Source organism: Sturnira hondurensis, unplaced genomic scaffold, assembly GCF_014824575.4.
Source record: "Sturnira hondurensis isolate 20B ecotype Veracruz unplaced genomic scaffold, ASM1482457v3 Scaffold0023817, whole genome shotgun sequence".
Classification (NCBI taxonomy): domain Eukaryota; kingdom Metazoa; phylum Chordata; class Mammalia; order Chiroptera; family Phyllostomidae; genus Sturnira; species Sturnira hondurensis.
In genome coordinates, this window is record NW_028096448.1 from 10,943,585 (window position 1) to 11,087,763 (window position 144,179).

Genomic DNA, 144,179 nt, shown 5'->3' on the forward strand with positions numbered 1-144,179 from the left:
AGTAATATTTATAAAACCTATCAAAATGAATAAAATCTTCCAAATGTTTAGTGACAAGTCTCATGACCTTTAGATTACCCATTGCATTCAATTTTATTTTTAGTCCTTTCAATTATCTTCCTGATGCTCAGAGATTTTACAGTGAATTAATTCTTCTGTGGGATAGTTTCATCTTCCTTGTGGGGGGCAGGAGCCATTATTCCTTTCATCTTATGCACGGTGTTTCCCCATAGTCGTTCGGGTGATAATGAACTATTTAAGCCTTTCTGAATACAGAGAGTAGGCACGAGTTTGATGGTCACTTATGTGGAGTGAGGAAAATGATCTTATAATGTTAGTGATTATGCTAATGACTTCAAAGGGGTGTATGCAGCATGTGAATAGAGAAACTAAAACACAAGAAACTAATAATGTTGCTAAAACACTCAAACAGCATGTGTCAATGGTTTAACTTTAATGTAGCCTTGGAAAAATAAGTTACTTAGTATTATCAATACATAGGATATTTCTAGAGTAAGATTTGATTAACTTTGATAGTATCTGTCTTTACCTTTATTATTTTCTAAGACTTCCTTTGTTTGAACTTTAATATCAATATCTCATATGCAGCTTGGTTAGCTCTCCACTTGAGAACTTAAATAAATCGTTGCCCTTAATGCTGCCTATATGAGGCAGACATTTCAGTCCCTTAGAGAAAACATGAGCATCTCTAGGTCAGCTTGGTTTTATAATAGTGTTGGGAAGCCCAAAGGCCGCATATAAATAAGCGTATTTGAAAGCCCTTGGCAGAGTGGTGCATAATGTGTAGGTAATGACTAAGATACAGTGAACTGAATTTCAATTCGGCCTGGCGAACAAACTAGAAAACGAACATCGCTGATTTAAACAAGGTTTGGTGGAGGAAACCATGTCACTTACTGCCGCTTTTCTTAAAATGGATTGTTCATGTTATTTAATTATTGCTACTGTTGCCCCGAATTAATTAAACAATCACAGCCTCGCTAAATCTGTTGAAATATGGATGGAGATATGGCGTAGGGCCTGGGGGTGACGTTCTCCTTCAGCTGGCATGAAAGTAGGTATGTGCCAAGTGGTCTCAGTGAGAACAAAGCAATTGGCCTGGAAAGATAAAAATAGTATTGGGGAGACTCTCAATGGGTAATAATGAGTAATACAATATTGGTTCTTTTCCTCACTATACATCTCAGAATAAGCAGGTGTATGGAATTCCCTTGATAACTTCAACCACCCTTTTATGGGCTTATTTTCTTTCTTTCTTAATTCAGAAATATTTTATAGGACTCCACTATTCAGTCAAGCAGAAGAACAAATACATTATTTATTGTATTTTGTATTTATGGTGTTTTCCTAACAGAAAAAAGAATATTTGTGAGGGACATTCTCCGATGACTGATTCTTCATGCAAGTGTATATTAAAACTATATAACAGCATCTTAGAAAACTATCCTGCTTTAATGGGGAATTCACCCTGTATTACTGTTCTGGATTTTAAACAAATGTCACATAAGCGACATTCATTTATTCAGTAAAAGTTGAATGCTGAGTGGCAAAAACTGCTTGTTTCCTATCAGTTTCCTTTTTCCCTTCTTAATAAGCAAGTGCCTTAGTTGCGCGTGATTGCACAGCCACCCACACAGAAACTGTGTTTGCTAGCTTCTCCTACAGCTTGCGGTGCCCTGTGACTAGATTTGTGCCGGGATGGGGCAAAGGGATGGATGCCTCCTAAAAGCTGTGGAACACTCCCTTTTCCGTTACGTCAGAGATCCTTCAATACAAAAGCAGTCTCTTCCAGATGGAGAGAAATAAACTCTGATCTTAAAAACGCTCCTGAATATTGAGGTCTGCTAATTATGCCAGCTTATCCTTTTGGTCAAATAATACACCTGTTTTGACATGTATAATACTCATTGCATTTTTGTGGGGGAGGGCATACCATTTCCTTCCTTTTTAGGGTAAAATATCAGCATACATAAATTCTTTATGATTTCACTCACATATGGAATCTAATGAACAAACTGAATTACCAAAGAAAATAGGGAAAGGCTCATAGACAGCAGAATGACAGCTAATGTGGGGATGATAAGAGGTGGAGGGATTGAGCAAAAAGAAAAAAGGACTCATGGACAACAGTGGGGTGATTGTTGAGGGAAGGCAGTAAGAGGACTAAATGGTAATGGAAAAACACAATGAAGATTTAAAAAATAAATTCCTAGTACACACGTATATCCTACAGGTAAATTATTTTTGGAATAACATTACACAAGGCCACACACCCTAATGTACATTGGTACATTGCAGTACCAATGTACCCCAGACTGTCAGTGCTCTGACTGCACGCCTTTCCTCCCTGCTTTGGGTGGATTGCTCTTTCCACAAAAGCCTGTGCTTACAACCATAGCACCTCACTCACAGGAAGATGACCACCAGAGACTTCAGGCTAAATCTCAGGCATTATCTAGCTCATCTTCACAATGACAATATCTGAAAAAACTCTCTAATGAACAGAGCAAAGCCAATAAGGTACAGTAAAGTACAGTTCTCCCCCACACACAAATTGACAGTATCCTTATGCATAAGTGATAGTGCTATTTTTCTTTCAAATGAATTTTCTAAAAATAATAACCTTAGCATGATTCCACAAGTCTAAATTGTTTTTCCCCTAATTCTCTTATCCTGCTGCTATTCCCTTTCTCAATTAGCGCTCAACCTCTTGAATGATAAAGGAGGTGATCTGAAATTTTTTTAAGAGAATGATGTGCTAATGATCACATCACTCTTACAAAAAAATCAGAACTCAGTTTCTTTTTATTTCTCAAGTTTTGTTCAGTTATAATGAGCATATAACTTTACATGAGTTTAAGTTGTACAACATAATGATGTGATACACATGTATAGCTGACCCTTGAACAATAGGCCTTGATCTGTCCACATCCACTTATATGTAGGTTTTTTTCAGCATGTGTACAATTGGTACATCATATCTCCAGCTTTTGCATCTGTGGAGTCAACTAACCATGGATCCAAAATAGCATTTTCCATCAGCAGCTGGAAATCAATTGTGCAGGATGCTGGTCCCCTACCTCCTGTGTTCAAGGGTCAACTGTATTGCAAAATGATCACTGCAATAAGTTTAGTTATCATCCATCACCATGCATAGTTACAGCATTTTTCCATATAAGGAGAACTTTTAAGGTCTATCTCTTTCAGCAACTTTCAAATGATAGTACAGTATTGTTAACTAAAGCCATCATGTTGATTCCATATAATTTTTGAAGTGTTTGTTTTAGATCTGTGAAATGTGCCATTGGCATTTTAATAGGAATTGAGTTGAATCTATAGATCCCTTTTGGTTGTATAAACATTTTTATGATGTTAATTATTTTGGTCCATGAACAGGGTATGTGCTTCCACTTATTTGCATATTCCTCAATTTCTTTCTTCAGCGTTCTATATTTTTCTGAGTACAGGTCTTTTACCTCCTTGGTTAAATTTATTCCTAAGTACTTTTTATTGTTGTTGTTGTTGCTATAGTAAGTGGGATTTTTTTTCTTAGTTTCTTTTTTTTGATAGTTCATTGTTGGTGTACAAAAATGCCATTGATTTCTGAATATTGACTTTATATCCCACTACTCTGTTGAATTCACCTATTAGGTTAAAGAGTTTTTTGGTGGAGTTTATAGGGTTTTCTATGCACACTATCATGTCATCTGCAAGTAATGATGGTTCTTCTATTCCCTCTTTTCAAATTATGCTACAAGGCCACTGTAGTGAAAATGGCCTGGTACTGGCATAAAAACAGATGCATGGATCAATGGAACAGAATGGAGAGTTCAGAAATAAACTCATATGTTTATGGCAAATTAATATTTGATAAAGGGGGCACAAAATATACAATGGAATAAAAATAGCCTCTTCGATAAATGGTGTTGGGAGAATAGGTACATGCAAAACAGTGAAACTAGACCACCAACTTATTCCATACACCAACATAGATAAAAGACTTACATATAAGTTGTGATACCATAAAAGTCCTAGAGGAGAACATAGTCAATAACATTTCAGAGATACCATGTGCAATATTTTTGATGATATATCTCCTAGGGCAAGGGAAATAAGGAAAAATAAACAAATGGGACTACATCAAATTAAAAAGCTTCTGCATGGTTAAAGCAAACATCACCAAAATGAAAAGGGAAAAGACTGTATGGGAGAATGTGTTTGCCAATGATATACCAGACAAGGGTTTAATCTCCAAAAACATAGATCTCACACAACTCAACACCAGTAAGACAAATAATCCAATTAAAAAATGGGCAGAGGACCTGAACAGATACTTCTTCATGGAGAACATACAGGTGGCCCATAGACCTAATATCATCAGTGATCACTAATAACATCAGTGATCTTTGATGTTATTATTTTAATCATTTTGGGGCACCATGAGCCATACCCACATAAGATGGCGAACTTAATACATGTTCTCCATCTTATGTGGCGAACTTAATACATATGAAAAGGTGCTCAACATCACTAGCCATGAGAGAGATGAAAATTAAAACCACAATGAGATACCACCTCACATCTGTCAGAATCACTATCATTACTAAATCAATGAACAAGTGCTGGTGAGGATGTAGAGAAAAGGGAACCCTAGTGCACTGCTGGTGGGAATGCAGACTGGTGCAGCCACTGTGGAAAACAGTGTGGAATTTCCTGAACAAAATTGAAAATACAAGTGCCTTTGGACCCAGAGATTCTACTGCTGGGAATACATCTCAAGAATCCCAAAACACCAATTCAAAAGAAGTTATGCACCCCAATGTTCATAGCAGCACCACTTACAATAGCCAAGTGGAAACAACCTAAGTGTCCATCAGTAGATGAATTGAGTACAAAGCTGTGGCACATTTACACAGTGGAATACTACACAGCAGAAAGAAGGAGGAATTCCTATCATTTGTGACAATGTGGATAGAACTGGAGACTATTATGTTAAGTGAAATAAAACAGTCAGTGAAAGACAAGTACCATATGATCTCACTTACAAGAGGACTCTAATGTACAAAATAAACTAATGAGCAAAACAGAGTCAGAGACATAGAAACAGGGAACAGACTGATTGCTTCCAGAGGAAAGAGGGGAGGGGAGGAATAGTGGAAAAATGGGAAGGGAGTAGTCAAAGAACAAGTGTGAATGACCCATGGACATGGACAACCAGGTGAGCATGGACTGTGGGAGTGAGGGATGAGGGGGACAGAATAAGGCAAAGGGGAAAAATTGAGACAACTATAATAGAATACACAAGAATTGAAAAAAGTCATAATGTTCAGCCTTACATCTCCAGAAATTATGTGTCTTATAACTGGGAATTTGCTCCTTTTTACCACCTTCACCCAAATCCCACTGTCCCCACAACCCCAGCCTCTAGCAATCTCACATCTAATCTCTGTTTCTACGAGCTTGGTTTTCTTAGATTTTGGATTAAGTGAGAGCATACAGTATTTGCCTTTCCCTGTCTGACTTGCTTCATTTAACATAGTGCCTTCAAGGTCCCTCCAAGTTGCAAATGGTAGGATTTCACCCAATTTTAGGGCTGAATGGCATTTCATTGTGTACATACATCAAACTTTCTTTATCTGCTTATCTATCAGTGGATGCTTAGGCTGTTTCCATGTCTTAACTATAGTGAATAATGCTGCAGTGAAGATGGAGATGCAGCTATATCTTTTGGACAGTGACTTTATCTTCTTCAGATGTATTCCCGGATGTGGAATTGTTGGATCATATGGTAATTCTATTTTAAATATTTTGAGGAAACTCCATACTGTTTTCTATAGTGGTTGCACAAATTTACATTCCCACCAACAGCAAACAAGGGTACCATTTTTTTCACTTTCTCACCAGCATTTTTTCTTTTTTTTCACCAGCATGTCTTATCCCTTATATTTTGATAGTAGCCACTCTAAGATGTGTAGTGATATCTCATTTTTTGATATGCATTTCCATGATAATTAGTGATACTGAGCACATTTTAATGTACCCGTTGGCCATTTGAATATCTTCTTTGGAAAAATGTCTCTTTGGGTCCTTTGCCCATTTTTATATTGGGTTATTTGTGGGGGTTTCACTATTGAGTTTTATGAGTTCCTTATATACTTTGGACATTAAGCCCTTATCAGATGTGTGGTTTGCAAACATTTTCTCCCAGTCTGCAGGTTGCCCTTTCGTTTTGTTGATAGTTTCCTGGCTGTGTAGTTTTTGTTTATTGCAACTCCACCTGTTTATTTTTGTTTTTGTTTCTTAGGCCTTAGGTGTCACATTAAAAAAAATCATTTCCCGGACACATGTCAAAAGTTTTTTACCTATGTTTTCTTCCAGAATTGTTATGCTTTAGGTCTTACATTTAAGTATCTTGACTAAATATTTATAATAGGAGCCTAGTTTTATTCCTTACATGTGAATATCCAATTTTTCCAGCACCACTTATTGAAGAGACTGCCTGCTTCCCCACTGAGGATTCTCGGCGCTCTGTCACATTGCATTTAACTGTGTATGCACGGCGTTATTTCCGGGCTCTAGGTTCAGTCCCACAGGTCTACGTGTCTATTTTGATGCCAGCACAATAGGGCATGCCTCATTTTGTTGTGTTTCTCTTTACTGTAGTTCACAGAGAATGTGTTTTCTACAAATTGAAGGTTTATGGCAGCCCTGCAAAAGAGGAATTCTATCAGGATTGTGTTTCAACAGCATTTGCTCACTTTGTGTCTCCGTGCCTCATTTTGGCATTTCTCACGATATTTAAACCTTTTTCATTATCATTGGATTTGTTAGGGTGATCTGTGATCAGTGATCTTTGATGTTATTATTTTAATCATTTGGGGGCACCATGAGTGATACCCACATAAGGTGGTGAACTTAATACATGTGTATGTTCTGAACTCAATACATGTGTATGTTCCAATTGGCCATTGCCCCAGGTCTCTCCTTTTCCTTGGGACTCTCTATTTCCTGAGAAACAGCAACCATGAAGTCAGGCCAATGCACAGCCCTCCACTGGCCTGCCAGTGTTCAAGTGAAAGGAAGAGGTGCACATCCCCCACTTTACACCCCAAATCTGAAGTATTTAAGTTCAGTTAGGAAAGTATGTCAAAAGCAAGATAGGATGAAAGCTAGACCTCTTGCCCCAAACAGCCAAGTTTTGAATGAAAATGAACGTTCTTGAAGTAAAATAAATTTTCTTTACTTCGGTGAACACAAAAATGGTAAAGCAAAACAGCCTTATTGTTGATGTGGAGAGAGTCTGGGCGACCTGTAAAGAAAATCAAAGTGGCTATACTTTCCCTTAAGCCAAAGCCTAATGCAGAGCAAGGCCCCAACTCTCATAAATTCTGTGAAGGCTCAGGGAGGTGAGGAAGCTGCAGAAGAAAAGTCTGAAGCTCTCAGAGGTTGGTTTGTGGGGTTCAAAGAAAGGAATCGCCTCCGTAACATTAAAATGAAAGGTGAAGCAGCAAGTGCTGGTACAGAAGCTGCAGCAGCAAGTTTTCCAGGAGACCTAGCAGAGGTAATTAATGAAGGTGGCTACACTGCAGGGCAGGTTTTCAGTATAAACAAAACTGCCTTATTTCGGAAGAAGGTAGGACTTTCCTAGCAAGAGAAGTTGATCAGTGGCTTTGAAATTTCACAGGACAGTCTGGTTCCCTTGTTAGGGGCTAACAGAGATCATTTTAATTCTTTTCCAATTTTGATGTCCTTTGCTTTTTATTTTTTGTTTATTACTTGAAAGCTCTGGCTAAAATCTCTATACTGTATTGAATAGGAGTAGTGAGAGGGCATTCTTGTCTTTTTCCTGATCTCAGAGAAAAGGCTTCAACTTTTCACATCGAGTGGGATGTTGCCTGTGCATGGCCTATATGGTTTTTATTGTATTGGGGTATGCTCCTTCCACACCTAATTTGTTGAGAACTTTTTACCATGCGTGGACATTAAATTTTTTCAAATGCTTTTTTGCATCTATTAAGATGATCATATAATTTTTTAAAAGATTTTATTTATTTATTTTTAGAGAGAGGAAGAGAGAGAGAGTGAGGGAGAGAAACGTTAATGTGTGGTTGCCCCTTGTGCACCCCTACTGGGGCACCTGGCCTGCAACTCAGATACATGTCTTAGTCTGAAAATTGAACCAGTGACCCTTTGGTTCACAGGCCGACGCTCAATCCACTGAGCCATACCAACGAGGGTCGATCATATAATTTTTATATTTAATTCCATTAATGTGATGTCATTATATTTACTGATTTACATACCTTAAAACATCTCTGCATCTCAGGGATGAATTGTACTTGATCACTGCATATGATTATTTAATGTGCTGCTGACTTTGGTTTGCTAGTATTTTGTTAAGAATGTTTGCATCTATTTTCATCTGAGATATTGGGCTATGATTTTTTTTTTACTTGTAGTGTCTTTCTCTGGCTTTGGTACTAGGATGATACAGCCTCATAAAATGACATTTTAAGTGTTCCAAAATGTTCCATTTTTTGTAAAGGGTTTTAAAAATGATTGTCATTAATTCTTTAAATGTTTCATAGATTTCACTAGTAAAGCCATATGACCCAGTGTTTTTCCATGTTGGAAGATTTTTTATTACTAATTTAATCTTGTCATTTTGTTCATTCAGATTTTCTGTTTCTTTCTGTTTCAAACCTGGTAGGTTGTACGCTTCTATGAATGTGTTCATTTCTTCCGAGTTGTTCAATTTGTTGGCATAGTGTTATTTACAGTAGTCTCTTATGATCCTTTGTATTTCTGTGGTATCATTGGTAATGTCTCCTCTTTTATTTTTAATTTTATTAATTGGGTCTTCTTCCCTTTTGGTCAGTTTGTCTAAAAGTTTTTCCATTTTTTTCTTTTTAAGGAATCAACTCTTAGTTTTATTAATCTTTTCTATTGTTTTCCTCTTCTCTTTCCATTTATTTCTGCTCTAATCACTATATTTTCTTTCTTCTAACTTTGAGCTTAGTTTGTTAGCTTAGTTTTATTTCTTTTAGGTGCAAAGTTAGAGATTTTTCTACTTTCTCGATGTATGCATTTATAGCTATAGCCTTTCCTCTTAGTACTGCTTCTGCTGCATCTCATAAAACTTGGTACATTGTGTTTCCATTTTCATTTGTCTTAAGAAACTTTTTTTTATTTCCCTTTGAAGTTCTTTGATTCATTGGTTACTCAGGAGTCCAATGCTTAATTTTTATGTGTTTGTGAGTTTTCCAGTTTTCTTCCTGTCATTGATTTCTACCACACCATCTCAGTAGAAAAGACACTGGGAATTATTTCAATGTTCTTAAATCTGTTGAGACTTGTTTTATGGCCTAATTTATGATCTATCCTAGAGATGTTCCATGTGCATGTGAGAGGTACATTCTGCTATTATTGGATGAAATGTTCATTCTATATCTGTTAGGTCAATCTGCCTTATAGTTTTTTTATTCATTTATTCTTTATTTTATTCTTTATTTATTCTCTTTATAAACTCTTTCTGTATTTATTCTCTTTTTGGGTGATTTATCCTTGTTGAGAAGTGGGCACTAAAGACCACAACTTGTATTGGATTGCTATTTGTTGTTCCTTTTATTTCTGTTAGCATTTGGTTAAAAGTTTAGGTGCTTTAATATTGAATGCATAAGTATTTAAAAATTTTATACCTCCTTGGTGGCTTGACCACTTTATCATTACATACTGAACTTTTTAATCTCTTTTGACATTTTTAGCTTAAAGTCTATTTTGTCTCATAGAGGTACAGTTGCCCCTGCTTTCCTGTGGTAGCATTTGCTTAAGGTATTTATTTTTCCATTTCTTCATTCTCAGTCTATGTGCGCCTCTTCTTGTCTTCAGCACGGTGTTTCACTTTCTGGAGGAGAGAACAGGAGGGAGGGGAGAAACAATAGAATCCACTGGAGTCTCTGAGATGTAAGAGACTGGTACTATAAGGATGGGATAAGATAGCCAAGCAGATTAGATGGAAGGTCTGTCTCTAAGATTCTTTTCTCAGCTTGCTTCTATACTTAGGTGATATGACCTATGTGTAATTGTACAGCGTATGGCATTCAGTTAGTGTCAGTTGCCTTTCCAAGGGGCATTATCTACAGAGTAGGCTATACCCAGACATCCTTCTCCTCTCAGGAAATGAAGCTCACCTAGAAACCAGATAATAAAAAGTACAGCAAAGTTTGGGTAATGTGGGTGGCTAGCTGTCTCAGTGCAGGACTTTACTGCCTCCCCATCCTCCCCACGCCACTATACAAAGGTAGGGATAAGAGTAGAGTTTCCCAAGTGGCTTTCCTCAGGCTTGGCCAGCTTTATCTAGAAGATTCTGTGTGGAGGGCCGTGGGTTGCCACTCTCTAGTGCACAATCCTCTCTTTTTGGCGATGATAATTATAGAGAAAGAAGTGGATGTACATGTGGATTTCATAGACTGTCTTCCAGACTATCTCAACAGCCTCACTATGCTCAGTATCTTGGAAATCCACATTACTCACAGCTAGGGCGTCTTAGCCTCCTGAAGTCCTGCTTATTGTGCATCAGAGTCAGGAGTCACCCTGTAGATTAAGATGCCTAGCTGGGAGGCCTTTGCTTGCAGGATGTTAAATCCTAAATGAGTTCTAAGGGGCTACTTCAGTGTGATGATCTGGGGCAAAAACTGGGTCCACTCATTATTGTAGCCTGGGTGGTATACTCTTTCACGTGGAGGAAGCCATGCTGGAGGATTCTCACAGGCAGGCATGTCATCCACTGGGCAGTCTTCATAAGGAGCCCCGTTGTTGGTCTCTGGCAAGGTCCTGCCAGCAGGCCTCAGACAGCTCAGATTCTGCTCAGCACCAGTTCAGCATGGGAACTGGGGTTTCTATGTATGTCTTTAAAGCTAAAGTGAGTATTGTAGGAGATCAGTGGATCTTTTAAAATCCTTTCAGCCATCTACATCTTTTGATTGAAGAATTTAATTCATTTATAGTTAACATAATTATTGATAGGTAAGATCTTAACCATGACCATTTTATGGTTTTCTGACTGTTCTAAAGATTCATTACTCCTTTTATCTTGCTGTCTTTTGCTATAGGATAACATTTTGTAACAGTGTGCATTGACTTCTTTGTTATAATCTTCTTGTGTAATTACTACATGTTTTTCCTTTGTGGTTAAAATGTTGCTTACATAAAATATCCTTTATTTGCAATATTCTGTGTTACATTCATGACAACTTAACTGTGATAAAATTTCTAAACTTTAATTAGTCCTCCTCTACTCACAGTTTAGGTTATTGATTTTATAATTAAAATATTTTTATGCTGTGTATCCAAAAACAAATTATCTATGGTTATTATTAATACTTTTGTAACTTTTAAATTAGAGTTTTAAACAAGTTGCATACCTCCATTACAATATTAGAAAATCTCATTCTGACTATTTATTTCCTCTGACCAGTGAATTTTATACTTACATCTATGATTCTATAATGTTAATTAGTAATCTTCCATTTCTACTTGAAGAACTTTATTATTGTTTGTAAAGCGGTTCTAGTGGTAATAAACTCCCTCAGTTTTTGTTTGTTCACAAAGTCTTTAACTCTTTCTTTCTGAAAGAAAGCTTTGCTACTTTCAAAATATTCTCTTTGTCTTTGAGTTTTGACAATGTAATTATATGTCTTGCTGTCTCCCTTTTTGAGTTTAACCTATTGGGAATTCTTTAGGCCTCATGAATTTGGATGTCCATTATGTTCCCATTTGGGAAGTTTTCAGCGACTATTGCTTTAAATATATGGGGTCCGTCTGGAAAAATTGAGCCATTGTTAATATAACAAGAGCAGTTCGCACAACATCAATGTAACCTGACAGCCAAGGAGAGTGGACTGGAATGAGCATGCGTGAACAATGACAACTTCACTGTACTAGTCAATGGGAATGGTAAACACCATGGAGTGAGCATGTGTACTGTGTGGCCATCACATTCAAAATGACTGAGTGAGTAGAGCAATGAGTCTATATCAAACTTTGCATTAAGTTTGAACATTCCTGCATGGAAACTATTCAGATGATTCAGAAGGCCGCAGCTATGGGCAACTGGTGATTGGAAGCTTCATCACAACAATGTGACTGCTTGTGACATCTCATGCAGAATTTTTTGGTGAAACATCAAATCACCCAGGTGACTCAGTTCCCCTACAGCCCATATTTGGCACCCTGAAACTTCTGATTTTCCCAAAACTAAAATCACTTTTGAAAGGAATGAGATTTCAGACCATCAATGAGATTCAGGAAAATACAACAGGGCAGTTGATGGTGAATGGGAAAACAGTGTGTGGTCTCAAGTGCCTACTTTGAAGAGTACTGAGGTATCACTGTCCTACATTTTTCATATTATACAACAAGATACATTCTGGGCAGACCTCATATATCCTTTTTTTCTTTCTCTTCTCCTTCTGGGATTCCTGAAATACATATATTGTTTCCTTTTATGGTTTCCTACCAGTTCTTTACCCTTATTTTCATTCTTTTTTTTTCATTTTGCTTCTCTGATTAGATAATTTAAATGACTTATTTTCTAATTCACTAATTCTCTCTTCAGATTAGTCAAGTATGCTTTAGAAGCTCTTTACTGATTTCTTCTGTTCAGTCCTTGTATTTTTAGCTCTAGAAGTTCTGTTTGACTTTGATGATTTCTATTTCTTTGCCAAATTTCTCATTTTGTTTATGCATTGCTTTTTAAATTTTGTTTATTTGTTTGTCTGTGTGTTCTTGAAGTTCACTAAAACACTCGTAAGAGGATTCCTTTGTCAGGTTTTCTAGTAGGGCAGGTCTGGGTACTAATCTTAAGAGTAGGTAGTGCTATATATTAGCTTCAGTGACCAGCTGAGGTAGTAGAACAGTCCACATGTCTGGTATGGCTAGCTGTTTGGTGACCTGAAACAGGTAGATTTGTGTACCAAGTTATTAGGCCAGATGGGCCAACTGGCTTTGCTCTACAGATAGGCAGAGCCACTGGCTTAGCTCTCTGCTCTCACATCAGTGTAAGTATGTCTGTAGGATGTTGTATTTAGCTTTCTACGTATTCTGGTTAAGTTTCCTGGCTGGTGGCTCTGAGTGCTGTATTTAGCAGTGGTTGGGGCTACAAATTAGTTTCCTTGCTTGGCTGGGGCCACGGAACAGGCTCCAATGTTGGCAAGATTTGCTGATTGGGTACAAAATCATACAGAACTATATGCCAAGCTCTTTGGCCAGAGGGGACCACTGACCTAACACTATGTGGGTAGAAATACTGGCCAGGATCTCTGCTTGAATACTATTGAATCGTGAAATGTCTTGGGTGCTCTAGCTGTTTCCTCATCAGGTAGGGATGAGGGCAGCACTCAATAGTAGGAAGGGCTATGAATTAGCTTCCCCATCTAAAAGACTCCTGTTCCCAACAGAACAGGATCCCAAGCTGGCAAAAGTCATTGGTGGAGGTCACAAATAAGGCAGAACTGTGCAATAAGCTCCCTGGCCAGATGGGTCACTGCTTTTGCACTATAGATGGTCAGAGTCACTGGATGAGCTGTCTGATCAAGTGCTACTGGGCCACACAGTTTTGTAGGTGCTCCAGATACGTTTCCTAACTGGATGGGTACAGGGATTAATGTTAGCAGTGTGGGGGCTATGAATTAGCCTCCCTGACCAGGTGGGGCAGCAGAGCAGGCTCTATGGCAACAACACTTGTTTTAGGGGACTCCCAACTGAGGCAGAATTATATACAAAATGCCATAGCCAGATGAGTTTGCCAACTTGGCTTTGCGGAAGGGCAGAGCTGCTGGCCAGGCTCTCTGCGCAAGTGAGGCTGGGCTACACAGCTTCCTGGGTATCTGTCCAGGTTTCCTGGTTAGTTAGGAGTGAGGGTGGCAACGCTATGAATTAGACTTCCTGCCTGGGTGGCATGGGAGATCATGCTTTAAAGCCAGCCAAGCTCATTATGTGAGGTCTCAAATGGACAGAGTGTGCGCTGAATTACCTGGCCAGAAAGGGCCACTGTCCTGGCACTCAAGATGGGTAGCACTGCCCACTTAGTTCTGCTGGGCTACAGAGCTTCTCGGGTGCTCTGGCAAGGCTTTCTGTTAGGCTCTCAGAGCTGGGGTTATATTCAATAGTAGGTCCCTGCTCAGGTTGGAGGGTAACAGAATGGGATCGAAGGCCAACAAGACTTGCCATTTGGGGTCTCAAATCAAGCAGTACTGTACACCAAGTTCCGTGTCTGGACAGGACTTTCATCTTGGCTCTGAAGGTGGGAAAAGCTGCTTTTTGGGATTTCTACTTGGATGTTTTCGTGAGAAGGAACTAAGTCTGCCAAGATTCAAATGCTGGTTGCTGGATATGAGCCCTGCCCCTCTTCTCCATCACAAGCTGACCTCCAGCAGTCAGCCGAACACATTCTCCTTGCAATCTTCATGAGATAAGATCTAAATGAGCTTCCTGGGGAGTGACGCACAATGTTGAGGGGGCTGGATGTTCCCCCTGGGGAAAGCACAGGCCCAAAGGGGCCCTCTCAGTGTGATGCCGAGACATTACAGTGGTGATGCAGTCAGAGTGCAGTCAGTCCTATTTCCTTCTAGTGCAGTCTCTCTTGGCCTCTGTGATCCAGGGAGGTGCGTCAGCCTCATTCAAATGTTCTAGGGCTTTCACAATGATGTCTTTTCCATGGATAGTTGTTAGTTGATCTTGTGAGGTCAGAAAGGACCTTTGTTACCATCTCGATGCTGGTAGAACTTCATGAGTAGAACTTCTTTGTCTCCAAAGATAAAATGTAGAATTAAGGTCGGTGTTAAAGAGAGAAACTTGAAGACAGTGACTCAAAAGAAAAGAAAATGAAGAGAAAAAAATAACTTTCTTTTTTTTAAAGAGTCTATTTAATAATCTTAGAGATTTAGAGTTATAAAGGAGGTTTTATAATAATATATTTTTTTAATATTCTCACAATAAGTAGGAGAGTTTAGACAAGAAGTCCCAGAGCAGTGTCTTTCAATTATAGAACTGATATTTTTCAATGATCTCTAAAAGACCCCAGAAAACTTTCTTTCACATTTTTATTTTGGTTCATAAAACTTTATCATTTTCCCTTAGATTTTTTTGCACAGAAAAAAAGTCCTAAAACTTTAGTATGCACATCCTTTATCTTATTCAGAATACTGGTCTCTAGAAAGTCATTTTAGATTTTAGCACATATACAAAGAGACATACATATACACACTGACTTGTTTTTCCAAGATTGGGAGTATTCTGGTAGAACCTTAGCTTCCCTCATCCTGACATGAAAAATTGCCTACTAGCATGTTCGACTATCTTTTGCTCCTCTGTAACTATTTCGATTAATAAAGAAACACATATATCTTCTTGGAGTTATTTCTATTCAGAGTTTTTAAGCCTTCTGTATATTGAACCTGATGTCATCAATCTTTTTATTACTTTTAACAGAGTTCAAGGGTCTAGCCGATAACTGGCCTAAAAATTCCTCTTGTCACAGAAATTAAACACAGACACAGATACACAACGAAAAACACACAAACATACACGCAGAGGCGAACATATTGAGCTTACTTGCAACAGCTTAGGTCTCCCAAGTCAGCAGGCCCTCAGGAGCTGTGACTTTGCCCAGTGCTTCTCTGGCTGCCGTCCTGCAGCGCGGTCAGATGGCCACGCCCCCTCAGCACAGGACTGGAACACGTGGAGACCTGTCACATCTGCCAGACCCACACGTCTAAGAACATAGAAACAAAACAAAACTTGTCCCTTTTGCTTTTCTTCCCTTTCTGTTAAAATCTAACAAACACTTGAGATAGTATGAGTCAAGATAACTGAGGAATGGCTTTTTACAGTCTCTAGGAGAGGAACTCCAACCCAGTGAGAAAAGAGAATGGACACTAGATTGGACCATAGCTCCACACCTTTCAGTTGTTGAGAGAACACTGGTGAGACCCTCACACATTTTCAAATGGCCTTGGATTGCGGCAACAGTCAACAATCAATCTCCTTACCTAAACCCTCCCCTCATCCACCATTTTTACATAGATTACATTGATTTCATGAAACCTTTCATTCCTTAGCAGTGTTCATTAAATGAAAGAATGAATGGTTTGGATTCTAGACCCGCATTACAAGATAATTGAATGTGTGATAGTTGTCAAATAATTTATCCCGTTATTCTGTTTAAGCCAAGGGGATTAACTAGTTGACTAGAGTCATCTCAGCTTTAAATTTCACTGACAAGGAGTGTGCAATTTAATTGATATGGAAAATAAGGTCCAGGCAGGTTACTTACCCGGTGTCTATATTGCTCATTACTGACAGAGATGGAACTTGGTGCTTGATGTCTTAGCATTGGCTCTACCATTCAACTCTCTCTTCCCATGGTTTACACTGCATAAAATTTTGAACCCAAGATGGCTTTCTTCCCGCTACTTGAAATGTTTTGCTTCCATCAATAAATGTTTAAAGATTAAAAATTCATTTTAAAACAATCTAACAATCAAATTTTGATGAAAAAGTAAATAGAAGATAGTAAAATATATCTCCGAGTAACACATAACCTTTTGAATTTCCAGTAATTTCAATTATTATTGTTATTTCTCCTATGGAGAAGGGATTCACATCCAATAGTTTCCAAATGGGCTTCCACCCCACATCTCCTGAGACAATTTGGAAGGACTCCTGATGCTCAGAAGACGACTCATGATCCTTCCGCGATTTCTGAGAAACACAGCACCACGGTTGCCTCAGAGCTACTAGGCTTAAGCAATGTCTAAATATTGTTTGTCATTGCAGTGGGTATTGAAAAAGCTAGTTTCTTACAGGGTTGAAAAATAAAACTTTTTGAAACAATGGGAAAATTATATTTGCACATGTAGCTTAGCAGTATGTAGGATGGCCTTGGAAATGACTCATTTATCAGCCTGGATCAACACTGACTGATTAGGTGACGAGAGAATCTTTCCAATTCCAAGAATTTACTAGAAAAGGAATATAAAGAAAAATACACTGATGGTAACTGTGCCATGGTTCAAGTGGAGTAAATAATAATTAAGGACTTAAAAGTATATGTTTCAAATTAAGGCTGACCAGACCTCAGTATTGAACCATTTAAAATATATCCACCAAGTCCTTGAAAGTATTTGGATATATTTGGACAAATTTAACTTGCGGCAGAATGTGTCACAAAAAATAAGCATCTTTCATTTTAAAAATAGAAATATGCGGGTGCATAAATGTATTGCTTATAATGTATCAGTCTGCAGGGTATTATTTTGCTCATAACAGGAAATGGCAGGAGTAGGTAACTGTATCCTGGTGTGAGACGGAACTGAACGATCTTTGGCAATTACAATGCAGAGACTATACTGGTCCCAGTGCAGGAAGCCTAACGATTTGCATATTTTAATTTAGAGGTTAGGGACCCCTGTCAAAGTAACAGCTTGGACCAGGTCAGCAAGGAAAAATCGAGAAGAGAGAAATAATTGAAAAGGCAGTTCCCAACAAAATGAAATTTGTCTCGTTGTCACTTAAGGTTGTCTTCTTGTCTTTCTGAGGGAGCAAGGTCAGCTTACAAATGAAGGGAGAGTAGGGCATGGTAGATCACTGAGGACCAAGGGATAATTTTTTTAAATAACAGTGGCAATTGCAATATATATTTATGAAGGAGAGAGAAAAAGAATGCGCACAGCTATCCAGTTAAGAGTCAGCAGGTGTTCTTTGAGGAGAAATATTGCAGACGTGTCTATGGCAGATCTTAACTTTGTCCTCAAAGACAAGCAGGTTACAGAGGAGATGAAGTGCTTAATAAAATAATTTAGTGTGACATATTGATATTGAAGGCTGGAGGCAGAAAAAGATTTGCTACAAAATTAAGGTATGTCTCTCTTGAAACAGCCCTCCATTCCTTTCTCTGAGTGTTCATATAAGATTTTCATGAGAAAGGAGCCTGCTTTCTTTCTCTCTCCAAGTTTATGCAAAAACATAGATGCCAATGTAAAGCTCAACATCGGCAATCACATGAAAATCTCATTGGAAAATAGTCCAGAGGAAAGTCAAGTTATAAAATATTGCCTTGGTTATGTTTTAGAGAGGTTTTAATCTCTCCAGTGTCATGTGTTTTCAGTTAAAAATGTACATGAGTAAAAAAAAACACACACATAGGGCGCCATCAGTGAGGACAATTAGGCCTGGGAAATGTTAGTTTTAGATAGAGCTGGTGGAGGACGGCTAGCGCTACTATGAGAGAATAAAAACGAAGCTACATTTCCACTCTGAGTGGGGGTGAGCGTTGTCACCAGTATCTGGTTGTGTTCAAAACCCCTTGGGAGAATGAAGATAAGTATTTCACGCTCATATTATAGTTGTATAATTTACATTAAAAAATACCCACAAAAAAGCCATATTCTGTGGTTGGCAAGCTATTTTCTGTGCGAATACAGTAGGGGGAAGCCCACTCATCATGAAGGCTCACTCTGTCTGTGGTTTTAACTGGTGAAGCATCGCAGGTCAGAATGTGCAGATAGGCAGGTAGGGAAGGTGAAATGCGTAAGAACTCCCCTCTTCCCTACTGAGTTGAAAATTAAGGGTATACCATAAATCGTAGGTGAAGAACCAAAATATAGGGGTCAGAGCACTAGCTCTGTATGTGTGCAACCTTCGACGGATCAGTTAATAACTGCAAATTTTTGGTTTTTTCCATCCTGAATAAACACATTGCTCTACCTCATGGTTTACATGAAACTACATGGATACAAAGTGTGTTATTTTAAACTAAAAAGTACATTGCAAATTTAACTTTTTCTTATTAGTATCCAGAGATGAATGGACATAACTGGCTTCTGGATTCTTTCAAACCCATTTGCTCAGTCATTTTCCCCTAAAGTTAAGTCTCAAACATCCATGCTTCCTGTTCGCCTTAATTGGCTAAACAGTGTTTTCACTGGCTCCTACACCTGCCCTGGTATATCGAGAGGGGGAGTGGACTTGTCCTCATAAGTACATTTTCAATACGAAGAACTGTTGCTCCAGAAACAGTCCCAAATTTCTGTCACCCAAGTGACTCCTCAATTCACTGGGATTTTTCCCCTCTGGAAAATAACATGAAAATTAGTTAGTTACAAAACACATCTAATAATGAGATCATGTGAAACATATAGATTCTGCTAAGAAGCTGCTAAGTGGCACTTTTGGAAAGAAAGTTTATAGAATATACTTGGCAATGTTGAGTATTTCCATTAAAAAGAAAAATGAAGAACGAAAGACCACACAACACTTGCTATGAAAAGATATTATGTTTTCTCCAGAGAAGTAACACTTCCTCCTTTGTTCTGAAGGTTCTCCAATAACTTAAAGCATTTTTGCAGATTACTTTACCTAAAATTATTAAAACTCACAAAAGTATCCATGAAGTAATAAAGTGGAAACTATTAGCAGGCCATTCAAACATCGATAGAAACAGTAGTCCTAAGAAAATGGGACTTATCTAAAAGCTCCTAAAAAAGAAAATAACCTGAGGGATCCAGAAATAGAATTGAACATGGCGACTCTAAACACTGGACAACGCTTCCTCTCTTCAGCATTATTATTGTTAACGGCCTCTGCACGTGAACAACCTCCCACTCCTCCAGGGTGGCTGAGATCCCGCTGACAAGCCACCCGTTCTTTCCATAAGAAATACTGCAGTTGTAACCAATGAGCTAATTCTTAGAATGTCCATGTGCCACAGCTAATACACACACAATGTCATTGTAAGTACAGATTATTTTTATTTGCTTTCTTAAACTAAGCTTGAGTTGAAATTTTAGTTTTAAACTTTAGCCCACAGTGTCTGCCTAAACTCCACATTCTATCTTTTTCTATTCCTACCTGTTCTTTCCTCTCTATATCCAACAATGAAGAGCCGAACCATGGTAGAATGGATTTTTAACAGATTTTATAATTTAGCTGCTGTTACTTCCATAAAGGCTGTTTATTAAACCAACATGTATCATGGACATGAAACATAATTTGTAAGGTTTGAAAGCCATTCAAACTTGACCATGAAAAAGATATCTGATCTTTTAGTTATGTCAGTGTTATACTTAGTCATAAAAATGTTTGAAAAACTGAATATTTTTTTAAGAAAAAAATACTAGCAAAGAGCATCTCAATGGAATATAGGTAATTCATGCAATTTACACGTGCCTTTTCCTACTACAATACTTTTAAGAAATGAAAATAGAAAAAATCAGTCCTGGCTGGTGTAGCTCAGTGGATTGAGCACGGACCTGTGAACTAAGGGGTTGCTGGTTCGATTCCCGGTCAGGGCGCATGCCTGGGTTGCAGGCCAGGTCCCCAGTAGGGGACACATAACAGGCAACCACACTCTGATGTTCCTCTCCCACTCTTTCTCCTTCCCTTCCCCCCTCTCTAAAAAGTAAATAAATAAAATATTTTTAAAAAAAGGAAAATAGAAAAAATCATATTGGCTCTTCAAAGACCAGCTGAAGTTGTAGTTTAACAGCCCTCTGTTCACATATGTGGCTAAAAAACTGTTGGCACACACCGCTGGCAAAGACTGTTGGGTTTTAGGTCAGACTGGCACGTGAGAGCCAAAGCCATTACCAGCCGCATCTTCTTTAAATATGACAGAGGGTATTCTGGCTGCAGTGTTGGCAGCCAGCAGTTCCTGAATCTCTGCAATCTTTCATCACAGTGCTCATGCAAATAGGAAAAGAGATGCAGCAACAATGGAAAGTAGAAATATTGGTCAAAAATGCATCAGGCTAATGTCGGAGAGTCAACTAAGGAAGGCTTAGCCTGAAGGTAGAATAGTGGAGCCTCCTGGGTTAATAAGGCGGGGGTTCCCATCTACACAGACTCATAGAGGTGCAACCCACCTTTCTGTTTCGGGAAAGCTCCTCAGTATAGGATCCCAACACACTGGTCCACCAGCTGGCCCCAAGGCAATTGTTCACGCAACTCTCTGACCAGTGTTCCTTAGGAATGAGACACTACTGAGGCCAACGTGGATGTGGAAACCCCTTCGATCCAGATGTTGGAATGTGTATTTCACCATTTGGGGTTTTTTTTGCAGTGTAAAAAAACACAGACAACTCTCAGCTATATAGCATAAAATAAGGATATGATGAGGTAATCAGACCATCAGACCATGGGGTTGTTCCTCAGGCCAAAAGATCTTTTCTAAATGAGAGACAACACAGAACCAGAAAGTTGACTGGGGTTCTGAACAGAAATATCTCTCACATCTTTAGATCTGAAAGGATGATTCCAACTGGACTTGAATAAATTTGATTAATACCAACAAAGAATAACATATTCTCTTCAAAGACAAGAGGCTACCTTGTAAGAATAAGTATTGAATGAAGTGATTCTACTACACAAAACACAAAATGTATAGCACCAGAGGAAGAGAGGAAGAACACATTCTGAAAATATTTCTAATAAAAATATAAAAGTTTGTATATTTCTGTATTTATGCTCTAAAAATTTAGAAAAACAAGGTTCTTATAGAACAAGAAAATTATAAATTATTTTTATTAAAGCAGATTGAAATCAGGAATGAATTGGAATGATTGTTAGAACTAGAAATTAGAATGATTTTCTAATCATTCTAATTAGGAATTAGAATGGATGTTAACAAGGGCGGGGGTAGGAGAAGGTGGGGAGCCGTTCACTGGGTGTGAGGTTGGGTTTTACAGGATGAGGAGTTTCGGAGATGGCTGGTTACACAATATATGTACTTAACACTACTAAACCGTACACTTAAAATGGTCAAGATGGTAAATTTTGTTTTTATCAAAAATGAATTTTTGAAGAAACATAATCAAATATAAAAATAATAAATGTATTGCATGAGCAGTAAGGTAAGTATTGGGTTGGCAAAAATGTTTGTTTTTCTCTGTATGATGGCTCCAGCAGCTCTTACGTGTCTTTAACTCCTTTGGAAACAATTTTGTTAGATTGTATTGTGACAGCTGTCATTAGTATGCATTTTAAGAAAGCTTATCAAAATTTGCAAATTTTTGTGCAGCCATTTTAATATTGAGGATGGAACCTTTTCAGCATATTATGCTTTATTATTTCCAGAAAGGTAAAAATGCAACTGAAATGCAGAAACAATTTTGTGCAATGTATGGAGAAGGTCCTGTGACTCTGTCAAAAGTGGTTTGTATCCCAGTCAGGGCACATGCCTGGGTTGTAGTCCAGTTCCCTGCAGGCCAACTCCCAGCAGGGGATGCACAAAAGGCAACCATACATTGATGTTTCTCTCCCTCTCTCCTTCCCCTCTAAAGATAAATAAATAAATAAAATCTTTTAAAAAAAGTGGTTTGTAAAGTTCTGTGCTCAAGATTCCTCATTGGACAACGCTCNCAAATTTTTGTGCAGCCATTTTAATATTGAAGATGGAACCTTTTCAGCATATTATGCTTTATTATTTCCAGAAAGGTAAAAATGCAACTGAAATGCAGAAAAAGTTTTGTGCAATGTATGGAGAAGGTCCTGTGACTCTGTCAAAAGTGGTTTGTATCCCAGTCAGGGCACATGCCTGGGTTGTAGTCCAGTTCCCTGCAGGCCAACTCCCAGCAGGGGATGCACAAAAGGCAACCATACATTGATGTTTCTCTCCCTCTCTCCTTCCCCTCTAAAGATAAATAAATAAATAAAATCTTTTAAAAAAAGTGGTTTGTAAAGTTCTGTGCTCAAGATTCCTCATTGGACAATGCTCTGTGGTCAGATAGACCAGCTGAAGTTAACGGCAGTCAAGCTGAGACATTAGTTGAGAACAATCAACATTATATCGTGTGGGAGAGAGTCGACATACTCAAAATATCCAATCAATAAAGTTATTGGTGAAAATGAAAAATGGGTGTTTACTTTATAGGAAAAACTATGGCCTTTTGGGCCAACCAAATATATTGGAGGTAAAGAAGCTTGTTATGCAGCTCGTTGGACAAGAACATGAGTTTTGAATTAAAAAATGTCTAATTATATATCCTGTTTCCACTATGTTACCTAGGAAAAGTTACTTCAACTCTGAAGCCCTATTTTCACCTTTAAGATGGATAATAATAGTGCCTTCTTCGTAGGCTTTTTGGTGAAAGCTCATTGAGACAATACATTCAACATCTTTAAGTGGTGAGTGGTATATTGTTAAATGCTCAATAAATATTAGTTATTATTAAAATATTAAAAAACTAAAATTTAACCACAATATTAAAGTTAATAGAATTAATAAAGAACTGTACCAGCATTATAAAAATGGAGCTTTCAATAAAATATAAAAACTTCAGTGTTTGTCTTAGGATGCAGAAGAAAAATATAAGCACATGGAAATAATGAGAGAAAAGTGGTAAGTATAAAAGTCAGATGAAAATATTTAAGGTATCCTTCATTGGTGGCATAATAAATGAAGGTAATAAATAAATTATAATAGAAACCAAACTTTCTAAGCTAAATATTTTGGCATGCAGAACAAATTACCTACCAGACAAGTAAATGGAGAAAAACCAGTTTGACATATATTCATGTGCTTTTTTTATTGTTGTTCAGTTACAGTTGTCCCCATTTTCCCCCATTACTCTCCCCTGACCTACCCACTCCCACCTCCCACATAGGCTCATATACTTTTGTTTTCTTTTCCATATATTTTTATTTTTATAAAATAATGTTTTGTTTTCCATATATTTTTATTTTTATAAAATAATGTAGTTTCAACTTTTTATTTTTATTTATTTTTTTAAAGATTTTATTTATTTATTTTAGAGAGATGGGGAAGGGAGGGAGAAAGAGAGGGTGAGAAACATCAATGTGTGGTTGCCTCTAGCACACCCCATACTGGGGACCTGGCCTGCAACCCAGGCATGTGCCCTGACTGGGAATCAAACCAGTGATGCTTTGGTTCACAGGCCTGTGCTCAATGAGCTACATCAGCCAGGTGTTTCAAGTTTTTAAAGTAATCTTCTTACTTCTATCCAGGGAAAACATTAAGAAAAAGTCACAACAAAGCAAATAACAAAAGCCAGAATATTTTCACAATTATCTTCAATAACACAAAAGTCTAGAAAGCATTCAAGCAATATTAGGTCTCACAATTTCAATTGCCACCTGATGTCAGGCAGGTAAGACAAAGAGGGAAGTCGTGCAGGTAAGTGCTGTGGTTAACTGAAACCTGCAGGTTCAGACAAAAGGCAGGGAAGTTGCCCCTTGATTCTGGTTCTGCATTGCTATGTGAGAATACTATTCCAGAGCTGCCAGCTATTCAGCCTTTTGAGAAAAGCCAGAAATATAAATTGTAATGTGAAATTTCCATATTTTAATGCCATCAACAAATTCACATTTTTTGCTAATACTCTACAGACCAAGAAAAACACATCAGTAGGAACTGTATTCTCTCAATTAATACCTGGTCACCAGTTTATACAGAACAGAGGGGCAACCTAAATGAAAGTTCCCTTTCTAGCTAAAGATTTTTTCATGTATAAAAGACAAATATATTTTCATATTTTGATCACTTATTTTTCTATATTTCATATATTACATTTCCTTTTCCCATTCTTTTGTTTTTAAACTTATTTCTTAATATGTATACAATGGATATTATTTAGACAGCTTATAGTTATAACTTTCTTTTTAAAAATGTAGTCATGCAGGGCCTCCCTTTTCACAGGGTTTTCGGCCATTTAGATTTAATGTGATTACTGACAATGCTGACACTTGTTTTTTATTTGCCCCATCTCCTTTGTTCCTTTTTTCTCTTTTTTGCCTTCTTATTTGAGTACTTTTTTAATGACTCCATATTGTTTTTTTGTTGGTACATTAGCTATGACTAAAATAACACTTTATTGTGTTATTTAGAATATAAATTACCTGTGTTAATATATCACAACTTAACTTCAAGTGATAATATACAAAGTCACGGACTACTACAAACTTGAAATGATGTTTTTCATTTCCGTTCTCCCAGCCTTTGCGCTATTATAATTACATATTTTGCTTGGACATACAAACCATATTATTCATTGTAAGTAATTTTTCTTTAAGGGGAAGATTCTCATTTAAAGATACTTAAATAATTTTCTTAGAAAGCTTTATACAAATATATAATTAACATTTCCAGTGCTCTTCACTACTTTCAGGTTTTGTATGTTTGGAAAGAATTTAATCTTTGTGCTAGAAATATATTGTCAATAGGTAAATATTTTAGATCGACAATTTTTTGTTTAATACTTCTAGTTTGCATTAATTTCGATGAGAAATATGCTGTCACACTTATTTTTGCTCTTTTATATCAAATGTTCTTCCCCCACCTCTTTTTGCTTTAAGATTTTAAGCAATTTGTAATGTAACTTTGTAAAGTCTTCATCTCACTTGCACTGAGGTTTATTGAAATTCTCAGAATTGTGGGTGTATAGTGTACAGAAAATGCAGAAAGACTGTTATTTTTCAAATATTCTATCTGTACCCCTTATTTCCTTTCTTCCAGGGACTACATGCATATATTTGTTCCAGAGCTCACATGATCTTATGTCTAAACTTTTTATCCTTTTATTTTTAATATCTTTCCTATATTTTAGGTGCTTTCCATTGATATGTCTTTAATTTTACTAATCTTTTCTTCTGCAATTTTAATCATAAATGAATCCCATCTGGTGAATTTCTCATCTCAAATATTTTAGTTTCTATCAATACAGGTTCAGTTTAAATTTTTAAAAAATATCTTGTGTGTTTTTACTTAACATGTTCAATCTCTCCTCTAGCTTCTTAAACATATAAAATATAGACGTAATAGCTTTTTTAAATACCCTGTCTGGCGTCAAGCACCTAGCATCAGGCAAAACTGGGAAAGAAGAGCCTCACCCCCAGGGTAATCTTTCCTCCCCCAGCATATTGCTGGCGATGTCATTTAGAGCCACTGACCTTCCATATCACTAGTGGAACTCCGGCAGTCTCCATATACTGTTTTTGCTCTATTCTCTCCTTCTAGGACTCAGTCATATTTCTCTCCTCTAGGACTGAGTGAGAAATTTTTTCTTTCTGTAAAAGGCCAGATAGTGAATCCTTTATGTTTTGCAAGTCATTTGATGTGTCAAACTACTCAGCTCTGCCAATGTTATAAGGAAGCAGCCGTAGCCAGATGATATGTAAATGAATAAACATGGCTATGGTAAATACATCTTCTCTACCTAGTGTTTCTTTTATCAGTAGATAACTTCCTTCTTGGCATTAAATTATGGTTGTCAGGTAATAAGATTATTATGTCAGTTCTCTTTTGGTTCACATTTGCTTGATACATCTTACTTTTTTCTTATAGGCAACATATTGTTGGATCTTTTTTAAAAAATGTGTTATTAGCATCTACAGCTTTTTAACTCATATGTTTAACTCACTTTTATAGGTACTATAATCACTAGATAAATTTAACTACTGTTATATTGGCACTTATTTTTCATGTGAACTTCACAATTTTTTCTTTTTTCCCATTTGTGCTTTCTACTTGAAAAATTATAACTTGTTCCACAGTTTAAAATTTACAAATGGCATCTATTTATTATTATGGCAGTGTCCTTCCCCAAAGACCTGTAATCATGATTTTCTTTTTTATCTATTTATTTTATTTCATTTTATTTTAATTTAGAGAAGGGAAGGAAGGGAAAAAGAGAAGAAAATATCAATGTGTGGTTGCCTCTTGAGCGCCCCTTACTGGGGTCCTGGCCAGCAACCAGGCATGTGCCCTTTGGTTTGCAGTCTGGTGCTCAATCCACTGAACCACACCAGCAAGGGACATGATTATTTTCTTAGAACAAATTTTTTAACTTGCGTCATTATACACACAGATACACACATGTAAATGTACATACATATGTTTCAAATATATTCTATATATTTCTTTTCTAATAGCACAATAAATGTAACTTTCTCCAAAGGATATTTTCCCTGACAAGACAAATATATTAATTCATTCTTATTCCTCAGGTTCCCTCCCTCACCAAACTGAATCATGTTGATTTTGGTTCTGGGTTATTATATATTTACTTCATTTGCTCTAGATTATCTCTCCCTCCCACCACCACTCTCTCTTTTTCCTACTCCCTCCCAACACACCCCTCCTTAGTGTTTGTCCACAGAAACAGTGACTATGGGCAGTTCCTGGAGGCAGTTAGACATCAGAACAAAAACGATGGGTCAGGGACAGGAGGTCACCAGGGCAGAAAGCCTCAGGTGCCTAGCATTGGGCAAAACTGGGAAAATGAGAACCTTGCCCCAGGGTAAACTTTCCTCCCCCCAGCATATCACTGGTCATGCAGTTCAGACACTCTCCTGATCTTTGTTCGACTGGCATGTCACTGGTCATGTGATAGACCCCATTAGAGAAGGAACAAGGAGCCAAAGAGTAGCCTCATTCGACTCTCCTGCAGACCCTTGCACGACTGCTCCTATAAGTATAAACCCCATGGAATAACATGTAGGTGTTAGTTGTGTTTCAGCTCCAGGCCTAGAAAAGCAGCAAATCCAGACAAGTGATGCCATGGTGGACATCAGGACCAGCTGCACTGACTAATGACCCCCTGCCCTGGTGGCACCAACCAATCAGTAGAGACCATGACCCCGAGGAGACACACCTGGGAAGCTGAATGTTCTATTGGGATCCCTCCCTGAGACCTCCAGGTAAATACCCTTAAGACTGAGGACCCAGGGAGGTTCTCTCCAGGGAGCACACTCGTGCCTTTACTCCATCCCCTTTCCCAGGCAGGTTTTCCTTGCCTGTTTTTCTCCTGGACTCCAGGGGCCCTTCTTTTGCCTTTGTGGCTTGTTTCTTGAGCTCATTTCTTCTACAGCTCACTTCTTCTACCTCTGTGACTTTCTGAATGAACATTTTCTTACAGTCTGAGTCTTGAGTCTGAATTCGTTCTTAGCCCGGACTCAAGTACCGAGGTGGCACGACTGAGATTTGGTCCAACTTCACCGGTTTACCAACTGGTGATCTTTTTGCTACCGTCAGCATTGCCACAGTATTCAATAATTTTTATCATATCTTGTCCATCAGCTTCTGGATTTATTTTTTTCTAATTTCACTTTATTCTCTAAAATGATTTTTAATTGGGATATTTGTTCCTTCCTTTGCTTTCTAGTCAGCTGCATTCAGGTTTTCTTTTTATTTTTGATATATTAAAATTTAATAAAACTTTCTAGGTGTCAGTTTTTTAATGTTAATCTTATTGGGCACTCAGTGGGTCTTCTAAATTTAAGATCTCTCACTTTTTAATTCTGATAAAAATTTCTAAGTTTTTTATACATATTTATATTTAGAATTTTGTTGTGGCTTTTAATTCTTCTTTTATATGGCCAATATCTTTTAATATCTTTATATCTAGCATGCTATTTTAATTCTTAATCCATCAGTTGTAATATTTTTGCTTAAATTGGTATACATTGCAGAGTCATGCTTTCTTTTAGGTATCTGTAGGTCTTCCATCTAGTTATTTTGGTATGTTCATACTTTCCCACTGCATCAGTTTACCCTATTTCAGCAGGTTCTCTGAATAGAAAGACGGCCTTGAATTTCTGGAAGTGTGTCTGGACAGAGGCCAAAGGCCAGGCTTCAGTCTATGTCAAGTCTGGTAAATTATAAATAGAGGCGGGGTTAAGTCTTGGGCAGATAGTCCCAGGCACATGCAGAAGCTTTGCAGATTCCAGACTGTTAACTGTCACTCTCTCAGGAGTTTCATCTGGTCAATGATTTATGTCTCATTTTTAATGGTAACGCAGCGATGGGAGGAGACAGTCTCCCTAGGTTGATATCCATCAGCTAATGAATATTGAGGGTTGGAAGGAGAAGAGTGAATGCCCCTAGGGCAGCTGGACAGTCTTAACCTTTTCTAACAATCCATCACTCAGACAGGACTTCTGTACCGCCTCGTTATTATCTTAGGGGTAGCACTTCAGCAATCTGAGCTGCTGTAGCAGATTTCTGGTGAGTGGAAAGGTGAGGCCTGACCAGAGACAGTGCATAAGAAAGGCAAGTGCAAAATTTGAAAGGGTTTTCTCCAGTGTATCTCCTCAAGGTCATCTTTGGAGCTTTTCCATAGCAGGATGTGACTTTCTACCCTTTGCCACACGCAGACGTGCTTCAGCCTCCTTAGGGCCTCCTGCTCATTATTTTGGTTAGCGTCTCAAAAAATGTTCTCCTGTAATGACAGTATCACCCAATGAACTTTAAGGCTGATTTGAGAGAGCTGAGCCAGCAGGATAAGCCATTTCCCAATCTTGGCAGGAACTGGAACCCTCCAGTTTTATAAACAATACAATTTTTGTTTAGTAAATTTTTGCCTAGTAAATTTTGTAAACAATTTGTATTTGCTTGTTTGTTTAATAGTTTAAAACCTTCCTTCCAACATGGGTTTATTTGCATAGTTTTCTGCTCAAGGGCTGTTATATATTCATTGATACCATTTTACCTTTAAGAGTTCTGTGCCAAAAAGTGGCATCCATTTCAATTAGAGCTATACTAGATTATATTACTGTCTTTTAAAGGGAAGAAAAACGGGAGAGCTTGAGCGGAGATGGTTTTCTGTTGCTGGATCTCTCATTTACGATAGTGCTCTCCTGGTAGTAGTTGAAGCTGACAAAAGAACAGACTGTAGTGTGAAGAAAGTTGAATTACGTTTTGCCTTCTCCCCATCCTCCACTTAGGTGCATGTTCAAAATTAGGCATCAAAATGCAAAAATATAAAACAAATGAAAATGCAGAAATTACTACTTGCACAATGTCTATACAATTTTAATTCCAAACATCTCTAAAAACTCTTCTAAGATTACATATATTTTTTGTAAAGGATCATTTGAATTACAAAAAAGCCTCGATAACCCCCCACACATCAATTTACCTGCGAACAAAAAGATTCACACTGAGAAAATGGAACTTGGGACTATTTGATAAATTGCTGCAGACTACTTGAATATTCCATTAGCAACATAATAGCTCGTTATGGAACCTCAGAAGAACATAGTGTAATTACAATAGTACTCCCCTCCCTGGGGGGTGGGGTGGGAGGAATGCAAATGTTAAAAATGATAGCTACTTAACCAATGTTAGGGGAAAATGCCTCAAAACAAACTCAGAGGTTATGGGATTTCTGGAATTCAGTGAACTTTTTGTAGTTTCCACTAGCTTTACTTAATTAAATGTGTTTCTGCCAAGCAAAAATTATTTGCATTCTTGGACTCATACAAGTGTGGTAGGCAGTTAAACAGACATGAGCAGAGCAAGGAGATGGGCCAGGTACAGAAGAAGATCACCAGGGCACAAAGTCCCCAACGCCCAGAAATGGGCAAAACTGGGAAAACCAGAAACTTGCTCCCAGGGTAACGTGTCGTCCTCTAGCATATCACTGGTTATATGGTTTAGACCCCTGAGCTTTTATGTTGCTAATGATGTGACGTAGATCCTCTGGCCTTTCACGTGGCTGCTCAGGCCGTTCGTCCCCTGCCTGACCTTTCCTCCCCTGGCATTATACTAGCCATATGGGTTAGACTCTCTAAAATAGGGAAGGAACAGGGGGCCAGAAAATAGCCCTTAAATATTAAACCCTCAGGACAACGATGTTCTGATCTACATCACATACATCTAGGCCTCAGTTCTGTTTGAGGTGTAAACCCAGAAAAGCAGTACAGCCGGACCAGTGAAGCCATAGCGACCGACCTCAGGGCCAACTGCACTGACTAATGACTCCCTGCCCTGATGCTGGCCAATTAGGGGAGACCGGCTCAAAGGACGTACCTGGAAAGCTGATGGATCTGCTACTGAGATCCTCCCCTGGAGCCTCCCCTACAATCTCCACATTTAAAAGCCCTTAGGACAAAGGACCCAGCAAGCTCTCCCTTCGGCAAGAATGTCCACTCCTCCCTCTCCTTCCCCTCCAGGTGCATTACCTTTACCTTCCTCTCTCCTAAGCTCCAAGAACCCTGCTTTGGCTTTCGTAACTTGTTTCCTGAGCCCATTCCTCCTACCTATGTGACTTTCTAAATAAACTTTCTCGGAGGATTTGATTCTTGGCTCTGAATTCTTTCTGAGAACTTCAGGTTGCCGAACCAAGGTCCAGTCTGACGCCTCCAGTCTAACACCTGGTGCACGCTCCATGGGACAGTGATGTCAGAATTGTCACCAACTTTGTGATATTTTTCTGTAAGTCATACCTGGATATATTGAAGAAATAATGGCACAGTCACACTCTCAGTCCCAGATGAGAACATTTTGAGTAGTTGATAATTGACCAGAGGCACTAAGGTAGAAAAGATCAGAAAGCAGGTTTGATGGAAGGAAAGAATGGAGGAGAGGGTGAAGGAGGAAAGGGAAGGAAAAAACAAGGTAGTAATGAAAAAGCAGCCTGGGGTCTAACATATAAATATGATGACTTCTATCACAGAGTTGAAATACAAAATACTAACAACACAACTCTCCAAGTTCTTAAGTTAATGAATTTGTGGCAAATGTTCTTCTTTCGCTACTAAACCAAACATGCATAAATGAATAAATGAAACTCATTTTTCATTAAGGATTTAGCTTCATTTTTTCAGGCCCAAGGTTGTTAATAGTGATGTTCAATAAACCACCTGGGAACAGCTAAATTGTGCTAATCAAGTCATTAAACCTTTAAAGTTAAAAGTTGCTTTAAGAAAATTAAAGGTACATTACTAACTTTTGCTAGGACAGCACAAATTAGATTTAAAAAGACCAGACTTAACCTGGGGTTTTTATTCCCTTTGTAAAGCTGGCAATATAGAAAATTTGCAAAATATTTCCAGGTGAGAATTTCACACTGAGCACGTGCTCAATTAGCAGGTGTGTGTGTGTGTTATGTGCCCTGCCATTGAGTGGGCTCCTGTGCCTGTTGAACCTGTGAATGAGTGATGTCCGGTGCTCAACAGCCCTGCTCAGCTCCTGTGGATTCCTGCCTATGGCTTCTTTTATGGAGTCAATCCATTTCATACTTGGTCTTCCTCTTTTCTGTTGCCTTTTCTTGTTACCAGCATTACTGCTTTTTCTAAAGAATTCTGCCTTCTCACTATGTCTCCAGAGATGTTTCAAGCTTAATTTGTTTTGATTAAGCTTGATTTTGATCCATCTGTTTGTCTTTCTAGCAGACCAAGGTATCTAAAGAACTCTCCTCCAAAACCATATTTCAATCAAATTAATTTTTATTCTGTTAGCCTCCTTCACTGTCCAACCCTTGCATTCATAAGCATTAATAGGGCATACAAGGGTGTGGGTGATCTTAGCCTTGGTCTTTGATAAACCATCTTCATTCTTTTTTTTTTAAGATTTTATTTATTTATCTTTAGAGGGGAAGGGAAGGAGAGAAGGGGAGAAGTATCAATGTATGGTTGTCTCTTGTGAGTCCCCTGCTGGGAACTGGCCTGCAACCCAGGCATGTGCCCTGACTGGGAATCAAACCTCGATCATGTGGTTCGCAGGCCCGCGCTCAATCCACTGAGCTATGCCAGCCAGGGCAAACCATCTTCATTCTTGATTCCCTAATTCTTTCCTAGTGTGTTGGAATATTCATACCTAACCATACTGCTATGTTTAATATCACTCAGTTGAACATGAATTTTATAATGGCCCCAAACTTCTCCATGGGAAGTATATTTGAAAAGAATTGTGGTCTGTCTTGTCTCCATCCTGCTGTGAGAATCACCGAAGGCAAATTTCACCTCCAAAATAATTAAGAAAAAAATCTACATCATCAAAACAACAATACAGAACAGTCGTGCTTGTCAGCAGGCCTGTGGCATTTTATTCAAATCCTAACTAATGAGATGAAGATAATAGGACCTTACTCAATTGATTTATTGCCACACTGTCAAAGCTAGAACTAGATGCACACTCAATAAATATTTGCTGAATAAATAATATGGTAAAGAATATGTGAAATAACATGTTATAGTGAGACCATACATCTATACTTAATATGCATATAGGCATTTTACTTTCCCATTATTTGTAGTAGTGTTGGTATTCAGTGGCATGGACAGTCTAAAATTATGACTATTTGAATGTGGAAAATCTATATATATTAAGAACAAATGGTTTTACTTTCTAAAAATCATTTTCTTGGACAAATTAAAATATCCTTGTACTTCTTCCATGCACATTAATAGTGAGATGGGAAAGTGACCAGGAATATAATTTAAAAATTAGACTGAATACTATAAGCAGAAAATCAAAAGTGATTTATTTAGCATTCATCTGCAATATTACCTAAAGATTCAAGAAAAAACTTTTTGCAATATTCTTCAATTTTCTCAGAAAATGTTTTTTATATTTTTGATTGAAAATTGTTTTAGAAAGATGAAGTTCTTGGTCTGGGTAATGTGGACCAGGCACTTTTTGTCTCTCCAATTAAAAGCAGCTATAAAACCTGGATAGAATGTAGGGAGCAACTATTTGTGGACTCTGTAAAATAAATACACTTGACCCTGGAACAACATAGGTTTGAACTGCTTGGAGACACTTATACATGGATTTTTAAAAAAATGACTACGCTGACTCTTCTTATCTGTGGATTTCATATCTAAGGATGCAAACAATTACAATTTGAAAACTTTGTTTTCACTTTCTCAGCCATGGATCAAAAATACTGTTTCCACAAAAATACCACCTGTGGTCAAAATCTGTGGCAATGTAGGGCCAACCATAGTTAAGTTTTGGGGGAGTCAAAAGTTATCCTTGGATTTTCGAGTGTGCAGGGAGCGGCACCCTTCCCCTGCTTTCTCCTCTGTGTTGATTCAGGGTAGAACTGTCATAGCAAGAGGATTGGAGATGATGATCAGGCTTTCAAAACTTACCGAACCAGCCGTGCGTTCTGTTTTTTTCCTCTCTGGTAGCCCCTGGTCTGGACCCAGCACTGCTACAAACCTGGATGTGAGCACTGGGGTACAGCAGAAGGAGAGAAAGCTCCAGGAGAAGCCTGGCTTGAATTTATAGTCTTCAGAAAGAGTGATAAGCCCAAACCCCTATCTCCACAATTTTGTCCCCTTCTGCACCAGCACCCAGGCCATCACATGGCAACACTGGGGACTGAAGTGACGGGAGACACACTTAACTCTAAATTAGCTGCAGTTCCATAGGGCCAGGCTCTCCCCATTGCTTCTCTCTCTCTATCATCCCAATACTTGGCCCAGGATGCAGGCTTTCACCTTTTTTCCCCCAGCTCCACTGCTTCTGGCCCTCCAACGATTCAAACATTAGAAGTTTTGGTTATTGGTCCACAGTTACTTGATATTCTGTTATTTTTTCATGTTTTCTAGTCTCTTCCTTTTTTGTTTTTCTATTCAGTTTGAACAATATTTATCTGTTGATCTTCAAGTTTGTTTTCCTCTGATGTCTTTCATTTGCCATCTTGCTTCTGCTGAGACCATTCCATGACATTTTAATCTTGGTTACTATATATTTCAGTTCTCAAATTTCCACTTAGTTCTTCATGTCCTCTACTCCTTTTCTGAGATTTTCTATCCTTCTATTTGTTTCAAGGGCATTTCTGCCATCTTTTTTTTTTTTTGAGAATTTTATAGCTACTTGAAAGTTTTTGTCAGAAAATTCCAATATCTATGCCATCTCAGACTGTCTTTTTCTATGTAAGTTGAGATTTTCCAGGTTCTATATGTAATAAGTAGTTTTAAGTTATATTGTGGATATTTTGAATATGATATTGTGTCTCTGCGTCTAGGTGAAACCCAAGAGAGTGTTTAGTAAAAGCAAAAAGATTGGTTCGATTGGTTTAAGTCACAAGTCTCTTTTTCTTTTTATAAGTTAAATTTTTTATTTATGCTATTACAGTTGTCCCACAACTTCCTCCTTTGTCTCACTTCACCCAGCCCCTGTTCCCCCGCTTCCTCAGTAAGAAATATTTACAGTGATGAAAAGCAAGGACCTACAACCTAGATTACTCTACCCAGCAAAGCTATCATTTACAATGGAAAGGCAGATAAAGAGCTTCCCAGACAAGAAAAAAGCTAACAGAGTTCATCACCGAATCAGTATTATATGAAATGTTAAAGGGTCTTCTTTAAGAAGTCCCAAGTTTTGACCATACTTCTTTGGTCTCATTGTCTGTTTGTTTCTCAAGTCCTTTGCTGTGCTATTCAAATCTGTACCACATGTCACACATGCAACCAGTCAAGAACTGGGGCAGTGGCCTATCCCATCATTCAGTCCTCAGAGTCTGTCTACTGTTTAGATTTGGTTCCACTCCCGTGCAGCTCAGGAGAGCACAGGAGTTCCTAGGAAACTAAAAGGAGGTGTTTTCTGAAGCTCTCCCCTCTCTGCTATCATCTTGGTACGTTCTGTTTCCTTCAGGCCACCATCATTTAGTCCCCTGGTTTGAAACCTGAGGCTAGGACAGATGCATCTGCTCCGCTGTTCACTCCTCGCCTGTACTCACATTGTGATGGATGGGTGGGGGCAGGACAGAGGGGAGCGGGGAGCAGGAAAGGGGAGGAGGGCAGCGTGTAGGTGCAATAACTGAGGCTCCTCCCCTCACTTTGAAACCACAGCTTCTTTATGTGGAGGGAATATTTTCTTCCCTCAACTTCATGAACTCCTACTGGGTCCCCTGTTGGCATCACAACCACTCCTCCTGGATCACTTGGGGGCTGAGGCACTAGAGGGGGAACAAAGAAAAAAAGAACTAAAATGGGACTTCCACACTTACTCTGAGCATTAGGCAACCTTCTTAGCAGTCCCTGAGCCAGAGCTCAAGTACTTCTCCTCTATTTCTGTCTGTGCCGAGGACCTTGTTAAGTTCTCGGTCCATGTTGAATTCAGGCCATAGAACTTAGAGTGTAGAAGGAAACAAGACTGGTGAACTCACTCTCTGATGGTACTTTGTTTTTTTTTTTAAGATTTATTTATTTATTTATTTTTAGAGGGGAAAGGAAGGAGAGAGAGAGAAATATCAATGTATGGTTGCCTCTGGTGTGTCCCCTGCCGGGAACTGGCCTGCAACCCAGGCATGTGCCCTGACTGGGAATCGAACCGCGATCGTGTGGTTCGCTGCAGGCCCACACTCAATCCACTGAGCTACACCAGCCAGAGCTCTGATGGTACTTTGAACTCTGATTTTCTTCTCCAGTCCACTTGCCACTATTTTATTTTCAGAGTTTTCAAATAGCCACTCCACGCACATTCTTTCCAGGTTTTAAAGCTGAACTCAGTGAGAGAGATGAAGTGAAGAGTGCTTAGTCCATGAACGGTCTCTCTCTTCTCTGTGCTCATCTGAGCTGCATGTAAGTGGACCTGAATGTAAACAGTACAAACAGACTTTGAGAACTGAGTGATGGGACAGGCCACTGTGCAAGCCCCTGACTGGTGTGTGTGACATGAGGGACAGTCTCTTTCCTCTCTAAGCTTTCATTTTCACTCTGTCATCTATCTATCTATCATCTATCTATCTATCTATCTAATTTGTCATCTAACAATCCCTGCATTGGATTGCACTGGCTTAGATGATTTATAACTATAAATTAATATTGAAAATAAAAATAAATGAAAACTTAGGTTTATAACTATAAAGTTATAAATGGTTGATCAACATTTTATTTTGGTATCCCCATTTACTGTTTTGGTTAAAGCTTTTTAACCCAAAAGCTAATTGTGGGATTCTTTCATATAAGATATTTAAGGAGTAATGAGTTAGTTTAGGACAGTGAGCTAGTTAATGTGGTGCACAAACATTCTCCTGTAAAGCTTATGATTTACACCTTTATTATTCTGAATAAATGCATGTTTTCAAGCACATGGCATCTACCCACCACAAGCGTGAATCCCTTTGATAGTATTTTTGTTAACTGGCAATCATTCTAGGACGAATCTAGAAATACCACTTTTGTAGGCCGTTTAATTTGATTGCTATGAAATTCTCTAAATTAAGGCCAAATCAAATTTTCTATATTTTCAACCCATGTTTCCTTTTTCAATCTCTTGGGGTCTCAAAGAAGGGGGCTTAAAAAACCTTTTTAATTTTTGACAGGAAAACCTTTTAAACATTTGAAGACAGCTTAGCTTTCCCCACTTAAATATTCCTAGTTTCTCTGGAAGCTTTTCACAGAACAGCCTATGGACATGTTTCTCTGGGTGGTCTGCAGACCAGCTGTTGCAGAAGCTTTTGAGGTTCCTATTTAAAAAATGCCGATCTTAGGTTTCACCTCAGATGTACTGAAACAGAATGTCAGGTTACAGAACCACGGCTCTGTGCTGTGGGAGCCGGGCCCCAGCTGGGCTCAGTGTCAACCTGTTCTGCCCTCTCTTTAACGGAGTTTTCTCTACCCATCAAGTGAATACCAGTGGGGAACTCACCCTTAGAATCGCAAAAGTACTTTAAAAATGCTTCCAGAAATTGGCAAGAGCACGTTCCCTGGGATTCCTGTATTCTCTGATGGATGATACAATTTATAGCAAGCAATGCAGTGAGAGCCAGTATCTCTGAGAGTCCAAAATACTGAGTTTAAGCGATAAGTTTAAGGGGCCACCTCTGGGTCAAAACAGTAACTTTGGAGAGCGGGAACTGGAGGTGTGGGGCTTGGTAAGGACACTGCCCTTGTTGTTACTGTGGTAGCCGTCTGGGTCACACACTAGGCCTGCAGAGTCTGGTCCTCCGTCTAAAGGACATGGCATCCACCTACCATGAGCAGGAGAGACAGGAGGTATTTAGCTCTAATTCCTTCTTTGTGTCCTGATAGAAATTCTTGTACAAATTCTATCCTCAGCAAGAAAGAAGTGGCAGCTCTCTGGGAGAAGGAACTTTTAGCTCAGTTTCCCATTAAATTCTATTGAAAGTTTCAAAACGAAATACCAGGGACTGAACTCCATGTCTGGAGTTTATGATTGAGCTGGTCTGGAATGACGCCCAGACACCCAGTTTGTTTAAGTGCTCCAGGTGATTCCGATCCACATCAGGGGCTGAGAACTTCCATCCTGAATAATTGAAACAGAACTACCTTCCTGCTGGAGTTTGTTGTCAAAACTGATGTGAACACTTCCCAGGAATTGATAACAAAGTCATGAAAAATATGGGGAGTTACTTTATCCCCATATAATAACTTCTGAAAAATTTAGGAGTTACTATATGGAGATAAAAATCCTCTTTCCTAACCCACTGCCCTTGAAAAAGTAAAATAAAATTAACATTTCCCAGTTTGAATCTCTAGAGAAGAGAGAGAAGCATTTGAATTGTTTGCGGAAAAAAAATCTCTTTGCAGGAGGGAATAAATAAAAGAAAATAAGTACAGGGAGAAATATCTTTCACTTTACTTCTGAATCAGTAGGATACAGTGATAATCAGCCACTCATTTTTTTAAAAAAATAATTTTATTTCATTAGCCTTTAACATTTAGTGTCTCCTACTCCTTCATTATTCAAACTCAGAGGGCTAAAGTAACTAAAAACAGTGATTGTTTTCGGAGATGTAAGCTAAAATATGTCCTAGAACTTTTCAAAGACAAGTAGTTATTTATTCTACCCCTAGAAGCATACATGTAATTGGAATTGTGGACCCAATCTTTTCAGCTTAAAATAAAACTAACATGTTTTTCTCATTTTTTACTCTCTGCATATTCGTGCATAGTGGTTTTTCCCCCTTCTGAAAACAATGCACTCCAGCAAAACCACATTATAACCAGTATTAACCTTGTTTTTTTCCCTTTTCCCCTGCAAGTTTCAACTTTCACAGCTGCTGTGAGTTGCGGGCCAAATCAAAGATGAGAGGAGCTTTGTAGTTTCTGAAATTTCCCCTTCTTTCCAGAAAGTAACAAGAAGTCTTGGGATGACTGAGCCTCTGCCAGCCAGTGACAGACGGATCTTGCAGGCCCCGCCTCCCTCTTGTCTCTCAGGAACTCAGCTGACTGAGGAATGCCACCTGTCCCTAGGCCAGTGACTTCTCCCTGTGATCAAGAAATAACACAGGGGCAAGGAACCCTTTGTTGGTTCTGGGGAGAGTCCTAGGAGTTTCTGATGTAACCAAATGGGAGCAAACTTTGGTTGAAATTAATGCCAAGAGCAGAGTTGAGACACTGTAATGGCCAGCTGTTTTCTGTTGTTATTACCATGTGTACCTCTATTGGTATTTGAGTTACTGCTTTATGTTATGTAACTATATAAAGGTTTTCTCCGTCATCTTTGGAGTTGCAGCATGGTCAAGAAGCCTTCTGAAGGAAGATGTTCCAGTGGTAACCAGTGGTAACTGACTTGTAGAAAGGCTTTGTGCGAGGAATCAGCTGTCGGAACACACCAGGACGTGACCTACTCTAGGCCAATGAGACGTTTTGGCCTTGAGTTTTAATCTGGAGCAGCCAATCAAGAGAGAGTGAGAGATTGAAGCTGCATTAACAGCTCTCGTGATGTCCAGTTTTGTGTGGTAAATGATGCCACATCTCAGCCGAACATTTCTTTTAAACAGCATTTTTTTTGCTTCTTGCTTCCTGTCTTTACTAAATTCCTTTAGTTTTAATCTGTTTCCTAAATCTGACTTTCCGTTTCCTTGCATATCAGCCCAATATACTTCCAATAAATGCTTTTCTATTTAAATTACCCTGAATCAGTTTCTGTTGCTTGTAACCAAGGAACTTACCTGATACATATGTGGTGAAAATGGAGCAATCATTAGAGTAGGAGGTGATCACTGTAGCTTGAAGTGTAGCAATATTCCCTGGAAAAATTTCTGAAGGTTGGCAGTATATATAAAATTATAATCCAGAGCATAAACACAAAATTGGAGATAAATAATAAAAATCCAACTACAGAATACTGTAAAAATGGATAGTAGTTATTGAATACTGAGAATCAATATACTTTACTGGAACTCCTTATAATTAAGTAAATGCTCATTTCTCTAAAATGAGGTAGGTGCAATCCTGCTTCGAAGCCAGGGCTTGTCTGCATTATTCATATATAATGGATATAACAGGCTCTTGGCAATTAACTTTAATGTGAGAAATATTGCCATTTTAGTGCTTTAATATTGAACTGGGAGTTTCATCTTCTGGTGATTTGAATCTGGGTCAGGTACTCTCCACTAATGCAGTGTTAAGGACAACAAGTAATAACCCCTATATCTTGTGGAATATCCTGGCCCTTTCACCAATCACTTAGGTGACCTACTTATAAAGGATTCCTCCCCGGGGCCCCTCAACTTTGAGGAACCCCAAAGGAAGGGAAATAAAAACATCTAAGTCGGCTTTTTTGTTGTGCAAGGGCTGCAGCAGGTGAATGGAGGGAGTCCAAGCCCTTGTCTGGTTAGACCGAGCTAGTTAAATAAGAGCTGGGGAGGCCCCTGGGAGTAGAGCCATTCTCTCTATAGTTTTCCTTTGTAAAGGATAAAGATAGGGTTGAGTGAACCCAGAAGCATTTTCCTGTCAGGGGGGAATTAGAACAAAGATTTCCTTTAAAGACAGTGTGCTCAGTACTGTCTAGTGATGGATGAATCTCAAACGACTCAGTTGTCATAAAACCCCAATGTGTAGCTTCTCCTTGGGAGCACAGAGTAACTTCTCCAAACTTTTCTCTACTTGTCCTTTGTTCTCCTGACACCTAATTTCCTGTTTCTGGCTCTGTTCCCTCATTGTAATCCCATCTGGCCCTTTACCTAGAATTATTATTATAAAAACAAACTCCCAATTTGTCCCCCTTCTGAAAGGAAGTACAACCTCAAGTTGTTGAACAACCACGCTTTCACTGTGGCGGTTCTTATTTAGAACTAGATTTTCTTCTTGATCTAATCTTCTAAAGCCATTTTTCCTCAAGAGACTAATATTTATAGAACAGACATTCTGGGATGAATAAATAATAATGGTTAGTAAATCACTTTAAACACCTATTGCTCCAGAAATGATAAATAGGATAAAAATTCTACTGTTCCCTCTGAAGGAATATGTGTCCTCACTTCCTTACACTCATTCTCATTATTCCAGCTTTTCCTCAGCACCTGGGTGCATGTCCCCAGTTATTCTGTTGACATCTTATTATGACTCACGTTTGAGATGAAATTTTATTTCATGAAAATAACTGTTTTACTTTATCTTTTAATACAGTACTCTGGAGTATAATACACATATAATAAGCTAGATACATATGTATGAAAAATTGCTGAAAAAATAGTTGACTAAGGTGGTCTAATTACATAAATCCAGCGGAACTGTACAGCCCTCATTTTCAACACTTTGATGGTATTCCTATCGTCATTCACAGTCCTCCTTAGAAAATGTCTCCCAGATATCTAGAGAAAGTGAAAATTAAGAAACATTTCTCCAGCACGTGCTCCAGGGTTGTGTGTGTGGTTGTACAGTTGCACATTGCATACGTTTAAGGAGAACCAGTCTCATTGTAATCAATTCATGAGACAGCCCTAAATGTACAAAGATGCTCCCATCTTTGTACTCTTTCTTCCTTTTTTAAAAAGATTTTTATTTACTTTTGGAGAGAGGGGAGAGGAGGGAGAATGAGAGGGTGAGAAACATCAGTATGTGGTTGCCTCTCATGCGCCCCCTACTGGAGACCTGGCCTGCAACCCAGGCGTGTGCCCTGACTGGGAATCGAATCCGCGGCCCTTTGGTTCGCAGGCCCTCGCTCAATCCACTGAACTACACCAGCCAGGGCTATTATCTTTCTTTCTTTAAAACAGCACTTACCAAATAACATCAATGACAGATATATCCATCAGATCACTGAACAAAATAGAAGCATGCTAACTTTGTCAAATTATTTTGTAATTTTGTGGGAGCTGGTTCCTATCTATTTTCAGTCTCATAACACAGTCATTCCCCTGCTTTCATTTCTGTTACATATAGTAACCAAATTTCTCCTGTGTGACCACTAGTTAGCTAAGTAGTGGTTATATGATACTCTGTACTTACTAGTCATACTGGCAAAGTTGAATTTGGTACTCAGCATCATATTTCTGGATCTTTGCACACAATTTTTTAAAGTATAATTAATATACAGTAAAATTAATCCTTTTTAGGGTAAAGTTTTAGGATTTTTAAAATCATACTTAGTCTGGGGACCATCATGACAATGAAAATCTAGAACCGTTTCCTCACCCCCACAATTTCTTTCTGCCTTATTAAATTCAACACCTCCTTCCAGCCCATGGAAACCGCCAATTTGTTTTCTCTCCCCATGATCGTCCTTTTCCAATATGCCACGTAATTGGAACCACACATTATTCGTGTATTGGGTCTGGCTCCTTTCCCTAGGCATACTGCATTGAGATTCATTCATGTTATTATGTGTTTCAATAGTGTTTCCTTTTTGATTGCTGAGTAGTAGTCCATGGTAAAGATGTGCCATAGTTTGTTAATCCACTCACTCCTCGAGGGGCATTTGGGTTGTTTCCAGTTTGAGTAGATTATAGTAAACCTACTATAAATGTTTATAGAAATGTTTTTATGTCAACATAAACTTTTTAGGGGGCAAACACCTAGGGGTGAGATTGCACCATTTATTAATCCGATGTTTAACTTAATAAGAAAATGACAAGCCCTCTTTGAAAGTACCTGTGCCATGTTCCATCCCCACCAACAATGTATGAGAAATCTAGTTGCTCCACATCGTCTCCAGCGGTTGGAATTTCAGTTTTACTTTGTTGTTATTGTCATTTTTGTCTGTTTTTTTATTTTCGCCATTTTAATTATAAGGTAGTGACCTGGCTGAGGTTATAATTTTTGGTTCCATAATGGCTAATGATACGTACTCATGGTTGTATTTATTTCTTCGTCTATACTCTTCTCTGATTTTTTTCTTAGAGTCTCTATCTTATGCAGACTGGGACAATAGAGCAAACATTGCCTTCTCAGACTGCCCTTCTCAGTGAGAAGTTATTCCTCCTTGATGTCTGAGTGGCGATAGGAACTTGCCTCTGCTGGTGCATTTCTCACCTGCCTCCACCACCTGTTTCAGAGTAATTGGTCAATCTCGGGTGAGTAGGGAATCTGCTGAGTTTGTAACTTGAATGCCCATTTCAGAGCCTGATGCTTAGCTTATATCTGACCAATTCATGATTTAATATACGATTTCAGATTAACTGAATTTCCTCATGCGTACAACTGTAGAATTAGACCATATATTCATAATAATCTGTCTGCCCAGATGCTATGTAATTCTGTTATTTAGCCTGGCTGCAGGAACAAAATCTAGCAAATGGGTTGAGAGTGTGGGGTGGGAGTACACACATAAATATGCAGCTGCTGGTGATATAACAATAAACTACTACTAATAAAAACATGAACCAAGTGCATCATAGGTGGCAAGAATTGTACCAATTCAAAGGTTTAATTTATCTTATTTTTCCTCATTAACAACCTTATGGAGTAGGTATTATTAACGAATATCCACATTTTACAAATCTGAATATGGGATCAGAGAAGTTTAAGTAACTAGTCCAAACTCGCCCAGCTATTATGTTGCAAAGCTGGGATGAGAACTGAGGGCCATCACTCTCTAAATCCTTCTGCTCAGCAGCATAGTGCCTGCCTACCCTATTCTCATTGGATGCTCTGTATCCATGTCTATCCATGGTAACACTCACAGCTGAAACACCTCGGAAATAAAGAGTTTTCTGCCTTTGAATAAAATGAAACAAAATATTAGTGTTTTACAGATAACTTCTTTAAGCAGATATGTGGGGAACACAGAAAAAAAAGGTGGAATTTAGTGAGCTGTTGGAATGCCTAAGGCACTTTATCACCATTGAAACTACTGTACCTTTCCATGTGAAGTCAAAATGCCATATCCTAGATAGATGAATGAGGGGGCTGTGGTTCCTGCCGATCAGAGTTCAACAGCTGTTAAGCACCAGCGGTTTATGTAAGCTATTCTAGGGGTGCGGAGGTTCCACTTCTTCCATCACTCCTGTCCCCCAGCCCAAGATCCTGTTGCTTTCCTTAATTGCTTCTTCTTTATTTGGTAGTGCCTGACAGTTTATTAAGGCAGAGAGAAACTGTGGTGATTTATCATGAAACTTCCACTGTAATTACACTTCCACACACGTACGTAGGCTTTTGTCAGCTTTACAATTCAGCTCAATATTGCATACGTTAATGTTATTAGGATATTAACAACTATTAGATGCCAGACAGAGCAATCTGTTTTTTCATTAAGCAATAAGTAACGTTCAGGGATGTGGTATTGAGGATATCGATGAGCAACAAAGCCCAGCAGCAGGGAGACAAGCCCGTGCGGAAGATGAATGCTGCATTGCCACCACCACCACCACCCCCCGCTCAAGACGTGTGATCAGTCACCGCAGTCGTTTCCTGGAAGTGTCTGGTCATGACGAGGTCCTGGAGGTTTCGAATTGGGTAAAACTCTTAATGCATTAAAAAGCTCAAGTAGCCTTATTCTAGTATTTATTTGGTACATTCCTGAGTTTGGACAGATGCCATTCTATTGCACTATTCTATTGCATTCTATTGAATCAGGTGGACAATAGGCGTGCTTCCTTGCCTTGCCTTTTCTTCTCTCTCAGTCTCAGAAAACATTGTTTTCAATCCCACCACACAGACTTAATAGTGATTACTCTTCCTCCAATATTTCTCATTTAGTCAACATATTGACTCTAGTTATATTGAAATGCAGTCTAACTATATCTAACATCCTCTCCTAATCAATGAACTGTGGTGATAAAAGTTCTGGGAATTACTTCTTTAGATGAACAAGATGGTTAAGGAGATGGCTGGTGGTAAGACAAACAATATTTACTTTGAATTCTGGAAAGCAAAATGGAGTACCCTGGTTAAGTATTCAAAAAGGAGAGAGATTGATGATTTTTTTTGGTCTTCTAAATGAAAATGTTCTGAGCTTTGGTATTATTTTTAATTAATTCATTCATTTTGTCAAATAAAAATTGTATTTATTTAAGGAGTCTAATGTGATGTTTTGATGCATGTATACATTGTGAATAATTGCCACAGTCAATTCAGTGGTGATTGCTGCATCATAAGATAGTTCCAGTTTTTTTTTTGGAGGAAACCCCATACTGCTTTTCATAGTGACTCTACCTGTTTACATTCCCACCAGCAGCGCACAAGGGTTCTCTTACTCCCTATAGCCTCGCTAGCACATATATTTTGACTATCTTATTTTGATTTTGATTTTCATTTCTCTAGTGATTAGTGGTGTTGAACATCTCTTAATATGCTTCTTGATTGATCATTTACAAGTCTTCTTTAAAAATATATGTATTTAGATTCCATGCTCAATTTTTAAGATCGGGTTACTTGTTCTGTTCCTATTAAGTTATGAGTGATTTTCTTGTATATTTTGGATGTTAATCCCTTATCATACATACAGTTTTCAAATATTTTTTCTCATTCAATAATTGCCCTTCTAAAAATATTTTAATTATTTATTTTTAGAGAGAAGGGAAGGGAGGAAGAAATAAAAGATGAGAAACATCAATGTAAGGGAGAGAAACGTTGATTGGTTTGCCCCTGTGCATGCCTGACTGGTTACTGAACCTGCAATCCAGGCATGTGCCCTGACAGGACTTGAACCAGCAATTTTGATCTTTCCATCTGCAGGATGATGCTCAAGCAACTGCTTTTCTAAAAAGAGATTTGAGAGAGAGAGAGAGAGAGAGAGAGAGATCAAAGTAAAATCAGTTGCCCTGTATATGCCCAGACCTAGGATCAAACCCACAACCTAGGTATGGGCCCTGCCCAGGAGTCAAACCCGCAACCTTTTGGTGTGCCAGATGATGTTCCAACCCACTGAGCCACCCTCCCAAGGCAAAGTTACCTTATTATTTTGTTGGTTGTTTACTGTGCTGAAATTTTTTAATTTGATGTAGTGACACTCTTATTTTTGCTTCTGTTACTCTGGTTTTTAATGTCAATTCCAAAAAAGCATTTCTAAGGCCAATATCAAAGAGCTTTATTCCTATTTTTCTTCTGAAAGTTTTACAGTTTTAGGCATTATGTTTAAGTCTTTATCCATTTTGAATTACATTTTTATGTATGTTGTAATATAAAGGGACTGATTTTATTATTTTGCATATAATTTTTATATTCCTTCACTTTCAATCTATGGCTGTCCTTAAAGGTGAAGTAAGCCTTTTGTAGGCAGCATATATTTGGGTTTTCTTTTCTAAATCTCTTTAGACACTCTGTTTTTAGTGGAGAATTTAATCTATTTATATTAAAAATAATTATTGATAAGTTACAACTTATCAGAATTCTGCTGTTTTCTGGGAGTTTTGTAGATCCTTCGTTCCTTTTTCCCCTCTTACTGTTTTCCTTTGTTATTTGGTGATTTTCTATACCCAGAGTGCTTTGATTTCTTTGTCTTCATATTTGATGTATTTGCTACAGATTTTTGTTTGGGGGTTACCATGAAACTTATGTAAACCATCTGATGTAACTGTCTATTTTAATCTGGTAAATTATAATTTTGTTTGCATATGAAAGTGTGACATTTTTATTCTTTCAGTACCTCATATTTTATGGTTTTGGTGTCATAATTTACATTTTTTTTATATTGTGTATCCATTAAGAAATTGTAGCCATAGTCATTTTTAATTTTTCATCTTTTGGCCCTGGCTGGCGTAGCTCAGTGGATTGAGCATGGGCCTGCGAACCAGACGATCGGGGTTCGATTCCCAGTCAGGGCACATGCCTGGGTTGCAGGCTGGTTCCTTGCAGGCTAACTACCAGCAGGGGACGCACAAAAAAGGCAACCATACATTGATGTTTCTCTCCCTCTCTCCTTCCCCTCTAAAGATAAATAAATAAATAAAATCTTAAAAAAAAGAAAATGTTTTCTTTATTTAAAAAAAATTTTTTTCATCTTTTTACCTTTACATCAGAATTACAAGTGGTTAATAAACATCCATTTAAATATATATGGTTCTGAATTTGACTGTATATTTACCTTTATTGAGGAGTTTGATACTTTCACATGATTTCACATTACTAGTTAGCATCCCTTCCTTTTTGCTTGAAGATCTTCCTTTGGTATTTCTTGTAAAGCAGGTCTGATGGTGATGAATACCTCCAGGTCTTGCTTGTCTGGGAATAACTTGATCTCTCCTTCAGTTTTGAAAGATGCCAGGGAAAGTATTCTGGGTTGGCACTTGTTTTTCTTTCAAAACTTTGAATGTATCACACCAGCCTCTCCTGGCCTGTAACATTTCTGCTGAGAAATCTACTTATAACCTTCTGAGGTGCCCACAGTGAGGTGGTTCCCTTGTGTGTGATGAGCTTCTCTTATTGATTTCAATTTTCCATTTTTCTTTGATTGTTGACAGTTTTTTTAAAAATCTGTCTCAGTGAAGTATTTGGGTTGATCCTGACTGGGGACTTTTGAGTTTCATGCACCAAGGAGTTCAAATCTTTTCCTACACTTGGAAAGTTTGTAGCCATCACTTTATCATACAATTTTTTTGCCCCTTTCTATCTTTTTTCTACTGGGATTTCTGTAATGTGAGTATTGTTTCACTTAATGATGTCCCATGAGTCTAGTAGGCTTTCCTCATTTCTTTTGTTCTTTTTCATTTTTCTTCTCTGAGTAGAAATCCTGGATTTCAAAAGTCCTGGTTTCAAGTTCTTTCTTCTGATTGGTCAGGTCTGCTGTTGAAGTTCTCTATGGCATTTGTTGTTGTTGTTGTTGTTGTTCAGTGATTCTAACTTCAGCTCCCAAATTTCTCTTTGGTTCTTTTTCTAATGTTTTCTGTTGTTTGTTGTTGAATTGTTCATTTTGCCCTGTTTTATTTTACAGATTTTGTTGGTTGTTTACTTGTGTTCTTTTGTAGGTCTCTGATCATCTTTCAGTAAATTATTTTGAATTCTTTGTCAGACACTTTATGAATCTCCATATTTCTTTGTGGTCAGTCACAGAAAGTTTACTGTGTGTTTTTGTTTTTTGTTTGGTGGTGTCATGTTTCCTTGGTTCTTCATGATTTCGGTAGTCTTATGCATGTGCCAGTGTATTTGAGGAAGCAGTCACCTCTTCCAGACTTAATGGAGTGACTTTGGTAAGAAAAGTCTTTCCTTTGTGGATGGGGGGATGCTGGGACATGCTATGGCCCTGAGTCTAAGAGTGCAGAGTGATAAGCACAAGGTATGTGATGGCTTGGGGTCTGAAGGCTCAGGCAGCTGGTGTCCAAGACATTGACAACTGTATGAACCTTGGCAGTGAGAGCTTCAGGAGGTCTTCAGTGTCTGCAAAGGCTCTTTCGGGCCTCAGTTATATCTCTAGTCACAGCAGTAAGAACTGGGGCGAGTGGCAGTGGTGACTGGAGCCAGTGGTGTGCACGAGCCCAGCTGCAGAGCTGGCTGCAGGTGCTTGCATGGTGGCAGGGGCTGGCTTTAAGCATATTTGAGGGTTGAAGGCTGGGGCCATTGGCAGAGTCTGGGGCCAACTTCAGGTACACAAACAACTGTGGACTCTTGGGCTGTCGGTCTGTACTTGTGTGGCTGCAGAGACTAGGCACAGGCCCATGCAGTGGGGCAGTGAAGGAAACTGGGTTGGAAGAGTTCAGGTGTGTAATTATAGATGCTAGCCATTGGCACATGCAACAGTACAGGCCATTGATGAGAGTCAAGGCCACTTTTGGGTACTTGAGCAGTTACAGCGGACTGAGCAGTTCATGTATAATCATGTATCTGTAGTGGGTAGCTACAGGCACATGTACAACAGTGGTGGTGGCCAGTGACTGGAGTTGGGGCCAGTGGCCTGCAGATTTGCAGCTGTACGAGCAGGCTGCTGGCAGGCTCAGCATTGTAGACCTGTTACAGGGGAAGAGACTGGATTCCCATGAATGTGCTGTTAAAGGAAACATTGTTCTCAATGTACATGCACGTGGCTATAGGAGCTAGACATGGTACATACATGGGAGTGGAGGCCAGTAAGAGAAGTAAGGGCTTTGAGTGTGCATATGCAGGGCTGCAGGTAGGCACACCTGGTGGTAAAATGCGGTAATGAGGGTTGGGGTCATATATTGGCCTGTGAGCAGTTATGAGGGATTTGGTTGTCAATGTGTACTTATACATCTTACAGAGGTTAGCCATGGGTGTGTGTGCACACTGCAGTGGAAGTCAGTGACCGTAGGCATGCTGGGTCTGAGTGCCTGAGCTGCTGAGAAGCCCTGGGCTTTCAGAATTCTGCAGGGGCTGGTACACACACAGCAGTGGGCTCAACCACAAAGGTCCAAACTGGTGTTGTGCACCCACACAGCCACCGAGTCCAGGGATAGTTGCTGGTGTGCATCCCAGGCTGGGGCACCTACAGAGTGCTGGCTGAAGCACCTGTGGTGGAGGAGAATAGGGAGAAACTCAGACAGCCGGTTTCTGGAGAAGCAAAAGCCTGTCGGGCCCTTAGTGCCAAAAGCAACAAGGGTCCATGGCATCTGTAATGGTTCTTGGTTTCCTCGGCAATGAAAACTGCTGGGATGAAGCAGTCTCCTGGGGTTCACAACAGAGTCCTCAGTGATAGAGATGCCAGAATCTACAGCATTTGCAAGGTCTGCTGAGGTCCTCAGTGGTGAAGGCTGCTGGGGTCAACCACAGAACAGGCCCCTGGGAAGCATGGTCATTCACACCATGTGGCTGACACTGGCAATCCCTGACCTTCCTCCTTGTTCCTAGCTGTCTCTAGCTGTCTCAGCTGTGCCGTCTCTGGGTGGGTGAAACCAAAACGTGTCCTTTGAGCAATGCCCCAAAGACTGTAGAGCTGGTTGCTCACCGCCTGCTCTTCTTTTCCTGGTGAGGAGAATGCTTTCAGACTAGGTTAGTTTCCTCTTGACACTGAGCATGGGACGATGTAGGAAAAATAAAACTGTTTTCCTATTCTTTTTGTGTAGTTATTCTCAAGATTTTTGCTCCACTGTGTTGCCAAACCTTCCACAGTGGCTTCCTAAGCTCTCTCAGTTTTAGTTTTGTTTGTAGGCAGATGTCTAATTGATGTTCTTTTTTTTTAAAGATTTTATTTTTATTTACTTATTTTTAGAGGGGAAGGAGAAAGGGAGAGAAACATCAATGTGTGGTTGCCTTTCATGCGATCCCTGCTGGGAGTTGGTCTGCAGGGAACTGGCCTGCAACCCAGGCATGTGCCCTGACTGGGAATAGAACCACGATCCTCTGGTTCGCAGGCCTGTGCTCAGTCCACTGAGCTACACCAGCCAGGGCAAACTGATGTTCTTTGTGGGGAGACGGAGGTTGGGGTCTTTTATTTTGCCACCCTGGTGATGTCATCCTTCTAAAATTATTTTTATTCATTAGTTATATCATAGTCCAAGGCAACAATAGGTCTTCAAAAACACAAGTATGATATAAGGCTTTTCAAAGGAAATATAGCAATATTTTTGAAAGAAATGAAGTAAAACAAGAAAACATTTATAAGTTGTGTGAAATGGCAGAATTTGATGGGTTAGCTTTGAGAGCAATGGTTTCAGTTACCTCTTGGACAGGGCTTAGCTATTATATTAATATTTATTATTGGGTTTCTTTTAGAATGTATTGAAAAACTATTGGATTTTCTATAGCCTTCTAGATTTTTCCCAAATTAGCAAGTGTACATTAAATGTTCAAAGAAATGCACCTGACTGTATTCATTACATTAATCTATTCTCTATTAACTATTTGTAGTACATACAGGTCGCATTCTGATAAGATAAAGAACAGGAATATAACTTCTGTCACACAATGACATGACATTACATGTGGTGGAGGGGAAACCACCCAACTCAGAAACTCCCTTCCTCTTCCTGCATTGCCTCCGCTTTGCTAAAGGTGAATTGCCCTTCTGATTGAGTTCAACATATCCCTTTGAACTTATTTTCTAATGACACTCTATCATGATACAAATTATTATTATTTTTTATTGTTGTTCGGGTACAGTTTCTGCCTTTTACCCCATCCCAGCCCAACGCCCCCAACCCCCAACTCCCTGCTGCTTCCAACCACCCCCCTTGTTATTGTCCTTGTGTCCTTTATACTTGTTCCTGCAAACCCTTCCCCTTTTTCCCCTGAAATTCTCTCCTCTTTCTCCTCTGGTCACTGTGCTCAGCCTGTGCTCTATTTCAGTGTTTTTTATTATATTTTGTTTGTTTGTTTTATTGATTAGATTCTTGTTAAAGGTGAGGTATTTGTCTTTCACCGCCTGGCTTATTTCGCTTAACATAATGCTTTCCAGTTCCATCTACGCTGTCACAAAGGGTAGGAGTTCCTTCTTTCTTTCTGCTGCATAGGATTCAATTGTGTAAATGTACCATAGTTTTTTGATCTATTCATTTACTGATGGGCACCTAGGTTGCTTCCAACACTTGGCTATTGTAAACTGTGCTGCTATGAACATTGGGGTGCATAGGTTCTTTTGGATTGGTGTTTCAGGGTTCTTAGGATGTGGAATTGCTGGGTCAAAAGGCAGATCCATATTAGTTTTCTGAGGTAATTTCACACTGTTTTTCATAGTGGCTGCACCAGTCTACATTCCCACCAAAAGTGTACTAGGGTTCCCTTTTCTCCACAACCTCTCCAACACTTGTTTGTTGCTTTGTTTATGATGGCTGTTCTGAAAGGTGTGAATTGGTATCTCACTGTGGCTTTAATTTTCATTTCTCTAACAGCTAGAGATACTGAATATCTTTTCATATATCTCTGAGCCCTCTGTATGTCCTCCTTGGAAAAGTGTCTGTTCAAGTCATTTGCTCATGCTACAAATTATTTTTATTAAAACAAATGGTTATTGAATTTTTTCTCAGTATTTTCTAAAATATAAAACACAGCAGAATCTGAATTTTAGGAAAGTTCTCTCTTCTCTACTAAACCATTCCTACTCTGCTCACATTTCTTCTGTTTTCCCTACCACACAAGAATTGCTAGTTTAGCCAGATTCTAAAACTTAAATTAGCATATTTTGTAGCAAGGGGTAACTCTGTTAAAAAAAAACAAACAAACATGTGCATGAAGATGGCCCTACCATTTTCCTCATTCTTTCATGTGGTAAGTTGACATGCTTGCCCAATTGTCTTTTTCTCACTCTCTTTTCTACCTTGTAAAAGCCACAAACACAGTTTGCCTTGACGCTGGGTGATGTTGAGCCATCTTGATCTCACACAATTACTTTTGTGCATAAAATTTCTCATTAATGTGGGCTCAGCAGTTTGCTGGAGATGAAAACTTAAAGCCAAAGAAGAGCTTCTCCTTCTAAGCCAAGCATTCTAACCCAGATTTATTATGGGGGTTTAATGGAGAGCTTGTGGACAGTTGGATAATTATAATAATATGATAACTGAACTTCTGATTTATCACTGACTCTTATATCATAGCTCTTTCTGAAGTTCCATATGATGGGACTGATGGGACCACTGCAAGTTTGCTGACTTCCTCTGTCTCATGACTGCATGCATATGGTAAATAGCCTTATCCTGATTCCTAATATTTTGGTTTTTGAATATTTTCAGTGGATTACATTTAGTGATTCACTTTCAGACCTTTGTAAAGATGCTAAGAATATATAAACCCTTCCAAGACTTGGCCATTGGTGATCTATAAGAGGAGGTACATTAATGAATGTTATGAATATTTTGTTTTTTGAAGTATTTATACATATATTTTCCCAAACTACTTTGCAAGTATCTTGAGAAAAATAATGTACTATTTATATTTGGGGGTCCCTACTATAATGTGTAGTACAGGGCCGCTGTTCAGATGTTTGTGGAATAGAATTGATGACTGTGTATTAGTATTAATGGTCGAAAAGGCTAATTTTCTGCTTATGGTTTTGTTATATTTATCTCCATTTTTTACATTTAGGAAAACAATATTAGTAGTGATTTATGGGCTTTACTTTTGATCTTTCCATTTGAATGGAAAATAAGTACAAATCATTGGTGCATTTAATTTAAAAATTATAATTATGTTGTTATTCATAACAAAAAGGTTAGAAAGTGCAAAATGCTGACCTTGCAGCTTATATTCGGTACAGACTGTCACTCAGCTGGTGCGTTAGCTGCACCGGTTCAGTTGCACTGTGGAATGAATATATATATATATATATATATATATATATATATATATATAACTGAATTTACTGAATTAAAGAGCTATGTAGCAATTTTATTTTGTTTACAATTTTAAAGAGGCTCACTTTACTTAGAAATAATATGTGGCAAATGCTGTCAGGGTGTAAAAGAACATAAAGGAGGGGCTGCTGTTGCCTTTCCCCACTGTTATACATTTTCCTTCACTTTAGTTTCCTCGATTCTCCATTGCTGTCGGGCAATGGCAGGCAGGTGGGTTTCTTCCTTCTGGTGTGCTTAGAAATGAACCATAAAAGCTTATTGGTGGAGGATGGTTTCTTCCAACATTAAAATTTTATAAGAAACTTGCCTTTTTAAATGTTTATATTAGAAAAGCCAGTAATAAAAACAGTACTGTCCAGGTCACATATGACTTCATCAAATAAGATCAATATAGCAAAAAGATAAAGCACACTTGAATAACATTTGATTTGGCAAACTGTACATTTAAATTCATCTTTATGCTAAAATGCTATAGGTAAAGTGCTGAAAATTGTGTCTTTCAAATACTGAAAATTATGTCTATTTGTGGTACCCATTAAAATCTTAGAGCATGACTACCCAACCCTGTAGCAGAAGTTCAGGAGATTATCTTAGGTGTAGAATTTCAGGATGTAATGGGGCTCCTTGCAGAAAGCTATAGAATATATATTACTATACTAGCACTGTGCTACACACAGTCCCAACCATAAAGGCTAATGTGCATGGCAGTGAAGGAGACAGTAAACCATAAGCCATACTGTCAAAAGCGCAGCATTGGAAGGAGGAGCTCCAATCTGGACACCAGTATGGGTTTAAATCCCAACCAAAGTCACTAATTACTAAAGAGTGCTGCTAGGAAGTAGCTTACCTTTTCCTCAGCAGAAATGGCCATTCCTCTGTGAACGCTTTATACTCCTTATCCAGAGGACAGAAATACTGTTGGGCAGAGGCTTCCACGTCGTGGTCTCAATTTCCCACCCCCCACCGCTTCTACATGAAGCCAGATGATGTATTCTCACTAATGGAAAGGAGCAGGAATGAAGTGTTCGTTCCTAGGCTGACCTGGTTAAGGAGCACGTGTGCCTCCTCTTCTCTCTCTTCTGCTTCCACAGCAACCTTGGAAGTCGATTGCTGAAGGCAGTGGAGCTCCAGTAAAGATCTTCAGTCTTGAATCACTGCAAGGAAGACTATCTATACAGCATTTTCACTGCACTGTTGTATATAAGAGAAAAAAATTCTATTTTTTAGCCAATAAAATTTTTAAGGTTTTCCTGTTTTAGCAGCTAGTGTGGCCTAACTTCTATAGTCACTAAACTTGAGTTTTTCTTACAGATATTATGAGAGTAAAGGAATTTAAACTTTATATATACAGTAATCATCAGGGTTCTATTTAAGTTAATGCCTGTGGAGCATGAAATACAGAGGAAACTCTCAAAAAGTGGGAGAATATTGTCATGAGAGTTTGCTGTTGTTAATTTTATATGACCTTTGTAAATCTTACTAACACCAGCATTTCCTAGAGGACAAGCAGTAGCAGATACCAAGGTATTACTCATAAATATGTGTGGAAGACAATTGGCACTGAGAATATTTTCAATGACATCATTTTCCCCCTGTGGGTTGGGACAAAGGTTGGCACTGTTTTGGTTTGCCGAATGAAGTCTGCGGTGAGAAACATTGCCTTAAACTTCCATTGAGTGGCTTTGCTCCCTACATACAGGTAGGGGAATCGGAGTTCAGAACCTCCCTCTTTTTCACTTCGTTTCTCTTACTTTAAGAGATCAACTTGGGGGCATCTATTATTAGACAGGTTGATTTTACTGGTCCTTGAAAACAGGAGGGATGCCATGGGACCAGTCATTAGTAAAGCTCTTAGGTAACAAGAGTGGGAAATCGGTCATGAACTTCAGCTTTATGGAAAACATGAAGGCAAAAGCTGGTATGTAGGGGAGAGAAGTAGACTGGCGATGGAAAAAGCACGGCCAGGAACCGGTCATGTAAGGATACACAAAAACTGAGAACAATCTCCAAACTTGATCCAATTTGCACAAATTCCAATTTACTCCTATGCCATGGTCTCAAGACTTCTGATGTTTGTTATTCAAATAAGCTCTTTCAAAAACAGTTCTACCCTTTGAAGAGAAGTGATGATTTTTCCTGGCAAAAAAAAAGTGTTNAAAACAGGAGGGATGCCATGGGAGCAGTCATTAGTAAAGCTCTTAGGTAACAAGAGTGGGAAATCGGTCATGAACTTCAGCTTTATGGAAAACATGAAGGCAAAAGCTGGTATGAAGGGGAGAGAAGTAGACTGGCGATGGAAAAAGCACGGCCAAGAACCGGTCATGTAAGGATACACAAAAACTGAGAACAATCTCCAAACTTGATCCAATTTGCACAAATTCCAATTTACTCCTATGCCATGGTCTCAAGACTTCTGATGTTTGTTATTCAAATAAGCTCTTTCAAAAACAGTTCTACCCTTTGAAGAGAAGTGATGATTTTTCCTGGCAAAAAAAAAGTGTTGTTCCTCTCTTTAAATTTCATCCATAAAGAACATTCACCCTTTCATTTACAAAGTCCATCAATGTGTTGTTTGATGTATGAATACTTTTCCAGATTTATGCAAAGATTGGCCATTGCTATTTCAGCCCTTTCTATCTGGCATAGTACACAGGTTTCTCCCACTATCCCAAAGCAGAACATTTCTATAAGGATGTTTATAAACTAAAGTGGCATAAAGCAAAGAGCACCCCCTGCTTCCTAAAGTTCTCAATAGGCCACTCTGCTTTTCTGAAAGACCTTTTGAGAAAATCAAAGAGGAGATTTGTTTTTGATGAAAGAACCATTACTATATTAATGGAGGTCTTTTGTAAAGGAAAGGTGTTGTAATAAAAAGTTTTGGAAAGCAGGTGATAACTCCAGCATGACATTAAGATTGTTATACCCAAAGAGATTGGGATGATGAAGCTGATTGAAACAGATGTAATGAAAAGCAGTCTAAGTGCTCATTAGCAGATGAATGGATAAAAAAAAAATAAACCCGTGGTGCATTCACACAATGGAATACTACTCAGCCATAAAAAAGAAGGAAATGTCACCTTTTGAAACAGCATGGATGGACCTGGAGAGCATCGTGGTAAGTGAAACAAGCCAGTAAGAGAAAGACAAACACCATATGATTTCAATCATATGTAGAACCTAATGAACAAACTACTAATAAGTAAAACAGAGCCAGACTCATAGATAGAGAGCAGGCTGACAGCTGTCAGGGGCAGGGGCTGGGGGGCACGGAGGGGTTGAGCAAAAAAAGTAACAAAAAGAGAGAGAGGAAAAAACTCATGGAAAGGGAGAACAGTGTGGTGATTGCTAGGGTGCCTGAGTGGGGTAGGTGGAGGAGGGTATGGGGTATAAATGATGATGCACTGAGACTTAGGGAGGTGAACGTACAATACAGTGCACAGTTGATGCGTTGTGGAATTGTATAATTGAAACCTGTAGAATTTTGTTAACTAATATCACCCCAATAAATCCAATAAAAGGAAAAAAAGTTAATTTAAAACCACACTTTCCCTACCTTCTTTTTTTAAAATTTAAAATAAGAGTGTTTTCGGAAAAATGTTGTCGTTCTATTTGGGTTCTCAGATAGCCTTACATTCAGGACTAAATAGTTATTCAGTAGAATTTTGTGAATTCCAAGTGTGGTGTTGATGTTGGCATTAAAATCTAACACTGTTTACCCACAGAGTTCATACTGATTTGCAGTGTGAGGAGACTGGATTCGGGTCATTAAATTTTTGGGCAAAAGCCTCACTAATGTGCTGCATGTTTATTAGTAGAAAAGCTTCCATTGACTGAGCAATTCTCTCATGTAAGAATGTTCTCTGAGCTGCTCGAGTCTGTCACTTAACGTCAGAGTGAAGAACGCGGAGGCCTCAGGCAAGGCTGAGCGCCCTCGATCCAAATGGCCATTAACTGACAAAAACACCTGACCTGGAGGGTATTCACACTGCAGAAGGATCAAGAAAACCAAGAAAACTATAATCATGAAGCACCTTATATTTGAAGGTTCAATTTGTTTTCATATTTTTCCCTTGTAGAGTTTTATTCCTATTTATTCTTCTTCTAGCAGATGACTGATGGGAAGTAACATGATTTCCTACAAAGGAGAGATTTAGGTAGAGATAAAGTGAGACAGGGCTCCAGTATGATATGTATTTATCTAACTATATACATCTATCAAGAGAGGAGAGAGAGAGAGAGGGAGGGAGGGAGTGTATATATATGTATATATATACTAAATCTATTTTAGGTTTTCTTAAAATCTCTTATGGCCTTTAGTTGATCAAAATATCTTTAAAATTTAACTTACAGAATTGAAAGAAAAATGTGTAATGTAGCAGAGCTTCTTAAAGGACCCTAAAGTCTGAAGGCTACTTTAGACTGTGCTATGAACTATTTCTGCTACTCTGGAAATGTTATTCACTTCTAGCTTCACTTTATTTTTTTTTAACTTTTAAAAAGATTTTTGTTTATTTATTTATTTTTTTAGATAGAGGGGAAGGGAGGGAGAGAAACATCAATGTGGGTTTCCTCTCTCATGCGCCCTCTACTGGAGACCTGGCCTGCAACCCAAGCATGTGCCCTGACTGGGAATAGTACTGGCGACCATTTGGTTCACAGTCTGGCACTCAATCCACTGAGTGACACCAGTCAGGGCTGGCTTCACTTTCTTTACTGGCAAAAGATATAGAATAATTTTTTTATCTTCTTTAAGTACTGCTGTTAGAATTTAATATAAAAAACTAAGTCACTTGTATAATTATATATTTTATGCTATGTTTACATGTCAAATTGAACATTATAGGTTCAGTAAAAACAAGTATCAGTTTTATCAATCAGTATTATTTTTACTGATTTTATCAGCTAATTAAACTTTGTGCATGCTATATCATCCAGTTGTATATACTCAAAGATGCAATTTTCCAAATTGAAGTAATCACCTGACTACTTTGACTATAGTTCCAAATCCTTTTATTTGGTAAAAGTAGAAATATTACTACCATGAAAATGCATATTACATATTATTCATTAGTTTATTGGACATTAATAAAATTTAAATATCTACAGGTCCTTGGAAACCTTTTTCTTTGGAAAACCTCTGATAAACCTCTCTTGGTAAAGATCTGTTGGTTTTCTCTTAGGAGGAGAGAATAATGGAAATATCGATAGTGCTAGAACCATTTTTTCCTTCAGATAATCTTGAAATGTCTACTTTTTCTGTTTGAGTGTATTAAGGTCTAGGTACTTTAGGCACATTTTCTTGAAGTTAACAAACTAGTGTCCACTCACCCATTTGTAAATGTGCACGCCTCTCTTGAGTTTTGCAATGTGATTTCATCATGATGTAAAGCCAGAGGTCTTTTTGAATGAGCTCAGACTCACTGGCCTGATTCACAGGACTGACACTGTTATGCTTGAGGGGAATCTTCTTTCTCCACAACCAGCTCTGTCCAGAGGTGTTTGGCTGGAGAACCTTGCTTACTAGCAGGGGATTCACAGGCCCAGAGTGCAAATGCTTCTCTAACAGGGCAACTTCACCCTGGGATTAAAGGGAAATAAGAGAGCATTCCTTATTTTGTTTCATAAATTTTTTTGATTACTTCATATTTATGCCCTCAGTGTTTTAATTTCAGGTATTTAATAAAACTTTATTTTTAATGAATTGTTCTATAGCTAAACTCGATTTCAATTGCTCTTCACTGGTAACTTAAACTGTTTTCTTTTCCCCTCAAAGTAACAATGATAGCTTTCTTCCACCTTTACTCATTTTTAGTAGTCAAGTCTGTTTTCTATAATATTGGTAAAGGAGAACACATTACAAAAAAATTTCCTGATTGATTTGGGTGGTCTTTAAGAATAAGAGAAAGGGGTGGAGAGAGATACAAAGTTCTTGGTTCTATGACGCCACTTTGTAAAGTCGACCTCTTCCTGTCATACAAGATCAAAATGACACGATCAGTTGGTTTTATACACAGAGCAAGTATATACAGAAACAGTGATTGACAGTTTTGCATGGAGGCAAGCCTGTATCAGAGAGCAATTTTAGGGTGGGAACAAGACTAAGGAAGAGACAGATGCTGTGCCAGCAGCTCCTGCACGTAATGACCCCTAATTTCTCCACAACCTACTCTGCACCCTCCCCAAGTGCTGCAGCTCGCAGCTATGGAAACCTAAACAGAGCAACACGAGGTGCTGAATGGCAGGGCCTCTGGCCATAAAGGACACGAACTGAAAGGCATTTGAGAGTTATCACAGAAACAGACTATTCTTGGAGTTCACCTGCCTAAACATCCATGAGGAAAAAGGTACATGTTGGGGTTTAATTATTCATTTCAAGCACTTTTCAAAAAACAATGTCAAATTTTTACATTTTCCAGAACACTTATATGTTTTAATATCTGTATTTCAGATTTTTTTAAGTTTAAACTTCAACATTGTAAAAAGTATCTACACAGCAAATATATTCTTACTATGGTAGCCTCAGATGACCTGTCACCATAAAGCTACATGAGCCTCTCCAGCACCAGGCTCTGCGGAGTGAGACGGTTGAAGGATGAGGCTGCCTTTTTCTTTTCGGTTCCACTTACTATGGGACAGGCCAGGGGACTTTCCAATCCCATGATGAGTGACAAGATCCTAGTTAATTTTAGTCTATAACCCATTTTAAGGGAAATTCATCTTTTCTATTTGTTTAATTGAAAAAAATACTATATTTTTCCAATCTCATTCCATTTGGGTAAAATACAAATAGATGAAGAGATGAATTAATCAGAGCCAGTTAAATAAAACTTTTCTGGCAGTGCACTCCATGTTATCTAATCATTTGAATTCGAATAAGGAAAAGAACAAGAGAAAACTAGAAAGACAGTTGGAGTGATGCATTGTCATGGGTTGTAAACAAGCTCCAAGGCTGGCATGTTTGCATGATGACATTGAACGTGGAGGATGCTGAACGCTCTCCAGCATGGATGAGTACGGCCCATCCATTCTGCGTTATGCTCACTTCTTGTGGACTTAGAGTCTGGCAAGTAGAAGGGGAATTTATCTTCTTGGAAAAGATGAGTTGGAAAAATCAGCCCAAGTGAAATTGGAGAAGCCAAGGGTGAAAGAGAGTTCTAGAAGGTTTCTTTCCTTGCTTTTAGTGAGACTACGTTACATGTGGTTATTATTTAAAGACATTTTCTAAAGAGTAGCTAGAATTACAAAGACACTAGTAAGATGATAATATTAATGATAATTTAAAACAATGTCAGTATTTCTTTCACTTAACGGTAAACTCAGATCAGGTAGAAGGCTTAGCCTAACTTTTTATCTTTGCTCAAATAGATCAATTTCAATTGTTGTGTTTTTGCTGCTACCTTAGCTGGATATGTTTGAATTTCTCTATCATGTTTCTAAACTTTTGTGTCTATGTTCCGATTTGTGTTTTATTGCAATTCTCACCTCGGCATTCTGTGTGTTTGCACTCTCTCTCATGCTTAATTTGCTGCTTTTAACATCTACTGGTGGAAATGAACATGAAATTAAGGGTGTGCAGGTGTCTTAATCTATTTAAATAGCAAAATATTTTCTGGAAACCAAGTCATCAGTATTCATGCACTTGCTCTGAGCAGCAGCTGAATGAGGTATTTTGCTGAGTCACCTTTATGTGGCATTTATTATATATGGTAAGTTTAGCTCTACATTCTGTAAAGAGAATGGTGCGTGTTTACACAGAAGCACGCAGCAGATTCAGGATTCGAGCGTGGCCCAGGTGGTTCCCGGGACCCCTGGGCTAGCCGGTGCCTGCCCATCTGGTTCTTCTGGACATCATGGTGATTATCACAAGGAATACGCTAGACAATTCAGTCAAGCTTCAGTGAGGAAGTAGCCTTACTTCACGTCAAGTCAGCAAATACTTATTGGACACGTCATGGATACCAAGCAAGAAGCCTCCTGCTACACTAGCTTTAATGAAACCTTGGGTCCAGAAGGATTGGTTGGCCAGTCCTCGAATGGAAGATGTGGGATGAATCCCGTTAAATGCTGCATTTAAAGTTACCCTGTTGGTTGTATATTTTTTATTAGAACTGATACAGTAAGAAACATAGGTCTAATTTCACTAATGAGTAATTTTTGAGAATTTATAGTAAGTGTCATCTTAATTTTGATTCTGGTAAAATTAATAACTGAGGCTTTAAAAATAAATTGAGGTTTTAAAATTGTATACTAGCAGTCTCAAATGTTTTGGTCTCAGGATTCCTTTATATGCTTAAAAATTATTAAGTAACTCCTACCCTTTGCACCAGCATGGATGGAGCTGGAGAGCATTATGCTAAATGAAATGAGCCAGGTGGTGAAGACAAATACCAGATGATCTCACCTGTAAGTGGAACCTAATCAACAAAACAATCAAGTGAGAAAAATAGACCCAGAGACATAGGAATGACGAACAAACTGACAGTGACCAGGGAGGAGGGGAATAAAGGGGGAACGAAGGGGGAGGGCCATCAGGAACATATATAAAGGACCCATGAACAAAGATCATGGGGAGGGGAGGATTGAATGTGGGAGGTGGGGGTGGGTAGTGCGGGGGAGAGTAATGGGGGTAAAATGAGGAGAACTGTAATTGAACAACAATAAAAAATAAACTTTAAAAAATAAAATAAAGGATGAAATATTAAAAAAAAAACTATTGAGGACCTTTAAAAGCTTCTGTTAATGTGGGCTATATTTTTCGATGTTCATATTAGAAATTAAAATAGAGAAATATTTCAAATATTTCCTTTGTTTAAAATAATAATAATGTCACTACATGTTGAAAATGCATATTCTTATGAAAAATAACTATCTTCTTCAAAATGAAAATAAGGGTGGCATTGTTTTATATTCTAAAAAACATTTTTATTGTCTGGTTTAATAGAAGACAGCTGGATTCTCAGATTTAGTTCTCTGTTCAGTGTATTATCTCACATATCGTGTACTCTCTGGAAACTCCACTGGACCCTTTTGAGAGAATGAGAATGAAACAGGAAAACAATATCTTGGTTTCTTTTATGAAATAGCTCTCACCTCATTGACCCGTGAAAGGGTCTTGGAACCTCAGGGGTTCTTCGGAGAGCCACTCCTGTGGAATAAATCTGCTGCCCACTTAATATTTTGTTATGTATGTATTTTAGCCTCTTTTCTTCTACTGCCATCTGAATTTGAACCTTAACAATTCAATGTATTGCTTACTTGTGATTTAAAATAAAAGAACTATTGCTTCTCAGCTTTTTGGCTAAGATCAAGTGTAGTATCTGTTCTTACCAGTTTAAAATAAAAGAACTAGGTGACTCCTTATTAGCACTGCATATTTCATGTATTTTAAATATCTATGAATTAAACATAAATTTTAAAAAATGAAGATGAATGATAATTTCAAGCACTTCACCACCTGAGAAGTTACAATATGGTGCACGGTGCGCGCAAGGTTAATTGAGCACCAGATTAATTGAACCAGATGGATCGACAGACAGATAAATAGATAAAAAGGAGGAATTGGATGTATATGAAACTATGTCTAGGCATCTATGTTTGGTTTAATAAAACATGCAATGTTTCCTGTCTTATTGTTTTGTAATGCAAATCAACAGTCTAATGACTTATTCTATTTACCTTATCTACCTGGACTTCCTTTTAAAAATAATCTGCACACATGTAGATGTTGACTGAATTGTTGTGATAATGCTACTTTTATACAATTGAAAACACTGACTAGGTTGCCCTAGCCAATAAAATATTAGATATTAGTAATCCTTATAATAATTTTAAATGTGTCTACTGTTAACATGAATTTGGCTGATTTACTTTTTTGAGGCAAAATTGTAGGCTCACAGGTAATAAAAAGTGTTGCTAAGTTTTAAAAGCTAGTAATTATCGTGGCTTGTCTAGCTCCTTTAGTTTTCCCAAGGTCAAACAGGCATGGGGTCCTTTCATTTTACACAGGATGCTTGCCAATAGCCTTCTATTTACACATAGCTTCTGGAGTAATTCTCTTGTTTTATAGTGTCCAAATCTGTCAAATACAGAGCCTTTTCAGTAAATATTGTGCTTTAGTTTTAAAGAGAATAATTAGCCTTTAATTGTTTCAGAGGAGTAGCGTACAATCTCCAAATTGGCATCTTGAAGGAAAGCACAAAAAATATTTTGGGAACAAAGAAGAGAAAGTTTTGTCCACAGGATTGTAAACATTTTTTGGGGGGGGGGGAAACGCACAGAAAATAAGAGTGTGTGTTTGTGTGCCTTACCCTTTCCAAGAGAAGTTGAGGTCCCAATGATGATTCAGACTGATCTTTTCTGCTAGAGTGCAGAGCTTCCCACTGAAATGTGTAGCTATTACCCAAGTAGGACAGAGAAACAAGCTCTGGGCTGTCCCCTTTTTTGGAACTGCTTTGGTGTGGATGGAAGCTTGAGTGGCAGCAACCAATGGCCACATACCCACATACAACAGGAGAGTTCTGTTCTCAGTCACCAAGGGGCCTCCGAGACCGCCTCCCACACTTGAGGGCAAGGCGTCCCTTCCCTCCTTGGCATCTCCCGTTGGCGGCATTAGGGCAGTTTGTTAGCCTGTCTCGAAAGAATGTCTCTAAAGATGGCAAATCCTAAAGAATGTGCTAAAATGTATACGTTTACTTCCAGCAAACCATAATAAAATAGGGTGAATAAATGCATTCAGAATCAAGACTTTGACTTTTTTGCTTTCTTTGCTAAGGTGCATTTATTCCATGTTTTCACACACGAATCTGAAGCTTCTGTAGTCTAAAATTTTTTTCATTAAAATCATTTATAGGGTTGAGTTTGTAAAAATATAGCCCGTTTTTTAATCACTAAAATACAATGTTACATAATTAAGGCAAAGCATGCTCCAAAAGCAGTTAATGGTATGCTGTTGGTGAGTTGGGGCACAACGCGAACTTGACCTACTCATTTTTGTCAATAAGCAGCAATGGCTAAAGCCAAATCAGCCCCTCGGGAAACATATAAGTTGTTAGTTAGGATGGTCAAAATGAAGAGGCGATAGAGACAATAGTTGGGTTTGTTTCACATGTGATATAAAGATGTAGCCAACAAGTAACAAAAACCTCCAACTCTGCCATGCACTGGGTCACTCAAGGTGTAGCATAGTTTGGGGAAATTTTTCACCTACATGAATTTGGAGCTAGAGTTCATTTGGAGTTTATTTGTAGTTCAATGGGTATATAAATATTTACTTCTGACAGGATATCATCTTTGAAGCTGGTGTACAAAGTAGCTTCTATCTAGAGTGCCTGAACTAGTAAGACCAGTCAATGAGAGACAAATCCATACATTTGCTTACCTGGATACTTCATTACAAAAAAATCATTTTGTAACATCTCAGTTAAGTGCATACATATAATATTTTAAAAATACTTTTACTATTAAAAAACCCAATCTAAATATAATTGCTCTCCTGTCCAGTCAACAGTCAAAAAATCCCAAAGGTCTACGAAGTGCGCCACGACTAAGACATTTCTGATGGTCTGGTGTTGAAATTGCATGATTTCCTATTGAGAAGGGTGACAGATTTTATAACACAGATAGTTTTTGTTCAAACATGTCTGTCCTTTGGTATCACTTGTTCTGATATTTAACATTTTCTCCATTGGTTATAGTCCATTGATTGTTGTCAGCTAAAATTTGAAGATCTTACTTTCAAATATTTTGGTTCCTCAGATAAAATTGTGCCACCATACAGAGAACATTGGGGTATCTTTTACACACTTATGATTCTGAACTCACGTTTTATGGGAATGTAGGGGAGGTTATGATGGCAGGGTCAACCCATAAAGAGAAGATTACACTGTAACAGCTTTTAGATACGACTTAGAACACAGACGATTTGGGGCTGGGGAAAAGTTCTTTGGAACATGATGACTGGAGAAAAAACTCTGAGTCAAATGCAGCTGTTGTGGGGAATAGATATTTAGATTTGGGAAAGAAACCACTGTTTCACAGGTTGAAAGGTGGTCCACGGGTGTCTGTCATTTTGCAAACAGGACGAATGAAGGAGCATGTCCCTTGTTTAGGCTGCAGCACCTGGGGAGCATAGTCCATTAGGGTTCTGAAAATACAAAGGCAATCAGTCTTGTGAGTTAAAACTTTGACTTTGTTCAAGAGCCAGTTCTGTTTACAGAGTCTTGTGGGGAAGGACTTCTGAAAGTATCTTACAATACGGTGTCTCCTCTTTTGAAAGACAGGGAAAGTATCTTTCTACTGTGAATATACCCTTTGTGCTATTAACTGTAGGACATGACAAGGCTAGACAATTCATTCTTTCTTCTATAAAACCCTCTCTTGCTTTGGTTAAAGCCATTGTTTGAGAGGATTAGGAAATATATTTCTCTGTCTCTAGGCCCTTTGACATTTCTTGATGTTCCTCGTAACTTAACCGAAATAACTTGATGAAACAATCCACCTCGGCTTTGCTCTGACCCTCACTTGATCTCAACGGCCAAGATTGAAGGAACTTGGCTCCTGGGCAAACATATTTCCTTTAATGACAAGTTTTCCAGGTCAGGCAGGTATTTTGTGTACATGAAACTGACCTGAGGCTGCATCCTGAGGGACAAGTGGGTTGGAGATAGGGCAAATCTGGATCCCAGTTTTAATGCTGAAACTTGCCCCTCGAACTTGAATATTTATAAGCATTAAATAAGAGATTAACTTTACCTGTGGCTCTCTGAACATAGATATCTGATGGGAACTGACTCTTAAGAAATATCCTTGCAGCAGAGAAACACAATTTTGTTGAGTTAGTTGCACAGTACACTTGCTCACTCAGTTCAGCTGGGGGAGCTTGGCACGGCAGACAGAGCAGCATGGGGTTCTGGTGTTAGACATGGAGCCCCACTTCTCCCTCTGACACGTAACACTGCCAAGGTTAGTTTCTTACACCTCAGTCCCAGACCTTAATCTAAAATTTAATAGAATAATATTTGCCACACAGAATTGTTAAGAAGACTAATTGATATAAACAAGTACAGTACATGGCACAAAGTTTTCAATAAGTGTCAATACCATTTAATCCAAGCTAACTCCCTTCCGGATTTTTTAAAAAAGATTTTATTTATTTATCTTTAGAGGGGAAGGGAAGGAGAGAAGGAGAGAAATATCAATGTATGGTTGCCTCTCGTGCGTCCCCTGCTGGGAACCGGCCTACAACCCAGGCATGAGCCGTGACTGGGAATCGAACCACGATTGTGTGGTTCGCAGGCCCACGCTCAATCCACTGAGCTACGCCAGCCAGGGCCCTTGCTGGATTTTTTTGAGTTGCTATTTTCCCTGCTCTGATTGGCTCTGTTATTTACATAGTTATCTGTATGTTCTTCCTTTTCTTCGGCATTTCATTAATATTTCAGTACAGTTTTCTTAAAAGGAGAACAATAGAACATGGTGGGGAATCAACGGTCATCCCATAGATCAAACAAGAACAAACTGGCATCTTCCACGTTTTCGTTCTGTTAGTGAGTCCTTCAAAGGCTTGTCTGGAGTCCTGACATGCTCCGTTCACGACCCAGATGGTCCCCTTGACCTTCCAAATCCATCACTCTCTTAGTTTCAGTGTAAGTAAAGCTGAGCACCGAACGCTAGCATTTCCAACACCCGGCATTTTAAATATTGAACATATTCTGTAGGCTGCTCACATAGAAAAAAAGGCTTCTGGAAAACCATGCCTAAAGAGGCCATCTGTTGGAATCCCTCCAGAGTTGTGCGGAATATTTACAGTATATAAGAGCAGAAGTTGTGCTGAATATTTACATGAAGCTACAGGAAGAAGAAAGAAAAGAAGACCTTTAACCAACTAGCAGAAATTTTACTTTGATCGATCTGTATTTCAGATGAGTAATCATAAAAAATGGTCCCTGATATAAAGTGAAATTAGGCTTTACTGGGTGAAAGGACTTTCATTCTTTCTTCTTGAGTAGGGAAACCAGTTTGCCTCAGTAAATACCATATTCTTCCTCAGCAGTGAGGGGAGGAAACCGATACTTTTTTTGTTTCTCTTTTTCCCCTGTAGAAATGGAGAATGCTCACCGAGGAAGGGAAGGCAGATGCGGCACTGAAGGATGCAGTCAGGCCTCCTTGCCCCCAGAGGCAGCTGTAGGGGTTTCCACGGTGGCCCAGGGCACGCAGCAGGTGGCAACTGAGTTCCGCTGCAGGTCCACGATTCTGCTCACATATTTAAAAGGCTAAATTTGGATTTGAATAGATTCTATGGCTTTGTTTTCCAGTTCCTGCAACAACATAACATTGTTTCCACATCACCCTTTCCAACTACCAGAAATTTCTGTCTCAGTAACCACATTCAGTAGTTCCCCAGGATAACCAAGCCTCAGAGCAGGTAACACCACTCCATTGCATCCTGGAACTGAGATCCTGAGACACCTATCGGCCAGCCTATGGCTCCGATGTATCAGCTGTTATAACTTGTTACCCAACAGGTCCCTTTGGGTCAAATTAACAAAAATAACCTCTTTTCACAAAGTCAAGCCCCCACAAAGATTTTTCTATGGAGTTAATTTTTTCCCCCTCACATTGTATCAGAAAAGCTAAACAGAAATTAAAATTAGGATTGCCACCACTAAGGTCTCAGGATCAAATAGCTGTACTCCTTTCTTTAGGTTATCCATGTCAATAAAACTTGAACTGAGGAAGCTTTAAAGATCATACTGGTTTCATTGAATGACTGGTGCACCAGGCAGCATTCAATCCAACAGTCCGAAAGGAACTCGAGGGCTGTACTAAATGAAAAACTTTTATAGGCAGAAGGGAACAAAACAAAAACATAGTACTGGACCAAAAAAAGGTGGACCTGTTTTTGCAAAATTGCTTTTCTTTAGAAGATTGCAAGGGTCCATCAGACAGATTACCCAACTAAAGTAATCAGGTGATTCCTGATTGACTGGTTTAAGATTCCATTCGTGGGGGAGCCAGAACTGTAATTAAGTCTTCCTTTGGTAAAGTGAGGCTTAGCATAAGCAACTGCGTTTTGAGCTTGTTGACTTGTTTTTAACGTCCATCTTTAAAACAAGTGAAACCAAATCCTCCTTTGACAATTACAGTCATGTTAATGTAATTAACATGTAGAAACATTATGTAGAAACATTTAATGTAGAAACATTAAATGTCATGTTTCTCAGGCTGTAATCTACTATGCAAAAGCTAACCTACAGCCTTAGACAAAAAGATTCTTGAAACCAGGATTTAATGAATACAATTACTGCACTTTGTTTCTTTGCAGATGCAGAGCATGTTTAAGGGATTTTTTTCAATACCTAGATAAATGTTTTACTATTAGAGTTCCTTCAAGGAAGTAAAATTTGGCGACTCATTAAGAGTGTGCATAGGTACTATAAACAGCAACAAAGAACCTCTGGTGTATTTCATGGTTCAGACATCAAAAGAAAAAGCCATAAAATCTGCTTGCAGTAAAACAAAGTCATTTTTTCCCCTTGACATAGCTGGTATCTATTAGCTACCTCATATGTAAAAAGAATAAAATGTTACTAGTTCTTTAATCTGATGTATATCAGAAGTTTTATAAATTCATGTAAAATATTGAAACATTTGTGCATTTTATGTTTACTTTTCCTACACTATACAAATGACAAAGACCTTGACCATTCAAAAAGTTCATCTTTGTTTGTAGTGATACTAATGATCAATTACGTGTATTACAAGCTTTGTTAATAGTCTACAAGTGGTAGGTGCCCTAAATTACTTAGTTACTTGGGGTAAGTCATGAGCAAGATTGTGGTTTTGTTTTCCCCTATCTTATGCTAAAGAATTGTATGTTGAGCTACGACAGAAGTGAATTGTTGTTATAAATATGTGAATTGAATGGGCATTTTCTGGGCTATGTTATTATGGATACTTCACGTAGGGTGGGGGGGGAAAGCGAATGTACCACACCAGAATATCCCTGGAGTACAGAGCTACAGAGAACGGGCAGAGTGCCCACGCTGGTACACCTGGGCTGTATTATACACAGGGGTTGAGCCTCTCCTCAAAGGCAAGAGCTCCGGTAATGTGCTCTGCACCATGGGACAGAGAAGGGCAAAACTGCGAATTAATCACCCAGTGCTACCAGAGCAGTTCATTACATGCACTTGCCAGCCTCCTCTCTGTATTTCTAGATGGCTGGGAATCAAGTAGTTGCACATCAAAATGGGAATTTTTTTCCTACTGCTTGGCACAGGACCTCAATCTGTCATCATTTCATGTCCTCAAAGGCCTGAGAGAAGCTGCCATTTTTGGGCAACAAAGGACGCCATGCAAAGCAGCTCAGAACTTGAGTTGTTTCAACAGATGCTGTTTTATGTTTTGCCAAAGAATGGCCCCTTTTATTTCTGTCATGAATGCACTCTTTCTTTCTGTTTCTAAATGTTTTCCAGTATTAAACCTAATCCTTATCTATCATTCTTTTTGGTTGATAGGCTGTCCCTTTGCCTTTGGGGCCAGCATAGCCTTCACCATGCAAATATGATTTGCAAAGAAATGGAAACTTCGCGTTCTCCACTTTGCAGCTCCTGCTGATTTCTTGGTAGGCTGGAGGGGCTGCATTTCAAGGTCAGAGGAGCTGAGCCAAGCCATTCCAAATGTAAGCAAAAGTGCTGAGGTGGAAACGAACAATTTTACCCTGTAAAATTTCTCTGCTTATGGTAGTGGAAAGATTAGAAAAGGGAACTGGTCGAAGAAAGAACTAAAATACACGAAGCCAGCAAAACTGTTTATTCCTCTGTTTGCTTATTGTAACAGAACCTAGAAGGGCTGATGAAGGTCTGAACTAATGTTATTTATAGAAAGAGTGGCTCTTCGTCAAGGCAATGGAACTCTCCTTTCCTGGGGTGTAGTGGAGGGCGACTCCTCGGCAACCCAGGGTGTGCCAGGGCAAAGATGGTACCTAAGGTCTTCCCAGTTTCTACAGTTTTAATCCTAATCAAAGGGATTCAGAATTGTTCATTGTTAACAGGTATTTTGGTGAAATTTTAAGGGTTGTTCTATTTCTCGTCACCAATTGAATTGTTCAAAAGCATTGTCCCAGTGAGCTGATTTTGCACAACATGCTAGCAGTCTATTTCCCCGGGGACAGGCCAAGGGCTAACCAAACTTCAAAATCAGAACTCCTTTCATTGTCATCCCCAGGAGTACTGGGAGCTTGTTTGGTCTGTGCATTTGGTCTGCGGCTGCTTCAGTTCACCCAGTCTTTGCTTTACTTTTTATGTGAGAAACCACTGCGAGAACGCCCTGTGGGATACATAAAGGTGTGGGAAACATGTGCTCGAGGAAGCCCCCAAGTAGAGTGAATGCTCTACAGATAGTAACAACAGTGAGGAAAGAAGAGGGTAATCTAAGTGACGAAGGACATGGTATTATGGGGATTTTCACAGATTTGTACAATTGCTGCCCAGTCTCTTCTGTTTCCCCCTTTCCCTCTCTGATGGGAGTTATGAAAACCGCCACCATCTACCTGCTCAGTCTGTACAGAGGCAGATCTATGAAGAAAACAAGAAGCCACTAGCCTGTGTATAGGGTAGATATGCTTTAGACCCACGGCAAGTTACTACTTTTCATTAAGGGCCTAGAAACAAACATCTGGACAATCAGAACTTTTTGTTAACATGCATGTTGGCTAAATCCACAGGCAGCTGGCTGAATGTTATTTAAACCAGGTGCTACGATGAGAGTAGGCCATGACAGGCAGTTGTTAAGGCACGCTGTCAGTGGGAATGATACTCTCATTCCTCCTGCAATGTCATCCTTCTACTATGTTTTGACAGGCTGGGTTTTTAATGTTGGAGACAAATAGGGTAGACACTGATGTACATATATGCATATGTTTATATGGTAGTGTATACTGATGGAAGAATTCATGAGAATCAGTCATTCATATTTATTGAGTGTGTACATTATGAGAGGTACCTTATTGTGTGATATAGAAAAAATACAAAAAATTATGAGCACTAAGTGTGAGAAAGTTTGACTTATTCATTTTCTATAATCTTGTTTTGTGTTTCTGTCAAATGACACATAGTAACCAACCAGAATCTAACACAGTTCCTAGGTCTTCAGTTCTGTGATTCCATCTTTCTGAATAGAAAAGAAGTACAATGTTAAACACAGATGGACTAGATTAGTAGTTAAGAGCATGAACTTTGGTATCAGGTTTACTTTCAATACAACTGCAGTTTCTGCCTTTAAAAAGTTCTGTGGCCCTGCGGAAATTCTTAAGTCTCATGGGTTTCAGTATCTTTAACTGTAGGGTGGGAAACTATAATAGTGATCTATCTCATATGCTTATTGTATGGATTGACTAAGGTAAGACATGTAAATCATGCAGAAGTCACAGTAAAGAATAATTATTTTAATGTTAGTGGTTATTATGGTGATAGTTATAGGTGTAGTGAAAACTGGGGGAAAACTCATTGAAACTGTATAAACTTGATCTATTTTCACTGACTGTTTTAAAAACAGTTGACTGGATAGATTTTCCTAGTCTTAAAGGAAAGTGAACCAATGTATTTCTTTGTAAAGTTTAGAAGTAATTAAGAAGATATCATGTATAAATCACTGAATTTCTATTAGTATAATCATTCCTACAAATGAATCCAAGCTCTAGGTAAGGAAATACATGTATATGTGGAATCAACTCATTAGCAGTGAAGATATGTGTGTCTGTGTAAGATAAAATCATTTTGGTATTTGTCTGTGAGAAAGATCCAGGAACTATGGAATGGAAAGCAAGAGACTCAGGTTCAAGTATAGGCTCTACTACTAACTTGTAGTATCCTTATGGATGAATTACTTAATCTTGTAGTCTCAGTTAAATTCTTTGTATAATTAGGGCTTTGGCTATTAGACTGTCCCAGCTCCACTATTGTCCTGAAATTCTATAACTCTGTCAAAATGGTTCCATGAGTGAAAGCCTTCACAAAAAGAGATTTACAAAGATGAACTTCATTCTTGTGTAATCTGATGTTCTCAATTAGAATTAGAACTCCCAAAAGTGCAGACAATGGCAACCCAATCAGTAACCTCACTACTTTCTAGCCAAAGTTGTCTGTTCAGAAATGCTGTGTTCTCCACCCTGCAGCAGCCCCAAATTCAATAGACATGTACAGGGAATCAACTATGTGTCAAGCTTTATGCTTGATGTTAGAAAACTGAAATAAGAGAATTATTCTCCTTGTCAAGAAGACATAATATTTACATTGTGTTAAATGCTAACAGAACACACACACACACACACACACACATACATACAAACTACCAAATGTTCCTGGTAACACGTGGTAATGTTCCACAGGATATTCTTGGACAGGTGTCTCAAAAGCCATCAAAGATTTTATCTGGTGACTAAGGCCATGGAGGAGTGGTAGAAGTTCCCAAGCAAAGGATACAACATTTGAAAAAACAGAACAGTATGAGAAATCTCAATGTGTTCAGAGAATAGAAATGACTTCATTAGTGCAGAAGTGAAATTAAGTACATTGGCTAAGAGGCTAGTTTCCACTGTCAGGTGATCTCAGGTCAAGAACCAGCTTTGTCACTTTGGTGAAATGCAGCACAAATTATTTAACCTCTTGGCTTTAGTTTCTTTATGTATGAAATGAGAGTAGTAAGGTATTGAAAGGATTTGTTTTTGGAACATACCAAGTAAATGGCTTTTTAAAAAAATTGTATTAAGCAAAGAGGGTTAGTGAGACAATAGAGAGAGGAGAAACTGGAGAGAGACAATGATCTGATCATAATGAAAGGCTGTTTCAGATATACTTCACCCAGAAAGGTCTCTTATGCGATGCTGATGGCGAGTCATCAATAGGATTTGAGCTGGAGAGCCTGGTGGCCATTTTCACAGTGTTTTGAAGGGAAGATTAGAGTAAAAGGGCAAATAGAAAACAAAAAGTCTAGAAAAATTAATATAGCACAGAGCTGGTCCTTTGAAAAGATTAATAGAATTGACAAACCTCTGGCTAAACTCACTAAAGAAAAGAGGGAAAAGACTCATATGAGTAAAATCAGAAATGAAAGAGGAGAAGTTACCCCTGACATCACAGATATACAAAGGATCATACTGGAATACTATGGAATACTGGCGGTCACCAAATGCAATAACTTAGTTGAAATGGACACGTTCTTAGACATATATGCCCTTCTTAGACTGAATCTTGAAGAACTGGAAAATGAAAATAGATTGATCAAAGTGAGGAAATTAAAACAACCATCAAAAACTTCCCCCCAAAATAAAAGTTTAGGATCAGAATTCACTAGCGAATTCTACTGAACAGTCAAAGAAGATTTGACACTTATTCTTCTTAAACTTTTTCAAAAAAATGGAAGAGGCAACGCTTCCTAAAGCTTTTTATGAGGCCAATATAATCCTGATACCAAAACCTGATAATGAAAACATAAGAAAGGAAAACTGCATAGCAATGTTTCTGCTGAATACAGATTAAAGAAATCTTAAAATACTAGCAAATCAAATACAACAATGCATTAAAAAAATAATACATCCTGATCAAGCAGGGTTCATTCTGGGGGGCACAAGTTTGGTTCCACATGCACAAATTGGTCAATGCAACACACCCCATTAACAAAAGAAAGGATAAAATGATATGGCATTGTCAATAGATACAAAAAATGTATTTGATAAGATACAATATCCATTTATGACTAAAAAACTCAATAAAATGGGCATAGAAGGAAAGTGCCTCAACTTAATAAAGGCTATGTATGACAAACTCTTAGCCAATATCACACTCAATGGTGAAAAACTGAAAGCTTTTCCTCTAAAATCAGGAACAAGACGAGGGTGTCTGTTCTCATTACTCATATTCAACATAGTTCTAGAAGTCGTAGCTAGAGCAATCAGGCAAGGGAAAGAAATAAAAAACACCCAAATTGGGAATGAAGAAGTAAAAGTGTCACTTTTTGCAGATGACATGATTCTGTATATACAGAAAACCCTAAAGACTCACTAAAAAAACCATTGGAAACAAAGAACAAATACCATAAAGTAGCAGGATACAAAATCAAATGTACACAAATCCACTGCTTTCCTATATGCTAACAGGGAAACTTCAGAAAAAGAAATGTAAAAATCAATTCTTTTTGCAAATATAACAGAAAACTAAACTACCTAAGAATAACCTTAACAAAGAATATGATGTTCTTTATACTATAAACTACAAAAGATTATTTTAAAAGATTGAAAAAGACACAATGAAATGGAAAGATTTTCTGTGTTCATAGTTTGGAAGAATCAACACAGTTAAAATGGTCATATTACCCAAAGAAATATACAGATTTAAATTAAACTCTAACAAAATCTATGTCATTTTTTAAAATAAATACATAATAAAAATCATCAGATTTGTATGGAACCACAAAAAAACCCAAATAGCCAAAGCAGTTTTAAGAAAAGAGAACAAGGCCAGAGTTATCATACTATCTTCAACTTATACTACAAAACTACGATAATCAAAACAGCATGGTATTTACAGAAAGACATACAGACAAATGGAACAGAATTGAGAGATCAAAAATAAAGCCACATATATAGGGGCAAATACTTTTGGACAAAGGAGCCAAAAAACACAATGGAGTAAAGAAAATCTCTTCAATAAATGGTGCTGGTAAAATCGGAAAGTCACACGAAAGAGAATGAAACTAGATTATAGTTCATCTCCATATACACCAATTAATTGAAAGTGAATCAAAGACCAAAATATAAGGTCTGAAACAATAAATTACATAAAAGAAATCATAGGTACTGAACTTATATATCTTGGTCTTAGACAACATTTTATGAATTTGACTCTAAATGCAAGGGAAGTGAAGGCATAAATAAATAAATGGGATTATATAAAACTAAAAAGCTTCTGCACAGCAAAAGGTACCACCAACAGAACAAAAAGGCAACTAACAAAATGGGAGATGATATTTGCAAACAGCAGATCTGATAAGGGGTTAAGTTCTAAAAATATAAAGAGCTCATAAACCTCAACACCAAACAAGCAAACAAACAATCCATTTATAAAATGGGCACAGTATCTGAATAGACACCTCTCCCAAGAAGTTATACAAATGACCTTCAGATATATAAAAGATGGTCAACCTCACTAGCCATTAGGGAAATGCAAATCAAAACTATACCTGTTGGAATGGCTATTATCAACAATATAGGCAATACAAGAGTCAGAGAGGTTGTGGAGGAAAAGGAACCCCCATATACTGCTGGGTGGGAATGTAAACCAGTACAGTCACTATGAAAAACAGTATGGCAGCTCCTCAAAAAGTTAAGAATAGAATTACCATATGACCGAGCAATCCCTCTTAGGTGTATCTACCCTAAAAACTTGAAAGCATTTATTTGCAGAGATATGTGCACCCCCATGTTCATTGCAGGATTATTCATGGTGGCTAAGACATGGAGCAACCCAGCTGTCCTTCAGTAAGTGTTTGGATAAAGAAGTCACACACATATATCATACAAGAAAAGATGAAATGCTCCCATTTGTATCAACATGGATAGGCCTTGAGAATGCTATGCCAAGTGAAATAAGTAAGTCAGAAAAAGCTAAGAACCATATGGTTTCTTTCACTCATGTGCGGGACATAAGACTAAAACTCATAGACAACAGTATGGTGGTTACCAGAAGGAAGAGAGTGGGGTGTAGTAAAGAGCAAAGGGGGCCAAATATATGGTGACAGAAGATGACTTGGCTTTGGTTGCTGGGCACACAATGCAATGCACAGATCATGTGTTATAGAAATATAAGCTTGAAAACTATATGATCTTATTAGCCAGTGGCACCCAATGCATTTAATTTAAAAAAGGAAAAGGGCAAATATGAGTGTTTTTATTTAAAAGTGACCATTAACACTTGAGGAGGAAGTGTGAGCTGTTGGAAAACACAATAAATTCAACTTCGTTGACTTTCAACTGGCTGTGGCACATCACTGGGAGATGTCCAACGAAGGCCTGGATACAGAACAGTGTCTCAGCTGGAAGGCTGGCCTCGTGCTGTCCCACAGAAACCCAATGTGAACCTCAAATGCAAATGACCTAGCAGCCACACAGAAGAAAAGTAAAAAGAGAGAGGTGACATTCATCTTAATTAAACCTTTTATTTAACACAATGTATCTAAAATGTTATTTAATTTTGCAATCAAAACAAAATTACTAACAAGACATGCTATTTTGTGGGGTTTTTTTTGCTAAGTCTTGAAGTTGGTAGATATTTTACCCTGAACACGTACATCTTGAGCCATATTTCAAGTGCTCAATAGCTACATGTGAATAATGAATTACCATAGAGGACAGTGCAGTTTTACAAGTTACGGGCTTCTGCTGGCTTAAATGTTCTTTTTGTACAAATTAGATCAAGCCACAGCCTCCGGGCAGAGAGAGGTGTGTCATTCTAGGGATCTCAGAGAGCAAAAGAGACTTCCGTGCCTGTTTACCTTTTCTGCTCTGAACCCTCGCATAGAACAAACCGAACCAGGCCACCAGTGGGGACTCCGCAGGGAATACATTTACAAGTAATTAAAAAATAGGCTGAGTATTGTAATGGAAGAAGTTCACGCAAGGGGAGTCAGCTGTGTAAAGATCAGACAGGTCCCCCCTGAATAAGGGGACTGGGAATAAGATCAACAGAAAGGAGGGAGGGTGTTTCAGCAGAAAGTAGATGCATCTAAAGCACAGAGGCAGTGGCCCCAGGGACCGTCACAGGACTGAGAGAAGTTCAAACCATGCCTGCCTGAGGAGGAGGAATGGCAGGGCCTGAGGCTGGAGAATCTAGGGGACCAAGGGACAGGCAGGGTCCTGAATACCAGTAATATTAGTGATTGACTACAAGGGGTGTAGAGGAGGAGTTGTCACAAATACAGGACAAAACCCTAGAACAGGTAATGTCACAAAAAGCACCAAGAAAAAAATTCACTTTGTGAAAGGGGCCAAGCAGGTGTTAAATGCAGCTGAAAGGGCACGCCGAGGAGTGGTAGTTGAATCAGGCAGTGGAGGCAGCACTGAGGACCTTGATGAGCACAGTCAGGAGAGGGAGACTGGGGACCACTTTGCAGTGGTGAGAGAACAAAGGGAGTGTGGAAAGAAGATGCTTCAGAGAAAGCCAGCTGTTGGGAAGCGAGCAAAGAAAATGATGCTCTCAGGAAAGAAAGGCGCAGTGTAATATGGGAGGGTTGCTTGTTTTTGGATTTTGTTTTTGTCTTTAAACATATGATATTAAACACACCTTTAAAATTCAAATTTCCATTGTTCACTCTCTGACACTATTATATCACAACAGAGAAATAACCTACCAAAAGAGGTAATTTTCATTCATTCAGTGAATACTTAGGGAGCACCTATGTCATGCCAGGAGCTAAGTAACAGTAGCAGTGAACCAGTGGATCTACTGGTAGTGAATTATGTCAAGCAATTTCTCACTCTTTTACAGGTAGTATTTCTTTAATACGTCCCGACTTCCATCAGCCATGTACTATTATTTATCCCATTTTACCAAAGAAAAAACCGAGACTCAGAAGGAGTAAGCTGCTACCTCTCATTACCTGGTTCCATCGGGCCAGCATGCTTGCTGTAAACTGCACACTTGAGGATCCCCACCAAGCTACCAGCAGACATAACAGAACCAGAAGATGTCCCTTAGCCCATGGTCGCTTCTTGTTGGAACTTCAGTTGAAACTCTTCTCTTGTAATTCTTCGCTAATTAACCCAAGCATCCCAGAAGACTGAGCTGACTTGGTTGGGATGCTTCCTCTGAGTCATTTGCATCGTTTTTTATCTGACATTCCACTATTGTGTTTCTATTTTTTTTTATNTTAAACACACCTTTAAAATTCAAATTTCCATTGTTCACTCTCTGACACTATTATATCGCAACAGAGAAATAACCTACCAAAAGAGGTGATTTTCATTCATTCAGTGAATACTTAGGGAGCACCTATGTCACGCCAGGAGCTAAGTAAGAGTAGCAGTGAGCCGGTGGATCTACTGGTAGTGAATTATGTCAAGCAATTTCTCACTCTTTTACAGGTAGTATTTCTTTAATACGTCCCGACTTCCATCAGCCATGTACTATTATTTGTCCCATTTTACCAAAGAAAAAATCGAGACTCAGAAGGAGTAAGCTGCTACCTCTCGTCATGTGGTTCCATCGGGCCAGCATGCTTGCTGTAAACCGCACACTTGAGGATCCCCACCAAGCTACCAGCAGACATAACAGAACCAGAAGATGTCCCTTAGCCCATGGTCGCTTCCTGTTGGAACTTCAGTTGAAACTCTTCTCTTGTAATTCTTCGCTAATTAACCCAAGCATCCCAGAAGACTGAGCTGACTTGGTTGGGATGCTTCCTCTGAGTCATTTGCATCGTTTTTTATCTGACATTCCACTATTGTGTTTCTATTTTTTTTTATGTGGGTACTGTACCAAATCCTTATTATCTTTTGTTTAGTACCCAGTAGACACAAGGACCCTTAAAATTTTCTAACATTCTATATTTTTTGTCATTTTAGTGGGAGGGCCTCATGATCATCTCTACTAGTGTAGAGACCACTAAATCGTGGCTGGGTAGAGCATCCTCTTTCCTGAGTCTGTCTCTTTACAGTCTTCTCTTTCCCTTCTCCGTTTAGTTCAGAGAACATTGACTAGATGACCAGAAGTGCCTGGCCTTATGCCAATTGTTATAGAAAACATGAAGAAGATATCATCATTGTTTCATTGGGGCCTCCATTCCAAAGAATGTCATCAGAGCAGAAGAGCTCTTTCAGATAATTAGTAATTGGTCCTCACAGCATCCCTGGGAAGTACCTGAGTATGTACCAAAGAAACACAGAGCATAAACGAGCTTTTCCTGAATGCGAGACAATTTCTTTCTCAGTGAAATGGAACAATTATAGTGATCCACCTTATAGATATGCCAATTATTCACAATCTAAAAGCCCTGGGAATTATACACTACTCTAGGAATATATACACATGACATACTTGTATTGCACTTAATTGGCATTCTTCTTTCGCCTGCCCTGCTACCTGCAAATCACACCACCATGACACCATGGTTTTACCTTTGCTCCGGGTTATTGACATGGAAGCTGCCTCTTAGCATCAAAGATTTGCCTGGATCACACCAGAGGATAAAAGAACAAACCTGCTAGGTGTTGATGAGCCCATGACAAGCAACCTAAATGGAATTCTGACAGGCCTTCACAGCCTCGTACATAAACATAATTAATCAACATTGAATATACACTCAATAAGCTACAGAAAGCAAAGTGTAAGGATAAAGGGAAAATCAACAGACTGATTACCTGGATGATAGGAATTGCAAAAGCCTGCCTGAATGATGCAGGGCACACAGGTGAAGTATTCCCAAGAAGCCCCCTTTCATAACTGCCTGCAATGACCCACCCTCCTTTGGCTCCTGCATATCCTGCCTCTCTCCAGTTCTCCCCCCACCCCGCTACCTTATTCTCATCTTTTGGGCTCTAACATTCCTATTTCCTGGTGAATTGAAATTGGGAGCCTCAAGCAAGGAATACATGGTATATGGTATTTTGATTCAATTAAGTGTGGAACACAAAAGCGAAACCACCCTTTCCACTTCACTACTCTTCACCTATGGAATTGCCCACACATCTCATTATTGTCACATTTATCATTCAATTCCTTCCATTTTCTTTGTTTCAACATCTCTTCTTTTACAATTCCTCATTCCATGTAGCAACTCTAATTTGACTTGTTTTTTGGTAACAGGCTAGTCAATTATCAACTAGAGGGGTAGTTGCAGAAGTGCCCCCTAATAAAATAAATGTAAATAACATTTCCAGATTTAAAAAACAAAAAACCCCAAACAGACAAAAACCTTTTCTGTACTTTCTACTCACTACCTGATGTCCCCTGAAGTCACATGAGACAGGGACGTTGTCAGGCAGGTGTAGAGGAAAATTGAGAATAAAGGAAAAGAAGAGGAAACTAAATGATAATCAGAGTCAAAAGCAAAATGAAAATTGATAAGTAAATATTCAAATAAATGTCCCCCCAAACACATTAGGCCATTCTTTAGAACCTAACTATTACTTGAAGACCCCACTACCTAATAATTTTTCCCCGAAAAATGTAGTGACGTGCTCTCATCCTGGGCCCCTCTGAACAAGGAGTAATGCTGTTGCTATTGCCTGTACGATTTCCATAGAAGTTCAAAGAACCACATAACTCAGATCACCCCTTCTCATAAAAAAGGAGGCAAATAAGAAATCAATCAGAGCTAGTAAATTGGGACAATCGCACAACTCAGTCTTTAGTGACTAGGAAGCTGCCATGTTTTTCAGCAATTAAATGCTTACCACATGATTGTAAACCTGGCTCTGGCTGGCTGACTGTCTACACAAAGGACAAATTGGTTTAATGACCAAGATGGCAGTTTTTGTATTTGCCTTTGGAAAAATAAGGAGCAATTGCCCACATTTTCATTCTAAAGCTGCATTGAATAGTAATAAAAAAAACGGAAAAATCCAAAGCAGTTTATAAATATAGCAAGAGATGATTTCCAGGGCTCTTCTCAAACAGAATGCATTGAAGTGACGGGAAAATCATCCACTGTAGACCTAAACAAAGATGCTTCATCTCTCATCCCTTCCTATTACGTGAGAAAATAGAGTGTGCCAACCAAAGAAATCAACAATAACTTGCTTCTGTGAACTTTAAAATTATTTTAGCAGCTCAGGTCGCTGGTGTCTAACAAAAGAAAACTTAAAGAATGTCAACCTGAGCTCACAGTGGTGTCCACAGGGCATGTGGATATAGACAAGCACGCACATGGGAGAACGCAATCTCAAAATAAGCCTGTCAAAGCCAATTTAAAAATACTCTATCATGCTGTTAAGAAACACCTCATTATAAGGAGGGACTCTGCTTTCGGGTGGTGGTATAAACAAACCTAGTATTTATACTGTGTAGATTAATGCTTTCCTAATATTTTGTGCAATTCTTCAAAGACAGGGTATTATAGGAGATACGAGAATGTAGGAATTAAAAAATATACTAACTTGTATAATGGAAATGTATGAAACATAAATTTAAAATAATAAGGACCAAGCTACAACACATTTTTTGTGCCTGAATTATCCAATTTAGGTATTTACATACATTACGGTGACTGTCAGTTTTCCACATCACTTCTGTGCTGCATAAATCTGATGAAAAGGACCCACGGCATTAATATATTATTTATTCATTTATTTGCAAGATTTATCTAGCATATGGTATCCAAATAGCTAACGGCATTTACCCAGGGCACTGTACACTTGCAGTATTTTTAACATTAGGAAGGACCTTAGAAACAACAAGTAAGTAGAAAATTATTTTGACTTTTTTGGGTACTGTGAGTCTCTCTGTAAAGGGTGAAAAACATGAGTTTAATTTAGTGAATTTCAATCAGAAGAAAGATTAAGGGACGATATGGTTCCAATATTTCTAATTCATATCCTGAAGCGTGAGAAGCCTGTGTTCCTAAAGTTGCTAAAATAATGTTAATATTGAATATAGCAACCTATTAAGATCTTATCCTTGTTTGGAATTGATGCTGACCAAATTTCAAGGTAGGTGTACAGACAGGTGAAAAATGTTTATGCACCTAACACAGCAACAGCAGGCAAATTCTGATTTCTTCTTTTTCCCCCAAATATTTTATTTATTTATTTTTAGACAGAGAGAATAGGAGGGAGAAAGAGAGGGAGAGAAACATCAATGTGTGGTTGCTTCTTTCATGACCCATGCTGGGAACCTGGCCTGCAACCCAGGCATGTGCCCTGACTGGTAATCAACCAGGAAACCCTTTGGTTCTCAGGTCAGCGCTCAATCCACTGAACCACACCAGCCAGGGCTCTTTTTTTTCTTTTTCTGATCAAGAGTCTCCCAGGATTTGCCCTTATCCTCAGGAGAGCTCTATTTCTCACTCTTGCTCATGTTCACCTGCTCCTGCCAGCATGTCTGTGAAAGGTTTTGAAATAAATGCCTCAGACTTGTCTACATCAAAGTCTCATTACTATAGCACTGCAGAAAGTCACATTTTAATTGAAGGATGAGATTTTTGAGATTCAAGTAGATTAAATAGGATGGCCAATATATCCGTTAGTTACTGATTTAAGGCAGCTCCAGGTCAAATCTGGGAGTGTGTGCATATTATTTAATGCTGTTTGAGTTGATGTTGTTCCCTCAGGGTCAGTTGGAACCATATGCCACTTGAGTTTTCCTCCGAAATGAGTGGGATATTTTTTTCTCAAATAAACAAGAGGAAAAGATCTGTTCTTTCAAATTGAGAAGAGAATTTCTGTTTCCATGTGGGTCCTATAGAGAATAACATAACACAGTACCATGTTAAAGGAAGCTGTGTTTTGGTCTTAGGCTCCAAGAATAACTGAAAATACTTGAGGCTCCGTGCACCAGATGACCTCACAGGCCTTTCCCTCCGTACCTCTGTGGAGATGGCTTGTCTGTAACTGTCGATGCCTTGGAAAGACTTCAAACCATATCTTTTCAGCCACAGCCTGAGTTTACAGGACCTCTCTGTGACAGCAGCCAAGTGATCTGGCCAGGACTTTTGTTCCATGCTTGAACTCATTCTTTGCCAATAAAGTTCAACCTATTCTGATTGCTGGTTCTTGCACCCTCAAGTTCCATAGGGAATTCCCTAAGTACAGTGTAGCTCTCACTCAATATTATCCTATTTTGATAGTGCTGCGTGGGATCCTGGCTACCCCAACTAAGGGGTGTACATCAGCACTTCTTCTTCCCCGAAATTGGTGCTCCACCTAATTTAACAAGATTGTCTAGTTCTACTGAGGTTAAATTTACTCAAACTAGGACAAGATGTTTTCTTTCTACATTTATAAATGAAAGATTTTGTGTCCAAAGAATCGTTCTGGGGAGCCCTTCCCTGCTCTCCAAGACTCCCTCCTGAATATGTCCTTTCTGAAGCACACAGCACATGGCAAGGGGCTGGAAGGAAAGTGTGACTAAGTGTGAGAAGGCCTAGTTCCAGGCTGGTCATTAATTATGGGCTTGCTTTTAGGCAAATCTTTATAGTTTCTTTAAAATGTAGATTCCCCATATCAAGCTAAAAGAGATTCCCTATGTACCATGTGGAAAATGTACATATGAGAGTTTGAAAAGATTTTTAAAGGGACTGGGTGTGAGCAAACCAGTACAAGTACAGAGTGGTTTTAGTCACAGAACAGCCATTGTTTTTCATCATGTCCTTTCTCCTCTATTCTATTTTTTATTTTTGTTGAATCAGATCTTTATTCAACTTGTTTGAATTAGTGAAATCAAAGTTTGTATAAATTACTATGATGAGTCCTGGGGCTGGAAGATTAATAGCACAGGTTTCTATCTTTAAACAGCTTATAAGTCCATAAGAGAGACAAACCAAACCAATGACTAGTCTTTGAAAACCATGACAAGGGCATCCTTTATGGGATTTCATCATCAGAGAAGACTTCCTGAATGAGGTGATATTTCAAATGAGGGTTGAAGGAAGAAAAAAATGCAGGCTGTGGCAAGTAGAAGAAATGAGAAGTATATCTCCATTAAAATAGAACAATGTGTACAAAGGGTCAGGGATAACATAGAAATTAGTGTTTGAGAATATGTAACTGGAAAAGGCACCAGCATTCTGGCTGCCCGTTACTACCAAACCCAATAAGCAATGACAGTGATTGAATCCTTATGGGTGCTTTATTCAGATGGCTGGTGATCTGAGAAGGTGGTGGGTTCACACCCTAACAGACCATCTTGTCTTTCTTTTCAGGCCAGACCTTTAATAACAGGGGAGTAAACAAGGTGTGGTGAGGGCTTTGAGATTCAGAAGTTGCAACATTCCTGTCCCGGGCAGTTAGCTGTTCCCAGGGGCAAGGCGGTCCTCTTTCTCTCCCTGGAACACAAAGGCCCAGATGCCTCCAGTTGTTTCTAGGCGGTAACCTCTAGCAGTACCCCAAGGAGGTCGGCTGTTTTCCCAGGAGCCAGGATGGGCCTTACCTGTAGTTTCTGAAACAAAAGTTTTAACATACACATTACTTGCTAGACTTACAACTTTTCACCTTAAGCTAAAATTTTCCAAGTCTTGAATCCCCTATTGATGATCAGTTTCAATCATCTCAATATTGTAGCAGGACAAAGTGAGTGGAGGGGAGAGAAGGCAGGGCACCAAGCTAGAGTGGCATTCAGGGCCCTTTCAAGTCATATGAAAAATCTCGGGCTTTATCAGAGGCTTGAGCAAACCACGAGCCGTTGCTGTTGTTGTTTAAACAGAGATAAAATCAGTCATGGATGCATGCAGATGTGTGGGGTGTCGAGACTAATTGCTATAAGTAATTTCCATTTTGAGATCATATATATAAATTAAGTGGTTGGATGATGTCCTTCAAAATGATTTTGTGATTTAGTCCATGACAAAATGTAATTTGAGTTGTTAAAAACTTGGCCTGACATGAAGAAATGATTTGGTTACAACCTGAAAGTGAGGACATGGAATTTCGCACTGCAAAACCACAGGCAGTGTGGCCATTAAAGTGACGTGTGTACGCAGGTACGCCCATTACATCGAGAAAAAACAGGTTTGGTGACCAACTAGAATTGTGATTTCATGGTATTTATCTTCAAGGAACCAAAGAAAAGTTGAAAACAATTTTGTAGTGAGTCACTTAGTCATGAATAAAGGCATTTTTACTTTACAAATATAGAATTATCTTAAATAATTTCAATATAAAGTGTAGCCATTATGGTAAAAATGTCCCTTTAAAATGGTTATTATTATTATTTGGACATTAATCATGGTGAAGATTGTGAACTATCACAATACTGTAGTCAGTTTCTTTGCTCTAGTCTGTTTCTAGGTCTCCATATTTCTTTGGTATTTAATGAAATTGATATTCAATGAAATTGATAATTTCATAAATTAAAGATTAATTTATGAAAATTAATTGATATCAATTTATACCAATTATATAAGGTTGGTAAGTGTTCAAGAGGAGAAGTTTCAATTGTTGCTGTTGTTGTTTTTAAAGGCTTGTGATTTATAATAAAATTTTTCAATCTCGGTGTCTAATTTCCTGGTGGTCTTCACAGTATTTTATTAACCAAGGCAATGCAGATTTATTATGTGCTCCGTACTCATAGACACAGGACTTCTTTTCTCCTTTCTTCTTACTCTACCTTCTTCTTTTGCTATTCATCACAAGCAATCACTTTTTCCCTTTCCCCGTGCAGTCTGTGGTGCTGACTTTGCCGAGCCTTCAGAAGCCATTTCAAAGCCTCTGCTTGCTTATTTTTGGATACAGAGTTTCGCCCCCAAGGGAATTAATTTCCTGACCTCTCCTAGCTCCTAATAACTAACACATCCACTCTAACCCACATCTATCCAATTATAGTTTATCCATAATCTTTGGAAATTAGTTAAAATTACTTTAAAATATTCGTCTTCTATTTACATGGGAATAGCAAACGAGGCTCATTTCCTGGTGTATCTTTTTTCAGGTTAAACTGACTAATTTCTGTGCTTCGTGTCTGAAGAGACCTGTACCAGATAATTTTACAACTTTTCTAACCAGATAGCCATGTGGAGGTACAAAATGACTGTTCATTTGAGTGATAAAAATGAGCATGTAGGAGGAGAATCTTTTATTTCTCGGTGAAACAATTAGTGCTAACATTAAATGCAAAGGTCTTTTTTTATTTTTGTCTTTTAATTACAAACATTTTTAGCATGGTCTTTCTGTTTGAACCTATACTCAGTGCTCTGCAATTTATGTTTTAACCTCTATGACGCGAGGAAGATATTAATATATGCATGAAGAGTTGGAGTGAACGTAATTACGGTGGCACAGTGATAAACACATAGCTATTTTGCCTGGCAATATTATGCATTTAGCAGGTTTATTTGTTTAACAGTTCTAACTATAATTATATTTTGCCATTTGGGATTTTTAGCCATATAACAATCAAACAATCGTAGTTCTTCCCTGGCTGTTAGTCTGAGAAGATTGCATTCATTATTAAAAAAGTCAGTATTTGTTTATTTAATTTTTTCTTAATGCCTGAAAAGCAATCTAAAAAAAGAGACAACTTTCTTTGTTGCTGATACTATGCGAGTCACGTGGACACTAAACAAATCATTTCCCATTCCCACATTCAGCAAGGAAAGATGATAAACAGGGTTTTGGCCCCGGGCTTGCTGGGTCACAGAAACGGTACTGAGTTCTCTCACACAAATTTGGAGTTACATGTTCATCCTCAACACCCTGGCTCCAGATCACATGCAGAGAATCTTAAGCGTTTCGGGGAGCACAGTAACAAAAAGTAAACAGGCAACACGTACCGAAGGTGGGTAAGTGGATGCAGAGGGCAGCCTGCGTAAGAGTCAGGAGTTGCTCTGTTGTGTTTAACAACAGCAAAAAACGATCTCTCTGAAATTCTTCCCTGCCAGGCAGTGAAGCAAAGATTTGGGTAAACCCCGAGAAGGTGAGTTTGTAAGAAAGTAATGAGTTCATGTTATCTCAGTGAAAATTTGGGGAAATGTACTGATTGCTCTTTTGCAGAAGGATGATAAAGTTATGAGCTCATTATTTTGGTGCTTATGCAGAATGCAGTGAAGGCTTCTGGACTGAAAGCTTTTTCTGTCTCCCATCAGGTGATGCCTATTCAGAAACCTACCTCTGCCATGCTCTTTTAGCTAAGCCAAATTATTTCTGCATAAAATTATTTTCATAAAAGCAGATTTTCCCCCATATCTGGCCTAAAGACATTTCACTTGGCTTGTGTGGTGTTGTTTTTGGAAGGATAACTTACACATAGTCAAGTGGACAGATCTTAGGTGTGCTATGTGACAAACTGTACTTATGAATGTATCCACGTCACCCCCTCTCAGGTCAACGTGGAACATTGGTGGCATCCCAGAGGCTCCTGCATATCTCCCTCCCAGGACTTCCCGTTCCCACAGAGTCACTTTCATAGCCAGCTAGCTATTTATTTATTTGTCAATGCAGATTTAAGTTCAATGGATAGGGATATTTCTTTAAGATACTGTTATTGATTTTATTATTTTGGCCTCAAAGTTTTTAAGTGCAACTGTTCCTCCCTGACAAATAGAACTGCAAAGCACAGTGCAATAAGAGACAAAATTTCTTCATTCATTCAGTGAACAAACATTCATTATAATACATGAAATGTGTTTGTTGCTGGAAACAGAAAGATTAAAATACAAAAAAAATATACCACGGAACCTGCCCTAAAGGTAGTTACATCCTTTTAGGCTATTATTTTAACTCTGGCTGAAAGTGTATATATGTGTGTTTGCATGCACACACAACACACACATACTCATGCAGCTTTTATTTATTTTATTCATTTTTCCTCCTGCATAAAACTGAAAAAGATCAGATGAAGTGATTATCTTGATGATTAGTGGCCTTATTGGGTTCAAGCAAGCATGTTCTGTGCCTGGTAGATTTATTCAGGTGTCTGTGGTTTGCATCCCGTTGTCTTGTGACTGACCGGCTTCTGTCTGACTGGCTTCGGCCTTTTGCCTCCCCTCTTAGCATGGTGCTTCATCTGGGCCACCCACTCGGTTTTCAATAATGACTTTCCTAGAGCGTATTTTCACTTTCTCTTCCTCCATGCCCTGAAGCCATGAAACATCTCCTCAGATGATTCTGTCTGCTGGCACCCTTTCCTGGGTTGCACCCCAAAAGTAGAATTCCTACAGCAGACTCACTCTAGTAACGAGATTCTTTTGACATAAATATTTGCATTAACAGCAATTTTCCAGTTTCCTTGGTTCCACCAGAAAATGTAACTTTTTCCTTGGAAATTCTTTTTCCTTGAAATTTTCTTGGAGAATTTCTGATTTAACAGCTTGGTAAGTCAGTATTTTTTTTCCAGGAATACAGTTTTTCTATATGGTTAAATTAGAGCACTCGGTTGTGGAACTCCTATCTGTGAGCATGTGGACCTCTAATGTGGCCAACGATCCTCAATTCTAAAGCACACATCCTCCTGCACTGGTCCACTTACATCTGTATGTTTTTTGCAACTATCGTTTAGCCACTCATTATTTTTGCAGGTCATTAAGACAGGAACCCTCCTTGAACTTGTCAAGCTCCCCCTTCACAAATTTAACTTCAGTTTGAAAAGAAATGCAACTGAGGAAGCAATTGCTATGTATCTTAAAGTATAGGTATCTGGCATGCCCTGCAAGGAAAAAAGCAGTAAACTATCGTGGGAATATAATGTCAGAACACACACACACACATACACATTTATTCTGACAGAAGAAAAGCACCACACTATGGACTATGTGTGTTTATTCAACCACAGCTTTGTTATTCTCTTTCACGTTTGTGCTGGATTGAAACATTGGGTTCTGTGTTCCATGGCACTGTGCAATTAGCAGGATATTTACTTACAGAATAGAGGAAACTGAAGCCTGCTCCCCATGCATGCAAGAGCACTGTGGCCATTAAACATATAGAGATGAAAAGAGTAGTTCCATGGTAGTTCAATTCATTCCCCCCTGGTTCTTGTGCTTTTTCTGAAGTTTCAGGGTGTGATCTAATTTTGCCTGTGACACGTATGTTGGACATTTTGACACCCTGGAGAATACACTGCATTTGAGCCCACAAACTGATGACTGCCTTCTTGGTGGCCCTCTGCCTGGTCCTTACCGATAGCAGAGCACACCTTCCCTAAATTGCAATAGCTGTATCAAGTGTGGGGCACATCTTACAGTGTGTAAAAACCACCATAATAATCTTTTACCCACAGCACCACTGAACGTTTCTTTTGAAAATAGGTATGCTATGAAGAATTAGAATACAATTTCAAAACTTAGTGAAGTAATACAAAATAGTTCTTTGGAAAAAATTAAATTTTGGTGAAGAGTTTATTCTTGCCGAATTTTGTAAAGTGTGTAGTTTGCCCCTTGCATTGGGTTCTGCATGTTGCAGAGCATCACGTGGCTGAACATGGGGTCTTTCCTGTGTTCTCTTCTTTTAGAAGCTGTGTGTCTTTCTCTCAGAAATGTATTTGAGAACTAATCATTTCAAAGTGCTCATCCATACACAGAATAAAGTGTTCTTTGACATCCTCTCCTAAATAATTTAGTTATTGGAGCAGTTATTCCTCTCAAATTTGTTTTGCAAATGTGTGACTTCTTTATAGTTTTTATTTTTCCAATGCTTTGATGCACCAGACTTTATTGACTGAGAAGTAGTTGAAGTTTTACTGGGACATTTGCTAGTGTAAAACAGAGTGAAGTGTTGCTCAGTATTCCTGTTTCAATATGCATCTGTGCTTCCAATTTATCAGTACTTATTAAAGTATTCCTAAAAAATTTAACCAGCACTCTCTGTTGAGCATTTCTGATATATCGAATATTGTTAATTTAAACTGTTTCTCTTTTAAAGGAATGTGTGTCAATTTAAAAATAATAAACACAGTGTAATATTGGAAGTTTTAGCCACAGTGATCAGACAAGAAAAGGAAATAAAGGGCATTCAAATCAGAAAGGAGGAAACAAAACTGTCATTGTTTGCAGATGACAAGATAGTGTACATAGAAAATCCTATAGACTCCACAAAAAAACTGCTCAACCTAGTAAATAAATTTGGCAAAACAGTAGAATATAAAGTCAATATCCATAAATCAAAGGCATTTTTGTATACCACAATGAAACATCAGAAGAAGAAATAAAAAAATCCATTTGATATAGCAACAGCAAAAATAAAATACCTAGGAATAAACCTAACCAAGGAGGTAAAAGATCTGTATGCAGAAAACTATACAACACTGAAGAAAGACATCAAGGAAGATACAAACAAATGGAAACATATACCATGTTCATGGATTGGAATAATTAACATCATCAAAATGTTCATACTACCCAAAGCAATGTACAGATTCAATGCAATACCTATTAAAGTACCAATGGCATATTTCATAGACAGAGTATTTTCAAATACTTCAAAAACTTATATGGAACCATAAAAGACCCCAAATAGGTGCTGCAATTTTGAGAAAGAAGAGCAAAGTAGGAGGGATCACAAAACCTGATACCAAACTGTATTACCAGGTCACTGTAATCAAAAAAGCCTGGTACTGGCATAAAAACAGGTACATAGACCAATGGAACAGAACAGAGAGCCCAGAAATAAACCCAGGTGTTTGTGGTCAATTAATATTCAACAAAGGGGGCAGTAACATAAAAATAGTCTCTTCAACAAATGGTGTTGGGGGAAATGGACAGCTACGTGCAAAAGAATGAAACCTGACCACCAACTTACACCATATACCAAAATAAAGTTAAGATGGGTAAAAGACTTAAATATAAGCCATGACACCAATAAAATCCTAGAGGAGAACATTGGCAGGAAAATCTTAGATATTTCATGCAGCAACATTTTTACTAATGTGTCCCCTGGAGCAAGGGACATAAAGGAAAGAATAAACAAATGGGATCTTATCAAAATAAAAAGCTTCTGCATGGCTAAAGGAAATAGTATTAAGATAAAAAGAGAACCAACTGTATGGGAAAACATATTTGCCAATGATACCTCAGACAAAGGTTTAATCTCCAAAATATACAAAGAACTTACATGATTCCACTCTAAGAAGACAAGCAACCCAATTAAAAAATGGGCAAAGGACTTGAACAGACATTTCTCCAAGGAGAAAAGTACAGAGGATCCAGAGAGACATGAAAAGATGCTCAATATTGCTAGCTATCAGAGAGATGCAAATTAAAACCACAATGAGATATCACTTTACACCGGCCATAATGTCCATCATGAACAAAGCAACAAACAACAAGTGTTGGAGAGGTTGTGGGGAAAAGGGGACCCTCGTTCACTCTTGGTGGGATTGCAGACTGGTACAACCACTATGGAAAACAGTATGGAATTTTCTAAGAAAACTAAAAATGAATATGCCTTTTGACCCAGCAATTCCACTGCTAGGAGTATATCTAAGAACCCTGAAACACCAGTCCAAAAGAACCTATGTACCCCAATGTTCATAGCAGCACAATTTACAATAGCCAAGTGTTGGAAGCAACCTAGGTGCCCATCAGTAAATGAATGAATCCAAAAACCACGGTACATTTACACAATGGAATTCTATGCAGCAGAAAGAAAGAAGGGGCTCCTACCCTTTGCAATAGAATGGATGGAACTAGAAAGCATTACTCTGAGTGAAATAAGCCAGGCAGCGAAAGACAAATACCATATGATCTTACCTTTAACAGGAACATAATGAACAAAATAAACAAGCAAGCAAAATATAGTCAAAGACACTGAAATAAAGAACAAGCTGACAGTGACCAGAGGGAAGAGGGGAGAGAATTTCAGGGGAAAAAGGGAAGGGTTTGTGGGAACAAGTATAAAGGACACATGGACAATAACGGGGTGAGGGAGGAAGGAGGGAGGGAGGGGGGGAGGCTTGGAGGGGTGGGCTGGAATGGGGGTAAAAGGCAGAAAACTGTACTTGAACAACAATTAAAATAAAAAAACATATATGTATATTTTTGTTTAAAATCAAAACCAGTGCGGGAGGGTGTGTGCTTTAGAATTGAGTATTCCTGGCCACATTCAAGGTCCATATGCTCCCAAATGGGAGTTCCATTATGGAGCACCCTAGCTTCAGGATTGGTAAGAGTGCACGTGAGCAAAGATGGAGAGAAAAGGAGCAAAACCACAATAATTTCTTCTTGTTATTCTTTGGTATTATTGGCACATTGAAAAATTAAAGCCAGTCAATTTTACCTGTTATATGCTACGATATGCAAACTGCCCCGAGACTGCCACTTAGTCCTCTCACGAGATCTGGGATGAATAAATGGCTGTGCACTGGGGCCACCACCGGCCACGGAGCTTTGAAGGAAAAATAGGTAAAGAAAGTTAGTGAAGAGACATGGTTCCTAATCCTGTATCCTCGAGTGCTGTTTGGACTCATGAAAGAAAACTGCCCATGAATTCTGTGTGTAAATAGGAAAGTTAAATCCATAAAACTGAGGAAAGGCCCTTATAGCAAACAATCATATGTCATCATTTTTCTGCTTTTCACAGTCCAAGATTTATAATAAGTATATTTCTGGGTAAAGTGAGCATGAACAAATACTGCAATATAAATTCCATAAAAAGCTGCAGGGTGTATGAAATTCATGGCCAGTAACAACCAAACAAAAATCTTTAGCTTTGTGCCCATGTAATTTTTAGCATTTTAGCTAAATACAGCTTAGGTTGCACTAGATGATTTTGCATGTCCTAGTAAAAATTAGAAACGGCATGAAAACCAGTTGAGTGAGCTCCTGCAAAATAATATAAAGGTAAGTTCCTCTCCTTGATAACTACTGATGTTGTGAGCAGAAAACACACTCATACTATCAAAACTAAAAATAAAATCCAACAAGTTTTTCTGGGTGAAATTTGGACAGGTGACTGACTTCAAAGTTTTGTCTAAAGGAGGATAATGGTTATATACAATAGAACAAATAGCCCAAATCATGCCTGTGAATAAAATGAAGTTTGTCTGCTGGTTCACTGATGTGAAGACCTTACATTAAGTTAATAATGAAAAACTAGCTATACCAATAATCCAGCAAATCTTAACAATGTAGTTACTAACCTATTAATAAATGTTATATATATATATATACACACACATACATTTTATCTTCAACACAGTTACCAGTTACAATATTCTTAGATAAAATAATTAGTTCATTGTTTGGATTTTGAGAAAGCAACATGGCATTCTACAGAACTAATAAAGATTTTGAAAATCATGAGCAGATTCTACCAAAAGTTGTCCCTGTAACAAACTGAATAGCATATATTTTATGAATTACTTTATGCTTTTAAATTTCAAAAAAATAGCACAGAATTACTTATAGAATTAAAAACACTTAAATTTTTTGAGTAACATATTTAAAGTAATATATTCTCAAAAATATATTTTTTAAAAAGATAAGTAGTCATTACCTGACTGTTTTTAATTATTCCTCAGACTGCTTGGAAATTAATCATATTGTTTTTCACACTTCTACTAGATGTTGAGGCATTAAATTATGGAAATAAGTATGAGGAAAAGCATATATAACTGACTTTTGAGAGAAATAACCAAGGGATTTATCATACATTGATAAAAGGTAAAGATGGCCTTTGAATCTCTGAAAAAATGTCAACATTGTCCTGTCTCCTAGTAGGCTGGGACCACTCAGAGATTCGGAAGGCCACGGCCTGCATCCATAGTAGTTGGCACATCCACACCCATTCAGCATGATTTGACCTGCTGGAAGGTCACTGTTTGGGCAGTCAGTGCATACGAAGACATGCAAGAGGTGGGGTAGTTGAGGTCTGAGCAGGGATGAGTAGGGTGTTGACCCATCATCTCCAGAAACCCTGGTTTGGCCTGGTGAGGGCTATCGGTGCCACAAAACCAGGTGGAAATTGTCTCTGGAAGAACCTAACCCTGAGTCTCATCCTATTTTTATAGGTTTTGCAACTTTGGGCAAAGCAGTTAACGGGTCTGAATAAGCTTTTACTCATCTTTCAAATAGGAATAATAATGGTCTTGCCTCTTAGGGTTATTGTAAGAATAAAATAAAGTTATGCTTATAAATGTTTAGTTCCATGTTTTTATAGACTAAGGACTCTATAAATGGTAGCTACTGTATTATAGCTACCTATTATATTTGCCTACATAGGCTATATAAAGCATTTATGCCTTTATTCAGAGGTGTGTATATCCAAGGCTTAGCTTGATATGACTCTGTGATTATCAGATGCCAGCACATTTATTACGGGGGGATCATCCAACAAACAATAGCCCGCTGACCTTTAGGGAAATCTTATGAGAAGTACATATGGTTGAACTTTAGGGAAACATAACCCACAACATTCCCAAACATTATACATAAAATCCTATTGTGAGGTACATCAAGAAAAAAGAAATGCTGCCGGCAGTGAATCTTTAAGTCCAAGTTTGATGCTGTACCTACGAGAGGACTCCCTGAAGGTGTGGGGTCAATGAAGGGAATAATGATACAGGGTTTGAGGGAGACATTCCTGAGAACTGTTGGGTGGCCAGCAGAATCTAGAAGGGCAAAGAGTAACAAACTCAAATTATCTGTGAAATTTCCACAAAGACAATAAAGACATATTTTCCTGGTATAACGGACCTAATTTTCTCTTATGCTAATCTATCACATGGTCAATTTAGGTACTTAGGAATCTGACTCCTATGGATAATGGCCCTCTAACAGGTAATGCAGATGTATAATCTGAACCCTTTAACATATTTCTGTGTACTGTGGGTGGTCCCAGAGAAAGTCAGGAACCGCTACTGATTTTCTAATATTGTTTCATATTTATAAAACATTAAACTTTTTTGAGAGACTTATTAGCTAGAATAAATATATTTTATCAATGAAAGAATGAAGAAACCAAAGCACCCACTCAGATTCATAAAACAACTTGTTGTAAAACCAAGACACACCACTTCTGAGGCAGTGTTTTCAGTCTCTTCCTGTTCACTGGTCACAGGGCCACTTGGGATAAAATGGTGCATACCTATGTTTATAGTCCAGAATTCAAGTTTTTCAAAATTCCAGATTGAGTTGGATTTACCTGTTTGCTTCCCCAAATTGCTTATTAAAGCAGTTTTTGACTATGACCAAAATTGAAAACATGTAAGTATTGAAGTAGAACCACATGCTATTTTCATCCAATGTAGAGCAGAAAACGTTGACAAGAATCTAAAACTCTTGTTGGATGATAGCCTACTGGCTTCCAAAGAGAGTAGATAAGCAATGTATGAATACCCAAACATTTGGATATTTTTTATCTTCTCTAAATCCTTATACAAACTTTAAAAATCCTGTCCACTACACATTTATCAACACAATGTATTTGGAAACAATAAGGGAGAATCAATGAGGCATCGAGTTGGCAGGAGAGTGGAACCTGAATTCAAGACTCGGCTTTGAAACGCATGGCTGTTGCTGTGTTGCAGAGACATTCCACTGGGAAAGGAAACCTGATGATAAGCCAGGAGCACATGCTGCATTTGGTATCTGTGAGAACGGTAGGACTAGGTTTGTGGAAGAGAATCCCAGCAACATTACTCATCCTGAACCCAGCTCATAAAATGGATGCCACAATGCATGAAGGAGCTTTAGTCCAAGAATTACTTAGGTACTTCATGATACTTAGGTACCTGCCAATACTATTTGAGATGATTAGTAAGTTTGTACCAGCAGAAGAGTGGAAATAAAGTGACAGTGTAAGGCCTGTGGTGGGTATTTATTGATTTCTCAAGTATCCTAAGAGAACATGTGAGAGAAGGAGAAAGGGAGGGAAAGAAAGGGAAATATTGGCATTGGATGCAAATACAAGAAGTTGTCTACTTACATAGTCCTTTTGCTTAAGAGATAAAATAAAATTATTTTAAAAGATTTTATTTATTTATCTTTAGAGGGGAAGGGAAGGACAGAAGGAGAGAAATATCAATGTATGGTTGCCTCTTGTGCGTCCCCTGCTGGGAACTGGCCTGCAACCCAGGCATGTGCCCTGATTAGGAATCAAACTGCGATCGTGTGGTTCGCAGGCCTGTGCTCAGTCCACTGGGCTACACCAGCCAGGGCCTATGTGTTTTAAAGAAAGAGGACATTCTATAACCTTAGATTGTGCTTTAGCCAAAGACCATGGGTTAGTTGTAAACTAAAACTATAGTTTTTTTCCTAAATCCTAGAATTTCATCTACAAATCCTTCAATAAAATCTATTTTTTGCTTAAGGTAGCAATATAATAATCTGATCTGAATGCTCAGATTTAAATTTTTATTGCTAATTTTATTTGTTTATTGCCACTTATATACAGTGTTCTACCTTCATTTTATATATCTGTTAAAAAAGCTATATTGGCTTTCCAATAAAAATTATAATAGTTTTACTGTTTTACAGATTTTGGATTAATAGAATGTTATTGACCTAATTTTGAAAGAACAAATTCTGTTTATTCTAATCTATATTCTTTTTGACTTTACTATAGTGAAATTTCATTTTTCTAACATTGAGTAGACACATTAGAAATAAAGAATTATTAAAGATTCTCTTTGAATTGCTTTTGAATGGAATAATGACAACAGTTAAATGAAAAACTTGCTTTAGAAAGTATTAATAAATTAACTTACCACTGATACTTGTTGGAAGTTGGAATGACTATAACTATATTTTTAGCTTTTGGCTTTCTTATACACTTTTTCATACACTCATAGAAAATGGAGTTTTCCTAGTTTTATAGATAGAGAAGTATACTTTATTAATTCACTTAATTATTTATTGAGGAAATACTAGTGCCATTATATAAAACAGAGAGGTCCCCTGCTTTCATGGAGATTATATCCTGGTAGGAAAGAAAGAAAATAAATACACCACAGATGCAGTAATGTTATATCCAGATAATTTCTATGAAGGAGGTAACATAGGGTAATATTGTAGAGTTTGAATGGATAGTAGGAAAAACTTTCATAAAAACTAATGTGAAAGAAGCCTTCTTTGAGGTTATTGCATTTAAATGGATCTGAATGATGAGGAGAAGCCAACATTTAAAGATATTTGGAATTAATCTGACTTTGGAATGTGCTTCCCAGATATAAAAGTAGGAACATCTTAGTAAAACACCTTGCCCACAGCTAGAGTTTCACTGTGAATCGCAATGGCACCTTCCTATATTTTGGGTCACATCCCGACCTCCTGGCCTCTAGAGGATGGGCTGTGCAGCTGCCAAGCATTCAGTCCACCTCCCAGATCAGTCTGGCCAGGATGATGGGGTAAAGACCAAACCCCTTTCTATTCTTTCTGGGCACATAATAAATCATATTTCTCTACTTCTTGTGCAGCTAGGGATGGCCATGTGACAAGTGTGCTGCTAAGAGGGTGTGAATGGGGTGATAAATGCTGCACACATCCCTCTTTTCCTCCTTCTCCATCTCTTGCCAGGACTTTAAGTACCTAAACGAGGTTGGATCCACATGGTAGACAGTCCCTGGATAGTGAAATAACCATGTGCAAGGTGACCTCTTCAGAAGTGCTTATTTTTGACTATACTACATGAGTAAATAATAATCAACTTCCCTTCGTTTAAGCCACTGAGTTTCGGTTAAAGTGGTTTGTGTTGTATTAACTAAACTAATGTAGCTTCTGTGTTCTTTTCTTTTTTATATATGCTCTGTTCTCATTTTTTCTGACTAAATATCTTATAATGCTGCCTCCAAATTACTTTCTGCTGTTCAAACGCCTCTGTGTCTTCCTAATTTATAAATAATGAGTAGCCACTGCCAGAGGCAGAGGGTCTACAAGCTTAATGGTTGTTGGCAAGTGTCCACAGTCTCAGGGGATGAGAACACAGCAGGGGCAGAGATTCCACATGTGGTGATACTTTTTTCCCCTGCGTGGCTTAAAGCATGCTTTGCACCAATGTCTAGTACAGTTCTCATAAGCTAAAGTGCCAGACTCTTTTCTAGGGCAGGGACATAAGGTGTGTCTGATTCGGCACCCTGAGAATGAAAGGAAATGCAAGGTACATCTTGCTTAAATAAAATCTCCTGATGTAAAACATGAATTATCTTTAATTTAAAACATGTCATACTCTCACGCTTTTTCTTACATAGGTACCCTGTTTTTCATTCACATAAGGCCGTCTCTCTTATTTCTTAGTGTCCTTCCATTAGTCTTCAAGTGACAAGTGATTTAATATTTACTATAAAAGACACTACAATGTCCATGATGAATGGTGGGAAATTACTTTGAGAGTAGTAATGAGCTGTCTTCAGGAACTAAACAGAAAAAAAAAGATTTAAAGTTCAATTTTCACCCTGGCCAGTGTGGCTCAGTTGGTTGGAGTGTAGTCCATTAATGGAAGGATTGCAGGTTTGATCCTGGTCAGGGTGCATGCCTAGGTGGTGGGTATGGTCCCCAGTCTGGGAGCAAACAATCCCCTATCTTGGTCTGGGTGCAAATGGTAGGCAACAGCCGATGCTTCTCCTTTGCATCAATGATTCTCTCTCTCCCTTCCTTTCTCTCTAAAAAGCAATAAAAAATGTCCTTGGGTAAGGATAAAAAAACAAATAAATAAAAACAAAGTCCAATTTCAGACACAAGAGTGAGGCACCACAGAGCAGTTCCCTACGCTTGCCTGTTTTGCTCTGCGCAGAGAACAAATCACTTTCTTCCTTGGAGACCTTACCAGTCTCATATTCTGGTTTGGAGCTCTGGAGGACTTTAGGCATACCAAGTACAAATTATGACTCTTCAATGGATAGGTTAGAAAACTGGGACTGAGGATGTTGGGGAGAGAAAGGGCTTTGAAATCTGCTAGGTCAGAGTTGGAAACTTGGTTCTCCCACTCTGTATTTCCATGTCTAGGTCTCAGTTTCCTCAGTGGTGATAGTATGGTTTACCTCACAGGAGTGCTGTGAGGTCGCCTATGTAAAGTGCTTGGCAAATAACAGCAATAACAACTGTAACTAGAATAATAAATGAATAAATAAAACAATGAGACTTATGGAGTGCTTGCTGTACATCAAGCATTGTCTTAAGTGTATTGGCTCATCTAATCTTCACAACAGTCCTTGGTGGGAAACTCTATTATCACCTCCACTTTACAAAAAAAGAAAGAAAGCAAGCAGTAAAGAAACGGATTATGTAACTGAGATGGGGTTCTAAATAAATTGTGCTGTTATCTTACTAGAAATTTACATTATTTCTTACTCTCTCCTGTCCCTTCTTTATCTGGACAATAAATATACTGCCTGCCTACAATTTAGGTTGATAATCTTAGGTGCCCAATATCTGTCAGAAAGAAAAATAAGATAAAAATATTTAATTTTAGTGCAATCAGCCTGTCAATTAAAAAGGATATCAAAGAAATCAAAGAAGACCAAAGAAATGGAGAAACATACCATGTTCATGAACCAGAAGACTCAACATTGCAAAGGCATCAGTTCTCCCCAGCATAATTGATAGAATTTACATAATGCCTATTAATATCCCTGCAAGATTGTTGGAGACACAGACATCCTTGATTTTAAACTTTATATGGAAATGCAGAACCTAGAAGAGCTAGCAATATTTTGAGAAGGAAGAATAAAACGGCAAGAATCACCTATCCAACATTAAGGTTACCATATATCTATAGTAATCAAGGCAACATAGTATGGGCAGAGAGATAGACCTATCTATCAGTGGAACTGGAGGACTCAGAAATAGACCCAAAAAATATCATCAGTTGAGAAATCTAAAAACCTTTGAGAACTAGAGCTAGGTAGAGCATTGTTTAATCTCATAAAAGGAAAAATTGATGAATTAAATCCCACCTACATTTAAGTAATAAAAACATTTTTTCATTGTAAAAGACCTTGTGAAGAAGATGGAAAGATAAGCTACAGTCTGAATGAAAATATTTGCAAACAGCATATCTGACGGGTGACTCGTATCTGGAATATATTCTTAAAAGTCTCAAAACTCGACAGTAAAACAAACAGCCTAATTAGAAAACACATAAAATATATGGACAGATTATTTCCTTTTAGAGGATCTACAGTTGGCAACGAAGCACATGAAAAGATGATCAACATCATTAGCCATTTAAGAAATGCAAATTAAAAACATGATGAGATATCGCTCACACTTAGAATGCCTAAAATAAAACAGGTGGATAAAAAGCAAACACTGGTGAAGACTTAGAAAAAGTGGATCTCTTATGAGTTGTCACTGAAAAGCATATGGAAATTTTTTACAAAACTATATGTGACCTAACATTGCACTCCTCAGCATTTCTCCCAGAGAAATTAAACTTACACTCCTGTAAAAACCTGTACACAAGTATTCATAGTGGCTTTACTCATAATAGTCCCAAACTGGAAGCAGCACGAATATGCTGCAGTGTGTAAACATTTAAATAAACGGTGGCCCAGCCTACCATGGAATACTACTTAGAAATAAAAAGGGATAAAATACTGATCTGAGTTTCAAGGCAATTATGTTGAGTGAAAAAAAATCAATATTAAAATAATTACATACATAAAAACAGATTGATTTTAAGCCATTCTCGAAATGTCAAAATCATACAGAGAACACAGTAATGGTCACCAGTCGTTGGGGGGGGGGGGGCAACGTATCATAGGAAGCATAGGACAATGGATCTCTGCGGTGATAGAACAGTTTCCTACTTTGACTGTGGTGGTGGTTACACGGATCTACACATGTGGCAAAATTGCATAGAAGTACATACAGAGACACATACAAATGAGTCCATGTACCACTGGTGAAATCTAAATAAGGTCTATAATTGGACCAATGTCAAATTTCTAGTTTTGACATGGTTTGCTAGTTATGGAAGATTCTACTATTGGGGGAAAATGGGGGATAGGTACACAGGACCTCTCTATATTATTTTTGCAACTTCCTGTGAATTTATTATTATTTCAAAATAAATAGCTAAATGTAATTTTTAAATAGAAAAAAATAGAAGCATGTAGAATGGGGGAAAGAAGGGGAAGGGTTGTCAAGGAACATGTATAAAGGGCACATAGACAAAGGGTGGGTAGAACTGATGGTGGGATGTGGGGTTGGGTGGGGAGGGGGGTAGTGGGGGGGATGGAGTCAACTGTACTTGAAAAATAATTTTAAAAAAACTAAAAACATAAAAAATAGAAGCATATAGAAGTAAATCTAATGATAAACTTACACGTTCATAACAATTATGAAATTTTGATGGTCAGAAGGAAAAGCCTAATTAATAGAGAGTATACTATGTTTAGAGAGGGGAAGTTTTATTGTCATCCTAAAGAAGAGAATTATCCCATAATTAACCTAAAATTTCAATGGCACTTCTATTAGATTGTTAATACACCTTCACTAGGCATTTAATTTAATAGAAAATATAAAGAGTTACAATACATATATATTATATATACATGTTATATGTATATAAGGTCTATAATACCTAGACTTATTGTGGTCATTTCTAATATACACAATCCTTATGCTGTATACCTGAAACTAATATAATGTTATAAAATATAATGCCAACTATATCTTAATTAAGAGTTATTAAAATCTCTAACAATTATAGCCATTTTTCAGGGCTGAAAATGTATTAATGAAACAGAATAGAGAAAGAGGAAAACTTAGAAACTCAAGTACCATCATCAAGTATTGGAGAAACAACTATTCAATAAATCACCCTGGCTGATGTGGCTCAGTGGATTGAGTGCCAGCCAGAGAACCAAAGGGTGGCTGGTTCAAATCCCAGTTGCACATGTTTAATTTGCACATGCCTGGGTTGTGGGCCAGGTCCCCAGCTGGGGGTGGTCAAGAGGCAACCACATATTGATGTTTCCCTTTCTCTTTTTCTTTCTTCCTTTCTATAAAAATAAATAAATAAAATATTTTAAAAAACTATCCAATAAATGGTGTTAGGCCAACTAGTTATTCATATGGAAAAAGAAAAAAAAGGAGTTCTCTTCCATATGCCATTCATTAATAAAGTCCAGATAGATTAGTGACCAAAATATGAAGGAAAAACTATAAAAGGTATTATAAATGGTAATAAAACAACAAAATCTCCTATTACATCTGAGTTGGAAAAATTTTCTAAAGAAACACTGAATACTACAATGTATAAGAGTGAAGTTGATCTATTTGATTACATTAGAATTTAAAATTTCTATTTGGCAGAAGATATATAAAACAAAGTACAAATGGGAGTAAATATTGCAGTAAGTATGAACAAACAAATGAACAAGGAATTAGTACCCTGAATTGGTACAGAAATTCCATAAATGAGAAGAAGGGGAACTCAAAAATTGCCATTTTCTAAAAACAGCAATTCATAATAAAGAAATCAAAACTACCAAATAAACATATAAAAAGATACTGAACTTCACTGCTGACCAGGCAAATGCAAACAAACCGATAAGAAAATACTGACACACCATTATTAGGTGGCCAAAAAACATACCACTATGGTAACCACATCTTTGGCTGGGGATAGCCGGAATCATGAACTCTCATACGAAGGGCTGAAAATTTGCACCACGTGTGGCGGTGCCAATCAGTCTTAAGTAGGAGTGCTTCCACCAGCAGTTGTGATCACAGCCACACTGCCCACACATCGCTGAAGATATGTGAAGCCGACACCACCAATTTGGACAGCACTGGCTATTTTTAAGTATATGTTAAGAAGTTATATCCCAAATACCTGCCTTGTTCTACTACTAGTTGTTCTTTCTTCCTCTTGAAGCGCTAACACATGCTCACAGGAAGTCATATAATACTTATTTCACTTTTTGTAATAACAAACAAACAAAAACTTTAACAAAGAGGAAATAATTGACCTAGATCTAAAATTCCCATCATGTACACATCTCAAAGACATAAAATTGAAAAAGAAATATTAGTTGCAATATATATATATATATATATAGTACATACACACACACACGCACATATACTAAGATGCCAAATGTGTGTCAATGTCGAAGACGCAGAATCATATGGCTAGAGAGATGGCAGATGGATGGGTAGCTGATAGACCGAATGTGGAATGTGTGAGTACAAACATGGGGATCGGCATGGTACGTAGCAACTTCGAGATGATATTCTAGCGAACGAGGGGCTGCAAAAGGCAGGAAGTAAGGTTCTACTTATTTCTGTAATGTTTTCCATCTTTTAAATGATTTAAAGCAAATAAACCAAAGCATACTAACATCTGTTTAATCTCGTCGGTAGGTATATGGATATCTGTTACTTTGTATTTAAATATTTAAAATATTTAATAATACGAAATAATTTTGAAAGAAAGAAACAGAAAGCAAGCAAGAGGCAGTTTACTGTAGAAATTTTTTAAGTAACAGCATGTCCCTTCCCCATGGCAGTTTTATTTTATTCTTCGGTCTCCTAAAGCAGCCGTCTGGAGAAGGAGGTGCTCCTCAGTGAGGATTCAGTGGGGGGTGGAGGAGGTGACAAGTCTTCTAAGTGACAGGTTGGGGTGGTGACATCTCACGAACAAGCTTCCTCAGTCGTTTGTGCACCCCAGGGTCAGGCAGCTGGGATATTGCTGGGATTTTTAAGAGAAGCCGACTTGGCAGTATTGTAAAAGCAGGTCCCTCCGGTTGGTAAACATTCAGGAGTGCTTACACCTGCCTGCTCAGGTCTTTTCCTTGTGGGCTTGTGAAGGTCAGCAGGACGGGCAAGGACAGCCCATCTCTTCTCACCCTTGACAGCTTGGGAAAACATGCCAAGTATGGCCGTCAACATTTTCTTCCAACCACCCCGGACTCTTGATACAAGTAAAAGATTTTTCTTCTCCTGAGCAATTACTCATGGCAAAAAAGCTCCTATGTAAAATGATTAAATTCTCAAATAATGTCTGGACCATTTGTGAACTCAGGTCTAGTTCCCTTTCTTTTTTCTGATCTAAAGTATTATTGTTTCCACTGCCTACTTCCATTCTCAAGCAACAAACAGAAACTTGATCTGATTCATAGAAGAATTTCTTCTCGAACATGTGAAGTAACATTTCTAGCTCTGCGTCCAGTTCTTTCTGTTTAAGAAGACCTTTGAATTCATTGAGCCCGTGTGGTCCCACCTACCAAATGGATTAGAAGGTAGATTATAAACACAGTTGTTGTCAATGAGGGTTAAATAAAATTACTTATTTCTAGATAGAGAAATTAATATAGGTGTATTATTAATAATTATGAAAGTAATTTCAACCCTAATTCTCAGAAACCTCATCACCCTAAAGAAAAACAACTCTGCAAACAGGAATTGGAATGTATTCTAAAGTATGATGAGAAATTTTCATATGAAAAGCAATTTACCCTCGACAAAACAACATTGAACATTCTAGAAAATGTTGTTAAAGTACCTGGGAAGCTTAAATCTTTGGGAAGTTAGTGAAGTCATAGTTGACACAGTGTCTGGAACCAGACCACCTGGGCTTGAATGCTGTCTCAGGACTTACTTATTATAGCATCTCGAACAAGCTACTCTGCTACTCTGCGTTTCAGTTTCCTCACTGGATTGTTGTGAGGTTAATAAGTGAATAGAATAAACATACGAAATCCTTAAATAGTGCCTGGCACATACATTTCGTGATGGTCAATTGGGTGTGTACACTTGGCTAGGCTATATATAATTGTCAGTTATTCAACTAAAAACTAGTTGCCGTTGTGAGAATCCTTGGTAGATATCATTAAAGTCCACACTTGGTGATTTCAAGTAAGGGAGCACACCTGGAGGGCCTGATTCAGTCACTATAGGCCTTAAAAGCAGAACTGAGGGTTCCCTAAAGAAGAAATTGATTCCACTGTGGAACTTGAACTTCTGCGCATGCCCAAGAATTCCAGTCTGCCATTCTGATCAGCATGCCCTGTGGATTTTAGACATGCCTAGCAAGTCTCACAACTGCATAAGCCAATTCTTTGCAATAAATCTCTTAATATGTATCTTCTACTGGTTTTGCTTCTTTGATTGAACCCTTACTGATAGGCATATACAGACAGCACTGTAACAGAAAGCACTAAAAAAAATGCATGTTTATTTTTGGTCAGAGGTCTACCTGGTGTTGACAGAAGAGATTGTAAGACATAAAGCTTGCTCAGGAATTCAGAAATAGAGAAGTACATAAAAATTGAAGGGCAGGTAATTCTTAAATACTGAGAAATGCTGATGACAAATTTCCTAAATTCTTATCCTGTTACAAGACCCAGGAATAGACTCATCTTTCCCACAACAGAGCTCCTCTGGGTTAGCAGCCTTGGGAGGACTTTTGTGAATAAAAAAAGTGGTTCCGTTTGATACAAATTAAAAAGTGTCCATTTTCTCCATTTTACATAACTTATTTAATTGTAAAGTCTTTAATATTTCTAAGGGCAAATTTCATTCCACTTTCTTGTATAGACAGACAACTTGTTAGTTATGACTGGGGTATGGATGTCACTGGATCCCAGCTAACGTGTACTGTGGGACTCTGTGTGTCAGGTGTGTTCAGCTGTTTGAAATTTGAAAATAAATAATCCTTGAATCCACCAGTGCATTTGAAAGACTGCGCTCTGTAAGTAAAGACAGTCCTTCCAGTGTGGAGCCATGTCCCGAGCTGGTCAAATATGAGAGAGAGGAAGTACGGTCTGGCAGCTAGTTCAATTTCGCTTTGCTCTTTGTGTGTGGTGGGGGGGGAGGGAGACCAGAGAGGAGGGGCAATAGGGATCTGTCCTCTGTCAATAGTTACTTTAGGCCCTGGCTGGCGTAGCTCAGTGGATTCAGCGTGGGCCTGCGAACCAGACGATCGTGGTTCGATTCCCAGTCAGGGCACATGCCTGGGTTGCAGGCGGGTTCCCTGCAGGCCAACTCCCAGCAGGGGACGCACAAAAGGCAACCATACATTGATGTTTCTCTCCCTCTCTCCTTCCCCTCTAAAGACAAATAAATAAATAAATAAATCTTTAAAAAAAATAGTTACTTTACTTCCACTTGATTTTTTTTTACTTGCTCAGCATTTCTTTATATTACTGTACCCCCCTCCCCCGCCCCAATTACAGTGGCTGACAATCGATTCAATACGATGCCTCCACAGAGGGCAAGGGGAGAGACAAGGTGAAGTCTTCAGGCTTCTCCCAGGCCTACACTTATATTTGTCAAATGAACTAAAGAGATACATAAATATTTTCTTCTTTGTGCCTATATTTTATTTACATTGTTAAAATATTTTTTGAATAAAGAGATTGACTTATAATAAAGTATTAAGTATGACAACTCATGATGCTGTAGTTCGCATCTAAAAATAAGGCAAATTGATACTCGTTTATATACAATTTTTTTATAACAATCTTAGGCCAAATGATAAAATCAGCCCGCCCTTCCCAGAGCCCACCTTCTCCATTCTTCTAACCTTCCAAAGTGTCTCAACCATTAACACTTAAGCCCCAGACACGATTATGGATGAGTAATCATAAGATGTTTACCTAATCATATAAATTAATCACTATGTTATGAGTTTGGGAGAAGTGTTTTTAAGTCTTCCTTTGACTTCATAAAGAGTTTTCATATACTAGTCTAAGTGTGTGGAGAAAGGAAATCTTGGGAAGGGAAGCCCTTTATTTCTCAGGCAGGGAAAAATTTTTGGCAGCCCCCTGGGTACAGCAGCTATATTGAGACAGACAAAGTGCTGAAGGCAGACCTGAAAGGCCTGGATTCAAGTCATGGCCTGGTATTTAATAAATGTGGGCCTCTCCATAATTTGTCCACCCCCCCAAAGAAGGGGTGTCCAAGCTTTTGGCATCACTGGGCCATACCGGAAGAAGAATAGTTGTCTTGGACCACACATTAAATGCATCGTGACACGTAATCACAAAAAAATCTCATAAGGTTTTAAGTAAATTTATGATTTTGTGTTGGGCCGCATTTATATCCATCCTGCACCCTGTGTGGTTCACGGGCCGTGGGTTGGGTTGGATACCCCTGCCCCGGGGCTTCAGGTTAGGGTCTGCAAAATGTAGGAGATAGAACCTATTCATAGAGTGGTTTTGAAATCTTAAAATGATCATTTATTTGCGCATTCTTCCTAAGTTACAAGCTCTCTATAAATGGAAGGACTTATTTACTCACCAACACAATGACATTGCCTCTCGGTCCCCTCGGGTCAGGTTTCCAGCCAAGAGCACTCCGAAAGGGCTAGAAATCCTAAGAGCTCACACTTCTCAAGTCCTTATTAAGTGTTCAGCACTATTCTGAATACTTTACTTGAATAAATCACCTAATCAATACAACAACCTTATCAGGTAGGTACATAAGTATAATCAGAGAAGCAAACTAAAACACAGAAAGATTAAGTGACTCGCCCACATTTACACAGCTAATAAATTGTGGGGCTGGGATTTGAATCCAAATGAACTGGTTTGAGAGCAGAGTTATGACAATTCCATTCTACACACTGTGAGCATAAAATTTATATAAAGAGAGTTTCTCTATGACTTACGAATATTTCATTATTTTCTGTAGAAAGTAAGAAAAATATGGAGAATAAATAATTAAGTAAAGGAGAAAGTAACTTGGAAAATATGTTGGATATAAATAAAGTAAGCAAGCCTGTGTGTGCTGAAGGTGGACAGGAAAGCATGCAGGGCCACGGTAGCAATAAATATTCATGATGTCCTAAAGCAGCCACTCATGGGTGATACTCATTCTGACCCCAAGTATCTGAGAAGTACAGATAAATTATAGCTGCTCATCGGGCTAATTAGCAAGGTACAGCTATTGGCCAAATGGAAGCACTCTGTGTCTTTGGGAAAGTACAAGTATGTGTTGGCTCCAGGACTCTTTCATCTGCTGAGCTCCTTGGTTCAAATCTTAGGTCTACGACTTGCACCTACATTCACGGGGAAGGCTGATGTGTTAGAGAGACAGGAGATGTGAACGTTGCTTACCCAGTACTCAGGCAGGGTGGCCCTATTGTCTCTTTTACACTACCCAAGATTATCAACCCGCAGTTTCTTCCCCTTGCTCTTACTGTATACTTTAAACTGATTTTAAAAGCTGTGTGATAATTTAGTCTGTGAGCCTCTCTATTCTGTGGCCTTGGGGAGAGTATGCAAGTTGGTGTATTTGGAAGTTGCTTGGGAGATAATTGATCACAAGGCACCCTAAATTTCACTGTAGCCAATGATTTTTAAGCTCTTCCACCAGAAAGCCTCTACCTCGTTACTAGTAAGTAGGAAAAATCATATTTAATCTTTATAACCTTCCTTACTTCAGTCACTCACTGATAATGAAAATAAAACCAATAATGATAATGACGACTTAGACATGGATGCAATGATGTTCCGTATCTGTTGTATATGTGATATTCCGGGACATGCTGAGCTGCCACACATGCCGACTCCCCTGGCTGGTCCTTGCCACAGCCCCATTGGCTGGTTATCATTATCATCCTGATTTTCAATGGAGAACATCAAAATTTCCCAGGATACCGCTAAGGAGAATTCAAGAAAATTAAGTATTAATAGTCAAAAATTAAGTTACAATTATTAAATTGCTGAACAGGGATTTAAACCTAGCTCTGATTCTAGAGTTGCCCATTTTACCACTGAGTGGTATTAATAGGCCTAACTTCCCCGAATCAAGTGCACATTTAAAGGAGTAGATGAACCAGGGAGAGACCTAGGGAATCCACAAATTAAAGTGAGAGCCCGATGACCAAGGACTGCCAGCGTTTATGTGCTTCTCTGAATGAACACTTGAAAAATATGTACATGAGAGCCTAGGAAGAAAATGAACTTTCAATAACTCTGTGAAAACACTTTAAAATTTGTACATTTCATATACTAAACGCTTAAAAGCAATGAACTTTTGAGAGTAACATGAGGGACAATGAAAAAGGTCTTTCAATTTTTATGTTTGAAATTCTATATTATTAGAATTGTATATGCCGACATAATTTGATGTCACTTTCAAACACAATAAACAGGAGGAAAGGTATATTGTTCACATCTCCAAATACAATTCTGGTGGGCCAGAGCACATTCACTCTGATATTCACGAACTTCAACTTCCGGGGCCCTTCACAGACCCTGTACTTAACTTTTTCTTTGTTGTCTTGTATGTTTCCTGGCTCACAAAATACGTAATTTCCCTATGAAAGCATAGGTGGTAACAAAATAATGCTAAAATATAAAAAAATTAACTTAAAGTATTATGTTTAATATTGCCATCAAATAGTGCTATGAGAAAGTGTTAGCACATTTAAAAACAATTTTTAATAATTGTGCATGAAATTTAAAATAATTAAAATATTTAATGGAAATAATTCAAAATAAAATTTAAAAGGCAGCACATTTCCTTTTTTTTTTGGTTTCTTCTCTCTGTGCTTTTTTATTTCCTCTCTCTTCCAAATGTGTTGTTGTTTTCATAGAAGTCCAAAAAGATGGCAAAGTAATTTCAGCAGGGAACTTTATGCAGATGCAGTATTTATGACAGTAGTCCTAAAGAGAGTCTGTGATTAATGACCACATATAACCTGGTTCAATATATATATTTTTAAAGTAGTTTTCCTTATTGGCAGCAAGGCACCACAAAGGGGAATATACATGACAGGATCTCTTAATTCGAGGACACAGACTGATGGGTCAGTGGAGTATTGTTTATAACCTCTCAGATCAATGGTTTTGAAGGTCATGTGTGGCACACATTTATTTAGCCTGCCAGTAGCAAGTCTGTTTCCTGGATATTTTAACAAAATTGCTAACATTAACTATTTTCTTTACCTGGGCATGGATGCTATTTATTTTTCCAAACAACTATTTGAGGATAGATTCACCATACCCACTAGGTTGTAGGGGACGTTCAGTCACGACATTCATCTGATTCCCAGACTCTCTCTAGAAATTAGCCAAGAACTCACATAATTGAGAAGAAAGTTGTGTATCAGAAGTGGCAGCAGAAACAAGCATAAAAATAAGAAACTCACCCAAGTGAAGTTATTAGGGAAGGGTGCTGGAATCACACCACTATTCAACATCTTTTAATTTTACGGTTTGCTTTTTCCAGATTCCTTTGCATGCCTCGAGAGGCCCTAAGCCAGTGATTCTAAACTCTGGCTGCATCTTAGAAATACCCGGGGGAGCTTTTAAAATATATTATGCAAGGACCATATCTCTAGAGACCTCATTCAATTGGTAGAGCCCACACGTTGCTATTTTTGAAAAGCTTTCTAGAAAACTTTGAGGTGCAGCAGGCTAGACAATATTCCTCTGCGCCGACACTAACCAGGGCCATTCTTCTGCTTTGCCAAAGATCTGCAGCGGATTTTTGGACTTGAGTTAATTTCCCTCCCCCCCTTTTCCTTTACTTTATCCTCTGGTAACCTTCTCTTCTCCTTGCTCATTCATTCATTCATTCAAGAAACATTTACTGTGTATGTAGTGAGCACTGACACTGGGCTAACACTGAAGATACAAAAATATAATAATGGAAACCCAGGCACTGTCTTTGAAGAATCAGTGTATCAGATGAGTTTTAAATAAATAACAAATAATTTTTGAGTGTGCCTCATGTAGTATTTTCTTTCTAAATCTTATAACCCTAATACAGGGTGAATTCTCATTTTCAATTTCCAATTCATCTAATGGACAGTTAGCAACACCCCCCAAAGATATGACCCTTTGCCATAAGAAGTGTTGTGTCATCATAATACATAACAGGGTTTGTTCTCTTGGTAACATGGACATCAAATAGGCTACACACGCTTATTTTAGACAGAGGTGTAATAAACTGAGTGAAAGAGTCCCTGTGAATATGTATGAGGTTTTTACTACCAGCAGGCTCAAGTAGCCAAACTCTGACAGGTTGTACTGAACAGAAGAGTCACGCAGCCCAGCCGCTGCTTCTGATGTTGCTGGACTACAGCATGGCACTGACATAAAGTGAGACCTGGCGACTGCATGCATGTGTAGTGAGATCTGAGGCAAATTCAGAAAACGTTATTTTTGGCTCATTATCCAGTACTCTCTGTTTGTAATTTGTGCTGTTTTAAACGAAAGCTCTGGCCAAGGAATGCATGGGTACTTGGTGATTATTTTAGGGTTGAGGTTGACCCTTAGTGTGTCTATTTTCATTTTAACTGACGGTTCCTCTCAATGTGGCTATACTGGGGCATGAAGTTAGGAGAATCTAGGGCCTTAATATGTTGAATGACTTTCTTAAAATTCATGTCTTATTGTGAAGTAGGACTTTGGGGTAGTTTGCTAATGGCCTCTTGTCCTTTGTATGTATTCTTATGTATCAGACTTGCTCCTTCACCCTTCCATAAAGGAATCTATTGATCATGCTACCCCCTTATTTAAGAAATTTCAATGATCAGACTTGTCTCTAACATTTGTGGGGCTTGGGGGAAGAGTACAAGTGGAAACCCACATACATATAGTTAAATGTATAAAAATTATACATAAATTTTACAAATAATTTAAAAGAATATGTTCTCCTTGGGTGATAAATGCACCTTCCTTTTTGCTGTCAAAAATCCAAAAATATATGTAAACGTATGGTTTTTATACCAATGAATTAAAAAATAGTAAAAACAACTAATTATGTTATTGTGCATATCTGCATAATCTGATATGGCCTGATGATGTTAGGATGACTAATAAAATAAAGATAATATAGAACTTATATATTTACTCTGTAATATTTACCTTAGCAAAATCACTGATTATATTATTTTAATCCAGATTTTTACATAACATGTTCTAATGACAATAGAGATATTAAGAATTAAAAATATTAAAAGTAGGTCCTGGCTGGGTACCCCAGTGGGTTAGAGTGTTGTCTCCATGCTCTAAGGTTGCAGGAGTGATGCCTGGTCGGGGCACATACAAGAATACAAGAAGCAACAAATGAATGCATGAAGAAGTAGAACAACAAATCAGTTTCTTTTTTTCTTTCTTTCTCTCTCCCCCCTTTTCTCTCTTTCTCCCCCTCTCTCCTCTCTCTCTTCCCCTGAAATAAATTTTTAAAAATATTGAAAGTATACCAAATTAATTTTGGATATATTTTCATCAAAGATATATAGCAAAGTAAATATAAAACAATGAAAAGTAAAAATGATTTTTCACATTTTTTTCCAAAAAAAGGCTTTCTCCAAAAAGGTCTGACTTATCTATAAAATTAAAAGGCAAAGCCAAGTTATAATAAATGATTATCAAAATATTAAATAAGGTATTTTTAAATAAAGCTTTCACCCTCATGGAAGAGTTTTGCATAGGGCACCAGAGGATGACTTGCCATGAGGGAAAAGGTGAATCCCAGATTTGAACATCCCAGTCAACTGTCCTACAGAGAGAGGGGTCCAGGTGACTCAGGAGAGCCCATGTAAGTCCAGGTGAGTCCAGGTGAGTTCGGGCCACAGAGAACTGCCCAGCTGAATGCTGCCTCCTGAGAGAACCCAGGCAAGATGAGCAAAATAACCAGCCAGTCAATTCACAGAATTATCAGAAATAATAATTTAGTATTAGGGACCTGAGACAGTTCTAATTCTACTTAAAAACATGGCAGGGAGACAGAATAAGGGAGTTGCCCAGTGTGATACTGTTATATCATTGTAGGAGTTATGGTTTTAAACAAAAACAGCAAAATTCCTCTCCCTTTCTGCTAATTCCCAAGAAGCTTCAGAAAACTCCTAGAAGTTGAGGAAAACTGTAATTGAATCTGGATTATAACTTTGGTTCATAGATTTTATCTGTCAGGTAAAGTTCATCCTCACTTTTAGATTCTCTGACACTTGTGGAGCAGCAAAAAATTAAAGGTTAAGTATTTTTTAAATTTTGATTGTATTTTTTCCATTACCATTTAGTCCCCTTATACCTCTGCTCTGCAATCACTACGCTCTTGTCCATGTCTGTGAACACTTTTTCTTTTTGCTTAATCTCTCTATCCCCCAACCTCCCCCCACCTTTAAGAAAACAATCCCATTCACAATTGCTTCCAGAAGTACAAAATACCTAGGGATAAACCTAACCAAGGATGTAAAAGACCTGTACTTGGAAAATTTTAAGACACTGAAGAAAGAAATAGAAGAGGTATAAATAAGTGGAAGCACATACTGTGTTCACAGGTAGGAAGAATTAACATGACTAAAAGGTCCATACTACCCCAAACAATTTATAGGTTCAACACAATTCCTATCAAGAGTCCAATGATGTACTTCACAGAACTAGAACAAATATTTCAAAAATTTATATGGAACCACAAAATGTCCTGCATAGCAACAGCAATCCTGAGAAATAAGAACAAAGTTGGAGGTATCATGCTGCCTAATATAAAACTATACTATAAGGCCATAGTGATCAAAACAGCATGGTACTGGCATAAAAACAGACACATAGACAATGGGACAGAATAGAGAGCCCAGAACTAAGCCTACACCTTTATAGTCACGTAATATTCAACAGAGGAAGCAAGTATGCACAATGGGCCAAAGACAGTTTATTCAATAAATGATGTCAGGAAAATTGGACAGATGCATGAAGAAAAATAAACTAGACCACCTTCTTATACCACACACAAGAATAAATTCAAAACAGATTAAAGACTTAAATGATAAACCCCTAACTATAAAAATTGTAGAAAACACAGAGAGCAAAATCTTGGACACTGCTCCTAGCAATATTTTATCTTACATATCTCCCCAGGCAAGGGAAACAAAAGAAAAATAAACAAATGGGACTACATTAAATTAAAAAGCTTTTACACAACAAAGGAAACCATGAACAAAATAAAAACACAACCCACAGAATGAGAGAACATATTTGCCAATGCACCTGATAAGGGGTTAATGTCTAAAAAATTTATAAAGTACTTATAAAACAACAAAAAGACAAACAACCCTATTAAAAAGTGAGCAAAGGACCTGAATAGACACTTCTCCAAAGAGGACATATGGCCTATAAGAGATGAAAAGAATCTCAAGTCACTAATCATCAGAGAAATGCAAATTAAAACCACAATGAGATACGCTCTCACACCTATCAGAATGGCTATCATCAATAAATCAACAAACAAGTGCTGGTGAGGATGTGGAGAAAGGGAAACCTTTTTCCACTGTTGGTGGGAATGTAGCCACTGTGGAAAGCAGTATAGAGATAGATACCTCAAAAAATGAAAAATAAATTTGCTTTTTGACCCAGGAATCCCACTTCTGGGAATATATCCAAAGGAACCCCAAACCCTAATTTAAAAGAATATAAGCACCCTTAACCTATGTTCATTGCAGTGTTATTCACAATCACGAAGATACGGAAGTAGCCCAAGTGCCCATCAGTAGATGAGTGGGTGAAACAACTATTGGACATTTACACAATGGAATACTTCTTGGCTATAAAAAAGAAGAAAAGTTTACCCCTTGTGACTGTATGGACGGACCTGGAGAACATTATGCCAAGTGAAATAAGCCAGTCAGAGAAAGACAAATACCATATGATTTCACTTGTATGTGGAATCTAATGAACAAACTGAACTAACAAGCAAAATAGAGACAGACTTACAGAGAACAGGATGTAAGCTAAAAGTTAAGTTTTTTATTTGGCACTGAGTTAAAGCAGAAATGAATGTATGTCAAGTGAATGCAATAAGGTGATACAAAGGAGTGTTTAGCCAAATCCCTGAATCTAGCATATGTATCAATACACATCTAGCTGCTCACACATAGATCTGACCAAAACTTAGAGCTTACTATATGCAGTGAAACCATGTGCACCTGGTTTTATAAAACTTATTATCTGAGGCATCATTGAATAAGCATATGAAATTAATAGATACCTGCTAAGCTGACACTGTGCATGAGGTTCTGTGTTGGAAGTTATATCATATGTCCCATCTGAAAAACCATCGAGCAAGGCTTGCTTGTAACTGACTCATATTTCTGGAATGATGTGCATATTCTTCTTTGGTGGCAATGATAGATGAATGATGACCCTGAATTAACTGTTGTACACACTTGAGGATATATGAACTATTGGTCGTCTACGTATCACATAAAAAGTTCCTGCTGTGTATGTGTTTGTGTGTATATATCTATATCTATCTCTCTATATGCATATATATAACAAATATATATACCTAAACTACATATTCATACACACACACTGTATACTTATCTATATATACCATACATTCATATATATACTATATATAACATATGTATATATTTGGTCAGAAATATACTGATAATATAATCTTCATTTCAAAAGTATAAAGGGAAAGCTACTTTTTATTTTATATTCAAGTTGTTTGAATTTTCTCACTCTGTATATAAATTATTTTTTACAAGATTAATTTTTAAAAGCACATGCTCAGAAGCTAACATATTTAAGACAATCTGCATATTTTTAATCACTGTTTTATGAGCATATTTAACATGCTTTCTTTTTGTATTGATTTACTCCAGCTGCCATAATAAAATGCCACCAACTGGGCGGCTTAAACACCAGAAACTTACTTTCTCACACTTCTCGAGGCTGGAAAGCCCAAGCAAGATCAAAAGATCAAGGTGTTGGCAGGTTTGGTTTCTCTTGAGGCCTCTTTCCTTGGCTTGCAGATGGCCACCTTCTCTCTCTGTCCTCACCTATTCCTTTAGCTGGACAAGCACATCCCTGGTGTCTCTTCATGCGTCCTAATTTCTTCTACTTATAAGGACAGCAGACAGATTAGATTAGGACCCACACATGTGACCTCGTTTAGCTTTAAAATGCCTCTTTAAAGGCCCTGTGTCACATGTGAAGTACTGAGGATAGAGGGGGTACACAATTAAATCCATAATAATTTTCATTATCTAATTTATTAATATCAAAGATTATATACAAACCCCTTTATAGTAACATTAAATGGTATTTTATTTATAACTTTACATCATGGAAACATTTTACACTTATTTCTTCAATTACAATATTAATTCGTATTTAACATTTAGTGCTTGTTGCCAAGTGTGGCACTGATTCTTTTATTTGCATCATAGCATTCAAGCCTCATAGCAACAATGTGAGCCACGCGCTGACATTATTCCTATTGTGCTGGTGAGAAAACTGAGATTTATTGTAAGAGATCTTCATTAACTTGCCAAGTGTACGACTGATAAGTGGGGAGAACAGAGTTTAGTCCAGCCCCTTTGTATGCAGAACAGCTTTGCGCAGTGGTTATTGCAGGTACCATGCAATTTGCTGGGCATAGAGAAGTGAATAGTTTCCTTATACAGTTATATTTAAAATTTATGTATTGATTTTAGAGAGAGAGGAAAGGGTAAACATCAGTTTGTTGTTCCACTTACTAATGCATTCATTGGTTGGTTCTCGTATATACCCTGACCAGGGATCGAACCACAACCTTGGACTATCAGGATGGTGCTTCAACCAACACATCTACTGGGCCAGGGTGCCCTTTATATAGTTTGGAACTTTTATAGGGCAGCTCCATTTATTCATCTTTGTATTTCTAGCACTTTAGCTTGGCGCCTGCCAGATAGTTGATACTCAATATACTATTGACTTGATATACCATTGGTTTTAATTATTGTTATTTTTTAAAGTAGGGGATAATTGATAAGTAACTTTACAATATATTGAACCTGACATTGCAAAATTAGCCTAGTTATGTAGATGGAACATATTAGTAATCATTTTGTTCAGCATGAAAGCCTGGTGCATCATACATGTGTGAATCAAACCAAATGGAGAGTTTGAACGGTTTGTTTAAGGTCACCAGTAAATTGACGACAGATAAACAACTATCCAATAAAGGTGGATAAACAACTTTACCCCATTTCTGATCCAGTCACTTTACTTTTAAAATTAGGTGTTTCACTTAAGAGTTAAATGACCAACCAAAGTTTGTAAGAGAAACACATATTTCATATTCTTTAAAAAGTGCTTGGTAGTGTTCCTTTAAAAACAGAGCTTTAATTCATAGCTTTTCTGGCAATTAAATATTTATTTAATAATTCAGAGCCAGCTTGAGATGAACAGAATTCAGTGCTATTTTCAGAACAGCCATAATAGCATTTTTAAATTTACAATGAAAAACCTTACTCTGTTGGGAGAGCAATTAAACCTGTATCTGTCTGTATACTTTAAGATCACGAATTTACCTGGGCATTGCTAGGTGTTTCCCTGTAACACCTACCCACGTGCCTCCACGTTTTGGACAGTTTCAGACTTCCTTCTGAACGGAAGGCCCTGGGGTCTCCGCGTGCTGCCACTGGAATCCGATTCATCGTTGTTGCCCTCCTCCAGCCGTCTGGCTACTACTGGGAGTAGATTGGAAATGCAGATGCTTTATCAGAGCACCGAATGATGAAATCCTAAGCACTTCAAGTGGTTCCTAGTTTCTCCACTTAGAAATCAAACATGAAGGACCTTGTTCCTCTTCAGCCCCCTTTTTTGTACCCATGCTCTGTGTTATCATAATAGGGCTTCTTTGGCTTTCCTTCCTGTAAAAAGAGGGTAGAGGACATTCACTGGTAATTTCTTAAGCATTTTTCATACTCAAATAATCACAGAGGTGTTTCGTTTAATTTTAAATAGGGGTTTTCAAATGCACATACCTGCCCATGACATCCATTTTTATTTTCTACTCTTAAGTTTTGTGCTACATATAAAATTGAGTGATTCTGCCATTGACTTCGTATATCATTTTAAAGAACTATTTTGACCATTTTCACCATTTAGTTTGCTTACCTGCAACATGGAGACGGTACGTATGAATTGTTTCAGAGGTAACCTGGGAAAATAAACCCCAATTTGGAAAGAAGTTTCAGTGCGTCTGCTGAGAGATTTAATAATGTATGTTATTTTTGTTTCTATCAATAGACAGGAGGAAGTAACAGAATACAATTTAAGTGAACAAGGTCTAAGCCTCATGCTCAATTGTTCAAGAGTAATTCTGTTTCAATATAGATGCCTTAAGTTCAATTCTGTATGTGATTGGGCCCACAAAAGGCAGAGACTCCACAAACTCATTACAATCAAATGGGACTTGAATTCTCTTGTCTAATGTCATAATAAGCAATTATGAGCATCTTCTTAGTATTCAAATTGGGTAATGGTGAAACCCTAGAGAGAAATTACATGCTGGCAGACTCCAGCTGATGGAGTGTGCATATGCTCAATGGATCCCTAAAGGCAGGATGGGCTGCTAGATGCCAGGGGCAGATTGCCCTCAGTATTTAGGGGAGATCCTATCTTCAATTACGACTTGGGTTTTATAATCTGAGCCGTTATAATAATATGTGTGCTCATTCTGGAGAACTCTCTGTGGCAACCAAATGAACAGCCTTTTCCATCTATTTCCCATTTTCATGAGAGAATAAATAGTAAATGAAACTCTACTTTCAATTTCACATTTTTCTGATGGTAAAGTCTGGGAAAGGAAAAGCTGCGATTACAGTATATGCTACCATTTCATTTTAAGTTAAATCTCCTTTGTCCAATCTGGGAAAGGTACAGATTTTGCATTATCACTGGGACTCTGTAGAGATAATCAGATAAGTAAACTCTTGTCATCCTATATCCTAGCACCTTTTACTTATTGAAAAATTTCCCTGCAAAGGAATTAGTTACTAAGTTGCAATATTCTTTTCAGCTGAGTCCTCACAGCACATGAAATGACCTCTTTCTTTTTTCACTAGTTTAAAAAGGAGGTTCAACCAGATGACCTGTAATGTATATTCCTGCTCAAAATCGTATGACTCAATGATATAATGATCAGATATGACGTTTATACACAGTGTAGACTCTTTATATTGGATATCTTTAGAAAGAAGAAACTTCCACAGAGACCAGTCTAAATAGCATAAGTTAAATAAAAAGTTGGACAAAATTAAATAGCTCTGGAAAAAAATCAGAATGTTTTTAACTGAGGAAAACCATAGAGAAATGGGGATGGTATGCAGCAATTGTTGATATTATTTTCATATATTCATAATCAGCACCTTGCCTACTTCCAAAAAATATTTAAGGCATATAATGCACATTGAAAGTTAAACCATTACAGATACCGTAAATATCTGGACAAATTGTAAAACTTCAATATTTAGAGATGTTACATGTGCTATGTGGTTCATTTTCCTCCCAGCAAGGTCAATGCAGTTATTTTGTTTGTCTTAATAACCAAATCACCCTGTTGGATGCTTGATCTGACCCATAGTGGCAGCCCTGCTCATTGGAGTCAAAATCGCGGTGTGGTCATCCTGTGCAAATACGGTCGATGTGCCCTGTGAACCAAACCTCAGCTATGTCTGAGAGAGAGTTCCTTCAATGCATACAAATCAAAAAGGGATTCTTTTTTGACTTTTTTTAGATCACCAAAGTAAGTTATTTTAAGACTACCTTGCCTTGAAATTACTATTTTTCATTTGCTCATAACGTACAAATATGGCTTCTCTTCCAGGCATTGTAGTTGCTCTTGGCTAACAAACACAGTTGTCAGTGAAAGGACTGGCCCCAATTTTAGACAAACAGAGCAACAAGCTCCTACTCGTCAGAATCAGATGTAGGGATTTTTATACCATGGTGACTGAAAGGTGAATAAAAATATATGAGCCTCCCAAAGCACATTACTTACATTGAAATGATTTTTGAATTTAAAAAATTGTTAGCTTTCTTCCATATTGGCACATAATTCACAGTAAAATTTATGCAATTAGTTTCAAGAATTGGGTAGAAGGATTACAAATAAAATAATCAGCAACACATAATCAAGGAAGGACAGGAGATTTGACACAGTTGAAAGGTTGCGTGGAGTTCTAAAGGCCTACTTTGCACATCAGTTTCCATAATTCCGGCTCCCTCTGTAATGACTCCAGCCCTCTGTTTCCATCTGATATCGAACCCGAGTCAGGCTGAGGAAGAAGCACAAAACAATGCTCTGAAGTGGGAGAAAGGCTGATTTTTTGGTCATGCTTTTAACAATGTGACCTTAAGTATTGATTTATAGCCCGCCAAAGCACCCAGAGCAAAAGGGAACATTGGTAATTAAGTCGGTATCTGCACTTTCTAAAATAGTGCTGACTTGCCACAAAGAGAGACCCTTTATTTTCCTCTCTGTCTCCCAGTGAATGCAGATGCAGGCACTGACCTCTGACCTTTCTCTGAATTCTCTAGCTGCAGCTGTTATTTTTCTTTCTCTGGGCCTTTAGCTGCTGATAGACTGGTAAGATTCATTAAACTGGGTATGCAACTTTCTTTTAAGCAAACATGAAGCAATTTATACCCCAGGCCTTACTTATAAAATACACCTTTACTGAGCTCAAATGAAAGTAAATGCTTTCACTAGGGCACCTATCAGGGGTTTGCCAGACAAGTACCAAGGCAGATTGACAACATTAAGAAAACACAAACGTTTTTTTTGAAGCATTTTATATTAAACATGGAATTTTCCATTCTAAAACTCTCAAGATTGTAAACTGAATTGAATCAGAAATCTCTTTTTTATATTCCATTAGAGTCATTACTGAAATAGGGTGCCACAAAAGGTAATAGCCATAAAAGCAAATACCTTGAGGTGTGTATGCAAATTATATGCTAACATATGGTAATCTGAGTACCATGTTCAGTGGCCATAAAAAATACTAAATACAGCTAATTAAAGGCACGCAAGTTGCTGTGTTTTATACTTCACAACAATATGAGAGAGGTAGTATATTATGATAATTATAGCATTGGTTGTCTTAGGGAATATATCCAACATTTTAATAGGGTTTTTTTATTCTGGTGTATTTGTCTATTTCATTGAATGTAATCAGTTTTTCTCTTTTAAACTGTAGGATGTAGACCCAGGAAGTTAGTGCAGAACTTAATTAAGTCTTTAGCCTGAAGTAACAAACACGTTGGAAATGTCACGCCCACTTACCATGCCTCGTATTATAAGTGTCCCCCACCAGGGCGGCTGGTTCCATCAGCCACATTGAAAACTTGGGTAACCACAGCCAAGATTTCTCAGTCTGCCTGAAAATGCAATTAAATATTTCTTCCAGAAATGCAACGTCATGTAGGGTATTCTTTCTAATGGTAAACTCAAATCAAGAAATATGTGTTTACTTTTTAACTCTTGAGGAATTCTAAGGAAATGAAAAAGAAAAACTGCAATGAGAGTTGTATGAGAGCATAATTTGATGTGAAATCTGCCTTAAAATACCAATTTTTCTTATTTGCACTAAAAAGTTATGTATTCATATTCAATATGCTAATAGTACTGTAATCTCTAAAATGCTTCTGATTTATCATACAAAATATATACTTTATCAGGCTGAAAATTACCCAACTTCAGCAAAAAATCCACCTGAAATTAATTTGCCAACTTACTTGTGAAATTCATCCTGTTGATCCTTTCCATCCTTTCTAGCCTGCTGGGTGGAGATTTAATAGCTCTGCAATAAAATGGGTTGATCTTTCGTAAATTCTTCATACATAATATACCATTATTTGAAAAAAACAAAATGCAAAAACAAAACAAAAAAACACTCTACCACCACCACCATGATAAAAACAAAAACAAACCCACAATGCTATGGTGAACATGTAGCAAAGCCAGTCCCCAACTTCAGAATGCATTAGAATCCTCTGGAAGGTTTATTCAACTGAAGAGTGCTTGACCCCACTCACAGGCTTTCTGATGAAACAGGTCTGGGGGGGGGGGGCCCTGAATGTGTTTGTTGCTAATATGTTTCTAGGCGGGACAGCTTACCCGGGACCCACCCACCCTTTGAAAACTAAGGCTGTGGGCAAAGGAAGGCTAATTGCATGACCTACAACAATCAGAGGCCTGCATTAGTTTTCTTGGAAGACCTTCCAGGCCATCCCAACAATCAAAAAGTAGTCCTTGTTTAGGTATAGATCATACTATTTTACCACCTTTGGAAGAGGGGTCGTTTCCAGCCACTCTCTGGGTGCTGTGACCCAGTTTGTGTGAATCACTTATTTTTGTTTCTTATTTAATTACCCTGACTTATATGATGGCAGTTATATTTGCCAGAAGTCTTCTAGCTGCAAGAATTCTAAACCCAATTTAAAACAATGTAAACAAAATTGAAGATTTTGGTATAGGATCCTGGGCTCCTCACAAAATTAAGACCGCAGAAGGTTAGGAGACAGACCACACAAGGACCACAGGGCAGTGAGGACCAGGGGGTCTCAGACTGGTGACAAAACACATTCAGCAGTTTTCCTTTCTTATTGCTTAACTTCACTCTCACAGCCTGTCTTCCTCTGTGTCACAGAGTGTAAGACTGAGAGCATGAACAAGGTAATACCTTCTCAGGTTTACCACCACTTACCTCTTTTTCCTGTGGTTAATATAGAAAATCCCAGTGAATTGACCTATTGTGCTTCTCTCAGGTCCCAAGGAGCAGCATATGAGGTTGGGAAGACGTGTAAAAGGCAGTGTGTTGAAAGCAGCCAGATTCACTTCAATTAGGTGAAGATGCTCCAAGTTGAAGAGATGAAGGGCATCTATTTTAAGTTGAGTCTATTTTCTTATCAAGTTCTTGTAGACTGAAAGAAAGCAAAGTTTAATCAAGAATGTTTTGCCACTCTATACCATGATGGGGATCCAGGTAATCACCAACATCCTTTAGAGGTATCCCAGAAATTAAGGGGGCTGCTTATTATTTCTCTATGAGAGACAGAGCCTGGAAGGGCAGTAGTGCTTTTCAGATATATATCTTCTGAGTGTCCTATGAGATTTGAGAAAATCCCTAACTCAAAAGTCTACCATGTTTAGGTTCAGTGAGTCAAGATTTTAAGAAGACATGCAGTCACTCCACAAAAAGGTCTTGACTCTGACTCTGAGGCCAGTGGTGCTACCTGTATTAGTTTCCTACACCTGCTGTAACAAATTACCCTAAACCTAGTGGTTTCAAACAACTCAAATTTATCTTACAGTTCTGGAAGTCAATAGTCCTATACAGGTCTCACTGGCTAAAATCAAGGTGTGGGCAGGGCTATGTTCCTTTCTGGATATTACACAGAATAATCTAAGTCCTTGATTTTTCCTGTTTCTAGAATCTAACCGAATTCCTAAACTTGTGGCCCCTTCCTCCATCTTGCAAGAAAACAAGAGCAGGCTGAGTGTTTTTCACATTGTATTGCTCCGACCCTCTCCTCTGCCTCTCTCTTCCATATTTAAAGATCCTTGTGATTACTTTGGCCCACTTGACAAACAAGCATAACCTCCCTTTTCTCAAGGTCAGATCATTAGAAACCTTAATTCTTCCTTGCTACACAGCCAGTGGCAGAGATGATGGAGGGAAAAAGATGAATTTGAGAGAAATGCAAGGGATTACTAGAAAAATTTCCTGAGGGGATACATGTAGAACCCCAGAAGAAAAATGAGTACAGGAATCACTCATGGTTTCTGCCTTGGGTAACTGGTTAGACAAGAAAATAAGTAGTGATGAAGAAAAACATAATGGCTTCCATTTTAGATATGTTGACTTAAAGTACCAGTGGGAGAATGTTGAGTGAGGATCCATCTTTATAGTAGTTAAATATTTGGCTGATTTTTTATGTTTAAAATACCCCCCCAAGTTGTAATCATGGTGTATTTAGATGAAGAATTTCTTTAGGAAGGAGATGACGTATACAGAAGACCATGGCCAAGGATTAATAGGGAGACGTGGCACAGAGCATTGTGAATAACGTCAAGAAGAAAAATCCAAGGAGTGCATAAAAATGTTAAGGAGAAGTAAAAGCCCTCTATAATGTATATTTAGAGCAAAGAGAATGTGAGCAAAGGACCTGTTATGCAAAATGGCATTATAAAAGCAAAGTTCACCGTGATATTTTGTGTCTTCACAAAAGAATGCTCTTCAAATTGAAAACCGGTGTAATAAAGATGGTACAAAGAGAATTGTTTCCAAAGATAGATAAGAGAGATACTTAAAGAACATCTATTTGCTTTAAAAGAGTTCCTGTCTTCCAGCTAAGATTATTCCATGATAATGAAATAATTTCCAGATGTTATCACAGAGCCATTATACTCTAAGGAGTTCTAAAGAACTGGTAAAGTGCCAGAAGACTGGCATCTAAATAGCAAGGACATAAGGACCACAGGTTGGTAACCTTCTGTTTGGTCCCTGACATATTCTAGTAGTCATTCCCTCGAAGGGTTTAACAAAAATTCGTCAGTAGTAAGTCCCCTTATTTATGTTTTTATGTTTCAGGGGACAGAATGTTTAGAGAAAACTAATAAATGAGGACAAGATCAAAATGGAATGCATATTTCAGTTTTGAAATAATAGACCCACAAAGTGAAATATACAGGGGCAAATAGAAAGTCCTATGGTTGGGTTTAGGAAAACTGATATCAACTGTGCAAATGAAAGAATATTGAGGATCCAGCTTTATAGCAATTAAAGTAAGATCTGCGTATTTTATTGATTTTAAGTTTAAAAGAAGTACTCCACATTGTTATTTAGTTTGCCCTCATAGACGCGTATTGCCTCAGACAAGGTAGGCTTTATCTATGCTGGGGAAGATCTATCTCGTTTCAAGTATTAAGTTGTCTTTTGGGTACTATATTTTAAAGGACAAAAACTAAAAGAAAGGAAATTCGCAGGACCTGGAAATTATGTCAAACGAGTCAGAGTTGAAGTAGCCAATTACAATGCTTAAGTGAAGGAAGACATGTTACGTACATCTTCAAATATTTGAAAAAATGATACGAGGTTGGGCTCCTCATTTTCCTTGGCTCTAGAAGTTGAAATTAGTATAATGAAGCATGACTAAATTCAATATTGAAAGAATTTTAAAACATTAGATCGTCTAAAAAAATAAGTGAGATGCCTGATAAGAAATACAGTTCTTCTCATTAACTAAGAGACCTTAAACACACACGAAGTGACCACTTGTCAGGGATATTTAAAAGAACATTTCAGCATGAAATAGGAGTTTGAAATATTATTAGTTTCTTTTCTTATTTTCTAAGCTATAAAGATTTTTTAAACTTAAAAAATTCCCTGTGTCTTCATACAGTTATATAAAAACATTTGTTTGGATCCAGAACTATGGTCATATAACTTTGTATTAAAATACCTCAAAATTATCGTTCCACTTTTACAAAAGTCAAACTCAAGAAACATGTGTGCTGTAGATAATGCTTGCTCCGCCTTTGGATTCACACTCCCATAAATAACCTGGGGTCCTCTCATGTTTCCAAGACTCAGACTGAGAACTGAACAAGAGAGCAATAAAATTATGGCTCAGTGGGTCTGGATAGGGCCTGAAAAATCACATTTTAAACAGAGTCTGATGTGATACTGATGCTACCAATATGCAGATAAAATTTTGAGGAGCAATAAAGTATTTTCCAGGTTTAAACTTCGATTTCTCTTAAGTCCTACCCTACCCAAATCCAACGTTGATACCGTTTCCCATGGATAATTTATAACATAGTCCCCTGGACTATTCCAAGTCCTGGTTACCATTACTCAAGTACAGTGATCTTGAAGAAGTTTCTCATGATTCCTTCATAAGGTTGATGCATAGGATTAAGTAAAATAATGTATGTGAAGTGCACAGCATTGTATCTGACATATAGCATTCACTCTAAAGGTACGGTTATTGATCATTTTCATGACAATGTATGTCAAGGTGATGGTAAGAAATGAAGTAGAATGAGAATACAGGCATTTCTTTAACAATGCAATATGGGTTTCTAAAAATTGCATATTAAGAATAATAGAGTTAGGGAAACAGATCATTCTATTGATTTTTGTCATCAAAGCACTAACAAAACAATATAATGATTCGCACCTGGGGAGTTAATTCAGCTGGCCCGCACAGATAGCTCAGCAGTGTTGAAAGCTGCCACTGTGGATATTAAAAATAAGCAAAAGATATTACAGTAATAATATGGGCAACACCTCAATTAAAATGGCATTAATGGGTGTGGAGTGGCCTGGGAATAGTAGGGCTGCCATTCAGATGAGCAAGGGACCTGGGCAGTGCCAGGTAGCTTGAGTTAAGAGCCTCATATTCAGCTGTGCTTCTAAATTCCTTCCAATACAGCTGAATAGGCTACTCTGACAGCTGGTCGGCTTGGCTTTTTTTCCTTTCCTCCTGAAGATTATCATTCTACTCGTACTATATTTTGTACCCACCCATGCCTAGGGGCAGGCGTGGGTGGTGGAGACCAGGAATCACATATAAACCAAGCTGACTTCTGCATCTCTTGGACTTCATTCCAATGACCAAACTGCAAGGCAGACTACTTACTAATTTTAGTTACAAAAGCCTGCGTTGCAGCAGAACAGAGTGTGTTGGGTTTTGTACTCTACATTTAATCTGGAAGGCGCTGAGAAAAACACCTTCTGTATCTTGGATTCTCTACCATTCAGGTGACTTAAAGACTCACCGTGTTTACGTGGCAGAGAAAACCATTTGCAAATGCTTGACAAATACGGATACAAGCAAAGCGATAGAGTGGCTAGTCACAGAGGCTTTGGTTAAATATCTCTCCCTTATCTCTTCCGTTCTGTTGTACTATCTTCATCGGTGAAAACAAAACTTGCTGATTAAGCCTTTCCTCGTAGATTAAATGTGTTCCTAAAACCCTCTCCTCATCCCAAACTGCTTTACCATGCAGCTCCCATGGGTGACAGCAACATAAACTGGGTAAGCAAACGTCTTCTTAGGAAACTGAGAACATCAGGTGTAACTTTTTGGTTGGCAACCTCATTTCTCCAGGGAAGGGAAGGATGAAAAAATACTCAAAGAAGTGGCGGCGGCTCTCAGCCCAGTATCTGGGCGAACTGTAAGCTTTACGGCTTTGCCTTGATGTGTGTTTAAGCGGCAGCCTGCACTCTGGCACAAGGTGGATTTTTCCTCCACTTGTTTTATTCTAAATAGTTTTCAAAAGCTGCCATGGAACAGACTACGGCTTTGATCCCGTGAACTCATTCAGTACTGACATCCCCATGAATAACTCCAGCTCCGACCAGCTTCAGCCACTTTTTAAATTCTCATTTAAATTCAAATTCCTCATAATCCTAACAGGCAAGGGATAGACCAAGAGCAAGAAAGAAAAAGCGAGATGCTTCTCATGTGTCCACAAGGCCCTCAGATCAAAGGAACCCTTTTAGGCAGCAGGAAAATTGTAAAATCACTGAAGAAGATAGCAAAATACTTGCTGTGTGCCCTCTGCTTTCTAGACCAGGGTTTCTGACAGACACTTGGTTGAGATAAACCTGCAATGTATTTATGAAGATTCTCATAATCTCTGCAAATCAGAGAAAAAGTAGCTATGAATTTCTAAATCTCAGGCTATTTTGCAAGGCTTAGGAATTTTTTAGGCTAGAGTTGGTTAAAATAGAAATAAAAGGATTAACGGAGTGAGCAGTGTGTGGAAGAGGAAGCATCACTTGCTTGGGTTCATTTGATGGGAATTGCTAAAATCTCTTTTTAGGTGTGTTTTTTTTTTCTTTCCTACTTCTATCGCCACAGCCTTTTCCAAATTCACACTCAAAAACTGTTCCTACTTCCTGTCAAGATGAAGGCATAAGCAGACATGGCACACAACCACATCAAAATTACAACTGAGGTATAGATCAAACATCACTCAGAAGCATCAGAAATTGAGTTGAGGGAAATTCTGACAACTACGGAATTAAAGAAATTACATCTATCCAAACCAGTAGGAGGGGCACAGACAAGGAACAGGCTGGTCCCACACACACTTGTGGTGGATAAAAATTCAGGAGAGATATCCTGGGAGTGAGTAGTCCAAGCCCCATACTGGGTGCCCCAGCCCAGGGTTCCAGTGCCAGGAAGATAAGTCCTCACAACTTCTAGCTGCAAAAACCAGTGTGGATTAAATTGGTGGAAGAGGCTGCTGGAACCCCAAGCAGTTCCTCTTAAAAAACCCACACATGGACTCAGACTGCCTCCCTCTGAGCTCCAGCACTGGAGTAGCAGCTAGAAAGGTAGCAGTGGTACACAGGGAGGAAGTGAAGTGCCTGGCAACAAGGTGAGCAGAGGCCATTGTCCCTATTCTAAACCTTCCCCCCATAAAACCTGTAAACTGGTGCCATATCTGAGACTCCATCAACCTGGCTAACACTGTTTTTATCTGCCTTAGAGATCCCTAGAGACTCCACCCCACACAACATACAGGCCCACCTAAGCTGCTTTTCCATATGAATAGCGGGTCTGGGCTCAAGTTTCCCAGCTGCCTAAATCCTCTCAAACAAGCAACAGCTGGCCTCAGTGAGCCCCAGGCCAGGCACTAGCAGCAGCCAGCCTAGATTCACAGTTTGGCTTTGCCTGGGAATCTGCAAGCCCAGCACAAGTAGCAGCTAACTCAGATTGCTCTACAGCACAGGCAGGGTGGCCCCAGGCAAAACACAGGTGGGGGCTGACTTTGGTCTGCACCACCAGGGAGACCCTAGAGCCAGCACACCCAGTGAATGACTACAGATCATGTCAGAGCACCACCACCCTGCCTCTGCACAGCTGATCTTCTATGGTGGGCGGAGGTTGGTGGTCAATGGTCAGAGACCATCCTTGCAGCTCACTGGTCCGAGTAAATTCCTCCCATTGATCTGCCAACAGCAACCAAGTCTCAACTACAAGAGGAGGTTGTATTCAGCCATCATGAAGGGAAAACATTGAGTACCCAGCTTGGGTGATAGGGGAGGCTGTGCCACTGAACTTTACAGGACATCTACTGCAATGGGTCGTGTTACCAAGACACAGAGTCAAAGCGGGCTCTACCTAATACATAGAAACAAACACGGAGAGGCTGCCAAAACAAGGAGACAAAGAAACATGGCCCAAATGAAAGAACTGATTAAAACTCCAGGAAAAAAGAGCAATACGAGCTGGAGATACGCAATCTATCAGATGCGGAGTTCAAAACACTGGTTCTAAGGATGCTCAAGGAACTGAATGAGGTCCTCAACAGCATAAAAAAGATCCAGGCAGAAGTGAAGGATACACTAATTGAAATGTTTTCAATTTACAGGGAAACAACAGTAGAATGGATGAAGCCAAGAATCAAATCAATGATATGGAATATAAGGAATCAAAAAACAATCAATCAGAAAGAGAAGAAAAAGTAATAACAATGAGGATAGTATAAGCAGCCTCTAGGACAACTTCAAGAAGTCCAGCATTTGCATCATAGGGGTGCCAGAAGGAGAAGAGAAAGAGCAAGAAACTGGACATCTATTTGAACAAAATAATGAAAGAAAACTTCCCTAATTTGGTGAAGGAAATAGACATGGAAATCCAAGAAGCACAGAGAGTCCCAAACAAGATGGATGCAAAAAGGCCTAGTCCAAGACACATCATGATTAAAATGCTAAAGTTTAAAGATAAAGAGATGATCTTAAAAGCAGGAAGGAAAAAGAAGTTAGTTATCTACAGGGGAGTTCCCATAAAACTATCAGCTTATTTCTCAAAAGAAACTTTGCAGGCTAGAAGGGATTGGCAAGAAATATCCAAAGACATGAAAAGCAGGGACCTACCTACAGCCAAGATTGCTCTATCAATCAAAGCTATCATTTAGAATTGAAGGGCAAGTAAAGTGCTTCCCAGACAAGAAAGAACGGAAGGAGTTCATGGTCACCAAATCATTAGAATGTGAAATGTTAAAGGGACTTATATAGGAAAAGGAAAATCAAAACTATAAACAATAAAATGGCAATAAATACTAACAAACTAGTCCAACAAGAAGAACAGAGACAGATTATGGATATGGAGAGTGTTTTGATGGTTGCCAGGTGGAAGAGTGGTGTGGGGGAATGGTTGAAGGAGTGAGGGGATTAAAAAGTACAAATAAGTAGTTATAGAATAGCTATAGAGATATAAAGTACAGTATAGGAAATGGAATAGCCAGAGAACTTGTATGTGTGACCCATGGACATGAACAATGGTGGGGGGATTGCCTGAGGGAGTGGGGCTTCTGGGTGGAGGAGGGCAAAGCAGGACAACTTGGGACAACTGTAATAGCATAACCAATAAAATATAATTTTAAAATAGCTTTTCTTATCCTTGATAACTTCAGGAATTATGCCTACATTAGAAATATAGGAAAGCATTTGGAATTTACATTGACTCATAGCAGAGTTACATTTTTAAGTGTATTGCATAAGAAATATGAAAAAAAAATTTGCTTCTTACCTCTAGCCCCAGGGGAGTGGACCTGATCTATCATTTGCCTTCTTTGTTACACAACATTGGTGCTCCTGGGTTTACATGGAGCTCTTCCACTCTTCTGTCCCCTCCCTAACCCACTCCACTCAGGGTATGGTGGATTTTGGTGACTCTGCATTGGCACTAGAAAGCTTCTCAGCTCACCTCTCAGGCACGATGACCTGTGTTTGGACTCAGTATACTCCAGTTTTGGGATTCTGCTCCTTGTCTAAATCCCAGGGCTGGAGGTCATTGTCACTGGTCTCTCCATGGAGATTAGAAAGGATCCTCACCCTTTCCCCCCAAAGTACTCTATTTGGGAGGGAAATATAGGGTAAGCTTTCTTGGCTGAAGATCCAATTTTTTAAGAAGAAAAGTTGACAAAACACGAACTAACAAAAAGTTAATATTTTCATTGATCTTCACTATACATGTAGGACATATTAGGGTTTTCTAAGTTGGAACTCTCCTTCCCCAAGATTCATATCTAGAGAAATATATGTGACGCAGAGTCAGTAGGTAAAGATTATTCTAGAAACTGTGTTTTCTGAAACATTTTTTTGCTTCTTATCTCCAATTTCTTTGCTTAGATGAGGACCATATTTCTACCACTAACAACCTCTTAATTGGTCTCCTTGCTGCTAGTTCTCGCACATTGTCATCAGAGGGTAATATCAAAAATGTCAGAATGCAAGATGGTGAGGTGTCTCACTTGCTCTGTTCCTTTGAAACATCCCACTGGCTATCCAGCATTTACATCAGTATATGTCAAAGGGCAGAGAATCACCAAAAAAAATCAGCATATCAATAAATAGCCACATCTTTAAAAAATTGGTATTGAAACCCCCTCTTGGAGAATCCGCACGCATTCGTAATTCAGACCAGTAACAAACCTGAAGAATTCTGCAGTGAAGAGACTTGTTCAACCCAGAATTTTCGATATTCAATCATAGAATTCCTTCAAATTTTACCAACTAAATATCTATAGTACTCGTTTTCTGAGAGACCCTGGATAATGTTTTTTAAGACAAAATCCAAGTTTTTTAACTTGTAGCATAGGTCAATTGTGACAGGTTATTTCCTGTCTACCCACCCAGCCTGATCTTCTACCCCTAAAATGCCATGCCCTTTTAAATTCTTCCTGAAAAAGGAGAATACTAAAGGGTCCTCAGGGTCACCTTTCTCTCTGCCTTTGTATTTGCCCATCCTTCTGCCTAGAGGGGTTTTCCTACTCTTGTCTGCCTGGTAAACTTTCTTTCCTCTATCTTTCCAAACCCAAAGTAGATGCGTCCCTAGGGCAAGGGAATTCTTCCCTCCGTCTTGCTGTATAAAGCTAATCACTCCCTCCTTAATTCCACTGCAATGTTTTGTTCCCATTGTTCTACATTTTGATTAACTTCACGTAGTGGTTTATAATTGTTTGCGAATATAATGCATTTAAGGGGTTATAAGTGATAGGAGTGATCAACTCTGTGTATCAGTTTTTAGGAAAATGCTTGGAATATGGCAGGAACTTAATAGATGTTTAAAGAACAAACAAATGGCCATATACCATGCAGTGGTAACATCATTCTGAACTTCCATTTGTTGGGATGTCATAAATTAGATAACACACATACATCAAGAAAAGAGCAAAAAGGCTCTCATAAGTAAAGGAAGTGCATATGTATATGTATATATGTGTGCATGTATATTGTCAGATTCAGATTTGTATATATCTGACAATATACATACACACATATATACATATATATATGCGTATAAACACACAAATATAAAACACACACATATGTATACACACATATAAAATACACATGCAGATGGCTTGTATGTGTGCAAGGGACATACATAAGCATATACTAATGCCTTCATAGATGTCATTTTCTCCAGCCATACAACAGAGATATTTAGTAAAATAAATTAACTAATACGGGAAGAGAAGCTTTACCAAGGGCACTGATAACACATGAGTTGTCTCAGAATAGCACCCCGGGAGTTTTAATCCTTACACATAACATCAGCTTCTAAGGGCTCATCCAAACAGCAGACCTGCCGCGTGCTGCACATGCTTCCATTTATCTGCTGGGGCTGAGCTGACCCCACTGGAAATCGAACATTGCTACAGATATTGATCCCGGCGCAGGGACACTGGCAAGCTCCCTGTGTGTGGAATATGCAGCAGAGACCGTTAGAGACAGCTCTGAAGTACAGAAGCGTCTGCGAGGCTGCTGCTTCCCTCCCAGGGCTGGTAGGAAGGACTACGCGCTACCCCAGAGGGAATAACGGCCACTGTGATGCCTCCCAGCTCTCACGCTGTGTGTACTCTCTTCTCCTATGGTACTTCTCTTCCTGTGTCTTGCTCTGACCCTTACTGCCATGTGACTGGTTAGTCATGACCTTCACATGCTGCAGCAATGCTCTGTTCTCCCTCAGCCCTGGCTCTCTGGCCTTATGCTATAGTGAACTCACTGAGCACGAGATTCTCCTTTAAAAAAAAATTGAACTGAAAGAAGTGTTGTTTGCTTTCTGGCCCTCAAACACCAAGGCCCTGTTGTGCTCCTTAAAATTGTAAATTATGTCTGTTTAAGAAAATGTCAGTGTTTTTTAAAACAGAATAACAGTGCTGGAAAAGACTTGGCTGTGCTACTTGTTACCAAAGTTTCTTGTAAGAAAAATGATGCATTCATCATTATGAGCACAGTCAAGGGCCCTAATGACTTGGGCACAATGCCGCTTCAGTTCTTTCAAGTAACGTGATGGATTTTTTTTTTCCTCAGCTAGTTATCTGAGTAATGTAAAAGCTCATAAACTGAGATTCAGGGAGACTCTGTCAATAACGCACTATACTTAACAACAATTAAAACACAAGACACATCTCATATAATTAAATTGATTTTTTTTTCATCCAGAAACAAGACTTTTTCAAGTAATGATTGCTTTGGTTGCCTGGAATTGTATTTATTGAGGTGGGGGAGGAAGAGATGTGTAGTGACATTCAGACACCAATTCGTGAGTCTTCAAAATCCAATTCCTAAATAGGCCGAGAGGATGATTTTTGAACAGAAAAGGATAAACAGTCACATGTCGTCTGTGCAGTGAACATAGAATCACTGGGTTGGGAAACACATTATTTAGCAGCACCCCATTTCGGTCCTTCAAGTGGCCTCAGGTACAGAAAGTCAGGGGTGAAGCTGTGTCTCTGATTTTCGTGAGATCCCGAGCAAGGCTCTTGATGAAGTCACACCTTCTCCAGCGTGAGGCAAGCATACAATGGTGATATTTCTCTGTCTGAAGTACGTTAGGGTCTCTACAACCAGGGGCTTCACTTTAAATTAAAAGTTGGCTTTTAAGTAAATATGACACTGTCCCCCAGAAAGCACATAGCCCATTTTTGACCCCAGGATAATGCTAGTAAATTGGGGTATTTATCTTAACGTTCCTTATTTGCCCTTCATTCATGTTAAACAGCTGTTGGAATGAATACAAAGAGACTTGCCTGACTTTCTAGTAATAACTTTGATTTTTTTTCCTGGTGGCTTGAAAGCATTATTTTGTGAATTTGGTTTTACCTTTTCCAGCAATGGGCATGGCTGTTTTTCCATTAATTATTACTGGGTTTAATGGGGCTAGAGATAATAAAAGAAGCCCTAGCCTTATGGAAATTTCAAAAAAAGGAAGGAAGAGAGGAAGGAAGGAAGGAAGGAAGGAAGGAAGGAAGGAAAGAAGGATGGGCTAGAGTGCTGTTGTTTCTTTTACTTTTATTAATTTTTTTTTTGAGAGCTAGAAGTACCCAGGAGAGAGCAGGCAAGGGTTCTGTGCAAGTGAGTGGAACGTATTTGCTGTGAAATATGATGGGATGTTTACTGAGCCATTTTCCATGAGAATCAAAGTGTTCCTACTCTCATATCCTGTTTTCACAGCAGTGGCCTTTTTAAAAATGTTGCCTCAGTGACTGTTGGTCAGACTGCATCCGTTGTGCCCTTTGGAAGTAATGGCCTTGACTGTGACCAGCTATGCCCACGCTGTTGGACAAAAATACTGGGAGATACACTTCATTTCTGAGCCTGCAGGGGTCGAGTTCCATCTCTTTCCAATATTTACTGGCAAAATGCCTAGTGGGTTGGGAAGAGTACTTCCTGCCGGCTGGGTTATCATGTGTCACTGTGCTTGACTCCCGGCCGTAGGCCTCTGCCTTTGAGACCGCTTGGTCCTGGAGGGCCGTTGGCTGGATAGAAACTGGACCACAGAGGTTCATCACGTCATGGGTGCAGTTAAGCAAGTCCTTTCCTCTCTCTGATCCTCTGCATTCTTTAAGTGGGAAGCAGTGATACCACCTAGCCTTCATAGGACACCTAGATGAAATAATATGCACAGGGAAAAGAATAGAATTTAATACAGTAAAATTGTAGAGATGTTAGTTAAATTAGTTCTCTCTGGGATTAGTGGGATTTAGGTCTGTTTTTCTATCTTTCTGGACTTTTGGTAAATTTTCTAACCACGTGCCTACGCAGGTGAGCATATCAGCAGCAGCAACAATGAAAGGCCTTTGGGCCTTGTCTATCACTACAGTGATTCGTCATGTATTTACTTTTACTCTTCATAGGAGTCAGTATCTTTAATTTGCGAAAAATAAAATACAGAACAGTCTATACACTCTATTATACTACTTCATGGGTTGTTTTGTAATTCAAACTAAATAACTGCATGGAGTACACAATATCTTACAGCCTGTTTTATACGTAGTGGTCATTACTTTGCAAATAAAATTATTTTAAAATAGTGATGATGAATATCACAATCCCTTGTTTTATTGAGAATGACTCATCGTGACCCTGAGTTAGTTAATAATGTCTTCAACGAACAAATGAAGGAACTGTGAGAGAACCAGCCACTAGTCCAGAGTCGCCCTAGCAGTGTGGGGACCCTGCCCACGCTCTTCCACTCCTGAGCCTGGGATCTTACACTTCCCACGGACTGACCAACTAAGTCCAAGAACTTGCTCAGTTTGATACCAACTTAGTTATTTGAATTATGTGGCCATTTGAAGAATATAATTATAATATATGTACTAGGCTTTTGAAAATGATAAAATTTCAGTTTAATTTACTAAAATTTTAATTTTTAAGTATCCAATAGTGTTGCATATTGCAGAGAATCCCCTTATTTCTTTTCTAATGACCAAACAAAGGCGACCAATTTCTTCATTATAACATAGCAAAAAAATAATAATACATTTCATGTAGTAATAACTTCAAGTAGTCCTGTGTTTAAGTCTTTGATGTTTCACAAGTCCCAAAATGTGAACATGTTGAGTTCAACGTGTTTAATTCACAATGAATCAAACATTCATTCAGGAGAGAGGATGTTAGCGCAAGCCTTTATTTTGGAAGGGTTAAGATAAACTCTAAGAGTTTACTTCTAGTAACTTAAAAATGATTTTTTGTCGGGGCCTAAAGACGGCGGATGCGATCTATCAAGAAGATCGCACCAGGAGAGCTTGGCTGAGGCAACCCAAATAGGATATTGCAGCCGAGCCAGGGGGCCCCACCCTTGTGGGCATCCCTTGATCACGAGTACTAACTACCAATCAAGATGCTGATCACGCGCCCACCCACCAACCGTCGCCAAGAGCATGCAGTGAGCATGCACAGGACAACCTATCCGGACCACCTCCCCTTTTCCCCTGCCCCCTATATAACGGCCCCGCCTAAAATAAAATTTGCAGCTTGATCAGAATCCTTTGTCTTGCTGCCATTCTTCGCACCTCTTGTTCCCATCCCTATTCATCCGTTTCAGGTAGACTCGGGACCCCAGTTGACTGTTCCTCGGGACGGAACAATTTTTAACAGCAAAAATAATCAGATATTTATGTTGTTTTAATTACTACTGTAATTTTTACATTTTTATGTTTTTTTCTTATGTACACTATTTTCTGTCTTTAAAATTCACTTAGGATATCTGAGGTCCTTTTGCTTCTTTCATCGTTAGTGCATCCTGCATTAGAAAATCATCAACACAGTATAGCTCCTAATTAGTTATGAAAAATGATCATTATTGACCTTTACCTTATTCAATGAAATCAAGCATAGAACATTTTAAGTAAATTGTTTTTCTAAGATTTTTATCTTCAAAAATGACTCTGACTCCATGGTTTGTTATGATTAATTAAGCCACATTAGGTTGAACTCTTGATCAAATCAACTAAACTTTGTGAATTTATTTTGTTCTACGTTTAACCAAAGCTTGTTAATAATAGCATAAACTAGGTTTTAGGGACAATCATAAAGACTGATAAAAGTACTAGATAAAGAAATGTACTGTTGTAGTTTATCAACGTTAGGACTTGAAAATATTAACAAGCCAAAAGCAAGCAAGTCAACAAACAAACAAAAAGAAATAAAAGGAAAGAGCTAAGTTCAGTGGTATGTAAACAAGCAGTATAACATACCAGAAAGAACATTAGGTCAAAGTCAGAGATGTGAGTTTCTACCCTAGATTTAGAAATCCCTGTGATTATTCATATAGGTTTGCTCACAACCCGGCCCCCATGTTTCCTGCCCTGGAGTCATCTCCTACTGTGGACTCCGGGAACGTGTGATGGCCACAGCACCCGGTACTCATCAGTCCCACTCAGCTCCTGTAGACTAATACCTGTGGCTGCTTGGATGCAGTGAGTGCATCTCACATTTTGTCTCTCTCTTTTCCTGCTGCCTTGTCTTTTCCCCAGCACTACTGTCTTTTCCCAAAGAACTCCGTCTTCTCACGATGTGTTTAAAGAAGGGCAGCTTCAGTTTTGCCATCTTTGCCTCCAGTGTCCAGCTATGTTTCAGGCTTATTTCATCCAAGGACCCACTTGTTTATTTCTCTAGTGGTGCAGGATAGCCTCAGAGCTCTCCTCCAGCACCGTATTTTGCAAATTGATTTTTTGCAGCAGCCTGCTTTACTGTCCAACTTTTTCCTCCATACATAGCAGGAGCCCTAGTGCCCTTTATTTGTAAATAGTGTTGATTGGGCCAAAATAGTGGGTGGCTTTCTCAAAGGTCTATAGGAAGTACTATAGAAGAAACCATGTGCCTTGCACACACCTAAAAAAAATTAATTAATTTTTGCCCACATTTTAAAAAACGGTACAAACTCTACTCTTGTAGGTTTTCTATATTCCTGTTCCATGCTGAGTCCAGTTGGAGGTATGAGGAGTGTTCTCTGTTTTTGTTGTGGTGGTTTGTATGTTTGTTTTGTTTTTGTTGTCTTTGTTTTTTTAAGTAAATCTCTCTCACTCTCTCCCCCACTCCCTAACAATCATTGAGGTAGGCTGGCCTGCTATAATATTGTTATATGATAGAGGACATCCTCAGTGCTGTAATTGAGAATATTCGTGTATCTGAAACAAAGTGTGGAATAAGAGTAGTGATAGTATAAATGGTTCATTTAGTCCACTAGTGCTTATTGACTAAACATCTGTGACTCCTGCCTGACAGAAAACTGTGGCCTCAAGGAATAGAATTTTGAAAAATAAGTAATGAATTAGTATTGGTAGACCTAGTCCCATTGGGTCCAAAACATACCAGCTATGTCCTTAGGTAAGTCAAATTTCTAGAGTTAGGTGATTTATAATATGATTTTCTGAATAAACATTTTGTCAAATGTCACCCTGGATTTTAACTGCTCCCCTGGCCCTTTTACTCCTTACGGCACCTGGAACACACTCAACTTAATTGCGTAACATGACTCTGCTCCTCACCTAATTTGGAATCAATGGCTCAGTGATCTCGGGTTTCAGGTTTCTGAGAACTCTTTTTCAGAATATTTTCTTCTGATTGTGTTGGCTACACTATTCTTCCATGAGAGCATCATTTCTTTACTTTCAGCATGGGAAGCACTAAGTTTCTGGAAAATATAAGGTTGACAGGCAAATGTTTGTATCCACCAGCACTTTTGTGTAAACTACTTCAAAAAGTATTTGTCCATTGCAGGATTGCATTGGGCATGGTGGGATACAGCCTTAGATGGCCTAAATTTGATGAAGGAAGGAAAAAGGAAAAGAAACTGACAAATGAGTGACCTCAAAAAGGGAAAATGGAAAATTGCCATACACATCTACCACACAGATTTCCTGACGTCCATAGAGGAATTAAAGTTTCTGTCATCAGGAAGCTTTACAAATCTTTAAAAGGGCAAAGCATGAACAAAATGGACCCTTAAATGATTATACAGGCATGCAGCAGGTTACTCTTAACCTGTAGCAGGTTATGTAACCATTGGTGGATCATAGAGTATTAAGGGACGTCGAAGCTTGCGGGTTATCTTTGCTGGGTGCTTTGGCTATAAATGGGCACACAAATTTTAAACCAAGATAACTGCAGAGAGCCAACACTTTTCTCACATCTTTATTTTAATGAAAAAAATGTGATAAAATTAAAAAATCTCTACTATTCTTACACCAGTTAATAGAATGAAATGACACAGCAGAAATATAGCTGTGTCGATCAGTGGGTAGTAATGCATTATGGAGTTTCGGGTCTCAAAGAAAGACCCAAAAATGAGTTAACCCCAATTAAGGTTCACAGCAGCAGCAGGATCTAATCTGCCTGGTGGTCTTAAATTCAGCCCACTTCCATTTTTGCCAATTTTGTTTGTTTGTCTCTTTAAAAAAATGATCACTTATCGCATGTTTATGTTCAAATAAGGACTCAGCAGTCAATAAATGCCTCTATTCATTCAGTTGAGAGAAGCAATCCAATTTTCTCAGTGTGTGCACATGTGTTTGGGGCTTGATAATTTTTTTTGTCTTTTTGAGAAACACATATGCTGTAGCTTCAAAGGTGGGAAGTTATACACATTTTTTCCAGTAGTTTAATTGTAACCCTTTTTCATTTTTTAGAGAAAATCTACTTTTTTAAAATAGGTATTGCTTTAGCACCTAGCAATATAAATAAAATGCTGCATTTGGATATCACTCTTTCAGGCTTTCCTAGCAAGAATATTAGGTCACCACTAGTGCCTTCTGTGCCTCATCTTCCTCACCTTGGAGCTGTGTTAATTCTATGTAAACACATGTATCCTAGAAAACAGCAAGAGGATATGCCAGTTATAACTTTCCAAATACATTCCACTTCTCTGCATGCTAGAATATATTTAAAACAGATTATATTTTTCCTCTGTGTCTCAGTTTTCACAGTTAATAATACAGGCATTTCCATGGCTGACTTGCTGTTTTCATGGGTAGCGAATATTCTGATTAGTATTCCAGATACCAAATTTATTAAATTTTACCCAGAATAGAAAGTGCCACAGACACTAAAGATTTTATTTCTTCCTGTCTATATTTAAAACATCAAAACAATATTAACTATATCATTAAATATGCTGTGATGGCTGGTATTTCTAAGGAAATATTCTTTGAATTAGTGTGTCTTAAAGGACTTCATTCCAAGGAGAAGCTAGTGAGATGAAAAATACAACCTCCTAGCATTAATCTCATATTCAAAACTGTAAAATGAAACCTTGCTTTGTACCAGAAAGGAGACAAGTAGGAGATTCAAAACACTGACTCAGTGTTACAAGTTTCAGTTCTTATAATCCTTTTTTTTTTGCTTTTTTATCACACACAACCAACCATTTAAAAGCCCCACCGTGTGGGTGCACAGCTGACTGGCCAGCTAATCTTGTCCCCAGTTACTGTTTAGCAATGGGTGCTGGCTTTAGCAGTTTTCGTGTTTTTGTCCTGTCTGGATTCTTATCTCAGGCTGGGTTATAGTTGGAAAATTCTAAAACCTCTGGAGAATTAGTTGTACAGGACCCTCTCCTGGTTATGATTCTGGTTTAGATCTAAAGCAGAAAATCAGTATATTATTATCTCTTTCCAGAAGTTCAATAAATTGAATAAAAGATAAATTGTCATTTGGAAGGAAGAGCACAACTTCTGTTATTTTACTTTTTAATATTTTTAGCTTCATTGAGGTATAGTTAACATTGTGAGACATGGCAAATAACTGTAAAATACTTAAAATATACAATGTGATGATATGATATACATACATGTTATGAAAAGATGATCACAATCAAGTTAACAATACATTAATCACTTCCATATCTATCTTTTTTGGTGAAAATGTTTGTTTTACTCTCAGCAAATTTCAATTATAAAATACAGTATTATCAGCCATAGTAGCCGTGTTTTGCATTAAATCCTCAGACCTTATTATTATAATGGAAAGTATGTACTTTTTTACCATTCTTTCCTCATTTCCCTCATTCCCTAGCACCTGGCAACTGCCATTCTACACTCTATGAGTTCAGCTTCCTCCCTCCCTCCCTCCCTCCCTCCCTCCCTCCCTCCCTCCCCCCTCCCTCCCTCCCTCCCTCCCTCCCTCCCTCCTCCCTCCCTCCCTCCCCTTCCCTTCCCTTCCCTTCCCTTCCCTTCCCTCCCTCCCTCCCTCCCTCCCTGCCTCCCTCCCTCCCTTCCTTCCTTCCTCCACCCCGCTTCCTTCGTTTCTCCCTTTCTAGATTCCACAGAAGAGTATTTGTCTTTCTCTTCCTGGCTTATTAAACTGAGCACAATGCCCTCCAGTTTCATCTGTGTTGTTTCAAATGGCAGGATTTCTTTCTCTTTTCCAGAGGTGCACATTTTCAAAAGGATATATCAGTTAGGATACAATGACCCAGTGTGCTGTCAAAAAATAACTACTGTGTTCTCATAGTGAAAACCAAGCCCATTACCTAAGAATCTGTCTGCTTGTACCATATTAAAGTGAGAGAAAAGGAAAGAAGAAAGGAAGGAAGGAAAATGGAAAGAAGGAAAAAGGAAGACAGAGAGTACTTAAGAGTAAGATGTTTCTGAAAGTTATTCAAGTAGATGATTTATAAAAGAAAAATGAAAGTCCAGATCTTGCCACATTTATATAAATTAGCAAACAGTTCTTCCTCAATTAATTTGTTGGTTCTGCCATTCATTCATTCTGCCAGGCCTCTGCTAAGAGCTAAGAGAACTATGAAGAGACCCCACCACATGAGGCAATGGTTTTAAACCAAAGGAGAGACCCCATCCTTTACATGCTCGGGAATATTCGACTCAGTAAAATGATCTCCATGAAGTGCCATCCAATATCAGTTACTCATACAGTTCTCCTGATGTTTCAGGATCCAATCAATTAGTAAATGCCCTCTGTATTTAGCATTCATAAATTGTCTCAGGCTTTGGCCTAAAAGCCACACAAGAAAGGGTGAAGTATGAAAGAGGGCAGTCAGATTCAGAGAGAAAAGCAGAGAGAAACAGAATCTCAACAGAACTGTAGTTATTTTCTGTAAGCAACTGGCCCTCGAAAACAACTGCCATTCTCAGTCAGATGCTGAGCATGTGATGTGGGAAGGCCATGGCTGGCACCCTGCACAGAGCAACCTGCGTCTCCACCACGCAGGTGTCCTGGCTCCAGAGGCCTGCAAACCTGCAATCTGACTCTCTGAAGGGATTATGCACAGTTGCCTCTTAGTTAAACAGGGCACTTATGCGAACACATTACCCACTGTTGTAACTTTGGTTGTTCTTGTTACCTCCCATCTTCTGGTTTGGAAATGAGAGTAGCAGATGCAGGCAATGAAGGCTTTATGAATCTTGTTTCCCTGCTTGTCAAAATTGGCACCCACAGTTTCTACATAGTGATTACGCAGTTCTAAAATGGTGCGTGAAATGGGGAAAAAATGGAAACCATTTATGCACTGAATGCCCAGGTCACAGAAATTACAGACATGGACTTACACAACAAAAGTGGTAAGGCTCCCCTTAGCTCCAGCTAGGAGTCAAGCTGACCGTGGTGTGACACACAAATGCACAGTAGACTGAGTTAAGGGAGAACAGGGACTTAGGTCTGTCTCCTTCTTTGCAACCACATAACATGAGTCTTCTCCAGCCCTGCCCTTTTTTTCCAACCCCATCCACCAGTTTTTACTTATCACCTGAACTGTTTCTAGATTTTTCACTTTTCCTTTGGCTGTTTGTTCTCTCTAAATACTTGATCTTTTATTTGTGCGCACTCTTCTCTTCCTTCTTCTACCTTTTTAAAGAAAAAGTTTAAGTTTTCTTCTTAAACTTCTTAAGGAGTTTAAGAAACTTCTTTCTCCTTCAAAAGAGAAATTTAGAAGTTTCTCTTTTTAAACTTAGAAGTTTCCTCACACTTAATGGCTGTTTAGAAAGCGTATTGAAGGGAGGCAGAGTGGCGATGGGGTCATATTTATCAGAAGTATGAAAATACCCAGGAGGCAAAGCCATCAAGAGCTACCTATCAAGAATTCTATTGGATAGGAACCTAAAGATTCCTAGGTTCCCAGAATCTAGGAATTCTGGGAATTCCTAGATTGTCACGTCATCATAGGTAGGACTATCAACCACTTGTCTGCCGAGACACACTTGGGAAAGATCACCCAAGTTCTCGTGTGTGTACCCACAAAGCAGGTTCTGAGCCAAACCCCTCTGTCTCTATCTTTCCCAGTCAAAGAAAGAGATCAAAATGCAAAAGCAGAACTTAGATTAGAAGTATAACTTTGAGATTTACTTAAAGTAAAATAAAAATTCATGCTATATTTTAAAAGCTATATGTCACGGTAATTTTACCATTCAGATGTGTGAGGCTTAGGAAATTGGTTATAAATTCTGTAATCCTTATTGCTCCTCTTTTTTTGTGAATCATTACTAGATTTTGAGAATGTCTGGGGTTTCCAGGAAGAGTATGGGACTTATCACCTGATACTGGTAAGAGTTCTGGCTATGGCACCTACCAGCTGCATGAACTGCCAACATTACTTAATTTTTCTAAGCTTTGGGTTTTTTGTTTGTTTGTTGGCTTGTTTTTCGTGGTAAAATTGGAAAAAATCCTTTTGAGAATTTTGTGATTGAATAAGATGGAAAGTGTTCAAGACCTTTTAAAAGTAAATAACTATACATAGAGAAGGTTATTATCTGCTTAATTATATTAGTCCCTACTTTAATTTCAGATGGCAAAACTGTAAGAATATTGTTTTAACTTCTTTGAAATTTATGATATTGGCACATAAACAAATATTTTCAAAGTGATAATCTGAAGTGAATGTAAAGAATCCATTTCACGCTGTGAATAGAAAACAAATCTGCAGCAAATCAGTCTGAGTTCAGACCCCAACTTTGCTACTTGACCTTGTTCCTCTATTTGTAAAACATGGATAATAATATTACCTACAGCACAGCACTGCTATGGGGACTCTGTGACGTGGAATGGTGCTTGGAACATATACTCCATAGGCATTTGCTGATAAATAAAATAACGTAAAATAAAATAAAATAAAGTAAAATAAAATGTACTCAAGACTTTTATGACTACAATGGTTCTCATTAATATTCTAATTAACTATCTAAGGCTACAAATATCACTTGATCTTAGAACTTCTGCACAGACATCAGCACTGCAAGTTTCTTAGGGTTCCAGTAAAATACTTGACTCTGTTCTATTTTTACCTTCTCATCCCCAACCAGCCACTTCTCATGATTCATTTTTATTGACAACTCAACATGTGCTGCTTAATGGCATGTAGAATTTAATCAATTAATGGAGTTCAATAGGCCATTTCCAGTTGCAATATTTTGAGAGGTTCATTTTGCAAACACCCAAATACTTTGGAAGATTATGGAGCGGCCTGAAGATATAGCACATGTTTCATCTGAGTGGACTGAACAGAGAACAATCAATACATAAGTTTAATCTTTTCTCTACCAAATGTCCTTGGATAAGAAGCTAATTACCTAATGACTCGGTGATGTGGACACTGGCCCTCAGTGTCCACGTCATTATGGATAAAATGAAACATTCACACAGACTATTGAGTCTGGTGGAGGAAAAGGGACAGCATGGCTCTTCTCTCAAGGGGAGCAAAAGGCGTGGCCCTTGAAGTGACTGGCCTTAATTGGGTTTCTCTGCACATTACCTGATGGTCCTCATTTACTAAGCTCAGGTTGCTTTAGGTGGTTACGTTTTACAGAAAACAAAGGAGCCAATGATGCTAATCACATCACAGAAGAGGGATATTTGCATTGAAAAGGGCAAAAGTGGTTGGACTGGTTACACTTGTCTTTGGAAGGTTTAGCATGGATTTTAGGAAGTTACTTTGCAGTAAATGTTTGCCGCTGGGGGCTGGG

At 38.3% G+C, this 144,179-nt stretch overlaps 2 pseudogenes; one reads left to right on the top strand and one right to left on the bottom strand.

Annotated features, from left to right (window-relative positions):
• Nucleotides 1–10,397: 10,397 nt before the first annotated feature.
• Nucleotides 10,398–117,102, bottom strand: LOC118981228 (PDZ domain-containing protein 11-like; annotated as a pseudogene).
• On the top strand, nt 62,414–62,625 carry LOC118981279 (uncharacterized; annotated as a pseudogene).
• Nucleotides 117,103–144,179: the final 27,077 nt, after the last annotated feature.